General features: G+C 36.2%; 1 protein-coding gene and 2 pseudogenes across 4 annotated transcripts; all 3 read left to right on the plus strand.

The window, feature by feature from the left end:
- Positions 1-9,168: 9,168 nt before the first annotated feature.
- On the plus strand, positions 9,169-119,211 carry LOC149253273 (uncharacterized). 4 transcript variants are annotated; one of them, XM_089456797.1, is made up of 3 exons: positions 9,169-9,451; positions 9,537-9,616; positions 118,975-119,211. In XM_089456797.1, the coding sequence occupies exons 1-3, from the start codon at positions 9,418-9,420 to the stop codon at positions 119,029-119,031; spliced, it is 171 nt and encodes a 56-aa protein (XP_089312923.1). In that variant the 5' UTR covers positions 9,169-9,417; the 3' UTR covers positions 119,032-119,211. The 4 variants fall into 4 exon arrangements, 3 of the variants coding, with proteins under 3 accessions (XP_089312923.1, XP_089312921.1, XP_089312922.1); XM_089456795.1 differs by lacking the exon at positions 118,975-119,211 and adding an exon at positions 59,478-59,918; XM_089456796.1 differs by lacking the exon at positions 118,975-119,211 and adding an exon at positions 16,969-17,584.
- Positions 119,212-138,883: 19,672 nt separating this feature from the next.
- On the plus strand, positions 138,884-140,505 carry LOC149253274 (protein trichome birefringence-like 11; annotated as a pseudogene).
- An 842-nt stretch (positions 140,506-141,347) lies between these two features.
- Positions 141,348-144,179, plus strand: part of LOC149253275 (F-box protein At1g67340-like) — a 4,664-nt pseudogene continuing 1,832 nt past the window's right edge.

Below are 144,179 nucleotides of genomic sequence, written 5' to 3' on the forward strand. Positions count from 1 at the left end.
AGAAAATTGACCACTGCATTATAAATGCGACATGCTTGCACTTTTACGCATTCTTAGTTTATATATATGTGTAGTCTAACTTATGGATGGGATATATTTTTCACTGAAATTTGACAAATTAATTTCAATAAAGAATGTGATTTTTGTTATTTAAAATGTTTTTTTGAATGCATAAATAGATTTAACACCCTAAAACCCCCTCGTGACACTCAAACTCTACATATTAAACAACTTAAACCTAAGTTTTTAAAAATCTCTATTGGATTTTAGTTAAAATTAAATAGAAAAAATGTCCAAAAAGACGACTTCTTCTATAAATTAGATTGCATATACATATATGCAAGTAGAGGATAGTTATTAATGTACACATTAATAACACTCTACTTTGAAATGAGATGATTATTAAAGATATTATCAACAACATGTAGTTACGTTCATATGTGGTATGGTAATCGTGTTTGTCCGATTAACTTATTAATGTGGCACAAGCTATGTGAAAATTCGTTGTCAATGAGATCTATTGTTTGATTGATTTTATACACAACATGATTATTGATAAAATTATATCAAACATTCATTATACATTTATATACAAAATTATATTTACATCGATAGGCGCCTCTTCTTGAAAATGGTGAGCCCAACCTTCGTCTACCCTTTTTGTCCTGTGATGACATATGTCCCGTGGTGTGTGAAAGACATTTATTCTCAGTTGTGAACCTTCCCCATGCTGCATGATCGTGGTCTCCACATATTTCTATGCCAATAGATTTCTAGTGTCTTCAACAATCTGTTGTCCCCTTTGGGGGTCGTCGCCTTTCTCATCCTTTTCTTCTGTCACAACAGGGTAAAGAGAAAATAAAAAAATATTATAAACAATAGACGAGCCCCCAAACTAATGCGGATGATGTTCCCTCCCTGCTTCCAGAAAAAATATCTCCAAGTTTTTCTATTGGCTAGGCCGAATCATCCATGACCTTGATGAACGCTACCTGGGTTTGATCCTAGATGATTCTCATAGACAAAATCTCTTCGTAACGCAAACAAGATCCAAAGGATTGCCAATAAAACTCAGTTATGCAATAGTAGTTGGACAAGCAGACGCTCTTGCATTCATCCAAGCTTGCTTGAGGGAGACACAAATACCTGCTTGAAAAATAATCGATTCCTCGTAGCTGCACCAATACCGTAAGGGACACAGTAGTTGGGAAAGAAACATATACCATTGAAGAAATCAACGAAGAAAATCTTTTCTACTGTCAATCTCAACAACGTACGCAAATAAAGCTTTATGTTCGCATTGAGCTCCATTATTATATATCGGAAGCCTTCCGGAAATTGGAGAAAACCATGATAGAGAACCTGTACAACACCCCCATACGGGGCCAGGGTTTGTTGGATCAGAGGGTCTTGGGTGCTTATCTTTCCATTGACTCAAATATAACCTACAATCATGTTATGTTGATGACAAGGATTGCTTCAGGTTTTTCTCATGAATTTTTGTGTTCTATTTTTCTCTAATGAGGATTTGAACAACAATCTGCATAACAATCCATAGTTTGAGTGGTTAGACCCTTCTAGAATTAGAGTAAGCTTAATTGTATGGTTATAACTTAAATTGTGAGGTTGAATAAACATTTGTCGTGTTGATCATCGTTAAAATTGTAAAATCCAAATTAAATGTTCCATATATATATTTTTTATTTCTAAGTAAGTTGATAAAAAAAAATCTTTAATTATTAATTTTATATAATTTTAATATTGTACGAATTCTTCCAAAACGATGAATTTAAATAATTAAATTTAATTATACATTAAGACATTTAATTTAAATTTAAAATCCACAAAATTCACCCCAAAAAAATCATAACACCCAATTCCAGTGATTTAATAAACGCCTATCGTTATATTTCCTGAACATATTAAGCTCCAAAACACCATATGGTAAAAGCTGCGGCACGAGTGTATCAAGGCGATTCTCAAAACTTTGTCAGAGTAGCCCGCCATTTTGATTATATATCAAGAGATTCCCCTTGGAGCTTAGCATCATGCGGTAAAATGACTATAACGCATTTTTGTGGGTTCTTCTCGCAACACCTCTAGTTGTTTCTATGAAGCTTTTCATTAGATAAATGTATTCCAGAGGCGAGCAATTGATCCCAACAGTAGTTGAAACTGACTCAAAGAATTTGATCATGTTAATTTCATTGTCTGTAAAATTCACGACCATAGACGACTGCCTTGCTCAGTGTAGAGCTTCTCGCAGTTAGGCTTAGTGTAAAATCCAATCCAAAATCTAGTAACTAAGGCTTAACATTATGCTTTTCTAAACTTTTCAAAATTGCAATTTAAAAAAATTGTAATTTTGGAAAAAATGAAATTATTGTTTTCTATGCAACAATGTATCAACCACCCTCTAATACCCTTTTTTGAACATTAAATTGTCTATGGATCCACTCTCCATAGGGACTCTATTACATTTGTGAGGCATATGTCCATTTGTTCTATTTATTCATGTTACATAGATTTACAGAGTGACCCAATGGCCATTTTCCTTGACTCAATTGTGACTAAAGTTTTTTGGAGGATTTGAATACTGGACCCACAACAATGGACCACTTTCATCCACCTAAGAGACCTCTAGTGGTTATAAAACGATATTAGGCCAACACCAATTATAACAATATTTCCTTCGCGTGCTTGATTTCTATGAAAATTACCAATTCAATGAAATTCTAGACTAAACTAATCTTATTGTAGCCCTTTTATTAGTAAGTCATTGATGTGACCTGCTAAGCCATTGAACTATTGTGAGTGTTTTATTTGAACCCTGAGCTTTGTCTGCCACTATGATAACGTGGTTATTTTCCTTCCCACTGAACAAAAAATGTGAATATTTTGATAATCCAAGGACTTTAGGATTGACTAAGATTCTCTTGGGATTTTAGGATGTTTAGCAAGCCAGGCTTTGTTGGTTGGAGCTCTGAGTTTTGCTAGCTCAAAGTAAAAATATATATTTTTTTTTTCTTTTTGAGATATAGGTGATTTTAGAAGTTATGGACAAATGATTCTTTTTGTTTTCGAAGTGCAACAAACCACTGAACACAAGGATCTTCTGTTTAGCTTTTGCTTAGCTAAGCTTTTAGAATAGAGTGCACTATTCCATTGAAATCACCGAGAACTTGCACCCGATCTCAACGGTTATTCCTTTCTCTAATGGAATTGAACCTTGGTGGGTGGCATCACATCCCACCGCCTTGATCGTCAAACTCCAACCCCATTGAGAGCAATAGAATTTTGCAAATAATATGATGTTTTTTTAGATTCCATTGTCATAGAAAGTTCATGCGCGTTCATCAAATTTGCACCCAGTTTACTAACTGCCATTGATATGATAATTGTTCATAAAATGTTCAATGGGAAAAAAAGGGTTAGCACCAGTATACAATGTTGATAAATGTTGAGTGGTTATAAGTTTGAAAACATTGATTTGTTTGTCTCTGTATTTTTCTGAACTTATATTCTTCTCAACATTCATCAAATAGATTTAATGTCCAGTTTGAATTGAACTTCAGGTTCAATATAAGCGGTTTCTTGAAGAGGATCTATAACAGACATGCGGTGATTGTGGGTGATTCCATTGGGAGGAACCAATGGGAGTCTCTGATTTGCATGCTTGTAGAAGCAATTCCGAACAAGAAACAGATTTATGAAGTCAATGGAAATCCCATAAAAAACACAAGGGATTTCTATCCTTCAGATTTGTAGATTACAATTGTACAATAGAGTATTATAGGGCACCATTTCTAGTTTTCCAGGGCTGCCCACCTAGAGGAGTTCCTCATGAGGTCTAAACCACGCTGATAGTCGACACCCTAGATTATACTTCACATCTCTGGTCTAATGGGGATGTGCTCATCTTCAACATAGGACACTGGTGGAACTATGGAAATACAATTAAAGGGTACGTATGGTTTTTGATATTTCATTTTTGAGGATTAAAAAACCATGCCAATTTAAGGAATGTAATTTTTTGACAGAATTTTTTTGTAGGGGTTGTTATTTCCAAGAGGGAAATACAATGGACATGAAGATGGATGTAAAAACCACACTCCAGAGAGTAATGAAGACATGGGTTGAATGGTTTCTCCAACATGTCAAATCTAAAAAAACCCATCTATTTTGCGTAGCTACGCTCCTGTTCACTACAAATAATTTTGGCCTCACTGGTCCATTGCAAATGGTTTCAATTCATAGGATGAAACATCTATGTACTAGATGCAAAAAAAGAAAATAGAACCATTCTTCTATGTGATTTTGATTTTGAATTGGTCACAAGCTCATGACTCAAATATTACAACATGCTTTCCTCTTAAATGGTAGGATTTGAAGATTTTTAAGGGTATACTTTTATTTAAAAGCTTAATCTCATATATGTGTCTTTCAACATCTTAAAATTCATAGGACAATCATGGAAAACTAGAGGGAAGTGTCATAAGGAAACTTGGATAGATTTTATTTCTACTTGGTTTCAATGGGAGCCAGTAAGTAACCAAATCATGTCTGAAGCAATCAGACAACTCAATGGCAATAAGAATGTGCAATCATTAAACATAACATATTTGATCGAATTCAGAAAGGATGGTCATTCCTCATTGTACTATTTGGGGAATGGGCATGACTGGATCCACTCCACAAGAAAGATTACAGCCACTAGTGTCTACTTGGTGTCTTGGATACATGAAATCATCTTCTTTATGGCTACCTGCTTGCCAGTGGATATGAAATAGATATGAGCACATTAATGAACAACGGATAACATTATTAAGTAACCTACATTTCTGGATGGTGTAAAATTTGCTTCCCTAGTACCACACCCCACAAAATTGGAGGTGGATTGTTAAATTAATTTCATAAACAACAAAAATATTTGCTGATAAGAGTTCCTTTTACTTAACACATGCCCCATGATCCAGGGTGCATTCTTTTGGAGAAAGAAATAATAATTTGCAGTAGTGGTAGAATGGAAAAGCATGACCTATATGTAAGTGGAAAATCATGACCCTTCATGCAATATATGCTTTAAAGTTGGGCCATATCCTCAGAGATCATGGCTCCTATATTATTAACATAAAGTAGCATGGCCAGACCATCTACATGTGAAACAAAAGTCACATTTCTTTTTTGGTTTTCTTCCACCATTGGGGTTTTCTTGTTACAATTTGTATTTCATTACTCAGGGTCGTGTAAACACGTGAATTGTACAAATTACACGAGAATTAAATTAAAATATGATTGATCTGCCCTCTTACGCTTTTGGGTAAAGGAATATCCACTTTGTTGATGGTTGTAACGTTAACAAATTTAAATAAAAAAAATGAATTTAAGGTTGGAAAATTTGAAAAAGGATGAATTTAAGATTGTGATATTTTGGGTTATTACATAGTTATTCCTGTGTTTTCACATTGGAAAAAAAAGAAGGTATGCCCCTGGTCTAGGTTCAATCTAGCTCAAGAAAAAATAAATTGAGGCAGTGAGCTTACTACTTAGTGTGTGGCCTTTCATAAGGTGAGTTGGGTCATTATGGCTTCCCCATCCTCGAACAAGCTCTTGATCTAATCAGAGGTGAGACCAGTCTCGGCGATTAGGCATGTTGTCGAAGGCTTTTTGGGTAAGGTAATGATCCTTCTATTGAAGGTCTCGAAGCCAAGGAAGCACATGGTAAGAAGCCATCGATCTTTAGTAGGTCTTATTTTAAAGAACAATCTTGACTTGTGTAGGTTGAGGGCATATTTTGCATGTACGTTATTAGAAGCTATTACATGAATGATTGTTGTGTAGGCTGCAATGGATCATCAAGGACTAGATGTGGCTCAAGGCTTGCAACATTGTGACACAATTGATCCATACCCAAATTCTTACCCTGTTTCTGAGGAGAATGTGGGACTGAAGCCAAGTCCTAATTCAGAGTCCATGGATGGAGACATGAGGGAGTTATTGGAGTCTCAAGAAAGTGGTCATCTGGAGAATCAAAGCTTAGAAGATATTTCTTTATCATTTATGTTACAGGGTGGGATTGTGCACTTATGGTTCTGTTGGTTCGTTCTTGAACTTATGTTTGGTTTCAACCTTGTAGAGCAGCCAAGGTCTAGGTATTATGCTTTTAGTACGTAAAGGTAGGTTTCATGTTTTTCCATTTGGCCATCTCTCCCTCCAAATTTTTTTCACTATTTTGCTGAGGGTGCAAAGCAAGAAAAATCCTTCCATAGTGGCATGTGCCTATCACAACATGCAAATGGTAACGCTCTTGGAAGCCTCCCATTAAGCTCTATAGTTTAAGTGTAATTCAGCCCAAACCCTGTCAAAACTGAAATTCAATTGTAATAATCTCCAATTGTAATTCAAGTGTAATAATCTCCAACTGTAGAATAATACTTAGTGTGTGTTTTCAGCAAGTATGAATATAAACTAAAATATAGTTATCACCAGTAAACACAAAAATTCAAGTGTAAGTCAACCCAAGCCCTTTCAAAGATGGAATTCAAGTGCACTAAACTCCAACTATCGAGTACTCAGTGTGTATTTCCGGGGAGTATGAATTTAAATTGAACTTACATTTTTTAACAATAAACACAAATCAATTAGTGGATTAGCAGAGAATTCCTCTAGTTTTTCGTACTCTTAGTGTGAGGATAAGAACATTACACTCTGGATTAAATCAATAACTAATTGGATCATTATTATTAGTATTCTAAACTTATGTTTAGCTATTTGAATTAAGATGGTTAATCTATTTTATTTTAGTTTTATATTTTAAATATTTGTAGAAAATTATTTATAGTTAAATTATAACTAGAAAAAATAGATTATGAAAGATTCAAAATTGCAAAACACTGATCGGTACGTGAACAATTAATTGTTTAATGTATTTATTAAATGTATAAAAATATCCAATGTATGGTATAAAATTATAATTATAATAATTTATTATAATTCTAAACCATTTTATGTTCATAATATATATATTTTGTTATATAAATAAGTAATTGATGGAATTATATCGAACATTAATTATACATTTGGAGGTTTGGAATCTTCCTACTCCAAAGAAAATACATTGAAAAGAAATCACATTCAAAAATATCATGGCTGTGGCTGTCTCCTAAAGTAGAGTTGAAATATGTAAACTATCATCCATAATAGAGTTGAACAAATAAGTAATATACCGTGAATATTAAATTAGAACGTGAAATTATAGGTGTCATCCTTATCCAGGTGGCACCCGTGCTTGGAAGGTTTCATATAATTAAAATTGTAAGGAATGAATGAAGTTGATCACATACGTAACCACTTGGGTCACGGGTGGCATTTCATTGCCGAGTTAAATGATTGGGTACAAAGCTTCCGAACGGTTGTTTATGGTAATTATAATGGTCAAACCTTATAAAATAGAAAGTCTGAACGATTTTGTAAAATCACATATTAAAATTGTCAGGGCATAAATGATGTTTTTATAAACTTAGAAGAATATATAATGAGTTAGTTTTAATTTATAATTGATTTGTTTAAATTATTGGGAAATAGTAAAATTTATTAGAATTTATGGTAAAAATAATTATTATATTATTTATTATAAATATGGATTAATTTATTATTGTTATAAAAATATATATATTATTTTAAAAAAATATTATTAATGTGTAAATAAATAAAATTTTATTTGTAATATTAATTTGGGTTATTTTAAGTGATGAGAGAGAAAGGAATGAGATTCTTCCCATTCAAATTCAATTTTATCAAGTGATATAATAAATGTTGATAATATTAATAATATACTTATATTACTTATGTAAAATAAGTATCATTATATCTATGAAAAAAAATTAAAAAAACAAATAAATTTTCACTATGATAAATGCAACAAAAAATTAAGATAATGAAAACTTAAATAATATTTAAGTAATGCTAATATCTTAACCTTAAATAAAATCATCTATTTTTTTTAATAGGTGTTTAGCAACAGCCCGATTCCAAATATCAGATCACAATTTAAACTCACACCCAGCCCAAAAAAATAATTTAAATATTATTAACTATTAATTTTATTAGTTATAAATTGTATTATCATCCACATAAAACAATCTAAACACGATTAAAAAAATCTTCCATGATAGGCCTCTACATAGTCACACCCCATTTTCAAAATCTAAACAAAAAGCATGCAATACCCTCATACATATATATATCCAATATAGTACCCCATTTTCAAAATCTAAACAAAAAGCATGCAATACCCTCATACATATATATATCCAATATAGTACATGCCAATAATTCCAATACAATTAAAAAATGACAATGAGTAATAATATTTTTGAAGTTATAATTCTATTAATATACTAAAAAAATATATATTATTTATTAAATTTAACCAAATATAAAATCCAATATACCATATCCAATACATTAATGGAACTAGCACTACACACAAATATAAATATTAGTGGCCATCTTTGATACTATACATCAATACCAAGAACCCTGGAACTAGAACTACATGCAAATATAAATATTAGTTGCCATCTTTCACACCATACAACCATACCAAGAACCCTGACACTAAATTCGCTTTGAAGATCATGTTGTTGAGCTCGACCTCGTGGCCCCTACTCTCAAGAGTGCATTTCACATTAGTGAGGGTTTTCGGGGGCGGGGTCAACACAAAAAACAAAATGACACATATCCCAGGCACAAATGACCGAGAAACCTCCGGCAATTCGGAATAACTTGAATTGGACCGACCCATGGACAACCTCCATACACGAAATCTATGTTGGCGGATCCATCTGTCCCGGACACGGATTAGATCATCCCAGCAATTTTACACAACAGTCCATAGCCCAGGGCCGTGTCTTCTCATGTGTGGTATACAGTGTGTTAGCTTGGAAAACAATTTAAATTTAATGCACTGTATATCATCCCCCATTACCTATCATCCCCATTAAGTCCGCAATCGGTGGCGGCTCTAAAATATTTAATGCTGGCACTGTACTGAGTTTTAAAACATGATTTGATGTGATTATACACTGTATTGTAGTGACAATTGGCGGTGTACCGTATTGTATTTGATGTGACTGTACACTGTTGGATTGACAGATTTCAAGTTTTCATAGTGTTAGGTTTGTGACTGATAAGACTGAAGGACATCACCTGTGCGACGCGGCAGTGGCGTGAAAGGCACGCCTGTAAGTTTTCAGAGTGTTAAGTGTGTGACTGTTAAGACCGGTGACACCCACCATCTAGATCTCTCTCTAACAGTATCTTTTCATTTCACTCGTATTTTATCATTTGAATCGGCATCACCAGTGTTTCAAAATAAAATCTTTTCATAGTTCCATTTCTGAAATCCATGGCGCCATGGCTGTGTGTACCAGGGACTTCTGGGATTCAGGTAAAGCACTTCGACGGTCTTCTCCTAGAAAAAGTAGCTGCATTGTTCGCCTTTTGTGTAATAAATATTTGTTATGGCTATACAGTTAGTGGAGGCGAAAATGTCGGAGACGGTACAGGACAGAGCTGTATGGAATGGGTAGAATTGAAAAGAAAAAAAACCAGGGTATGTTTACATTTCTCTTCTTGTATTATGAAGATAAATCACTTAATGGCCGGTAGAATGAGAAAGAAACACATGGTGTATGCTGCTTACGTTTTCATGTAAATATTTTGTAAGAAGACAATGAATGGTCGTCTTAAATTTACTTGTTGCTAACGTTGAAGTTTGAAAAATAGTGGTGGACTGAACCTTTTGTGGAACAGACAAGGTCTTGTGAAACCTATGAATAACCATTATTTCTGCAAACTATGTAATGATAGAGTATACAAGTCATCCATTGTGTGAGCAATTGCGTTGCCTCAAGGAAAAGCAGGCCGCCAGGGGCAGTAGCCATATTCACCATTCGTTGGAAAGATGCAGTGTTCTCTGCTTTTTTTTGTTGTTCCGGTCCCAGATCTAGTTTATGTTACTGCGAGTAAAGGCCAAGTTAGTTTTTCATTTTGTGTCCAGGGTTGTAATGGGTCATTCGCTTCGGTTAACAGCTCTTGGTCAAAGTGAAAGTTAGAATTTGCATAATGTGAATGAGCGAATAGCGGTCAAACCTAGCAAGATCAGTCAGCTTTGGCCATCGTAGGACCTTCGCAATACGTAGCTTACAGGATTCATTGTAATGGAGCATAAAGCATCGGCGAATTCTAAGGAAATTGGCGCAGTGCATTTCCAAAAAACCGGCTAACCGCGTTTTCGAACTCCAAAAATTAGGGTGAACGCTTACATATCAAACAAAAATTGAATTGCCTCTCTCGTTTTTAGATAACTAAATCAGATGGACTTTGTCTTGTCCACGTCCAAGCAGGTTGAAATAGAGGTCCAAATTGTAAGAATTTATAGCTTCTTAGTTCTGTAGAAAGAAGCGCTGAAATTTTGGTATTTGAGTGGTAGATCTATAATTGTGTTATTTTGTCAATGAACAAGCTGTTGATGATCCTTTTACTCTAATACTCGATCTTTTCAATTCATCTGGTGAACCAAGCTACGAGGCAGCTGGGACAATGAATTGATTTAACCTTCCGTCCATTAAAGCAACTTGAGAAAACAATCCGATCTCCAAAGGCCAACCATTAGAAAAATGGATTATAAGGAGTAAGATTCACTCCATCCATTACCCATCCATTACAATTTTCACCAGATTACAAACCATAGTTTTGTAGGCAGGCAATATATCCATCGCACAAAGTACTATGCAACGTTTGTGGCAAATGAATCACATTGCATATGAATTAACCGAAGTAAGTATCCTTCCATTAACGTTAACGGAATAAGTTAATATACAAAAAAAATTAATGGAAAAATGGTTAATTTAAAAAATCTTCGAAAAAAATTAATGGAAAAAGGCATCGTAACAATATTTGGTGCGAGGAAACCAGGAAGAGAGCAAGGGCGTAGGCTGTAGGACACCATGGAAACCAGGAAGAGAGCAAGGGCTGTAGAGGAATTGGAAGCCACGGAACACAAAGACAGGGACAGAAAGGGCAAGGCGTTAGCGAAGGAGGAAACAATGGAAGAGATATACGAAATTTATGACGATTCCGAGGATGAGGAAGACCTGCAAGAACAAGGCAAGCGAAGCAAGGAATGAGGTGGAACCGTAGGAGGCTGGGATACCCAGCAAACCAGTGAAGAGCAGCAAGGACAGCGGGAGGAAAAGGTAAGGCAACGCATCAGACAGAGGGGAGGCAGAGGCGCAGGTAGCAGGCTGGATTCAGGGAGCAGGAGAGGCAGAGGACCGCACAGAAACACTGGAGAAAGGGGAGGAAGACAGGGGCAGAGAGGGAGACTTCTTAAAAGAACAAGACGATCGTTAGATAAGAAAATCCAACAAGCAGAAAGGGTTTACAGTCAGAATACTAACCCAAGAATCAGGAGGATTATCCAGAGCATAGAAGAGGATTCGCTTCAGGCTCAGCCTGACTCAGAGATGGAAGATTGGGAGTTTTTACTCCATGACCCTGGCAATACTAGAGGCAGAATGTCCATATTTAAGCAGTCCCTGCATATCTACTTGGTGATGAAGAGATTATTGGCTAAAGCCTTGGAACAAGCTGCAACAGAGATGGCAGAATTGGCACAAGGAGTCCCCAACCTAAGGAGGGAGCTGAGGATTATTCAGATTACATTGGAGATGCAAGAAAAGAAGCTGGAGGAAATTCAGCAAATGATAAGGGAAGGACAACAGGGTGCCAACAGGGACCAGCAACCAGCAGAAGCTGTTTGAGTATAGATATGTATTAATTTTGATGAAGTTGCATAGTATAGATAATTATAGTTTGCTTAAAGTATTAGATGAGGAAAATCGCTATATGCATACAAGTAGAAATAGAAATATGCAAGACTGTTTAGTTTATTTAGCATGGATAATCAGAATCTGGAACTTTTATTTTTGGTCGGCTATTAAGAACTTTTTTTTTGTAAGCTGAGATGGATCTCTTTCTATTACTATAAAGAAAACAAAACAATACAGAGTATCAAAAAACATTAACTCGCCCTCGTGGGGAAACCGAGTATTTTAGCCATCTAAAATTTTTAATGGCCGACCAAAAATAAAAGGACCAAAGTCTGATTATCCCTGCAAGATGAACTAAACAGTCCTGAGAATTCCTAAACCTACTGATCTGCATAAAGCATTTTTCCTTATCTAGAACATGCAAAAAACTATAATTATCTAGACTATGTAATTTCATATACATATCTTTTTTCAAACATCCTCGGCTGCAAGTTGCTGGTTTGCCCCTCTGTCTGCTCCCTGATGTTCTCCCTTCAATAGCTGCTGTAATTCATCCAGTTGCTTCTCTTGCATCTCTAAAGAAATGTGGATGAACCTCAGTTCCCTTCTCAATTCGGGGCCTCCCTGCGTTATTTCCACCATCTCAGTTGCAACTTGTTCTAATGCCTTTGTCAATAACCTTTTTATTACCCAGTAAATGTGGAGAGATTACTTGAACAAAGACATTCTGCTTCTGGTGTTGCCTGAGTCATGCAGTAAGAATTCCAAATCCTCCATCTCTGAATCAGATTGGGCTTGTAAAGATTCCTCCTCCAAATTCTGAATAATTCTTCTGACCTTTGGGTTTGTATTTTGCTGATAGGCCCTCTCAGCCTGGTGAATTCTCTTCTCTATCGATCGTCTTGTTTTTTTGGCTGGTCCCGCTTCCTGCTTCAGATTCTCTCCTCTGTCCCCTTCATTCCTGCTCTGCCCCCTACCTCTCTTGCCTCCCGTATCCGTTCTGCTTCCCGCTCCCCTACCACCTCTTTTCCTGCCGTATCTTCTTACGCGTTCCACTTGTGGTGCTGGCTGTTCCTCGTCAGACTGCGGGTTGGCCCAATCGCCTGTAGCTTTGCCCTGTGCTTTATACTTCCTGTTTGCTTCGCGACGGGGTTCCTCATCCTCCGAATCATTCTCAATCTCAAAGATTTCTGCCGGAAGCTCGTCTTTCGCAACAGCCTTGCCTTTCCTGTCTCTGTTTTTGTCAGTTGCAATAGTCAGTTCCTCCGTCGCCCTTGACCTCATCCTGGTTTCCATGCTCTCTCTAATTATGTCACAAGGTATGTTCTGGTGCAGGATAAAAGTTTTCCCGTCTCGCAGTCTCAACACTGTTTTAGCCTTTGCGCGCTGTATTGTAAACAGACTAACTTGCTGCCTTCCCTTACCAGTCTGGGTACTTATTACCTTTCTGCCATCAATGTATGCCACAATATCGGCGATGTACTGCCGCCATTTAATTTCCGAGAGGTTGCCTTTCCTGGCCCCCATTCCTTGTTTATCATTTCCAATTTGAGGTTCTGACATGCCTCTCCACCGCCCTCTCCGATCGCATGCATTAATTATTTTGCGGTGGGAACGATCCTGTGATGCCATCCACACACGCAACCGGTGTACTGCACTGTGCGCTTTCATCATGTCATTCCTCTGTCCATACTGAGCTGCATTAATCGTCCGGGATCTCCAGTCCCACTCATCTATCCAACTCATTAGTCCTGGAATTCTCGCTTGTTGCCTTATCATGATCGTCATTAATAATCGTTGCCAGGTCTACCCAATCTCTCTTGGATCGATTTTATTTTTTTTGTAAGCTACGGTGGTACTTTAGGTGGCTGAAAAACTCGGTTTCCCCAAGAGGGCGAGTTTAAAGTTAACCAAATATGTACTGTTTTGTTTTTGATTTAGAGTAATAGAAAAAGAAGAGTACCACCGTAGCTTACAAAAAAAATATTTGATGCGTAGGCCTAAACGTTAACGGAAAAGTTAATTTAAAAAAAAAATCCTAGAAAAAAAATAATGGAAAAAGGCATGGTAACAATATTTAATGCGTAGGCCTAAACGTTAACGGAATAAGTTAATTTAAAAAAAATTCTAGAAAAAAAATAATGGAAAAAGGCATGGTAACAATATTTAGTGCGTAGGCCTAAACTTTAATGGAATAAGTTAATTTAAAAAAATTCTTAGAAAAAAATAATGGAAAAAGGCATGGTAACAATATTTAGTGCGTAGGCCTAAACCTTAATGGAATAAGTTAATTTTAAAAAAATCTTAGAAAAAAATAATGGAAAAAGGCATGGTAACAATATTTGGTACAGAAGACTTTTTTTTTTTCCAAATCTTAACGTGTTGAGCTACTTTATTGGATTGGTCCTAGGCCAAGGACAAATTCAGTTTGGTAAGGTTTTTCGTTTCTAGTCCAGCATTTTTTCAAAAATAGTCTCGTCTCTTTTTGGGTGGTCGGTAACTTTTGTTGGTTGTCTTAGTAATTACCACATTTGAATCCGAATTTGATTAAAAAATCGATAATATAAAATACGAAAAAATGAGATATTATACGTCTCACAAATACTTTATATGTGTACATGTACCATCATTATATTCCAAACTGTAATTATAATTTATTAAATTTTTCCTTCGCAAAAAGATGGATTATGGATTTGCAATTAAGGTTCGTGATTTTATAATTTTATAAATTTTTTTTTTCTAATATTAAACTTAAATTTGTAGTTTTTTTCCCTAATATAGAAATTTGCTAATTTGCTATTTTATACTTTTATAATTCTTGGTAAAGTAAGAGTTATATATATATATATAATTCTTGGTAAAGTAAGAGTTATATATATATATATATATTATTTGCTATTTTATAAGTTTTGGTAAAGCAAGAGTTATATATTATATATATATATTTTTTTAGTAATTGGCATTTGTCATTTTATAATTTTTTTTCTTATTTTTTATACCAGAGTTATTTTATAATTTTTTCTTATTTTTTATACTAACAGTTATTTTATAAGTTTTTCTTATTTTTTATACCATAGTTATTACTTTTCAACTAATTTGCTATTTTATAATTTTTGGTAAAGTAAGAGTTTTATATATATATATATATATATATATATATATAATTTTTTATACAAGAGTTATTTTATAGTTTTTTCTTTATATTTATTTTATAGTTTTTTCTTTATATTTTATACGAGAGTTATTGGTTTTCAACTAATTTGCTATTTTATAATTTTTGGTAAGAGTTATATATATATATATTTAGCAAATTGTTTTTGCCATTTTATAAAAATTTCTTTGTTTTTCATACTAGAATTACTAATTTGCTAATTAATTTTTTTAAAAAATTATAGAAGCTAACTAATTCTCACACTAACTTTGTCTTTAGTTGCATTATATTTAAAATTATGTGAATGTAGAAAGGAATTTTCAAATAATGATGGTCATCTTATATCAATGATCTTGATGAATCTAGAGAAACCATATGATTTTTTATGTTCATAATTCTATGTTAGTGGGATTCTGGAAAATGAAACCATATGATTTTTTTGGTTCATAATTCTATGTTAGTGATGATTTTTTTGGTTCATAATTCTATGTTAGTGATGATTTTTTTGGTTCATAATTCTATGTTTAGTGGGATTCTGGAAAATGAAACCATATGATTTTTTTTTTCATAATTCTATGTTAGTGGGATTCTGGAAAATGAAACCATATGATTTTTTTTTTTCATAATTCTATGTTAGTGGGATTCTGGAAAATGAAATGTTAAAGACTATGATCCCCTGGATATTGTGGCCATCCACCTCTTCCACTATCACAATAATTCTTTATATTTTGGGGAATTTTTTTTATGATTTTTGCGAACCAAACTTACAGGGCCATTTTGAGGCCCTAAACAATTTCTTAACAATTTCTTTAAAAATTTGGTGGGCGGGTCAAAAAGTTCTTTCCAATCAGCTATTCTGTATCCTAAACAGATATTGCAACTTACAGGGTCATTTTGAGGCTCTAAACAATTTCTTTTTAAAAATTTGGTTGGTGGGTCAAAAAGTTCTTTCCAATCAGCTATTCTGTATCCTAAACAGATATTGCAACTTACAGGGCCATTTTGAGGCCCTAAACAATTTCTTTTTAAAAATTTGGTGGGCGGATCAAAAAGTTATTTCCAATCAGCTATTCTGTATCCTAAACAGATATTGCAACTTACAGGGCCATTTTGAGGCCCTAAACAATTTCCTTAAAAATTTGGTGGGCGGGTCAAAAAGTTCTTTCCAATCAGCTATTCTGTATCCTAAACAGATATTGCATCTTACAGGGCCATTTTGAGGCCCTAAACAATTTCTTTAAAAATTTGGTGGGCAGGTCAAAAAGTTCTTTCCAATCAGCTATTTTATATCCTAAACAGATATTTGAGGGTCAAAAAGTTCTTTCCAATGAGCTATTCTGTATCCTAAACAGATATTTTGCAATATCAAGAAGAAAGTATTTTGCAATATCAAGAAGAAAGAAGAAAGTGTTGTACACTCTATAGTCCATTTTGCAATATCAAGAAGAAAGTGTTGTACACTCTATAGTCCATTGATAGATCTTTCCAATCAGCTATTTGCACCCTAAACAGATATTGTGCAATACTTGTGCCATTGTTAAACCAACTATCAAGAAGCAAGTGTTGTACACTCTAGCTACCATAAGAAGCCTTGGGAGTTAGTCTACGTAATCAGCTATCTGTACCTTAAACAGATATTGTGCAATACTGGTGCCATTCTTAAACCAACCATCAAGAAGCAAGTGTTGTACACTCTACCTACCATAAGAAGCCTTGGGAGTTAGTCTACGTGGATTACATATCAAGTTTTCCATCCAAGTATCTTGAATTAACTTCGTCTTTAGTTGCATTATTACACTCTAGCTACCATAAGAAGCCTTAAGAAACCTTGGGAGTTAGTTTTATATTGATCACATATCAAGTTTTCCTTCAAGTATCTTGAATTAACTTTGTCTTTAGCTATATTATTTTAATTTTCCATGAAAACGACACAATTCCAAACTAATTTTACCTTTCTCTACATTATTTTCACCAAGGCAGGTTGGGCAGGGCAACTCCAAACTTGTATTCTCCGTTGGGCAAGTCCAGGACCTCTATAAAATAATCATTACATATTTCATGCTACAGAGAATTATTCATTAATTACCTCTGTCTTTGTCAAATTAATTAAGTATTGTATGTCACGTTTTTATGTGGACGATTAATATGCTGCATCTTTGCCTTTTCTCCTTTTTGCGTTTAAACTGGCTGAGGCGGACGATTAATATGCTGCATCTTTGCCTTTTCTCCTTTTTGCGTTTAAACTGGTTGAGGCACAAATAGCAGTGGACTCCGGAACCCTCACTGTCGGAAGTGACAATCCACTCCCGCCAGTGGAAAGCTTAGAGTCCATTGGAATTGGAATCTATGAGCCACAAGACGTCATCGAATACGAATTATTCGCTGTATCAAACCAAATCAACGAATTTATGATTTTTTTTTGGGCCGGAATCAACGGATTTACGATTATTTTTGGTCGGTATGTCCAAACTTGGTAACTATGGTGGTCCTTGGTCCTCTTAAGGAGGGTTATTAGCGGTCTGTCCTTGTTATATAAAGGAAAATGACGGTATAGGTTTTATGTGTAATAAAAGATTTTGAGGCTTTTGAAATTTACATTTTTAGTGGTATTAGAATGTTTATTCACAAGGAGTAATAAAAAAGAAAAATATATTTTGTATCGTAAAAACGAAAGTGCTTTCCGTTGTTAGTGCATAGGTAAGGGGCAGTTCATAGGGTCATAAGGTGAGTAATGAATGAATAAATTATATAAAACATGTAATATTATGTGGCATCTTATTTTTTTAATTAATTTTATAAATTTTGTGTAGTGTTTTTTTTTAATTATTTTCTATTCCCTTTGTAATGTTATTATTGAAAACCAACCATTTTTATTGAACCTGTAATGTTTTTATTGAAAACCCACCATTTTTATTGGTCCATTGCATTGACACAAAAACGATAATAATTGACTATCTACTAGTGGTTACAACATTGTTGAGATTCTCCCCTTTTCATTGACAACCTTAGCATGGCTGTAATCCTTCTTTTTAAAATATTGAGTTTGTAATATTATCTTGATTGAAATGGTTTTTAAATTGATCTTAGCATTGATGTAATCAGTCTTTTTAAAATATTGAGTTTGTAATACTATCTTGATTGAAATGGTTTTTAAATTCAGGATACCTAAACTTATTGCTCTTTTAATAAAATAGATAAATAATGATGGTATTGTTTGCGTCTTTTAATTTTTTTTACTCCTCTCAAATAGAGGTTAGGTAATATGGTTAGTTTGACACTTAAATAGAGGTTAGGTAATATGTTTAGTTTGACACTTAAAAAATAAAGCTCAAATAGAGGTTAGGTAATATGGTTAGTTTGATACTTAAAAAATAAGGTTCTCATTGGGACTCTCTTACTTAAGATTCTATTTAGGTAATATGGTTAGTTTGATACTTAAAAAAATAAGGTTCTCATTGGGACTTTCTTACTTAAGAGTCATGAGAGATCAATCCCTTTTAGGTGACTTGACTAGATTTGCTTGATATTCCCTCTCAATTTTGCACTTAACCAAAACCCTTATTGGTTCTGCTTTTTTTGACCTTTGTCATTTCACTAAAAAAATTTTGACTTCAAAAAACTAGTTGATGAGCTTGATTTCGTTCCTCCCATTCATTGTATAGAGCACTTGAATGTTAGTTGGATGGTCAACAAGTGAATATATTTTGGTTGAGTTGGGGGCAATGTCATTCATTCACTCAACAATCACCAAAGTAAAGAAAGAAAGATCAATCCCAATGCTTTATCCTTTATCATCCCTTAGATTGAGTGACATTGTCAATAGAAAATCGTCTCTTTTGTAAAGAAAGAAAGATCAATCCCAATGCTTTATCCTTTATCATCCCTTAGATTGAGTGACATTGTCAATAGAAAATCGTCTCTTTTGTAAAGAAAGAAAGATCAATCCCAATGCTTTATCCTTTATCATCCCTTAGATTGAGTGACATTGTCAATAGAAAATCGTCTCTTTTCTAAAGAAAGAAAGATCAATCCCAATTTTAGAAAGATCAATCCCAATGCTTTATCCTTTATCATCCCTTAGATTGAGTGACATTGTCAATAGAAAATCGTCTCTTAACTTATCATATAAAGAAGAAATCTAACCTTTCTACTCATGAATAAGACGACATTTTTGATTTCCCATTTTTGAGCTTTATTTAGTAACTTGGGTCATATCATCACACAATAGTATAGCTAATATTTCTAAATGGATGTTGACCTTATTTTCCATTGGAAAGAAGAGTGATTAGATTGGCATGTTGAAAGCCCTCATCAGAGATGACACTATTGTTGAAATTGAAGGGTTAAGGTGATGTGTTTATTCTAACTAATATTTCTAAATGGATGTTGACCTTATTTTCCATTGGAAAGAAGAGTGATTATAAATGGATGTTGACCTTATTTTCCATTGGAAAGAAGAGTGATTAAATGGATGTTGACCTTATTTTCCATTGGAAAAAAGAAGAGTGATTAGATTGGCATGAGTTGAAAGCCCTCATCACAGATGACCCTATTGTTGGAATTGAAGGGTTAAGGTTATGTGTTTATTCTATTTACAAAAGACAAAAGAATATTGTTAATATATATCCTTTAAAAAGTATGTTCTTTCAGATTTTCAGTAAAGTGTGTTACATGTTGCATGTTCGTTGTGCATGGTTGGAGAATGTTGGAAATAATGTCGATGCAAGGGAAAATCAAATTTGCATTTTTTTTGCTTTAGGAGTTACGACGAATTTTGAATAAAAAGTATGTTCTTTCAGATTTTCAGTAAAGTGTGTTACATGTTGCATGTTCGTTGTGCATGGTTGGAGAATGTTGGAAATAATGTCGAGTTACGACGACTTTTGAATACAAATACATGAATTTTAGGTTTCTCAAGTGGATTTGATGTTATATTCCATCAATGTTACATTATTTTTTGGTAAACGTAGTGATAATGAATTTAATATTTTTATTTACAAATTATCAAATTTGCAAATTGAATTAACTATCTATTTATATTTCACTTGATGTTGCTTGCATAAATCAACATATCATTACCATTCCAAACTTTGCTTGGTCATACTTAGTGTATCATTTACATCAAGAGAATATATATAAATTTAGATTTATTTTAATTTTGTATTTATTAAAAAGGGGCTAAAGTTTTAAAGCACAGTATACATGTATTGTAATAACATTTGCAAAAATAGATAAAAATGTGAGCTTTCATGTTTAATACTAACATCTAAAAATGAAAACTTTATTGGCAAGGTACTCCAATATTATATATATATATATATTTTTTCGATATATTTTAATAATTCCTTTATTTATTTAGGAGAGGAATAAGTGAACAAGAGCACAAAACTTATGCATGCATGGATACAAAGAAGAAATATGCGTAATAAGTGTGGTAGTTCTATAATTTATTTGATTTTTTTTGAAACTGAGGATAAATATAATGTTCAGTGTCCTAATTGAGATAAGAAACATGTTTCTTTAGAAAGTTTTGTTACTCATAATACAAGTTGTCGTAGTTGAATAAAATTGAAGAACCAAATTGAATTGGTTTTGTTTGTTATTGTTAAGTTTTTTTAAAATTACGCGGGCCACTCAGTTCGTCAGGACTCAAGCAGAGAGCTGGCGTATGAAAACACCAGTTCGTCAGGACTCAAGCAGAAAGCTGGCGGATGAAAACACTACATGCTGAAGGCTTTGTGTGTTATTGTTAAGTTTTTTTAAAATTACGCGGGCCACTCAGTTCGTCAGGACTCAAGCAGAGAGCTGGCGTATGAAAACACCAGTTCGTCAGGACTCAAGCAGAAAGCTGGCGGATGAAAACACTACTTGCTCAAGCCTTGAGCATGTAGGGCAATTACGCAGAGCAATTGCGAAGAGTCTAACACATCTCAGAGGCCAAGACTGAGGAACACATCGTAATTTTAGAAAGCCAGAGGCCAAGACGGAGGAACACATCGTAATATTAGAGAGCCTGGAGTTTAAGGTTAGTGCGCTGGAACAACAGGTCGATAGCATTACCAAGAAGCTCACAGTGCTGATCAAACTCCTAAGGCATACTATTGGACAAGATACAAGCCGAAAATTAGAAAGATGAACCGGCGGGAGATCATCAAGGCCAGCATCACAAACCTGTGCAGGCAGGCATCATCTCAATGTCTGAACCAGCAGGATGAACCGGTGGGAGATCATCAAGGCCAGCATCACAAATGTGTGCAGGCAGGCATCATCTCAATGTCTGAACCAGCGCTGGAGACATCCAGGAATTATGTGCCGCTCAAGATGTAAAAGGGCTGTTTCTACCGTGGCTTGTTTCTTTGTTCTTTCCGCTGGTCCTCTATGTTCCCTTCTGTTATGCTGGTTAGTTGCTCTGTTGCTTCTGTTGTCTGTCTGCTACCTTATTCAGGTAGATGTCTAGGTGTTTGTCTTTTGTTAAGCTCTATGATAACATCACTCTGCGTGGTGTGCTTATGATAGTATGGTTAGCCCTTTTGGTCAATTTTGAAGGTGGTTTCTTTGTTCTTTCCGCTGGTCCTCTATGTTCCCTTCTGTTATGTTGCTTCTGTTGTCTGTCTGCTACCTTATTCAGGTAGATGTCTAGGTGTTTGTCTTTTGTTAAGCTCTATGATAACATCACTCTGCGTGGTGTGCTTATGATAGTATGGTTAGCCCTTTTGGTCAATTTTGAAGGTAAGCCTGCAGTCTGCGGACCCTCTATCTGCCAGCGTAGACTTTTTTACTATATTTTCCTTTTTTTAATATAAAAAGCTCACTTAAATTGAATTGGTTTGGTTGATTATTGTTAAATTTTTCTAGTTAGTGATAGACATCTCTATATCGATCCCAAAAGTAGCGATGTTGTTTTCTATTTTTTTACGTATATTTTTAAAATATGGACAGCGGAGGTAGAAATTATTTGTGGAAATATTTGGGCACTAAAATTTGACCCCGCCCCAGTTGGGTGGCAATGTCAGTGCTGTGAAGAGAATGGAGTGAGCAGCGTGGGCCAAGGCTAATATTAATATTGATATTAAACATGTAATATTAATATTTAATATTAATAAATATTATGAAAGATTTAATATTAATAATATGTAAACATTATTAATAAACATAATTAAACATTAAAAGCATTTTAATATTAAATAATAAATAAAAAATAATTTAAATATTAATATTCAAATATGAAAGATTTAACCATTGAACATTAAGAATCATTAACACCATTTAAACATTACTAATAAATATAACTAAACATTAAAAACCTTTTAATATTAAATATAAAATAATAAATTTTATAAATATTAAATAATTCAAAATTACTAATAAACATAATTAAACATTAAAAACATTTTAATATTAAATATAAAATAATAAATTTTATAAATATTAAATAATTCAGATTCAATCGTATAAAAATTATTAAATATAAAATAATAAATATTATAAATATTAAATAATGAAGACTCAATCGTTTAAACATTAAATGTCCAAACAGCCAGCATTAAGTTTGTGATGACCATTTAAACGAAATAAACATTTGTATTAAATATAAAATAATAAATTTTATAAATATTAAATAATTCAGATTCAATCGTATAAAAATTATTAAATATTATAAATATTAAATAATCAAGGCTCAATTATTTAAACATTAAATGTCCAAACAGTCAGCATTAAGTTTGTTATGACCATTTAAACGAAATAAACATTTAAATACAAAAAATTAAAGATTTTAACATAATTTTATAAATATTAACTAATTCAGATTCAATCGTATAAAAATTATTAAATATAAAAAAATAAATATTATAAATATTAAATAATCTAGACTCAATCGTTTAAACATTAAATGTCCAAACATTTAGCATTAAGTTTGTGATGACCATTTAAACGAAAGAAACATTTAAATACAAAAAATTAAAGATTTTAACATGATTTTATAAATATTAAATAATTCAGATTCAATCGTATAAAAATTATTAAATATAAAAAAATAAATATTATAAATATTAAATAATCTAGACTCAATCGTTTAAACATTAAATGTCCAAACATTTACAAAAAATTAAAGATTTTAACATAATTTTATAAATATTAACTAATTCAGATTCAATCGTATAAAAATTATTAAATATAAAAAAATAAATATTATAAATATTAAATAATCTAGACTCAATCGTTTAAACATTAAATGTCCAAACATTTAGCATTAAGTTTGTGATGACCATTTAAACGAAAGAAACATTTAAATACAAAAAATTAAAGATTTTAACATGATTTTATAAATATTAAATAATTCAGATTCAATCGTATAAAAATTATTAAATATAAAAAAATAAATATTATAAATATTAAATAATCTAGACTCAATCGTTTAAACATTAAATGTCCAAACATTTAGCATTAAGTTTGTGATGACCATTTAAACGAAATAAACATTTAAATATGAAAAATTAGATTTTTCACAAGGAGAAGTTTAATATAAAATATGAAAAATTAAATTTTAAAAGGACAAAATATTTAAAATATGATATTGAGGAAAATATATATGGCAAAATTTTGTAAAAGACGTTAAATATGAAATATTTATTGAAAAATGATTTATTATAATGAAATGTTAATTAAACCTTTTACATATGGAATATGAAATATATAAAAATAAATTGAATATTAAAAATTGAGATATTAAAATATTAAAAATTGAGATATTAAATTTAATATATTAGATTTAATATTTCAATAAATTTGAAAAAAAATATATGGAATATGAAATATTTAAAAATAAATTAAATATTAAAAATTGACATATTAAATTTAATATATTAGATTTAATATCTCAATAAATTTGAAAAAAATATATATAGTAAAAGGAAAAATTATTTGCATTAATCCAAATTTATAAGCATGATATAATAGAAATTGAAATATTTGGATATACGAGGTAATATTTTCTTTTTGAAAATGCAAAAAGGAAGTGTTGGGGGCAAGAAGGCGTTGCTTGTGCTCTCTTGGAAGATGGCTCGTTAGTTGTGGAAACTAAAAAGATCGAGGTGGTGGTAAATTATATTCGCAGATCAGCGTTTTAGAACATCTTTATGCATGCTCCTTTGCTCTGCTTTCTCATGGTTGTTTGCCTAACATTTCTAGGTCATTGGCGATTGATGGTCGGGTCAAATTCGGTGCGGATTGTTAGGTGGGTCGAGTTGCAGAGATTTGCCTGTGTTGTTTAGCAAGCTAAAAAGTTCATTGAGCTTTTTTATGTTTTTGTTTTGCAATATAAATTACTAAGAAAAAAATATTTATTTTACAGTGACATTGTAAATAGTATTTATTTTACAGTGACATTGTAAATAGACATTTAACAATAGACCATGGGAATTTAATAGAAAAAAGTTTAAAGGAATTTGTTAATCTGATAGAAAAATAAAACACATAGGACATGGGAAAAACAGGAATGCATTTCATAGATTTTTAACTCCAAATAAATGGTTATATGGACTGTAAGTATGGACAGACACAATAGAAATTTAGCAGTAGACAGTGAGTTTAATAGGAAAAAGGTTTGAAGGAATTTGTTAACATAGAAAAATAAAACACATAGAACAAGGGAGAAACAGGTATGCATTTCATGGATTTTTTTCCCAAATAAATGGTCATATAAATTGTAAGTATCACATAAGGAATTGGTTTAGAGAGTGCATGTTTAATAATAATGAAATTGAAGGGAGAAACAGATATGCATTTCATGGATTTTTTTCCCAAATAAATGGTCATATAAACTGTAAGTATCACAGACACTGAGAAGGAATTGGTTTAGAGAGAGGGCATGTTTAATAATAATGAAATTGTAAATAGTGGTAAATATTTGCAATTTATAGAAGAGAAATTCACCCCACTGATATAAACAAACCAAATTTTAAAATAAAGACAAAATTTTTAGCAATTGGAAATAGATATTAAAAAAAAATGAATTAGAAATTAGTAAAAATGTTAGCTGGATTACCCTGAAAATTTGCCGTTGGTTATAAAAATTTAGAATTTAATGAAAACAGAGACAATGGAAATACATATTTAAAAAAAAAAGGAAAAAACAAAACTTGGCGAGATAAAATTAGTTCCATTGCCTAAAATATTTCCCTTAAGTTAAAAAATTAAGCGTTGTTAAAGGAGTAGAATTCACCTTTCAGCTGGAAAACACTAATAAACAAATTTATGATGGTGAAAGACATTTATTTTAGAGCGGAAGTCTTTGTTTTGGGGCGAACAAAAACTAGCTATTGTTTTTAGATAGGCTTGGAAAAAAATACAGGTATGTAGTAAAACTTTACATATTGAATATGAAATATTTAAAAATAATTTGAATATTAAAAATTGAGATATTGAATGTAATATATTTAGATATAGGATGTTAGATATTTCAATAAATTTGAACAAAAATATATTTGGAAGAAGGAAAAGAGGTATAAGCATTAATCGAAATTTATTAGCCTGATATATTAGAAATTGAAACATTTGAATATATGGTGCTAATGAAATTGTTAGTTTCCATTTGAAACGCAAAGTCGAAGTGTTGCGGACAAGAAGGTCATTGCTTCTGCTGTATTGGAAGATGGCCCGATTTCATTAGGGCAAGTGGAGGAAGGGAAGTGGAAACTTCCTTAGGGCAAGTGGAGGAAGGGAAGTGGAAACTAGAACAATTGAGGTTGTAGGAAATTATATTGTCCAAGGGGGCATTCCGGAACAACATCTTTCTACATGTTTCTTTGGTTTGTTTTCTCATAGTCATTTGCTTATCATTTTTGGATCATTGGTGATTAATGGTTGCGTTGAATTCGGACGATGCCAATTGCCAGTCATGTCCAATTGTAAAGGTTTGTGTTTTAGGATTCCATGGGCTAAGAAGGTCAGCGAGTCTTCCTATGTTTTTGTTTTGCAATATGAATTGCGAAGAAAAAAAATACAGTTGCATTGTAAAGACACTTAGCAATAGGCAGCGGGAGTTTAATAGGAAAAAGGTTGGGTGGAATTTGTTAACATGATAGAAAGATAAAAGCACATAGAATAGGGGAGAAACAAGAATGCATTTCAGGGATTGATGTCATCCGAAATAAATGGTCATATGGATTGTAAGTACCGAGAGAGACCAAGGAGGAAATGATTTAGAGAGAGGGAACGTCGGGCAACAATGAAATTATAGATAGTGGCAAAGATTTGCAACTAATAGGAGAGAAATGCTCCCAAACAATATAAATAAACCAAATTAAAATATTTAGAAAAAATTCATGGCTTTTGTTTATTTATATAGCTATTTTATTTATATTTATTTTTCAAATAAACCAAATTAAAATATTTAGAATTTTTTTATGGCTTTTGTTTATTTATATACCTATTTTATTTATATTTATTTCTTTGTTTCTTTTAATAGAAACACTAAACATAAAACTTTTTCCGGTGCATCCAACCTCATCAGTGACTCACATCTTTCTATAATAATCAAGAACGCCGATCGTAATAATCAGATTGGTTATTTCTTTGTTTCTTTTAATAGAAACACTAAACATAAAACTTTTTCCGGTGCATCCAACCTCATCAGTGACTCACATCTTTCTATAATAATCAAGAACGCCGATCGTAATAATCAGATTGGTAGGAGAACACTCGACATGGATTTTTCTTTAGATTTTGCATTACTTCTCTCCCAGATAGGGGAAGAGCTTATTTATCGTACATTTTTGTTAATACTAAACTCAAACAATAATGGAGAAAGGAGAAGACAAGTCTTTTTGCTTTTGAAGAACAAATAAACTCAAACAATAATGGAGAAAGGAGAAACAAGTCTTTTTGCTTCTGAGAGGACAACGTGATAACATATTATTAACGAAATTTTAAATATTTGAAAAAATTATTAGGGGAGGGCGAAAAAAACTGTCGAGGCACGAATAGAGAAAACACAAAAAGAAAATTTTCAAAACTCAAGGCAGGAATAGAAAAAATAGTTCAAATGAAAGAAATTTTTCGAAACTTGAAAAAATTATGAACATAACTTTTATTATTCGAAAAAAATTGCGGTTTGACACAATTAAATAACAGAACTTTGCTTTCAAGGAAAATCAAAACATTTTGAAAATAATTTAGTGGGGTGAGAAAACAAACTAGGGAAACAACATTTAAAATTATTTTTTCTCTTTGCGGAAAGGGTGAGAGATGGGGTAAAAGGGAAGCTTTGCTAGGGTTTGTGAACCCTGTTCACTGAGTATTTTCTTGACGGATCTCAACTTTTTTGATTCGATGGTATCCTATTAGCTCGTGGGAATCGATGGTATCCTATTAGCTCGTGGGAATCGATGGTATCCTATTAGCTCGTGGGATCGCGCTAGTAGATTGAACTAGGGGACACTGATAAAAATGGCAATGTTTGTATTAAAGAATTAAAAGACCTACTGGTAAGCTGTACGGAAGAGAGTCTGGCTCTGCAGAACGCTCTACATTGTTCATGCACATTACACATTAAATAGAAAACATGGTTTTAGGGAAGTTAAAACAACATTCTAAGAAATAGAAACTAATTCCTAGGTTAAGTGAACCAACTCTCTACATATTCTAGGATATTCTCCATTATCTTCAACACTCCCCCTTAATGGAGAATGGGTTCACATGTATGTCTAATATCTCCCTAAACATTTGAAACTTAACTTTTTCAAGAGGCGTAGTGAAAATGTCTGCAACATTATCACATGTATTACAATATTTCAGATGAATTTCTTTGGATTGCACTCTCTCCTTGACAAAGTGGAATTGAGTATCAATATGCTTAGTGTTTTTGTGAAACATTGAATTATTGGCAAGCTTGATTGAACTCTGATTGTCGCCTCTGATTATTGTTGCGATTGTCTGTTCTTTCCCAACATCCTGGAGAAGTCTCTGCAACCAAATTGCCTCACACGTTGCTGCACAGATGGCTTGATACTCTGCTTCTGCTGAGGACAAGGAGACTATGTTATGCTTCTTGTTGCTCAATGTGATCACCTTGGATCCAAGACTGAATGCATAATTTTTTATAGATCTGTAATCATCTACATTTCCTACCCAATTTGAATATGCAAATCCTGCCAATCTAACATCAGAAGAGTCAGTGTAAATAATTTCATAATCTATAGTACCTTGTAGATACCTCAAAACACTCCTTGCTGCATTCTAATGGCTTTCAAGTGGCTTAGACATAAATTGGCTTAGCACACTGACTGCATAAACCAAATCAAGTCTAGTGGTGGTTAGGTAGATTAGACTCCCAACCAGTTGTTTGTGAAGTGTTGCATCTTCCGCTTTTGAGCCGTCGTCACACTGCAATTTGATGTTCTGTTGCAATGGTACTGGTGTCTGATTACACTGATCGATCCTAAACTTTTCTAACGGGCCCTTGACATACTTTGCTTGGGACAAAAATGTTTGACCTGAATCTCTCCAGATTTCAAGACCTAAACAGTATCTGAGTTCACCAACGTGCTTCATTTCAAACATCTGTGACATCTGTTGCTTGATTTCATCAATTAGATATGTAGCATCACCTGTAATTACCAAATCATCTACATATAATGAAATCAACACTACGCACCCTTGTTTATCTTTCATGGTGTAAAGATTAGGGTCATTCTTACTTCTATTATGCAATTTGATGTTCTGTTGCAATGGTACTGATGTCTGCTTACACTGATGGACCCTAAACCTTTCTAACAGGGCCTTGACATACTTTGCTTGGGACAAAAATGTTTGACTTGAATCTCTCTAGATTTCAAGACCTAAACAGTATCTGAGTTCACCAAGGTGCTTCATCTCAAACATCTGTGACATCTGTTGCTTGATTTCATCAATTAGATATGTAGCATCACCTGTAATTATCAAATCATCTACATATAATGAAATCAACACTACGCACCCTTGTTTATCTTTCATGGTGTAAAGATTAGGGTCATTCTTACTTCTATTATAGTAAGCTTGTAGAAAAAATGATTCAATTTTCTCATACCACGACCTGGGAGCTTGTTTTAGTCCATAAAGTAATTTCTTTAATCTACAGACTAAATGTTCTTTTCTTTTCTGGACAAACACTTTCGGTTGCTCTAGATAAACCTCTTCTTTTAGTTATCCATTCAAAAATGCAGACTTTACATCTATTTGGTGCATCATCCAATGTTTCTTAGTAGCTAAAGCGATTAACATTCTGATGGTGTTCAATTTAGCTATAGTGCCGAAGGTTTCTTCATAGTCTATCCTTTTTTTCAGTGAGTACCGCTTTGCTACCAACCTAGCTTTTAGTTTTTCTATGCTTCCATTTGCATTAATCTTCGGTTTACATAACCATTTACAACCTATGGTCTGTTTTCCTCTAGGAAGTTCCACCAATTCCCAAGTGTTATTTCTGATTATTGAATCATATTCCTGTTCCATTGCTATTTTCCATTCACTACATTCATTTGCTTCTTTATAACTAGACGGTTCAACCATATTTTTCATACTAGTTATAAAATCATTTTCCCTATATCTTGCAGGCATTTGAGCTTTCCTATCTGATCCCCTGAGTGGTGGGGTGGTGGTTTCAAACTTATTTGATCATCATTTACTTTTTCTTGTTGCTGTTGCTGCTGTTGTTCATCCTCTGCCTTTGTTTGTTGCTGACCTTGACTATTCTCTGCTTCTTCTTCCTCAAAGTACGGAATGTCCCATTCTTCATAGTGCTCATCAGGTTCTTCATGATCCTGCACATGGAATTTAACATCTCTACTAACAAATATCTTGTGAGTAGAGGGATTAAATAATCTGTATGCTTTATATGACGAACAATACTCTATAAAAGTACATCTGATGGCTTTTGAATATAATTTTCTTTTGTCTTCCTTTGGAATTTGGGCAAATGCTTTAGATCTAAATATTCTTAAGTGTTTTATTGCAGGCTTATATCCATATAATGCTTCAAAAGAGTTTTAGACTCTAGACTTTTTGTAGGACTCCTATTTTTCAAATAAACTGCAGTATTCATTGCTTCAACCCAAAAACCATTTGAAGTATTCTTACCTTTCAACTTACATCTAGCACATTCCACCTGTGTTTTGTTATTACTTTCTGTTACTCCATTCTGCTGTGGAGTATGGGGTACTGTGAACTGCTGCAAAATCAATGCTCTTTACAATATCTGATAAGCTCATCCTTCCTGTATTCTCCCCTTTGATTAGAACAAAGAATTTTTATCAGTTTCCTTGTTTTTCTTTCAATCATATTTTTAAACTGCTTAAAATATTCGAATTTATGACTCTTCTTACTTAAGAAATACACCCAAAAGAACTTCGTACAGTTGAACTTTGTATAGTCATCAATAAACAATAGAAAATACAATGCACCTCCTAATGATTTTGTCTGCATGGGTCCACAAAGGTCTGTGTGCACTAAATCCAGTATATCCCTCTGTTTCTTTTCTACTCTTATAGGGAATTCTTCTCTATGCATTTTTCCTAAAGTACGTGCATCACAATCTTTATGTACTTGCTTTAGCATAAAAAGATCTCTTACCATTTCCTTCCTTTGTAGTAACAACAAATCATTGTAGTTGATGTTGTCGAATCTCTGAAGCCAAAGCTCTTTTATTGTGAGGCTCGTTGCTGTCAATGCTCGAACTGGTGCAGGTCTCACATCCAACTTGTACAGACCTCCTATTCGGATCCCTGTAGCAATTGTTTTCATGCCATCTAGCAGATCTTTAATATAACAATAAGATTTTAAAAATTCAACTTTCAAATCTTGATCTGTAATCATGGATACAGAAATCAAGTTCTTTGTTATGCCAGGCACATACATAACATTATAAATTTGTTTGATATTACCATTAGGTAGAATGACAGAAACTTTCCCACATTCTTTGCTTTGATGACTTCTGTGATCACCTAGGTAAATTTGTGCACCTTCGTTGATTTCTTTAAAATCCTCGAGTCAGTGCTTATTTCCTGTCATGTGTGTTGACGTTCTTGAATCTACACACCAGCTGTTTGCATCAACATTTTCATCACGATCTGCCATGAACAATCTGAAATTTTGCACCTGATCACCATTCACGAGATGACTTGCATGTCTTTTTGGTTTTTGCTATTCTTCATGTTGGAAATAATACGGAGAGGGTGGGGGGTGAATTAGTGTTATGAAATCAATTATTTTTCATTTCACGATCAGATTTGTATACGCTACTTCATCTATGGGAAACTGTGTATATATGCTACTGTGTCTGAAGCAACTAGCGTATATCAGAAAACTTAAGATTCATTAGTTGTTGATCTTTAATTAGTGCATCAGGACCTCATTAATCATAGGAACAGTAAATAGGAGCAGCGAAACAGAACAGATGATCACACCCATGGACACAAAGATATAAGGTGGAAACCCAATGTGGGTGAAAAGCACCTGCTGCAATTCGTCTCTATCTTCTTTTAATTAGAAACTTCTTTTTACAATGATTCTGTACTTATGCAGTCTTATACCTGTACGCAGGCTGCTATCTGCAGAGGGATACAACCTTGTCTTTTCTTTCAGGTACCACGTTTAATCAATTTTCAGATTGGATCCATGAGTAACATCAATCAAACATCAATTATATCTGCATCAACCAATCTCCTTTGCACCAAACAAAATTGAATCAAATAGTCACTTCTCTGAATGCTGTACCCAGAAAACAATAACAGTAACCAGACACCAATTCTGAACCCAGAGCACTGTAACAATGAACAAAAGTAGCTAAAACATATTTCAAGAGACGTATGCTACTTCAATGTGTATAACCTACGTGCATACGCTGCGGAAATAAGGCCAACAAGCGTATACGCTCTTCTGCATTACAGAACCAGCGTGTATACGCACCTTTTCTTCGCTGAACCTGCGTACAAATCTATAAAAGATAATTTATCCTTTTCACTTATTCAGACATCAGTTATACCCAGATTATCAGATTTATAAATCAAGTCATGCGCCAAAAATAACAAATCAAAATCACACAAAGAAACTACTCTTCAGGACTTAATATCTTGATCCATCAATAGTACTTATCCTTCTTCTTCCGTTTAAGTTCCTCCTTGATTTAGATCCGGCTATAACCCAATGACCAGTATTCTAGATCTAGTTCTTCATCAGATATTCAATGCTTAAGTTAATGGCTTTGCCTAATGATCTCCTTCCCCTTTTATAGTCTTAGGCCTTACACAATACCATGGTCCAAAACCATAAAGAATCAATACTTTGGACCAAATACCTGGGTTCAACACTTCAGAGGAGATACCATGTTCCAAAACCATAGGTCCAAATACCAAGGACTAAATACCATGGACCAAAAATAAGTTTTCCCACACGTACGCACTTTTTCGTGCATGAAAGTGCGTGCATACGCATACACAACTTTTGATCGGCAATCCCGCGTGTATACGCGACTTCGTCAAAGGGAACCTGCGTATACCTCTTTTTCTTTCATTCTGAGAGCCTGAACAGTGATATGCCATCTGAGTGAGTTGCCATCAAGGACAACACCTGTGTCATAGTGCCAAACCTATGTCATAATGCCAACAATCTCCCCCTTTGGACTTGATGGAAACCCCAAGTCACTCAAAGTCATTTTCCCCCTTTGACATCAAGGGCAAAGGGTTATGCTCCCCTTGAGTTCATGCTGAAATCTCTGTTCTGCTGTGATGTCCATACTCCCCCTGACTGTAGGCAAGGTCTTGCAAGAAGATGTTCTACAAGAAGATACATAACTTTATACATCATAAATGACCTTCCTACCACCAAAGAATTATACATACATCCATCTCCCAACCAAGTGGGGATTGACTCATCCACCCAACCAAGTGGGGATACACCAAAAGTTTACACAAGATAAAACAAGAACATTACATTATCCATCCCAGGCAGTGGGGAAACCAAAGCAGGCCGTTACATGACCTTGATAAGAAAAGAAATACATGACAAAGACGAAATATCTACAATCAGAATATGATAGTTATCAACAACTATCATCAGTAGCATCTGTCAATCATCATTCAGACTAGCAACCATGTTCTCCTTCTGCACCTGTTCCCCCTGAAACCAAAACACTGTGAACTTGAACCAAGATCTTCTAGGATAATGCCAACAATGCATTATTAGAAGAATATATATGCTCCCTCTGAACCTGTGCCAGATGGTCTCTGTCAAACCCATATTAGACTTCTTTCATCTTGAGGCTGGCCCACTGTTTGTCTTCAAACCAACATATACGCAATTGTATCCACATAAACTGGCGTATGTACATGGATTCTCCTCGTTAAACTCGCGTACAACCACTTTTCTCCGAAACAGACAAGTTTCAACAGCAAGATGATGCATCAACTATTCCCAGCTTCTGTCTAAGGTATTCAAATGTCTTCCTTGGAGGGAACATACTCCAATTTGACCTTTTGTTCAAACACTTGTTCACGGAGAAAATGATATTTGATAGGTATGTGCTTGTTCTTTGAATGCATCACTGGATTTTTTGAAATACTGATTGCACTTGTATTATCACATAAAATGGAGATAGGTGGAGTACAAGTGATTTGAAAATATTGCAAAATTTGTATCATCTAAAGGAGTTGTGTGCAGTAAGATGCAACAACGACATATTCCGCTTCATCGGTAGATAAAGTAATTGAATTTTGTTTCTTGCTAAACCAAGATACTAATTTGGAACCCATAAAGAATGCACCACCAGTAGTGCTTTTTTTGTCATTTATGTTTGCCCAATCTGCATTTGTATATGCATGAAGTTTGAGATCTATATCTCTAGGATACCATAAGCCATAGTTTTGTGTCCCTTGAAGATATTCGAAGATTCTTTTAACTGCTTGAAGGTGTGCTTCTTTAAGATTTGCCTGGAATCTTCCAACTATTCCCACTGCATGCATGATGTCTGGTCGGGTACCTGTCAGATAAAGCAGACTACCAATCATGGATCTATAGGTTGGTTGATGAACTGCTGCTGAATCATCATTTGTGCTGAGGCTGCATCCTATTACCATAGGGGTACATACTGGTTTCAAATCTTCCATGCCATATTTCTTCAGGATCTCCTTAAGGTACTTGGTTTGTGATAAAAAGATACCGTCTTTATTTTGTTGGACTTGTAAACCAAGAAAATATGTCAGCTCACCAAGTAAGGACATTTCAAATTCCTTTTGCATCACCAAAGCAAAGTTTTGACTCATGGCTTCTTCATTGCTACCAAAGATGATATCATCAACACACACGACAAGTATTAACAATTTATCATTATCAATTTTTACATATATATTGCTATTTGCCGATCCTTTTGAAAAACCTTGTTGATGAAGATATTTGTCCAGACAATAGTACCAAGCTCTTGGAGCCTGTTTAAGACCATAGAGTGCCTTCTTAAGTCTGCATACATGTTTTGGATCATTTCCAAGGATGAATCCATCTGGTTGCTCAATATACACTTCTTCTTCCAAGTTTTCATTTTAACCGATAGATTTCACATCCATTTGAAAAACTTTGAACTTCTGAAAGCTAGATAGAGCAAGGAACATTCTTATGGCTTCAAGTGTAGCAACCGGTGCAAAAGTTTTCTCAAAGTCTATACCTTCCTGTTGAGCATACTCTTTACAAACAAGTTTGGCCTTGTTTCTAATAACATCTCCATTTTCATTCAACTTGTTTTTGAATATCCATTTTGTCCCTATGACATTCTTATCGTTTGGTCTAGGAACCAACTTCCAAATGTTATTCTTTTCAATCTGCTCAAGTTCTTCATTCATGGCCTTGACCCAACATTCATCTTTGCAAGCTTCTCTTACATTTTGTGGTTCAGTGGAGGAGAGAAATGCTAGATAGCTTAAAGCTTATGAGATAGTTCTTCTTGGTTGTACACTCACCTCTTTCTGCCCCAAAATTTGAGTTTTTGGATGATTCTTCTGAACATACCTTGATGGAGTCTTTTCTTCTATCCTTATCTGTTCTTCTGGTGCCTCATGGGTTTTGTCTTCATCATAAGTCTGATTTGATGTTGAAAGATAGTCCTCATCATCTTCGAAATCTTCGGATTTTACCTGCCGAGGAATGTTTCCTTCTTCATCAATCACTACATCAATACTTTCAACAATTTTTCCAAGTCTTTTATTGTAACACTTATATAGGAGTTTGAGTGCTGTTCACCCGGACGTTTGTCTTGTTGAGAATGGTAATCGCAGCAAATGCAGCTTCACCCCAGAAGGTTGCAGGAGTTCCAGACTCATCAAACATAGCGCGAGCCATTTCTTGAACCGTTCTATTCATCCTTTCCACTGCTCCATTTTGCTGAGGAGTCCTTGCAGTAGAGAATTCCCTTCTTATTCCATGTTCTTCACAAAAATCGAAAAATTCATTTGAGGTAAATTCCCCTCCTCGATCAGACATGATGCATTTGATTCTGCGATCTGATTCGTTTTCAACCAAGGCTTTGAATGCCTTGAACTTTTCGAAAGCTTTATTTTTATGCTTCAGAAGTCCTATCCAACACATCCTTGAAAAGTCGTCAATGAACAATATGAAGTATTCTTCTCCTCGAGGTGACCTCTCCCTAGCTGGACCACATACATCAATATGGACAAGTTCAAGTGGCCTACTAGCTAATGCTTCATTCTCAGGGAAATTAGTTCTAGTTTGCTTCCCAAACTGACATGATTTGCATATTGTATTGTCTTGAATTCTGATATTAGGGAGATCACGAATCACCTGATATTTTTATGCTTTCCTTATCTGAGAGAAGCTTAGATGCCCCAATCTTCTGTGCCATAGCCAGTGTTCATCATTCTTGCTTAGATAGCACTGTTGTTGTCCTCCCTTGAGTATGTATAAATTATTTGGTGTTCTTATGCCTTTGATCACTGTTTCTCCTGTATCAAGCTCACGAACAATACATCCATTTGATCGAAATATTGCCTCGTTTCCTTGATCACACATTTCGCTGGCACTCAATATATTATATGCTTTAAGCCATCAATATGCATAACATTTCCAGCTTTGACCTTTCCTTTCAAAAGAACAGAATCTTTACCTTTTATGAATGCAGGGGTGTCATTTCCAAATGAGACCTTTTTTTCCTTTTCTTTCTTTATCACCTGTCATATGTTTCGAGCATCCACTGTCAATGTACCATTGATTTTCCTGCCCTTCCGCATATAAGGCTATACCACATCTTTCTGGCTGCAGTTCTTTCTTCCTCCATGTTTTGGGACTTAATGAAGCTTTATCCTTCTGAGTTGTTTGCCGAAACCTACTCCTACATTCAAAATCTTCATGACCAAATTTGTTACAAATAGAACATTCTATTTCATTTTCAAGAGCAGAAAAGTTATTGTAAGTTCTTTTCATGATTCCAGTCACACTCCTTATACGCTTTGTGTCCAAAGTTATGACAGGAGAAACATTGGCCATTAAAGAAATTCTTGTGATTATCAAACCTTTCGTCCAGGAGATTGTAATTCCCATAGCCATTCGTTTTTGAGGCAAATTGAGAATGATTTACCTGCGGTTGGTTGTAGCTTCTGTTCATCCTTGAAGTAGATTGCCCTCGATTTACTTGGTGATCTCTATTCATTCTTGAAGTAAATTGTCCCTGATTTACTTGGTGATCTGCATTGTGCCTTTGCTGTCCTGTTCACTTCTCCTTGCTGCTACAAGATAGCTTTTGGAGGTAGATGGCTTTTGTTCTTGAGATGCTTCTTCAGTATAACCAAGACCTGTCTTGATTAGAGGAGAACGCTGCACCTTGATAATCTCATCTAAAGTTTCAGATCCTTTAGCAAATCTAAGATTAAGAGCTTTTGTTTTTTCAATATATTTTCTAAGTCCCACAATTTCACATTCTAACTTTTCATTTTGTTTTTCCCTTTAAGCAAGTTGGAATGTCAGAGTATCTATAATCATATTCTTTTCTTCTAAACAAATTTTAAGTTTAGAAATTTCTTCATAAAGACCACCTTCATCTATAGCATCCAAGAAATCATCATTTTCAAAAGCCATCAAAAGTCTATAATCATTACCTTGTTCATCTTCATCACTATTTAAACATCCATCACTATCTTCATGTGTATAATAACTCTTCTTAATTACATTCTGTTTTCTGTTCCATCGAACTGGTTCCTTAACTTTGTCAAGCTTATCTTTACAAGGACACTTGGCTGCATAGTGATAGACTCTTCCACAAGCAAAGCATTTAAAAGGTAGCTTACCTCTGAATCTTCTAGAAACCCGTTGAAAGTTCTTGACAAAGTTTGATTCTACCTCTTCTTATAACATATATCCTGACTCATTGTATTCTCCTTTTCCTGAGTCTTTGAATGCAGATTCTCTCATGTCTGACGATCCCCCTTTTCACATTTCGAAAGCAGTTATGATTCCGTGTAGTTGTGACATGGTAATGCTTTGAAGATTTTTCTTTTCTTCTATGGTCAAAACTTTTGATTCAAACTTAGAAGACAAAGATCTTAGAACCTTTTCAACCAAAGTAACTTCTTTTATCTCTTAACCCAAGTTTTTCATACAATTAGCAATCTCATCTATACGTATGAAATAATTAGCCACACTTTCATCATTGTGCATTCTGAGATTTTCATTTTGAATTCTGAGAGTTTGTAGTTTTGCACGTTTTACCTGATCATCTCCTTCATAGCTCAAAATGATCTTGTCCCATATTTCTTTTGCGGTTTTGAGCTACATAACCTTGACGAATTCTGATTGAGATAAGCTCCCTAATAGAGTATTGATAGCATTTGCATTTGTTTCATACTGCTTTTTACCAGCCGTATCTATACGAGTTGCTCACAGAAATGTGCATTCTGTTTCCACGATATCCGAAACTTCTGTACCAAGAGATTGAAGATAGGTTGTGATTCTTACCTTCAATAGACGAAGTTGCTTCCATCAAAGATTGGTGGCCTGATAGATGCCTCCTTTTCGTAGTTGCTCATGATGATAGATTTTCCTTCAAGCGATCAAGCTTCTTTTGAAAGACTTGCTCTAATACCAATTGTTGGAAACAATATTAAGAAGGGGGGGGGGGTGAATCAGTATTATCAAATCAATTATTTTTCATTTCACGATCAGATTTGTATACGTTACTTCATCTATGAGAAACTGCGTATATACGCTACTGTGTCTGAAGCAACCAACGTATATCAAAAAACTTAAGACTCATTAATTGATGATCTTTAATCAGTGCATCAGGACTTCATTAATCATAAGAACAGTAAACAGGAGCAATAAAACAGAGCAGATCATCAAGCACATAGACACAAAGATATAAGGTGGAAACTCAATGTGGGTGAAAACTACCTGTTGCAATTCGTCTCTATCTTCTTTTAATTAGAAACTTCTTTTTACAATGATTCTGTACTGGTGCAGTGTTATACCAGTTCGCATGCTGCTATTTGTAGAAGGCTACAACCTTCTCTCGTTCTCTAGCTTCTTCTGGAAGAGAGCTACAACCCCTTTAGTTCTTGTACTAGCTGAGGTACTAGTACGTAGGTGCTGACCTACAGAAGGCTACAACCTTATCTTTTCTTCCACGGACCACGTTTCATCAATTTTTAGACTGCATTTATGAATAACATCAATCAAACATCAATTATATTTGCATCAACTAATCTCCTTTGCACCAAACAAAACTGAATCAAATAGTCACTTCTCTGAATGCTGTACTTAGAAAACAGTAATAGTAACCAAACACCAATTCTGAACCCATAACACTGTAACAATGAACAAAAGTAGTTAAAACATATTTCAAGAGACGTACGCTACTTCAATGTGTACAACCTACGTGCATATGCTGTTAAAATAAGGCCAACCAGCATATACACTATTTTGCATTACAGAAATAGCTTATATATGCGCTTTTTTTTGCTGAACTTTTGTACAGATCTATAAAATATAATTTATCCTTTTCACTTATTCAGACATCAGTTATACCCAGATTATCAGATTTATAGATCAAGTCATGCGCCAAAAATAACAGATCAAAATCACACAAAGATACTACTCTTCAGGCCTTAAGATCTTGATCCATCAATAGTACTTATCATTTTTCTTGCGCTCAGGTTCCTCCTTGATTCAGATCTAGCTATAACCCAATGACCAGTATTTCAGATCTAGTTCTTCATCAGATATTCAATGCTTGAGTCAATGCCTTTGCTTAATTATCTCCTTCCCTTTTTATAGTCATAGGCCTTACACAATAACATGGTCCAAAACCATAAAGAATCAATACCTTGGACCAAATACCTTGGTTCAACACTTCGGAGGAGATACCATGTTCCAAAACCATAGGTCCAAATACCAAGTACTAAATACCATAGATCAAAAATAAGTTTTTCCACACGTACGCGCTTTTTTGTGCATGAAAGTGCATGCATATGCATACACAACTTTTGATCGGCAATCCTGTGTGTATACGCGGCTTTGTCAAAGGGAACTTGCGTATACCTCTTTTTCTTTCATTCTGAGAGCCTGAACAGTGATCTGCCATCTGAGTTAGTTGCCATCAAGGACAACCCCTGTGTCATAGTGACAAACCTATGTCATAATGCCAACACTTCATGATATTTCTTTTTCCTACAATCCCTGGCAATATGACCCAATTTTCTGCAATAAAAACATTTAGTTTCAGAGTAGTGTTTATTCGGATGTAATACCTTGGGTCTGATTTAGCTGTTTCTGTGAACTTGCTCCGTTTTGCTGTTGTGGACTCCCTTTCCATTTGTAGAAGTTCTTCTTCGCCATTAGTGCAAGATCGGCACTCTGGGGCTTCAGAGTCTATCTCCTCTCTTCTTCCTGCATCAGTATACCTTTCAGCTCTTCAAAATGCGGGATCTTTTCTCTGGCATTTATCCCAGAGATGAACAATTGATAATCATCAGTAACGCCATTTATTGTAATGGTTACAAGATCTGTATCGTCAACTGTATGACCAATGTCTGCTAGTTTGTTCTTCAGATCCTTGATCCTTGCTACCAATGAAGCAATTGTTTCATTCTTCTCCTTCTTTAGGGACATGATCTTACTTTTGAGGAATAGAAGATGATTTGAATTCCTGATCCCATACAATTCCTTCATAATTCACCAGATCTCGTTAGCTTACTTACCTTCTCTGATGTGCGGTATAATGCAGTGTTTCACCGACATCTTTAACATTGTCGTTGCTCTACTTTCTCGTTTCTCCCAATCTGGGATCAATGCTGATCCAACCGCGGGCTTTGGCTCATCCCCATTCACAATCGTCCAAGCATTCTGCGCTTCTAGCAGAGTCTGCATCTTGAACTTCCAATTTGCATAATTGGAACCATCAAGTTTGTTATGCTCGTTCATGCATACTTCAAATATATTGTTATTCATCTTGGTGATTTAGAAAGAAAAAAATTCGACAGGTAAAAGATGTTAAATTTACCCCAGATCTGTGACAGAGACAGATCACTGTTCTTCAATGTTATTTGATCTCGCAGTACACTCGCTGATCACTATGGCTTCCTTCTCAGCCTCCATACAACTTTTTGTTGTCAGTTACAGCCTTGTTCTTGGCTTCCCCAAGCAAGTTCTCTGACAGCTACAACCTTGTTCTTAGCTTACACAATCGTCGCAGATATGCCTGTCTTTTCTGCGACGTCGTCGCAACTGTACATGTCTTTCCTGTGACGAAAAAGTTAAAGATTATGTGCAAAGGAGCTACAATGCCCTCATCGTAGAGGTACACTCAGGACCAACGACGATCTCGGAATTGTTGCAGTTATCCTCCTCACAACTGCGATGATCTCGGCTCAAAGAACCACCCATCAGCCAGCGTACAGGTTCCTCAGCCCTGACGCTCTGATACCATGATAAAAATGGCAATGTTTGTTTGTATTAAAGAATTAAAAAGCCCACTGGTCAGCTCTACAAAAGAGAGTCTGAACCAGGAGAGTCTGGGTCTGCAGAACACTCTACATTGGTCATGCACATTACACATTAAATAGAAAACATGGTTTTAGGGAAGTTAGAACAACATCCTAAGAAATAGAAACTAATTTCTATGTTGAGGTTATGTGAACCAACTCTACCTATTCTAGGATATTCTCCATTATCTTCAACAGACACGGTCCTTCAAGGACGTAGTGAACCACACCTAGTTCATCCATGCGCAAAAGAATCATGCAGAGGTCGTCGTTGTTGCATCATTTATTGAAGAAACCCCGACCATGGGGGCGCAATTGCAAGCGAGAGAAGGGAGAAGCCGGTGCTTTCTTAAAGCAGCAACCAGTCCCAAGTTTGTAATCCCTAACATCCGCCTGGAACAAGCCCCCCACTATATGAAAGATTGCGCCATCATTTGCAAATTTATGGGTATTTGGCCCAAGGTGCAAGACATATTGGTGTGGATAGAACACAAATGGGCACCCCGAGGACAATTTTAGCTTTGTCTTCGAGTAAAAGGATTTTTCACAATCATTTTCGAGGATCTCGAGAACATAAAACACATCTTTGAAAATGGGCCATTTTCCATGGGCAGTGTGAGACTATCCCTGTAGGATTGTTATAACCTCGATAAGGAAGAATTCAAAGTGGCTCCGGTCTGGGTCTGAGTATACTTGTTACAAGATGATTTCTGGTAACACGATATACTGGAAGGCATAGGAAACTTCATTGGCTAATTTGTCAAAATATTCGAGATTACAAAACGACGCTATCATGCAATTTTCGACTGGATCTGTGTGCATATGAATATTTTTCAACCATTGCCAGTCTATCGAGCTGATTTACTATGATTCCACCTGGATCCAACCTCTCGGTTATGAACATGAATATGGCCATTTATTTTGTGATTTCCCTCTGAAGGATGCTAAGTTTGTCGCTCAATGCCAAAATGAAGAAGGGTTCTAACAGGTTGGGGGGCATTGCCCTTACCCGAATCGATCCCCACAAGACACTTTGCAGCCTCACCCAGTGACTGAGGAGGCCCCTCAGCCTTGGTCGAGGACGACCCCCAAGGTCTCGACAACCCCGACGACCCCTAGTTCCAACAATCCTTTTGTTGCCTTAGCAAACCTAGATCCAGATTTGGAGCATGCAATGGAAGCCCTTTCGTCCTCAAAGGAGATAATTTAATATATGGAAGTTGATAAGCAACTTGTTCTCATAGTGGATAAGATGGCCACCAAGACAAAATGTCAGATCACACCGAGGATGAGCAGCAGGGCAAAGAAGTCCTCACCCATATTAGCAAAATCTTGGAAATGGAAGAAAAAAACTATAGATTAGGTGTAGAAGAGCAGAAAATGCTAGAGATCTTCAAAACTTGGATCAAATTAGATGTCAATGGTATTCCAGGGAATTAGTTGTCGCACTTTGGCCATCTCTACTCTCAATGGGCAACTAGATTAGGAAAACTGGATCCATATCTGCGGGGTACAGGAAAAGACAACAACTTGTTGGCCCTCACCATTGTAGATCTAAGGGGTTCGAAGAAGGGTAAGAAGGGAAGGAAGTCGACTAAAGACCTGATCCACGAAGCAAGGGAGTTACTGATGAATTCGGGGTAGATGGGACAATTGATTGATTACTTTCCTAGATGTGTCCCCCCTTTTCAATGAAGATCACCTCCTGAAACATCCAGGGCTTCAATAGCCCAGGAAAAGATTGATAAGTATAAGCCAGAAATTGCCCTTTTACAAGAAACCAAAATGAATGAAGATAAAATTATTGAGAACAACCAACAATGTTGGAAGAACAGTAAAGCAATGTCCATAGAAGGAATCGGGGTCGCGGGGGGTTTGGAAATTCTTTGGGATCCTGACAAAGTCGTGCTCAGATAGTTGGGATCTTGTCAGTGGTGGTCCTATGCATCATGCGCTTTATGCGGCCAGTAGTGTTCTTTTTCCAGGACCTGTTGGATATCCTTGGGGCCTCCTTGTTCAACTGTCATTGTTTGTTAATACTGAACTCAAATAATAATCAACTGTCATTGTTTGTTAATACTGAACTCAAATAATAATCGAGAAAGGAGAAGACAAGTATTCTTGCTTTTCAAGAACAAATAACTCCTGCCAACGTAAATTTTCGCTTAGGAGGACATCGTGACAACATATTAGTAAGAAAATTTTCAATATTTGAAAAATTGTTTACGAGAGGGCAAAATAAAATAGAAATCGTTCAGGCGGTAATAGAGAAAACACAACCAAATATATATATATATATATATATATATATATATATATATAGTTCAAATGAAAGAATTTTTTCGAAACTTGAACAAATTATGAACACAACTTTTGTTATGCAAACAAAATTGAGGTTGGACACATAATTAAAACACAAAATTTTGCTCTCAAGGAGAATCAAAACATTCAAAAAATAATTTAGTGGGGCGAGAAAACAGGCAGGGGAAACAACATTTAAAAATATTTTTTATCTTTACGGAAAGGGTGAGAGATGGCACGAGTGTTCTTTTAAAAAAAATGTTCAAACTAAAGAAATTTATTGAAAACCAAAACTTTTCTTTGCCTGAGAGGAAAAAAAATGCCTCTTTTTTTCCACACAGAGAAAAAATATGGCATTCAAAAGGCGAGGAATTTAACGAAAGGAGAGACACAAAATTATCAGTTGGAAATAGATATTCAAAAAAAGGGAAAAAATAACTTGGCGAGATAAAATTAGTTCCATTGCCTAAAATACTTCCGATGAGTTGAAAAATTAAATACTTCCGATGAGTTGAAAAATTAAGCGTGTTAGAGGAGTGGAATTAACCTTTTAGCCAGAAAATTGTAACAAACAAATCTATGACGGTGAAAGACATTTATTTTAGAGTGGAAGCCTTTGTTTTGGCGAGAACAAAAACTAGCGATTTTTTTCCCGTCTTGGAAAAAAACGTACGAATAGAGGCAAAATTTTAGCAGTTGGAAATAGATATTAAAAAAAATTGAATTAAAAATTGTTAAAAGAATTTAGCTAGATTACCCTGAAAATTTGTCGTTGGCTATAAAAATTTAGAGTTTAATGACAACAAAGACAAAAAAATTACCAATTGGAAATACATATTCAAAAAAAAAATAAAAAATCTTGGCGAGATAAAATTAGTTCCATTGCCTAAAATATTTCGAGTGAGTTAAAAAATTAAGCCGTGTTAGAGGAGTAGAATTTACCTTTCAGCTGGAAAACAGTGATAAACAAATTTTACAGTGAAAGACATTTATTTTAGAGCAGAAGCCTTTGTTTTGGCGAGAACAAAAACTAGCGATTGTTTTTTCCTAGGCTTGGAAAAAATTGTAGGAATGTAGTAAAACTTTATATATCGAATATGAAATATTTAGAAATAATTTGAATATGAAAAATTGAGATATTGTCAATAAATTTGAACAAAAATATTTCGAGTGAGTTAAAAAAATAAGCCGTGTTGGAGGAGTAGAATTTACCTTTCAGCTGGAAAACAGTGATAAACAAATTTGACAGTGAAAGACATTTATTTTAGAGCAGAAGCCTTTGTTTTGGCGAGAGCAAAAACTAGCGATTGTTTTTTCCTAGGCTTGAAAAAAATTGTAGGAATGTAGTAAAACTTTACATATTGAATATGAAATATTTAAAAATAATTTGAATATGAAAAATTGAGATATTGTCAATAAATTTGAACAAACATATATCTGGAAAAAAAAGTACAAGCATTAATTGAAATTTATAAGCATGATATATTAGAAATTGAAACCTTTGAATATACAACGCTAATGAAATTGTTGGTTTCGATTCGAAACGCAAATACCAAGTGCCGGAGACAAGAAGGTCGTTGCTTCTGCTGTATTGGAAGATGGCTCGATTTCATTAGGGCAAGTGGAAACTAAAACAATTGAGGTGGTAGGAAATTATATTGGCAAAGCGGCGTTCCGGAACAACATCTTTCTGCATGTTCATTTGTTCTGCATTCTCATAGTCATTTGTGTAGCATTTTTGGGTCATTGGCCATTGATGGTCAGGTTGAATTCGGACAGTGCCAATTTCCAGTCATGTCGAATTGCAGAGATTTTCTTTTGCTATTCCGTGGGCTAAGAAGGTCAGCGAGCCTTCCTATGTTTTTGTTTTGCAATATAAATTGCGAAGAAAAAATTATTTTTCTTACAGCTGCATTGTAAGCAGAAACTTAGCAATAGGAAGTGGGCGTTTAACATGAAAAAGGTTCAAGGGAATTTGTTAACATATAGAAAAATAAAGCACATAGAATAGGGGAGAAACAAGAATGCATTTCAGGGATTGCTTTTTTCCCAAATAAATGGTCATATGGATTGTAAGTACCGACAGAGACTAATGAGGAATTGATTTAGAGAGAAGGCATGTCTAGTAAAAATGAAATTATAGATAGTGATAAAGATTTGCGAGAGGGAGGGAAATTTACCCAGCAAATATAAATAATCCAAATTAGAAAATTTTCATGGCTTTTGTTTATTTATATAACTATTTTATTTTTATTTATATCATTGTTTCTTTTAATAGAAAGACCAAACATAAAACTTTCTACTGCATCCAACCTCGACAGTAACTCACATCTTTCTATAATAATCAGGAAAGCTGATTGTAAATAATTATATTGGTAGGAGAACACTCGACATGGATTTTTCCTTAGATTTTGCATCTCTCATCTCCCAGATGGGGGAAGAGCTTGTTTATCGTATTTTTTCGTTAATACAGAGCTCAAATAATAATGGAGAAATGAGAAGACAAGTCTTCTTACTTTTGAAGAACATATTTTTTTGCTTAGGAGGACATCGTGATAACATATTATTAAGGAAATTTTAAATATTTGAAAAAATTATTTTAGGGAGGGAAAAAAAGGAAATTTTAAATATTTGAAAAAATTATTTGAGGGAGGGCAAAAAAATCGTTTGAGGCAAGAATAGAGAAAACACAAAAGAAAAAAATAGTAGTTAAAAATGAAAGAATTTTTTCAAAACTTAAAAAAATTATGAACATAGCTTTATTATGCGAAAAAATTAAATATTTGAAAAAATTATTTGTGTGAGGGCGAAAAAAATCGTTGAGGAAGGAATAGACAAAACACAAAAAAAAAACAGTTCAAATGAAAGAAATTTTTCGAAACTTAAAAAAATTATGAACATAACTTTTATTATGCGAAAAAAATGCGGTTTGACACAATTTAAAAAAAAAAAAATTCTTTCAAGGAAAATCAAAACATTCTGAAAATAATTTAGTGGGGTGAGAAAACAGAAAAGGGAAACAACATTTAAAGGTATTTTTTCTCTTTGCGGAAAGGGTGAGAGATGGGTCCAAAGGGAAGCGCTGCTAGGGTTTATGAACCCTGCCGACTGAGTACCTCCCTGACGGATCTGAACTTATTTGATTCGAACGTAGCATATTAGACTTTCTGGATCGTACTTGTAGATTGAAGGTGCGACAATGAATGGTCCCCCGCCTCGACGTGAGGGGACGTAGTGAACCGCACCATGTTCATCCATGGGCGGAATCATGCAGATGTCATGGTTGTTTCATTAGGTATTGAAGAAACCCCGGCCATGGGGGTGCAATGGCAAGCAAGAGAAGGGAGAAGCCGCTGCTTGCCTAAAGAAGTAACCAGTTCCAAGTTTGTAATCCCTAACATCCCCTTGGAGCAAGCCCCCCACTATATGAAAGATCACGCCATGATTTGCAAATTTATGGGTATTTGGCCCAAGGAGCAAGACATATTAGTGTGGATCCAACACAAATGGGTACCCCAAGGACAATTCCAGCTATCTTCGAGAAAAAGGATTTTTCACAATCATTTTCGAGGCTCTCGAGGACAGAAAACACATATTTGAAAATGGGCCATATTTCATGGGCAGTGCGAGACTATTCCTCAGGTACTTGGAGGAATGCTATAACCCCGATAAGGAAGAATTCAAAGTGGCTCCGGTCTGGGTGTTATTATACTTGTTACCAAACGATTTTTGGTAACATGATATACTGGAAGGCATAGGAAACTCCATTGGCTAATTTTTCAAAATATTTGTGATTACAAAACGATGCTATCATGCAATTTTCCACTGGATCTGTGTGGTAACATGATATATTGGAAGGCATAAGAAACTCCATTGGCTAATTTTTCAAAATATCTGTGATTACAAAACGACGCTATCATGCAATTTTCCACTGGATCTGTGTGCATATGACCATTTCTCAACCATTTCTAGAGACCATTGAGTTGATTTACTATGATTCCACCTGGATCTAGCCTCTCGATTATGAACATGTCCCTTTCCAGTGTCGGTGGTGCCATGAATATGGCCATCTATTCCGAGATTTCCCTCTGACAATCGCGGAGGAAGCTAAGTTTGCCGCTCAGCGCCAAAATGAAGAAGGGTTCCAACAGGTTGTGGGGGCACCGCCCTTACCTGAATTGATCCCCACAAGACACTTCGCAGCGGCCCCTCAGCCTCGTTCGAAGATGACCCCCAAGGTCTCGACAACACCAACGACCCCCAGTTCCAACAATCCTTTTGCTGCCTTAGCAACCCTAGATCCAGATTTGGAGCATGCGATGGAAGCCCTTTCGTCCTCAAAGGAGATCATTCAATAAATGGAATTTGATAAGCAACTTGTTCTCCCAGTGGATAAGATGGCCACCAAGAGAAAATTCCAGATCACACTGAGGATGACCAACAGGTCAAAGAAGTCCTCACCCATATCAGCAAAATCTTGGAAGTGGAAGAGAAAAACAATAGATTAGGTGTAGAAGAGCAGAAAATGTTGGAGATCTTCAAAACTTGGATCAAATCAGATGTCAAAGGCATTCCATGGAATCAGTTGTCGCACTTTGGCCATCTCTACTCTCAATGGGCAACTAGATCAGGAAAACAAGATCCATATCTGCGGGGTACAGGAAAAGACAACAACTTATTGGCCCTCACCATTGTAGATCTGAGGGGTTCATAGAAGGGCAAGAAGGGGAGGAAGTCGACTAAAGACCTGATCCACGAAGCAGGGGAGTTACTGATGAATTCGGGGCAGATGGGACAACTGACTGATTACTTTCCTAGATTTGTCCCTCCTTTCCAATGAAGATAACCTCCTGAAACATCCAGGGCTTCAATAGCCCAAGTAAGATCTGATCCCTATAGGAAAAGATTGCTAAGTATAAGCTAGAAATTTTCCTTTTACAAGAAACCAAAATGAATGAAGATAAAATTATTGAGAACAACCAGCGATGTTGGAAGAACAGTAAAGAAATGTCCATAGAAGCAATCGGGGTCGCGGGGGGTTTGGAAATTCGTTGGGATCCTAACAAATTCATGCTCAAATATTTGGTCAGCTCTTGTTTCTCCCTTTCTACGACCTTCAGATTGATAGGCGCGGAATTATCGATGAGTCTCAATGCATGTTATGGTCCCTCCACACCACGAGATAAAGACCTCTTTCTCTCCCAGCTACGAGGGTTGAGTCGCTCTTGGGCAACAAAGGATTGGATTATTGGAGGGGAATTTTATATGATCAGAAATCTTGAAGAAAAGAGAGGTGGAGTCCGAAGATTGGATCCCTCCTCCTTGATATTCAATGATGGCATAGAATATCTCCACTTGGTTGACATTCTCCCCAAACACGACCTTCACACGTGGAATAATAGACGAGGTGGACAGAACCAGGTGGCAACCGGTTGGATCGCCTTCTCCTTTCAGTACATATTATTTTACAAGATCCAAATGTTGAAATCGATATCTTACCCTCCCTTGGATCAGACCACTAGCCCATCAGTCTGACGATGACTACCGAGGTTTCTCCTTGGAGAAAGCCCTTTCGATTTGAAATCTTATGGCTGCGTTACCCCACTCTTTTAGAGAAGCTTGAAACCTGTTATACCACGATGGAAGATCCTCCAAGCAATAATATACAATCCTTTCAAAAGAAACTCCAGGTGTTGAAACTCAAAATCAAAACCTAGAACCGCGAGGAGTTTGGCAACATTTTCGAGGAGAAACATAAGCTGGAAGCTCGATTGGAGGAAGTTGAGTGGACAATAATACAGGATGGCTGATCCCCATAGATTGTGGATGAAGTGGGGCACTTGATATGAGAGTTATAAGAAAGAACACTTCAAGAAGAGAACTTATAGCGTTAGAAATCGCACATTCAGTGGCTGCATGAGGGTGAGCGCAACTCTAAATTTTTTCATAGATCCATGATCAATCATCGCTAACGTAACCTAATCACTCAACATCAAGGATCTATTGGCACTCGCTATGAACACCAAGAAGATATTGAGAAATAACTGAAGACATACCTCTCCTTATTGTGAGATGAAGGCTATGATAGATTTGAAGCCATCTAGATCATCATGAAACATATCCCTTCGATGGTCTCTCCTGCTAAGAACAATGCCTTGCTTAGTCCCATCATGCTTTCTGAAGTGGAAGAAGTGGTCAAGGCCATGCCCTCGAATAAAGCTCTCTCTGTGGATGAAGTGGGGCACTTGATATGAGAGCTATAAGAAAGAACACTTCAAGAAGAGAAGCTATAGCATTAGAAATCACACATTCATTGGCTACAGGAGGGTGAGCGCAACTCTAGATGTTTTCATAGATCCATGATCAATCATCGCTAACGTAACCTAATCACTCAACATCAAGGATCTATTGGATCTCGCTATGAACACCAAGAAGATATTGAGAAATAATTGAAGACCTACCTCTCCTGATTGTGAGACGAAGGCTATGATACATTTGAAGCCATCTAGATCATCATGCAGCATATCCCTTCCATGGTCTCTCCTGCTCAGAACAATGCCTTGCTTAGTCCCATCATGCTTTCTGAAGTGGAAGAAGTGGTCAAGGCCATGCCCTCCAATAAATCTCTTCATCCTCACAGATTCACCATTGAGTTCTTCAAAGTGGGTTGGTCCTTATTGAGTCAAGACATCTAAGATCTGGTGGAGGAATCTTGTCGTCTTCGTCAAATCTGGTCGGGTCTTGAGACATCTGCCTTACACTCATTCCTAGAGCCCAGTGGGTCTTGTCTCGCAGTGATTTTAGACCAATCTCCTTATGAAATTTCATTTTATAAACACCTCTCCACAATTCGTGTCAGACGTTTGAAACCTATCCTCCATCACATTATCAGCCAGGAACAATAGAGTTTTGTTGAAGGACACCAAATTCTGGATGGCATTGTCTCGGACCATGAGACCATCCATTCCTTGCAAGTCCACAAAATAAGAGGTATGTTGCTAAAACTGGATCTATCAAAAGCCTATGACCGCCTGAATTGGGATTATCTATTGGCAATCCTCTAGGATTTTGGATTTTCCGATGAATTGATCCATTGGATCAGATCCCTCAAATTCAATTGAATATAATCACAACTATATCGCTCTCCATAATCGTGAAAGACTGCGCTGCTGGAATATAAGGACGAAAAAAAGGCATGGGAACAAAGCGAAAACAATCCATTCCCCCTTTCTCAATCCTGATCAATGGATCCCCCTCGAAAACCTTCAGACCTTCTAGAGGAATCTGTCAAGGGGACCCCATATCCCCATTCCTCTTTATCATTGAAGCAGAGGGCTTGGGAAGAATGATAAAAGTCGCCAAGCAATGAAACTTGTTGGACAAAATAAACCTGCATAGAACTAATGTTCATATGACACACCAACATTTTGTGGATGATAATATTTTATTTGGTAAGGCTACTATCATGGAAGCGGCCTAGTTGAACAACATTCTGGTGGACTTCCAAAATGCTTCAGGTATGCTCCTAAACAAGGACAAATCGAGTATTTATTTATTCCATACACCCAGGACAGTTTAATATTGCCTGGCTAGAGTTCTAGGCTTCACCATCAGATCTCTTCCCTCTAAATATCTTGGGGTTCCTCTTATTTTTAATCCCCTCCACATTGCTCTATGGAAAGATCTCTGCTCAAGATATCCAAGAAGTTGTCGAACTGGAACTTCCATGTCCTCAACTTGGCTGGAAGAGCAACCCTTTTGAAATATGTACTACAAGCCATGCTGATGTATCAATTGTCCTCCCTCCCTTCCCCCAAATGTATATTTATGAGATAATGGCAATATTCAGATGATTCCTATGGAGCGGAGCCTCGATGGACTAGAAACAACGGCCTGTTGCTTGGCATAAGCTCTACCTCTCGAAGGCTCTAGGAGGCCTTAGTTTGAGGGACCCTGCAGTACTCAACACCACCCTTGAAGCCAAGCTATGCTGGAGATGATATTTGGAAAACAAACTGGACCCAAAAATATGGACAGGGGAAATCCCAGGAAGCCCTCATCCGCGAACCTCTTCTGAGTATAGGTTCGACAATTTGGAATCTTGCGAATAATAATAGTGATCTGATCCACAACCATTTCTTTTATGAAGTCAAGAAATGGATAGTCTTTCGTATTTTGGGTGGGACTCCTTGCAACAGTTCCCTTGTCTGGATCAGGATTAGTCCCTTTAAGATCTTATGCCTTTTTCCAATCGATCTCATCCACTCAGGTGGCAGACTACTGGATCAAAGATAGGACCTGTGAGCGACTGGGTGCCCATCTTTCACAGTGACCTGCCCATGTATCACAAGAGACGAATAAGCTCCGATGGGTCCTCTCTACTACTGGATTTTTCTCTATCAAGGAATCCTTCCTCATCAGGGATAATGCCATGATCCATTGGGATATCCCTTTCTGGCGGGAAATATGGAGCAGTAACTTATGGCCAAAGGTAGCGCACTTTCGTTGGCTATTTGGCCACAAGCATGTACTTACCTTGGATAGAATCTAGAAGCACGACTTTGTCGGTCCATCGATGTGTCCTTTATGCCAGAAGCCAAAAGAATCCCTGCGCCATCTCTTCGAGGGATGTATCATGACACGTGACGTATGGGACTAGGTGTCCATTCTTTTCGGCCCAATATATTGCCACCCAGAAGACATTCGAGAGTTTCTTGAAGGCTTGCCAACTCATTAGTTTTCCAATCTTATGGTGAGTCGAGCTTGGTGGCTCACTCTGGGCTTGCTTCTTTGAAACACCTGGAAAGAGAGAAACTGAGCCATTTTTGAAGGGAAAATATCAACCAATGCTCATATTTGGAGCCAGGCGACTTCCAACATCTGGGAAACCATACTAGCAGAAAAATGGGATCAAACAGATTGGGATGCGAGACCTCCTAACTCTCAGATTCTATCTCTGTTGAATCTCTCGTTCAACTTGGTTTATCCCAGGGCTCCTACTCCAAGACCTTCCCCTGCCCATTCCCCCTCCAGCTTCCTCCCACCCCTGGATGGTTGTATCCAGCTTAATTTTGATGGTGTTTCTAAGGGAAACCCTGACTCGATTGGTTTTGGAAGTACCCTCTGGGTCTCCTTTGTGACTCCTTCAGCTACCCATGTGCAATATACTCAAGTTCCTGTGGTGTAATGACAAAGAATGTGGTGGAAATCACTAGACTTAAGGTGGGTATTAGCCTGGCCTCTCAGTGTCGTTGTGGAAGGATCAAAATTATGGGGTTTCTATGGGAAACCTTGACTCGATTATTTTTGGAAGTACCCTTTGGGAATCCTTCGTGACTCTTCCGGCTACCCATGTGCAATATACTCAAGTTCCTGTGGTGTAATGACAAACAATGTGGTGGAAATGACTAGACTTGAGGTGGGTATTAGCTTGGCCTCTCAGCATCGCTATGGAAGGATCAAAATAGTGGGATACTCATGCCTTATTGTTTATATGGTCCAAAGAATTATAAAAAACATCGCTCCCCAGAAAGTGGATGGATGCTGGTGCTTAGAATCTCAACTCTCCTGCATCCAATAAAGCCTTACCTCTTTTCAGTGGGTCATTACCAACCATGTGTTTCGGGAGGGTAATAAAGTAGCAGATTGGTTGGCCAACCATGGCGAGACTACTTCATAGAGAGAATTTAGGACGACATGGGTGGATATTAAATCAAAGGTTGATCTGGACCTTGGAGAACTTTAGTCTTTTCAATCATTGTTAAAGGTTGATCTTGAAGTCCCCGATGGGGGTGATCATTTAGGGGGCTAGTTGGTGGTGCCTTGGAACGTGGAGCCAGAAGGGCCTCCATGTGCCACTCGTACGCAATGAATGGCCTTTGGAACCCGTACCTCGCTCCCCGCAAGTTGTGTTTAATATCGCACAGGGACATGCAAGAGGTCATTCACAGGTATTGGGTGACGAGGAGAGAGTGCCAGAGAGAACGAGGTGTGGTTTGTTTGCACCCTGGCTCAGGTTGTCACTTGCGGCATCAGAACAGGACAAGATCGTCAAATGCGGTTGGGAGGGGAATTGGCACTTGCATCAAGCATGGACATGGGACACGGGTGAAGATTTCTTTGTCCGACGTGAAGAATTATTTGGTTTCGGGCCCAGATTGTGTGGGTGGGGAGCAGACAATGAGTTTTCCTTAGTCTGGCTCTATCTTTGGTTTGAGTAAGCTTCACTTGATTTTCATTTTGCTGGGGAGAGCAACTTCAGGGGCCCTTTTTGGTGTTGTATGAGCTCTGTGGACCCTGGGACCTGTGGCGTGCCTTCCAACTTCTTTGTTGCCCGTGGTTATGGTGCTGGTGCTCAGGACTTCAAGATCTTTACTAATTGGCTAATGTTGTCCAACAACTGTGGTATAGTAAGTGGAGCTTTATTTCAGTATTGTTAATTCAGTATTTTGTGGTGTGTTTCTCTAGTCAGGCAATACGCTTCCCGTGGTGGTATTGCCGGTGGTGGTGGTGTTGGTTGTACGCCTTGAGAGTGAGGGTGTGGTCACAGGGGGGGTTTCGGGCCACATATGGATGAATGCACGCAGTATGGAGAGCCTAGCTCGGAATCTGAGTAGGCTGAGAGCCACCACTCTGCTACGAATATGGCCCTATCTCCAGCCTGCTCCTTGAGCTACATAGAAGCTCTAGTCACCTTGGATTCCATCGTAGCCCAACAGAATAACATACAACTCAACATTGATACACAAAGGGCGCAGAGGTACGAGGACATGAACAAATTGGTTTCTTATATCAATGGCTTCCAACATATGCAAAATGAGACCTTGAAATTTGTGGAAGATATCTGGGATCAACACAGATGCAGCGATGATCATCTCCGTGCCTTGGAGATTTTGGTGGAGCACATTGATTACCATATGCATGAATGTGTTGCTCTCTTTTGTGCACCTCCTGCGTCTCCTCCCAATCCCCCTCCTTAATGTGTAATTTTGAGACATGTAATTTAGCTCTTTTTGTGCAGACAATAACAAAAGACACAGAGTTTAGAGCAAGGCTTGTGCAAACTCTTAAGCTTGTGACGCTGTATTTTGTTGTAGTGGTGATGTATTTTGTTGACACATATGCTATAATAATATAATGAGTGTTTTTCACCCAAAAAAAGGGTGAGAGATGGCATTAGTGTTCTTTTAAAACAAAAAGTTTGAACGAAGGAAATTTATTGAAAACCAAAACATTTCTTTGCATGAGAGGGGAAAAAAACACCTCTTTTTTCCTAGAGAGAAAAAAATATGGTGTTCAAAAGGTGTGCAATTTAACAACCGGAGAGACAAAAAATTACTAGTTGGAAATAGATATTAAAAAAAACAAAAAATGGTGAGATAAAATTAGTTCCATTGCCTGAAAGATTCCTTGAGTTAAAAAATTAAGTATGTTAGAGGAGTAGAATTTACCTTTCAGATGGAAATAGTAATAAAAAAATTATGATGGTGAAAGACATTTATTTTAGAGTGGAAGCCTTTTTTTTGCGAGAACAAAGACTAGCAGTTTTTTCCCCGAGCTTGGGAAAAATGTAGCAATTGAGACAAAAAAAATTAGTAGTTGGAAATATATATTTAAAATATGAAACAGAAACTGGTAAAAAAATTTAGCTTGATTACCCCAAAAATTTGTCGTTGGTTAAAAGAAAAAAATAATTTAACGACAAGGAGACACAAAAAATTACCAGTTGGGAAAAAAAACTTGGTGAGATAAAATTAGTTCCATTACCTAAAATATTTCTTATGAGGTAAAAAATTGAGTGTGTTACAGGAGTAGAATTTACCTTTCAGTCGGAAAACATTGATAAAAAAGTTTATGACGATGAAAGACATTTATTTGAGAGGGGAAGCCTTTCTTTTGGGGGCAACAGAAACTAGTGATTTTATTTCCCAGGCTTGGAAAAAAATGTAGGAATAGAGACGAAAAAATTTAGCAGTTGGAAATAGATATTAATACATAAATGAAATAGAAAGCAATGAAAGAATTGAGCTTGATTACCCCAAAAAATTGTTGTTGGTTAAAAACATTTAGGCCAACAGAGGAGTAAAAAACTTCCAGAGTTATTTTTCCAAACTTAGGAAAAATTTGAACATTAGTTTTCATTTTGCAAAAAAAATTCTCTCTGACACATGAATAAAACACAATTTTTTGCTTTCGAGGAAATTAAAAAACATTCATAAAATAATTTCATGGGGCGAGAAATCAGACAGGGGAAATAACATTTCAAAGTAAAATTTTCTCTTTGTGGCAAGGGCAATAGATGGCATGAGTGTTCCTTAAAAAAATTCAAATAATCCTGCATAACACAGAAAATTCAAGATATGTCATAAACGTTTTTTTTTAAAACCCAAATAAGGTCTGCAACCTTCGACATGAAAGTAGTTGAAAGAAACAAACTCTATGTTTCTTGAAGCAAAAAACCCTAAGCACGCAAACCGTAGCATCAACAAACCCCGAGTATGGAAACCCTAAGGAGAAAGCGCTCATGCAGAGAAACAACGAGGACAAAACCCTAACTTGTAAACCTGTGGTAAGAGATAGCGAGGAGTAAACTGAAAAAGCCAACCCTTGAGCTACGGACCCAAGCTCTTCAAAGCAACCAACACAAACGTAGAAAAACATGGTAGGCGACATATAATATGGCAGTGGTCCAGTACTATCGAGATTCGTGTATCCTTCCACATTTTTCCTCTATCAAAAGACCAAAAGCCAAAATCCATTAGAGTTCAGGAAACGTGGATGTCGGAAAGGATCCATAGGGAAAAAACCTTCAAAAAATGGGGCTCGTGTGACATGTTTACCTCCTCTGTGCCCGCCTAAGAGAGACTCTGGAACAATGTCCATAGGAGGCGAAATCATGGTAGTGTCTGGTGAGGGGCGAAAAAACCTTGGTTGTCAAATGTGAAGGCAGTGCCCCGGAACGATAGAGCTCAACAACAACGCGGGTTACATGTAGGGAGACCCCGCCCCTCTGTTGGATGAGCTACTTTATCTGCTCAGGAAAACGTCACAAATGACACAAGGGGGTGGGGAGGGTAGGGGTGGTAGGAAGGTCAATTGACACAGGGGGAGTGGAGACCGCTAGAAGAGAGGGTGGAAAGGTAGACGATGGATGCGTGGGAAGGGACGGGTAGAGGGATGGACTAGGGGCACGTTTCAATCCAGAAACTTCAATATAAATAATATTTAAAATGTGTTTTTTTAAAATTGATTGAAAATGTTTATTGTGATATTTAATTTAATTATTGTGTTTTTTAATATTATAAACAAAAATGAAATAAATTGTTTTATAAAATTAAATAATATATATATATATATATATATATATATATATATATATATATATGTTGCCAAATTTACTAGGAGCATCAAATTCTACAGACGGTTTGATTAGAACCATCACCCAAAATGAACCTGGAAGCACTTTCCAACAAACTGGAAACGTGTACATTGGACAAACCTATTTCCCATCATATGGTGATCTACTTGCAACTCAAATTTCACCCAACACGGGATATTAGCCTAATCAACTTACTCTCTCTCAATACTCTTTAGGGTAACCAACATCCTCCTACGCAGGGTGGCCAGTACCCGCCATGTGTCGTAGAGGAACTTCCCCTAACTCGAGACAAGGGAACACTTACCATCCTTTTCCGAACACTCCAACAGACCAACCCCAAGGCTCAACCTAGTTGAGGTCAATTTTGTGTAACCTTCTTTCCCACGACAATGACAGTCATTTAAACAGTTGAGAACAAAAAACCCTTCAAATGCTAATAAGAATAAAGGAAAGAACAAACAAAAAGGGGAACCTAGGGGGTAACAACCAAAACAAACCTCTGCGGACATCAGATAGGGGAAATCCCCCTTAAAAAAAAAAACAAACAACTAGTGTCACAACAATAATGAACCACAAAATTAGAGTAAGAATAATAGACTAAGGACTAATCACTCTTGTGCTACTTGTGGGGAATATGGTCTCTACACCCATATTTTGCCACAACTCTCAGAGTTGAAGAGGATGGGAGAAGTAGGAAGGCAAACAAGGACGAACCAACAACCTGCGGTCATTCATAATCTTTTCCCATACTAGGGAGTTGTGCAAACCCAACACGAGCACCCCCCACCACTGTATCAAATCCCAACCGAGGATAGTTCTAGTGACCTAACCAATCATGACATTTTCATGGTTAGAGAAAATGTTCTCCTACAAACTCGAAACTAGGATTATGAAACCCCTCCAGAAACCAATCCTTGCACATCAACTAACGCTACAACGATGCCACCTTTTACATTGACTTTACCGGTTGTAGAAGCCATCCGATGAATGATCAAAATGTCACCATGTCGTGTAAGGCATAATTCAAAAGCAGCTTACAACTACAACATTGTTAATGTTCTACCTCAATTTGCATTAGCTATGTTAGCATTGGAGGTTTCGAAAACTTGCCTTACCCAAAGGAAAGCGCAACTTTCCAAATTAGGTGCAATTGACCTTACCGACTTGCATTTGATGGCATTTGATTTGGATAATACTACACCACGACTTCCATCTTTAGTTTCTTTCTATATCCCTGTCACTATTTGGAACATCACCATCCATCGATGCATTGCGAGTCATGGTATTTATGGAAACCTTTTCTCCACTGCTACTTACCCCTCTTACAACCAGTGAAACATTGTTGATTATCCTACTATTCAAACTATGTCTAGTCTAAAATCCCATCTACACCTATTATGGGTGGTGTTCAACATTTTCATGTCCTTACTTTTTTCATATCATCTTCTTGACCCCTAGTTATCACCCATTTCAGTGCTATTAGTTCGACTACCTTCAACAATCTGTTTGGTTGGAACCCTCTTCTTAGTTGTAACCCCTAGATAGCTTCCAATTGAGGCAATGTTTCTAGTATGCACATACCTACTGGGGGAATTCTTGACCCTATACCTCTTGTGGTACAATCAAGCCCTTCGTTGATTGCTCTTTTTCCTTCCGATGGTTATCTTGTTAGTGGTGGTCCTATGCATCATGCGCCTTATGTGCCAGTAGTGTTCCTTTTCTAGGACCTGTTGCATATCCTTGGGGCCTCCTTGTTCAACCATCATTGTTTTTTTCGGGGAAAATTTTATCCTAGGCCGATACGATGACACCAACACTCCTTGCTACTCTGAGAGTGGATGAGGTGCCTCTGACAATTTATTTTGTCTTTAAGGAAGAAGCCCCAAAGAGAATTTATGGTGTCTTTAAGGAAGAAGCCCCATAGAAAATTCACCCATGTGCTTTCCATTGTCATACCTCTTGCCCTATGTCAGTCTCCACCAGGAAAGAGCAGCAGATGAAAACAACTCCCCCAAAATCAATTCCTTTCAATGCAAGAAGCCATTTGTGTATGCAAGCACTTATGTATATGCATATAGATATGCAAACAAATATAGAGAATCAACTTTCATAAATGCACTTTTGAAATTTGTATATGGGTGACTTTTGTAAACACATATATATAACAACATGCATATATAGACAATATAGGAAAATACGAAAATATTTATAAAAGCTTATGGGAAAGTGGGATGAAATTATGGAACTCGACGCGCATTACTCGTAAGCTATGATAGAATTTTCTACTAAACATCTAACATAGACATAAATTGAAGGGGATCAAATTGCTATTATTCCTTGTAGTCAACCAAAAGATTTTATAAATGGAGAGAAATTAGATGAAGATGCTCCCACTCAATTTGTTGTTAATACAATTAGATCTTAAAAAGTGGAGGATGTTGTATGTGCTCGCATTAAGACATATATGAAATATGCCATGTGAGTATTTATTTGTTCAATTAATGAGATACATCTTATTCAAATTCAAATGAAGTCGAAATGTGTAGACATGTTTCCTAATTTCTTATCATTTCCCTTCTTTAGTTATTGGTGTGCATATGGTCCTGGGTCGACATGTAAATAAAGACGTGATGTAAATATAAATAATCCAAGAGGATCAACAACAACAAAAACACATTCCACGTGAAAGCATGAACGTTGGTTGTAGATGTCACTTCATCTTGCAACATCTTTATGTGCTTCTAAATGATGCTATTATAACATACACTGAGTGTAAATATTTTGATCAATCTAGTGTTTTCTTTTAGGGGAAGAGTCCAGTGGGCAGAACTCAAATGTTCAAGTATGTGCCACATATATCCTTGGATTTACGAGCTAGTTTCAAAAGGATGGTTGAAGATGGTTTTAATGTCACAATGGTTTGGGACAAATTAATCTCTAATGTGGAGAACCAACCTGGTGGGTTATTCATAGGGGTGGATCAGGATACTTTAATGACAAGGATGGATATTTCTAACATTTACAATAATATTAGACAAAAAATAATATATGAAGGATAACAGTGATCCAACAAGTGTCGAGTGTTGGTACAATAAGTTTCCAGATAGTTTCTTTTTCTATAAAAAAACAGGTTATTGTGCAAAAAATACCATTTATTATAGGCATACAAACACATTGGATGCATTCCATGATGGTGAAACATTCACAAAACAATGTTATGTCAATGGATTCTATATTTATTACAAATATGTATGGGGTGTGTACAAGGAAAATTTTAAGGATGAAAAATTATCTTGAAGTTTAAAAACATTGGGGAATCTCACTAGTCCCTAATATGAAAAATATAAAATGTTTATTGATATATTTGTAAATTATTCAAATTTATAATGGTTTTTTATATAGTATCTATATAATGTTGGCGATTTTTAAGGTAAATTAATTTTATATTGTAAAATTTAGGCGAATCATTTTTATAAAAAATGGAAATTAGCGAAACATGTTTGTGGAAGAATCATGGAAAATAGGCCCACTTGTGAATATTAGCCCCTAAAATTTTCCATGGGTGCGTATTATCACTCTTTTGATTTCTAGAGTGATAAAAATGATTTTTTTTGTTGTTGAACATAATACTTATGATTATGTGATTTCAATGTAGTATCCACTTTATACTTTAATGGTATTCGACAAACATTGTAATGGTGTCCTTGTGGGTTGGGTGATTTCTTCATGCAATACCATAGATGATATTAAAGATGGTTGGGAGCTTTATTTGCAATGAGAATGAAAGGCCGAAACATGTTTGTGGAAGAATCATGGAAAATAGGCCCACTTGTGAATATTAGCCCCTAAAATTTTCCATGGGTGCGTATTATCACTCTTTTGATTTCTAGAGTGATAAAAATGATTTTTTTTGTTGTTGAACATAATACTTATGATTATGTGATTTCAATGTAGTATCAACTTTATACTTTAATGGTATTCGACAAACATTGTAATGGTGTCCTTGTGGCTTGGGTGATTTCTTCATGCAATACCATAGATGATATTAAAAGATGGTTGGGAGCTTTATTTGCAATGAGAATGAAAGGCGGTCCACATTAAACACTGGGTGCAAGTCAAGGAATGGTGGAATGCTGAGCTTGAAATAATTTTCCCCTGCAACCTTAGTGATGGTGTAAGGACAATATCAGAGTAGGTGAAGCTTACGATGGGGTCCAGCGAGGCGCTCCTTCTGCCAATGTAGCCAAACTTTGTCGCCCACTTGGAACTTGTGTTGCACTTGACGCTGATCATGACGCTACCTGTACTTAGCATTGGCTCTGTCCAATATGTCATGTACTTGCCGGCGGATGTGTTGAATTCTCTAAATGAAGTTGTTAGCCTTGTCAGCTTCATATTGGACATGAGCCAAATCTGCTGGAGTAGCCGCAGATTGTATGGCACATCAATGGGACATAGTGAATGGAATCCCAATCCCACTTGGAAAGGGCTATGACCAATTGAGCTATGGAGAGCTCTGTTGTAGTTGCGCTGGACATAAAGGAGGATTTCATTCCATGTGCGTGGATGCTTCAAGTTGTACATGCGCAGAATGTGTACCATTGTCTTGTTGACGACCTTTGTTTGGCCATTAGTTTGGGGGTGGAAATTCGTGGAATTAGTGAGCTTGGTATTGACATCGAAGAGAGACTTGACCAAAATTTACTTAGAAAATTGTTGTCCGAATATGAGATAATGGACTGTGGTATCCCAAAGTGTAACCACACCCATTCAAAGAAGAGCTTAGTAGTGGTTTCTGCTGTGATACTCTTCTTGCAGGGCGTCAGAATGGCCATCTTAGAGAATTTGTCGACGACCATGAAATCACAGTTGTTGGCAGCCATGCTTAGTAGAAGGAAGGCCCAACATGTAATCCATGGAGATGTATTCCCCAGTTTGAATAGTAGGCAGAGGAGTATATAGACCTTTCTTCTTGATGGTCGGTTTGGGAATGGCACATGCAATGTGTAGGGTTTGATGTACTTCCCAACATCATATCGGAGGTTTAGCCAATAAAAATACTTATGTAGCACTGCCAATGTTTTGTCTACCCTGAAATATCCAGCGAACCCACTGTAGTGTGCCTCCCAAATCATCTTGGAACACTTGCTTGAAGGAACATAGAGGTGTCCCAGGTCGCGTAACAGTGCATCTTGGAGCTGAAAATTTGTAAATTTGCTTTCCTACTAGGAGCATTTGGTATGTGTTGTTTATTTTTGGATCGCTCTTGTAAATATGCGACCACCTCGTCGTGTCGTTCCCACGAGAGTCGAGCACATTAGTTAGCGTCGTGATCGGTGGTCAACTGAGGAAGTCTACAATGTTGTTGGTGCTTCTCTTTTTGTACTTAATTTTCAAATGGAATTGTTGCAAGTATGTGGACCATTTCTGATGGCAATCATTCTACAACTTCCCTTGTGTCTGTATGCACTGCAGGGGTCGTTAGTTTGTGTGTATGGATATTTCCATCCCCATAATGTAATGCTTCCATTGTAGGCAGGCTTGCACAATGGAATACATCTCTTTGTCATAATTGGGATACATTCAGACTATGTCTGAAAGTGTCTCACTATGATATGCCACTAGATGTCGTTGTTGAGTAAGAACTGCACTAATAACATAATCGGAGGAATTTGTCTCGATCTCAAATGGTTGTTGCAGGTAACGTGAACCCCAACACAAACTTGTGGTAGAAGTTGGCAAGGCCAAAAAAGTTGCAGGGCTATGTTAGAGTGGTTAGGGGTGGCCAATCTCGAATGACTTGTAACTTCGCTGAGTCCATATACACACCTCGCTCATCAATATTGTATCCCAGATATTGAACCTGAGTCATACCAAAAGTGAATTTCTCCAAATTGGTGCACAACTTGTGTTGCCGCAGGGTTTGGAGGACCTGTCGAATATGGTGAAGGTGCTCTTTCCAACTATGGTTGAAGATTAGAATTTCATCCAAACAGACCACCACGAATGAGTTGGTGAAGACTCACAAGATGTCGTCCATCAACCTCATGAAGGTTGAGAAGGAATTTGTTAGCCTGAAAGACATGACTAGCCATTTGAAAAGGCCTTCCTTGAATTTGAAGTCAGTTTTCCACACATCAGTGGGTTCAATCAGTGCTAATAAACATAACTAAACATTAAAATCATTTTTAATATTAAATAATGAAGAGTGAAACATTTAAATATTACAAACACTGTAAATACTAAATACTAAAACTTTAATAATAAATAAAAATTATTAAAAAAATATTTAAAATATTAAATAATAAATATTACAAATATTAAATAATCAAGATTGTTGACCATTTAAAGGAAAGAATTGGAATTGGTAGCTTCCTAGATCCATAGAATTAAGCCTTGAAAATTTGTTGTTTGAGTAAAAAAGATTGGCAAATTGATTAGGTCAATGGAACAAGTTGCTAGAGGATTGTTTTGCTCCAATATTAAATATTTTCAATTCATTTAGTGAACTAAGCTTACGAGGCAGAGAAACCCATGAATTGCTTTTAGTCTTGAGTGCATTAGAGCAACTTGAGGCAATAAACTAATCGGTAAGCAGCGAGAAAAATGGTTTATAAGGAGTGAGATTCACACGATAATCCAACATTCACACGATAATCCAACATATCCCTCGTACCTTTGTAGCTAATGGAGTACATTACATACACATTAGCCTAAGGAAATATTTTTTGTTTATTTTTTTGACGAAGTATAGTTGCATTTCAAAAGAAACTCTTTAGATAAAAATAATGTTAAAAAAGAAAAAGGACAATAACAAGACATTTTTCAATCGTAACTTGAGACCATGAATTTTGAGCCAATCTTCACGGGAGACTATGATTTTTGAGCTATCTCACTGGATTGGTTCTAGGCCAATACCAAAACAATTTGGTAGGGTGTTTTGTTTTGAGTTAACTATTTTCAAATATGGTATCATGTGCGTCTTATTGGGTTGGTAACGTCGGAACCGAGATGGGTTGGGCCTCTAAAAATAGTGGTCGATCGAATTCTTACAATTGGCCTTTAATGTTTTTTTTCTTCTACCTTCCAATTTGTGTGGGAACACTCATTATTACTCAATTTTTCTTTTCGCTTTCTTTTTTTGTTTTTTAGAAAGGAGTAATTCAAAAGGAAAAATATAAGAAAATATTTGTTGTATGTTAAAAATGTAGTGTTTTTAGTTAACATCTATATAGGTATTTGTGAGTGAGAAGGTGGGTAGAGAATGCGTAAGGGATATAAAATATATAATAAATTATGTGATGTGGTTTTTGCTTCCACCTCCCAATTTGTGTTGAAATACCTATTATTATTCAAAATTTTACTTGGAGCTTTCATTTTCATTGCCATTTTCACTACTAAAAACACACCTTACTCATTGGTCCATGTATTGATTTGCTTCAATGTTATGACATATGAATGGCAACATTAGAGTGTAGATAAGGGGCATTGTGTGGGTAGTTGTCTTGCCTTAGAAGGAAAAGGGGTACTGTGGGCTTAGTTACCATGTTCCATATGAAAACCTAAGCAATCATATTAGTTTAAGTTTTAGCTTGATCAAGTAAAGGCAAAGTTAGTTTCTCATTTTAACAACGCTTCCTCAAAGGTTCTTTATAAAATGAAAGTTATAATTTGCATAAATGTGAGTGAGTGGATAGTAGTCAAACACCTAGAAAAGATCACTCAACTTTGCACATGGTAGGACCTTTGCAATAGCTTATAGTTATAAGTAGTCCACAAGATCCATTCTAATCGAAGATTGTATAGTTAAATTACTAGCGAAAGCATAAAGCATCGACCAAATCTAAGGAATTTGGTACAGTGGATATGTCAAAAACCGAGTGAACAACAAACATGGCTACTACCTTTTCGAACTCCAAAGATTAGGGTGAACTCTATATGTTAATTATATATCATACGGAAATTGAAGTGCCTCCGTTTTTAAATCACCTAAATTAGATGGAATTTGTCTTGTCCACAAAGTAGTTGAAATAGAGATCCAAATATGCAAGAATTGGTAGCTTCCTCAAATTTTGTTGTTGTTGATGATGATGATGATGGTTAACATCCACTGAGACCAAATTGGTCTATCGGACCTATAATTTTCTTAGTTTTTAATTATCTGGCTACTCGTCTTTCTTGGCGAGATTGGTGTTGTAGCTTTCTTTTTTTTTCTCTACGGTCTTCCAACTTCATTTATCTTGCATCTCCTTCATCTCTTCTGGTTCTTGGGACATTGGTGTCTTAGCTTCGTGATCTATTGTGTTCGTCCTTTTGAAGATAGTCAGAGAAGAAGTTTGGTCTAAGAGATCTACTTTGTTGTTAAATGAAGATTTATTTTGTGCAGTATTCGAATCCTCATAATTGTTGATTTGTTGGGCGAGACTTTCTGTCTGCTTGTCTTGAGAGTTGTTTCTTTCTTGCCCGATTTCTTGTGATTCAGAGCTTTCTCTAGAGTATTCTTCTTTGAGTGGTAGAGATTTGTAAATTGTTTCCATAATATATGCCAATGAACAATATGTTGGAGGATTGTTTTGCTCCAATATTCAATTTTTTCAATTCATTTAGTGAACTAAGCTATGAGGCAGATGGCCCATGAATTGATTTTAACCTTCCGTCCATTAGAGCAATTTGAGTAAACAACTCGATCTCCGAAGGAAAATTGTTAGAAAATTGGTTTATAAGGAGTTCAATCCATCCCTTACCATTTTCTCCAATTGAAAGTTTTGTAGGGAATATATCCCTTGCATAATGTATTATTAAACATTTGTGGCAAATGAATCACATTGCATTTGAATTAACCAAAGGAAGTATCCCTTTTGCTAACAAAATAAGTTGCATTTAAAAAAACTATCTTAGATTAAAATAATGGAAAAAGGGACAATAACAATATATTTTTTTTCAATCTTAACGTGAGCTAGCTTATTGAATTGGTCGTAGGCCAAGACTAGGACCAGTGAGGGTTTTTTTATTTTATTTTTTATTTGTTCTATAATATTATTTATATATTTGTTTTGTTTGTTGTTTTGTTTAGTTTTATATTTATATATATTTTCGAGTCAACCATTTTCAAAGATGGTATTGCGTTTTATTGGGTTTTACATAACTTTGGTTGGTCCTTGTTGGTCCTGTAAGGAGGATTATAAATGATGTTTTTCCTCGTATAGAAAGAAAAATGAGGTTATAGATTTTATGGTTATAATAAAGAATTTTGAAGCTTTTGAAGTTTACATTTTTAATGGTATTATAATGTTTATTTATAATGAGTAATTAAAAAGGGAATAATATAGGAAAATATATGTTGTATGGTAAAAAGTTAGTGTTTTTAGTGGTTAGTATTTAAATAGGTATTTGTGGGTGGTGGGTAGCCAATGAATAAGCCATATAAAACATGTAATATCATTTGACATTTTTTTTAACTGAAACTTTATTGAGTGTTTTTCTTTTTTCTTCTTTTCTCTTTACCTTCTTTATTATTGAAAACTCACCAATCTCATTGGTCCATTGCATTGATTTGTTCTAGAGCTATGACAGAAGAATAACAACAATTTAGTGTGAACAAGGGTCTATTGTTGCTAGCGAACCACAAATGACCAACCACATCATTGAGATTCTCCCCTCTTCATTGATAACCCTAGCATTGAGGTAATCATTCTCTTTAAAATATCTTGAGTTCTTATTACTATCTTGATTGAAAGTTTTTTTAAATGAAGGATGCTTCAACCTATTGCTGTTTTAATAAAATAGGCAAATACGGATGGTATTGTGTGGGTCTTTTTATTTTTTATTTTCTCTCTTCTCCAATAGATGTTAACTAATTTGGTAAGTTGGATAGGTTAAAAATAAGGTTCCCCCATTGGGAATTTCTCATTCAATCAAAAGTCATGAGAGATAAATCCCTCTTAAGACTACTTGACTAGATTAACTATTATTCCCTCACATTTATGCACTTGAAAAAAAATCTTATTGGTTGTGCCTTCTTTGACCTTTGTCATTTCACTAAAAGGCTTCTTTGACCTCAAAAAAGTAGTTGATGGGCTTGACCTCGTTCCTCCCATTCATTGTATAAAGCCGTTGAATGTTAATTGGATGGTTGAGAAGCAAATATACTACGTTGGTTGAGTTGGGGGTCAATGTTATTCATCCACTCAATTAGGTGGATGGGTTCATTTATAAGTTATTGAAGTGATGGCATGAAAATCACCCAAGCATAGAAAGAACGATCAATTCCAATGTTTTATCCCCCAGTCATCTCACTCATCTCTTAGCTTGAGTGACATTGTCAATAGAAAATTGCCTCTAACTTATCATAGAGAGAAGAAATTTAACCTTTCTATTCATGAATAAGATATTATTTTTTATTCCCCCTTTTTGAGCTTTATTCAATAAGCTTGGATGATATCATCCCACAATACTATAGCTATCATTTCTAAATGGATGTCGACCAAACTTGCCATTGGAAAGAAAGAGAGACCATATTGGCATGTTCAAGCCTTCATTATAGATGATGCTATTGCCGAAATTGAAGCATTAAGATGATGTGTTTATTATTTTTGTAAGAGACAAAAATTATTGTTAATGTATCTCCTCTCTAAAAATTATGTTATTCTAGGTCTTCAATCAAGTGTATAATATTATTATCTATGGCATGTCTTGCGTGCATGGTTGGAGAATGTTAGAAATAAAGTCCAAGGGAAAACCCAATCCACATTTTTTGAGCTTTAAGAGAAATTATGTGCACATGTCAAGATAATGAATTTTTAAGAAAGTTGAAAAGTTATTTTAAGAATTCAATGAACATAAAGAGTTTTTGGAGTATTTTAAAACCACTTGGTTAGTTAACAACAAAATATGCAAGTTTCTTGTAAGGGGCTTTAATGACTCTATTTTTCATGTCATATGTATTGTTGTTAATGCATAACTAATAAATTTCTTTCTACAGATATGTGAGCAAAAGCGTACATAAATGTTTCACTCCAATCAAGATACAAACAATGCAATTGAATATTACCATTGGCATACAAAGGAAAGGTACCTAAGTGAAAAGAACAATGCATGCCATAGATGGGTTGATTGGTTAATTTATGTGTTGTTAACAAAAGTGGTATTATATTACAATCATATGCAACATTTAAAAGAAGTTGGTTTTGTACGACCCAAAAAAATTGATGAACAATTGAATTGATGAACAATCTCAAATGAAGATTGTGTATGCAACATTTAAAAGAAGCTGGTTTTGTACGACCCAGAAAAATTGAGGAACAATTGAATTCATTCAAGTGTAGAGCTAACCAAATCTCAAATGAAGATTGTGTGCCTCATGAAAAGATTAACGATGATTATTGGGTTCATAGCCAAAATAAGGATACCCATGATATTTTCTATAATGTAATTTTTGTAGCAATTTCAATTTGGAAATGCACTTGGGAGTGCTAAAAGTGACTTGTAGACCAATTTTCTAGATCAACGATGATGATATTTTTCCATTATGTCATCTCTATGGGCATGAATTTTCATTATGTATGTTGGGAATGAAGATCCATTTTGTAGAAAAGAAAAATTTGCAGTTGAACAAATTTTGAAAACAAATACATGAATTTGAACTTGTGAATATGACAATGTTTTAATTGACTTTTAAATTCATGATGTGGATTTGATGTTATATTCTATTAATGTTACATTATTTTTTATAAATGTAATGAGAATGGATTTATTTATTTTTATTTACAAATTATCAAATCTGCAAGTTAAGGTACTTATACACCCTGCTTTGACTCATAATAGCGGTACATATATAATAGCGGTGATAATACACCCTGCTTTGACTCATTCCCTTCAATTTACTTATTGGGTGGGGGGCCTGGTCGAGCGTTAAAACCCTACTAATTTGGCCCCACGAGGAGGCGGAGGTTACCCTCACCATATGAATAGTGAGTCGATGGCGGGCCTTTGGTCGCTTTTTTCGTTCCTCTCCTCTCCTCTCCCTTGAAAGCCCTAATAAACATTTTCACCTTGCTCTCCTAACGTCAAGCAAGCCCCTACCGGTCCTTCCAACCAAACATCCAAGAACCTTCTGGCTTCTGACACCGCATTCTACGCTTCGCCCGCCCTTATCGAATCGAAAAGAAACGGCATCGAAAGCCCTAATAAACATTTTCACCTTGCTCTCCTAACGTCAAGCAAGCCCCTACCGGTCCTTCCAACCAAACATCCAAGAACCTTCTGACACCGCATTCTACGCTTCGCCCTTATCGAGATTGGATGTTGCATGCATGGACTAACATATCATTACCATGGAACTTTGTGTAGTTATAATAATAGATGAAGTACATGAATTTTGTGTGTATATATATATATATATATTGAATTTATCAAAAAAGGACTAAAGTTTTAAAGTACAATATACATGTCTTATAATAAAATTTGCAAAAATAGATAAAGATTTGAGCTTTTACCATTTCAATACTAACATTTAAGGATGGAAATTTATTTATTATTTAAGATATATATATGTTTCTCTTTCTTTTATATATATTTTAAAATTCCTTTATTTATCTATGGTGGGAAGAAAAGAATAAGAGCACAAAAAGTATGTATAGTGAGAATACAAAAATTAAATATGTATGCATAGTGAGAGTGCAACAAAGAAAATGTACACGTGTAAAAACACAAAACATGCATTTAAGTGTGGTAGCTTTATAATTTATTTGATTTTTTTCTTTCGAACTTGAGCATAAATATAATGTTAAAGTGTTTTAATTGTGATAAGAAACAAAAGGGGTTGCTTAGTAAGTTTTTTCACTCATAACACAAACTATCTTAACATAAAATCAAATTGAATTGGTCCAAATTTTATTATAAATATTTTTTTTGTTTATTATTATTATTATTTTTGTTTTGTTTTTTGTATATTTGAAATTTATGGATGTACTTCTTTTACCTTAAGTGTTAATACAACAATTAACATTTAACACAACCATATCATGCAATATCAAACAAGTTATCCTTAAGTATCAAGCACATCATCTTTATCGAACGTGCTAATCTTTAAATATCTAACAAATCATCCTTATTAAATTACCATGTCATCTTTAAATATCTAACAAATCATCCTTATTAAATTACTGTAATAAAAAAATAATCGGAAGATTCTATATCTTGATCTTTTATCGACCTTCATAAGCCATAAGTAAGATATTGGGCAAGTAATTATGACAAAACTAAAGTCATAAGTATGATATTGGGCAAGTAATTATGACAAAACTAAGTTGTTTTTTGAGAGCAAACTAAGTTTTCCATATTCTATTATATTTTTTCAAATACTATAAGTCAAGTTAAATCTATGATTAATGTCGACTCCAAAATATTTATATGAAAGAAAAATACAATCATGTACACAATAAAGATCATATACACTAACTAAATAATAGTTTCATAAATAACCTTATATTAAATTTTCCTAAAACAATATGACTTCAAAAAAAATTAAGGCAAACTAATTTACATAGGAAAAGTCTAATTTGGTGACAATACAATTTTAATTAGGTCTCAAAAAGAAAACATTAAATAATTCAAAATAAAATATATGAAAAATTAGGTGAAAAAAAACATCAAATAATTTAATTCAAAATTTATAAAAGGATCGCGAGTAAAACAAAGATATTAAAAAAACTTGGAAAGATGGGGAATCTTCACGTTTCATTGAGCAACATTTAGTGATTGGTCCTAAAGGCACTGTTATGGACCTCACAAAATTTTTAATTGAATAACTTGCAACATTCTACATGCCTGTGCAAAATTATCTTGTATGAAAAAAAAACTAATAAATCAATATTAGATTATTTAAATGAAAGCAAATATTATCTAATTTATTTTATTATTGTAATAAATTTTCAATTATTAAAATTAGTTTTCAAGTAATGTAACGATGGTAGATTTTCTTTCATGTTAATATTTTATTTTTTTCAAAAGAAAAAAAACACTTTCTATTAATAATCAGAGAACGTACATTGACAGAGAGGAAATCTCATTGATGGCTTTGTGAAAGCTAAAGCAACAATCAAGAACTGTATCTAATACATTTGATCTCTAATATGTAATAGGATACATTATAGAGAGATGAAAATTGTACAGAGTTGTCTCGTTACAATGTTCATAACATAGAGGTATTTTGCACAAAAAGGGAACAGAGTGCAAGATGTACAATAAAATGCCAAAAGTTAGATCAAAATATACCAAGACCTATGATAAGTTTCAGAGGCAAAAAAAAATGGAATTTTATCTTAAGAGTGTTCGAAATTCGTTCTTCCTTGGAGAGGCGATCCACTTCACCATTTTCACTCCGATAAAGGAGTGTGATGGAGACATAGTGGAACTCCATGAGCGGGTTGTTGATTATGCATTTCAAGGTGTGGAGGTTAGGAGATTCTAGGGAGCCTCAATCATTTGCCTAGTTGATGATAGATTTTGAGTTTCCAAAAATTGTAAAAACTCTAATGTCAAGCCAAGAAGCTTAGTGTAAGACCCCCAAAGAGTTAGTAATTCAACGCAGGTATTAGTTCCAATTCCACAGTGCCAATGAAACCTATAGAAACTCCGAGGTCCTGAATGGATGACCATGCCACAACCACAAAGGTCAAAAGAGGAGGCCTTGTCAAAGACGCCAACTGGGTAAGAGGACCAACTTTTTTGAGGTGGAGAGGGACATTTAGAGACCAATGACTTCAATGGAGAGTACTAAAGATAGAAAGAGAAGATTCTACAATTGGTTTTTGAGATGTCGAGCTTCACATGCTTAAAGATGAGAGACTTTCTGGGGCGCAAAATCCCTCAGGATGATAAAGAAGGCTAGTGTTTTGTGTTGAGGGTGATCTAGATGAATGTCAAAGGAGTCCCAATCTGCAGAGGATTTTGTCAGTTGTAGTGCATGTGTCCAGATAGAAGAGCCAAATGGGTAGTGGAGGAAGAGGTGGTTGATGTCCTCTCCAGCTGATAAGGAAAGGCCAATGAAGAGAGGAGTGATATATTGCTTGCAGGTTGGAAGATTATCTGATATGCTTCATTTACGATTACCTTTCTCTGTTGTGAGCCAAGGAACTAGATAAACTTGTTTGCTTTTGTGGATAGGACAATCCCAGATAGTTTAAGATTTGAAATGTATGCTGACCATTCTCGAATCAGAGGGACTGAAATTTCTAGCTCTGCAGCGTCTCTCTAACGTGCAGTGGTAGGAGAGGATAGATTTTCATTTTCTTTGTCATTCATCACAAAAATGCCTTGATTTTGCAAAAAAAAATAATGAGTTGAGATAATAGATGTGGACTTGTTATGCTTGAGAGGGGGTCCAGGCCAATATTTGAAGTGGATCCCATACCAACATCCCATTTCAGGGTCCCAAAAAACTAGTGCTTAGTGAGGAGGAGGTTGCGACACGCAATCGAAAAGTTGGGAGGGTTCGGAGCACCAACACAAAGCCATTCGATAAGATCTCTGTTCTAGAGGCACGTCGACCCAGATAAGTCGTTCTTGGGGACAAGACCGACCTCCCTAGTATCTAATGATATCTAGCGACAAACAAACCAAACAAATTCTATCTTTCTCTAAATATGCAATTTATAGATAAAGACAAACAAGTGTTTTAGGCCTACCTTGGGTCCAGTGCAAGTTTGTGGAAGCCACGCTCCGTCGATCCAAATGAGCTCCCTTATAAAGAATCTGCAAACAAAAACAAAGCACACACATTAAATAACACCTAAAAAGCCAATATAATAAAGCATACTTATCATGATGATCAAGGAATTCATGAAACAAATCACATAAGACAATTTGTTGAGAAAAATGAATCCGATTGTATTAACTTTAATCAAAGAAGAACTTTACAACCTTGGTGCCTTGATGCTGTACAAGCTCCTCCCAAGGTCCATCAAGAATCTCCTCTACTTTGACAAGTTTCACTCTCTTCCCAATGAAGCCAAAAGGTATGTAATCTCTGCTCTCAAGCTTAACTAGGAAGTCTCAATTCTGACAACATTTACTCTAAAAAATGTTCAGCTTCTAACCTCCCTAGCAACCAGCCCAATGCCTTAATTTATAGTGCAATGGAGGGAAGTTACTAGGTCCACCTTCAAAGGGATAAAGCCCTCGTTCAAAGGGATAAGCTCCTCTCATCAAAGGATTAGCTCCTTCAGTTTTGGGATGCATGAACCACCTAGGAGTGAACCATCAACGTCTAGATTCCTTCTATAATTATCTAGAATTAACCACAAGTGAGTTTTTAAGAATAAACTTGTGCTTTTTTGACTTTCACAGGGGTCCGCACCCACTCCTTTAGAGACAGAGCGGGCAGGTCCGCAGGTAACATGAACAAGGGGTACGGGACCGCAGGCAACAGTGAGAGAAAGTGCAGAACCAAAGCTTTATTAATTTTTAAGGTCTTTCTCTCATTTTCAAAGCTTGACATGAAGAACTGAGGTTTGAGACTTGCTAAGGAGGATAGTATGAATGATGATAGACCCATACTGACTGCAAATAGTCATGGTGACAATATTTTGTGTAACAGATTGCCCCATAAAGTGCGAACTCTGTAGTAGATGAGGATTTCATTTATCATCTAAGAAGAGTGAAGTACTTTATCATTTCGAGGATCATCTTGTGGAGAGCCGGGTTGGAACCTATAAAAACATTCAATACAAAATATATATATGAGATCATATCATTGCTGAGGTAGGCATTCCCATACTCAGATCAAAACTGACTAGAAAACTAACTACTGCTCTGATATATGAATGATCTTGTAATACATCACAAGTATAGACACATGTAGACACAGTGTGGACGCAGCCATTTGTTTATGAATAGTCCACTGTATAATGAATACAAAATTCCTCGCAGTCTGGATGGTGGAAACTAGATCCAGAGTCTTGATTTCTACTTCCCGAAATAGTACGATTCTATCCATGTGAATGAATATGTCGAAGTCGAACATGGTAGAAACCACTTGATTACTAGTCAATGATGTAAACTGTTAACAAGTGTGAGAGAAACCACCAGTAATGTCAATGGCTCTCAAAGTACTTAGTACAATCCATGAGATGTGAATAGATGTGTTGATGTCGAACATGTCACGAAATCCTTTGATTGAAGGTTAATGATGCAACCTATCGTCGAAGGAGAGAAACCTGCCATTGAGACATGTAGATCCTAAGGTACTGACGTTTTCTAGATCATCTTTCTAGATAATGCGCTGAAGTCGATAGAAAGCGATTCATCGTAGGCAAGCCCACAACACGAAATCATAGATCAAGTTTGAAGAAATTTAGTTGCAAGGACTGACTCAGGGATGGTCAAGATGGATGACAGATATTTTGCAGATGAATGGTTTATTTGCATTGACCTCTTGAACACATAACGACACAGCAGATAGTTTAGTGACAATTGACCCAAAGTTAATACCCAAAAACCCACTGAAGACTTTCAATATGGTTTGATCAACTGTTAGGCAAAGCATTTCTCAACCCAGGGGAATAAAAAGTGTCGTGTTCAAGAGTGGTTACAAAGTATGACAAACAGACTCATTTTTCTCTCTTTTCCCCCACCATTTCTGGCAAGTACCTCTTTATTTTTGACAAGCTTGAGGAGGATAACATTTGCTTGATTATAACCTCATCCTTCGAATGAGTCCAACTTAGTTTAAATTCGAACCCTAAGAAGGAGTGGTCCGTCCTTGTTTGTAATTGAACAGGTCCTTTACTGTTAAATTTTAACGAGTCCAGTATTGGAGAAACTCGGCATTTTTCAATTTTAGAGAGTCTGAAAAAACTCAAGAAAACTCCATGGTTTTCATTTTTCGTAAATTTGTGTCTCCCAAGCCCGAAAAAGTATAAAATAATACTTGAGAGAACTGTTTGATCATTACGACCAAGGAGTACTTTTCATAATTAGTGCCTCTGATCCGAAAAAGTAGAAAAGCGATCAATGACACGTCGTGTAATAACCAATATAGAATTTGAAACGACAAAAATCCGACAATCTTTTCATGTTTTTACGGTCAGAAAAGGGCTGTAAGTGGACCATCTTTTTAGTTATGTTTTAATGAGCTTAAAAAGAAAAACTCGGGAATATTTTCATATTTTAGGAGTCAGAAAAGAGATTAAAGGTGACTAATGTTTTTTTGTAAAAAATGATCAATTTTGCCTGAAAAATTCGTTATCTTGCACAAAAACTCAAACATTACTCATACCTATTTAAAATAGATAAAAATGCTTTAAAAGTTACCTCTTTAAAGTGAAAAATAAACAAATTAAGAATTCATTTATTCAAAAAAGCTTATAAAAAGGGCTTTCGTAAATTCATTTTTACCGTTTGACTTCAGAGTGAGAAAATAGAGCTTTTGGTCAGAAACTTTCCGTGAAGATTGTGGAAAATCCGTCCGTTGGAATCGAACGCCATCTCCTCGAGGTAATCCACATTATCCTACTCTTTTATCTCATCCGTTTGAAAATTGTTTTTAGGGCTTTATTTTGTCTTTTAGGAAATTTTTTAGATTAAAACCCGCCCGCGGGGGTCCGTAGGCATAACACAGGAAACCCGCAGACCCCGACTTTTTCGTAAAAGGAAAAAAGTCAGGGGCCCGCACCTGCCGTGAAGATAAAGTGCGGAGCCACGCACTGTCTCTAACAGAGAGGGTGCCGTCCCCGCAGCAAAGGTTTTTAAATCTAAATTTTTCAAATTCCACCCAAAAATTTTGCTTTTAGATATTCTAATCCACCTTTTTTATTGAATGTAGGGTATACATCATGCTTGATTGGCGAGAACAGGAGCACGAGGATGTCGATCTCGCCGCGATTAATCATCAACCTTCGATTGATGCATTGAAGGCATGCGATTTATACAAATTCTAGGCCATACCTGGCATGAGAGCCTAAGTGGACTTTCTGCAGTGGCTGGTAGACAGGTGGAACATACAGGACCAATGCTTCTTTATTGGTGGCCACCAGCTCGAAATGGAGCCGGAAGACATTTACTTTTTGACTGGTTTTCCTACGAGAGGTGAACATTTGACTCTATTCGGGACTAGGCCAGGTGGCCAATCTGTCGATAGCCTTCGGCTAGAGTTCTGTAACAACCAAACTAGAGACAAAGGGATAGATATCAAAACCATATCCCTTCCTGAACTGAAAGTGATTTTGTTTACTGTTACCAGGGTCTGCGGAAGCGCAACACTACATATAGCCACTGGATCCCAAATGCGGATGGCAGTGGACTGCTTTCTAGGCACCATCTTCAACTAGTATGAGGCTGTGTTGGCTAATATAAAAGACCAACTGACTAGAGCAAAGAACGAACAACTGAAGACCTTTGGATATGGTGCTTTAGTTGTGAGCTTTGGTCTGGAGAGGGTTCCAATGTTGGTCCCACAACATCTTACCGTTGGAGCTGGACTTCCCCGAGAGCCCAAACTGATGCGTTGGGTTGTAGTTATGGCCCGTCATCTTGAGGAGGGAACATAAGTCGTTCGATTCACTCCTGAGTATTTTCATTGGTTGGAGAACCAAGTTTTTGCTATTCAGGGCTTTCCTTATGCTGGGGTAGATTATCATGGTGACCCAGACATGGCTCTTCCACCAGGAGAGCAATGGGATGACTCAGGTAAAATCATTTTCAACATTTTCTAATTTAATTTTTGTTTTTTGTTTTTATCTCGTCCCAAAATTGATAGTAAAAGTTTCAAATGCAGATGTAGGCCCACAGTGATCAGCCACTCTCGGGCCCTATGATAGCAAACAACCAGCTGCAACAGCACCAGCCCCACAGGACAAATCTACAGAGACCTTGGCCAAATTGGAGAGTTATCTAGAGTGTTTGACAACATACATTCCGGAGACCAGCATAGATGACATTCCTCTTAGGCTATAGTGCTATGTGATTGGGGTCCCATGACCTTTCAGGAGGTTCCTTTGTAGGGTGGCTCATACAGTGGTTTCTTATCGTGATCATCACCAGTGATAGGATGATTGCCTGTTGTAGACACATATGACATTTTTTTCTTTTTGTACTATCATTTTTGCCGATCATAAGGTGTTTTCAACCTATGAACGAAGACGACGTATATTTGACACACTTCTATGCTATACTATATCACCATTACCGGCTTATATTGTAAAACATGTTATGAAATGTTTTTAAATTTACTTGTATGATTATTGCAAATGTCTACTTAACATTCGAGAAGCAATTGCATCTGCTAATGTATTTAAATATCTTGGAATACGCTGATATTCAATATAGTCAAATTCACGTTCCAAGAGACAAACTCTCAAAAATAATCTCAATAACACTGGATTTCTAATGGCATATACTCTATTAAGCTGCAATACAACGAGTTCAGAATCTAACCTCACTATCAAACTCCGAATCCCAAATGAGATAGATTCAGATAATAACTCAATCACTGCACTATACTCGGCAATGTTGTTCCTTGTTTGATTGAGGCTTACCCCATGCATAGATACCAACTCGTCAGAGGGAAAATAGATAACCCAAGTTGCGGAAGAAATGTTCCCTGTATTACGACAAGCACCATCAGCAAAACCAATGTATGTTTGGAGAGACGTCGACATCTGCAATATCAAGAGTAAAATCAAGATAAGTAGGGAAAATGACAAAAAACGCTCTCTAAGCTAAGCATACTTTTTAATCTAAAACACACCAGCTAGAAAGAAAACTATCATAACTAAAAATCTCCACACCTAGATTTAAGCATAATACCTCTTCAGGTAAAGAGCATTTCTGGGTTTACCTAAAGAGACCCCGTCAAAGTCTACCAATTCATAAGCCCCTTTTGCCAGCTTTCGCTTAACAACCTAAGGACCATGCCACATGGGTACGAATTTTCCTGCGCCTAATTTATCATCTGCTTGATCATACAATAAAACTAGGTCTCCTTCCGAAAAATTTCGAGGGGTAACATTTCGATCATAATGAGATTTAATACATTTGGCATGAGTTTCGATTGCTAATGCAGCGTCACGTCGATTCTCATCTAGCTGAGCCAAGTATAACAAACGTTTTTCCTCTTCGGAAGTGGCTGGAAGTAATTCGATGGCCATTTGCAATGACGAGATTTCACATTCAATGGGTAACACAGCTTCCAGACCATAAACTAGTTGGAAAGGAGTGAAATCGGTTGACGTTTTTACTGAGGTTCGATATGCCCAAAGCATTGAAAATAACATGTTATGCCAATTCGACCTATGAATCCCAATGATTCGTCAGATCATGATGACTAGAAATTTGTTGATGGCTTCAACCAGACCATTAGCCTGTGGATAATATAGAGTTGAACTATCGTGACGCAGGCCAAGTTGGTCTGTAAGTTCAGTCATCATAATGTTTCGAAAATGATGCCCATGATCAGTGATAATCACTTGTGGAACACCAAACCTAGCAATTATATGATTGAACATGAAAATTGCAGTAGTTTTGCCGTCTGCCTAAAATGTAGGCATTGCCTGGGGCCCACTTGGTAAAATAATCTATCGCAAGGATGATATACGCATGCCCCCCGACCGAGTGAAGTAATAAAATCGACACCCCATTTCGCAAAAAGACCGACGGCAAATATAGGGTGGAGAGGAGCAGGTGGAGCACGCATCTTTCGATAAAAAATTTGGCAGTTGTGGCATTTTCGGACCGCGTTAATACAATCTTTAAACAAAGACGGCCAGAAATAGCCAGCGCGCAATATATTTTGGGCTGTGGCAAAACCAGACATATGACCGCCACATGATCCAGAGTGACAGTCATTTAGAACCCTTTTAGGTTCCTCATGAGTTAAATAACGTCGGAAAACAGAGTCCGCCCCTCGATGATAAAGTGTATCTCCAATAATTTTGAATTTTTGGGACTGGAATCGTATTTTTCGACGCTCTGATCTTGAAATTTCGGGCCATAAGGATTGGGTCTGGAGATAAACGATGATATCTCCATACCATGGATCTAAAGTGCTGATTAGAAACAAGGATTCGTCCGCAATGGGCTCCTCCGCCACAGTTTCCGTGTCAGCACGCGGGAAGTCACACATCAACTCCGTAAAAACTAAAGATTTCTTCGACTTAGACTTTTCAAATTCCAAGTCGAACAAAATATAGATCATAGGGTTGCAATCGGAAATTACTGTAGTTTTGCGTAGTAAAATGTAATGACGAAAACGTTGGACAACTTGAACAGTTGCCAATGCCAATTTTTCCACATGCGAATATTTTAGCTCAATTGGATTTAAAGTTCAACTAAGGTAATATATCACATGTTCACTACCGAATTCATCTTCCTGAAATAACACCATTCCAATGGTGGAATGCGAGGTGGCGAGATACAAGAAGTAGTCCTGGTTGTAGTTGGGAGGATGCAATAACGGTGCATGGGTCAACACGTGTTTTAGTGCATCAAAAGATTTGTCAGCTATCTCATCCCAAAAGAATGGAGTATTCTGTTTCAACAACCGGGGAAAACCCTTTGTGATCTCGGCGTAGTTAGGAATGAATCGACGTAAAAAGTTTGCTTTCCCTTGCAAACTTTGGAGTTGGCGAAGACTCGAAGGAGGAGGCAATTTGACAATAGCTTCAACTGTCGAGGGATCGACGCGAATGTCGACTTTCGAAACAACAAACCCCAGTAACCGACTCGTTTCTATACATAGAACACACTTGTGTGGATTCAACCTAATTCGATAATGCCTACACCTCATAAAGATTGCTCGTAAATGGATGAGATGATCAGCTCGATGTAATGAATGAGCAGGTAAATCATCGAGATAGGGTTGCACAATGTGCTTGATGTCATGAAAAGCGTAAGACATGGCTATTTGAAAAGTTGCCCTGGCGTTCTTGAGCCCGAAAGGTAATTTGCAATAAGCAAATGTCCCCCATGGACAAATGAAAGCCGGTTTTGGTTGATCAGTAGGTAGAATATTTATTTGATTGTATCCGGAAAAACCATCCATAAAGGAGAATATTTCACTGCCGGCACAATCATCAATGATTTGATCTATATAGGGAGTTGGGTAATTGTCTTTTGGACAGGCTCGATTAATATCCCTATAATCGATACATATTCTTATTGTTCCTTGCTTTTTGTTAACAGGAATAATATTCGATACCCAATCCGTTAACGGAATTGAATAAATGAAACCTGCTTTAAGTAATTTTTCAACTTCTGCTTTAATGGCAGCAGCTTTTCGTGGGTGGATCTGACGCAAACGTTGCTGGACGGGTTTAGCGTCCGGGTAAGTTTTGATTTCATGAACAACAATTGTTGGGTCATTCCCTGGAATTTCCTCATATGACCAGGCAAACACGTCGTGGAATTCTTGAAATAGGGCCTTATATGTTTGAATTTCATCTTCCATACAAGAGACACCTATATGAATGTATTCAACAATTCCAAGCTTAACCGAAATGTCAATAGGAATAGTTTGAGAAATGTTTCCCAAATTTAACTCAGAATCATGATTTTTCATTGGGTTTTGAGGTTCCTTGACATATTCAGTTGTAAAAATAGATGAAAAATCATTTTCAAAGCGATCAATCTCAGGTAAAAACAAAGATCTATGATGAAGATCCTCCCATGGTAAATCATCAACACATAGGATCTCACGAATTTGCTCATTAGTGTGAACAAGTTCGGAAAATGTTATTTAATCTGAGTTTGATGTTGAAAGTGATTCTTCATGGACCACATCCATTAAGTCAATTTCGGTTGAAGAAGGGTCGGAAAACGACTGCATCGCTTGATAAGCAATTTCATATGGACTCAAAGGCATAACATCACCAAATGAATCTATCTCAGATTCGGAAGGTACGATCCAAGAATCATCATAAATAATAGTGTCTGACGAAATCATATGAATGGTTGTAGTAGAAGATGATGCGTTGATAGGAGGAAAAGGAAAAGTTCCTAGCAAACTAGAATCTTTAACTAGTCCTACTCCAACATCCTTATACGAGATAGTTGTTTTTGCTAACATGCTGAATACTTTCAGAAGAGGCTGGGTCGGATGAAAAGTAAGTTAGCTGGTCTATAGTTATGATCTTTACATTACGAGGTAACTTTATAAGCCGAAAGACCGATGAAACAACAGCTGTCATAGCGTAAGACCAACTACGACCCAAGAGAAGGTTGTAATCTAGAGGGGCATCAACCACCTCCACATCTAGATTAACAGTTTTGCCTTCAACCCCTATAGGTAAATCCTGTAGAATTCCAAAAGGATGGAACCCACGACCATCAAAGGCCTTTAGAATCGTCGGGGATTGATTAAGTGTAGGAGAACCAAGCGATCTCCAACACTGGATCGACATAATACATGTTGAGGCTCCCTCATCAATCACAGTCCTATAACAAGGTTTGTTTTTTACTAACACTGGAATATGGAAAGCCATTTGATGAGGTAAGCGAGGTGTACTATTTTCTAGATCGAAAATTATAAGGTTTGAGTCCTGAACGTCAACAGCTCCTATAGCCGACAATAGCAATTTACGCTGTGCTGGATATGATTACAACACTTCCAAAGCCAACATTGCTAAAGGTGAAAGAGTTAAATATTCAACAATGTTATAGTTCTGAGCCGCTCTCGCATGTGGATTGAAAGCTAAATTTCGAAGTATACCCTTTGCGGGCGGTTTGATTACTAAGTCTGGGTTAGGTTTCTCGATCTGTAGTGGATCGGAACCGGGAGTTGAAGTTGATGGGTTCGAATTAGAGGATTCTACTTCCTTACCACCGACAGGACTTTTACTTCCATAATCTTGCGATTGAGTCACAATCCTAACATGGGACATCATCATTATGGGTTATTCGAAGGCATTTGAGGAAGAACCTATCATCTTACTGTCTTGACTAGGAAAAGGATCCTTCAAAATAGCAGGCATTTGGGAACCTTTGATGATTTTCGCAACCTCTGCACGACGAGGGCAGTCTCTTATAAAATGCTCTTCGTCACAAATGAGACAAGGATAATGAGGTTTGCGTTTATCATCAGTTGATTCCGTTTTTTCTGGTTTCTCTTTCGAATTTTTATTTGTTTTAGTTTTCTTCTTCCCTTTATTTTTACCGCCGGATTTTGATTTCGCCGTAGATGATTCTACAACATGAATATCGGCAGAAATTTCCACGAAAGAATCTCCTGTCGGGGAATCTGGTAAAGTTATGATAGGAGAAGAATTCTTGGAAGATTTCTTCTTACTTTTGGTATTAACTGTACCAATCATACCATCAACGGCATGAGACCCTGAAGGAGCTACAGTTATTTGATTTTGTTTAGGAAGGTCGGGGATTTTCTCGTGTAACGTACCTAACTGCGTATAAACTAAGTCAAGGTACTGAGCTTGAGCAATTACTTGCTCTTCAGTAACGACTCCTGCCTTAGCTACATCCTCAGTGATCTTTGGTAATAAATATTTTACAAACCATTCAGCTAAGATCTGATTCGGAATAAAAACTTTCACTAAACGCCATCGACGTCTCCATTCATGAATGTGATCTGAAATGTAAGTGGACGTTGACTGTTTTAATGAGGTTAATAATTCCGTGCCATTGTCATATTTGAATGGCAACTGAAAATGAGTTAAAAATGATGTATCTAAATGACTAAAGTTATAAAAAGTGGCTCGTGGTAATTCAATGTACCATTTGGCCGCAAGACCAATTAGAGTGCGTTGGAAAAGCCTTAAACGGATTGAATCATCTAAAATGGAGTTAGACGCACACCAGAGGTGATAAGTCATCACATGGTTTGACGGGTCCTCTCCTGATTTGCCTTCAAACTTAGGAATATCACTAGGCAACTTATTCGGCATTGGCGGCCAAAACGGAAGATAGTTAATTGGATCGTTCGTAAGGCGCAACAAGTCAGGCAAGTCCAAAGTTGCAATGAACGGTAACTGAAAATTAGAGTCCCTGAAACCTTGGGTCATGAGACTAGCCCCCGGAGGAGGATATCCAGGATAACTAGGAATTGGAATTGCATTTGGGATATTATATCCTCTCGGAAAACCATGATTAACCAGACCGTACTAGGGTTGTTGAGGTTGTTGATATGTATATCCAGGGTACGATTGATATTGATAGATTGGCTGCTGCACAGTAGGGCCGAATTGGTACTGTCCCTGGTACAGTTGATAAGTAAATTGAGGTTGACTTGCGACAACCGTACTTGGACCAAGTTGTCCTACCGGCATTTGAACCAAAGTTTGAATTGTGGATCTAGACTGAGGTAAATATGCTTGAGGGGTTGATACATGAACAGTAAAAACCGGAGCTGTCGATACTACAGAAGTAGGTGGGGTAGATTGAACAGATGTTGCAGTAGTTGCTGCAGTCATTTGAGGTGGAGTACGAGGCGTACTAGGCCCAGGCTGAGAAACTACAGAAGGTGCAGAAGTTTGAATAATAGACTGGACAGGTTGCTGGGGTGAACCAGAAACCAAAGGTTGTCCAATTTGAGATGACAACTGCACATTCGGTTGCAAGATCTGCTGAGATTGAGATGGATCCCACACTATGTTCATTCCAGGGTACGAACCCACAGCAGGTTGAGAATATTGAGGACCATAACCGGGTTGAGGGTAGGGTTGATAATTCAAAGGTACATTTCCAGCTCCTTGGACAAATGATTGACCAGAAGGTGGTTGGAAACCTTGAGTTGGGTACAGACCTTGAGGTTGATAACCTTGAGGCATGTACTGATACTGGGGTTGACCTTGAGGTACATATTGATACTGGGGTTGACCTTGACATACATACTGAGTTTGGGGTTGACATTGAGGAATATGCTGTCCCGTAGGTATGTACTGTCCTTGAGGTTGCCCCCCAGGGGGAAATTGGGTACCTTGAGGCTGCCCCCCAGGTGATAATTGAGGACTTTGAGGCTGCCCCCAGGCGATAACTGGCCACCTTGAGGTTGCGGATTAGGAATAGTACCTGACATCATGCGAATATCTTCTACACTCAACGACTTAGTTCCGTTATTACTAGTTAATAACCCTTGTTCAATAGGTTGAGGAGATGCTCCCGAAAAAGTACCAGTAAGTGACTGATACCCAAAGGGAACATAAGGACCGCCATATAAAAAGGTTTCTGGAGATTGAGAAAACATGGATGACTGTCTTGACATATTTAACGGAGGATAATAACCCCTAGGTGTTGGGTGAAAAAGAATTCGAGGTGGTGAAAAACTTAGTCCCGGGTTTTCCAAAAAATTGGTCAATGAAAGATACCAAGCGTCCCTCCTAGGTGGACCGTAAAAGATCGATTCACGCTCCCTAAGTTCTATAGCTAGTTGATTTTCAGGGATAGGGATACTTTCTTCCAGAGTAACAAGTTCTTCAATAGCAATAAGTCCAGAAGGAAGATTTTGGGTAATGAGTCTTTCTACCCTGGGTGAATCAGGACCACTGGAAGTTGGAGAGGAAAATCCTGATGTTGGAGTAGCAAGAAATTCAGTTTCAGGTTCAGATATTTCAGGTTCCTCAGCTAAATCACTAGTAGATGAAAAACTACCAGTAACTTCGGAAAATGAAATAGATTGTGGATTATAATCTGTTACTAGAGCTTGATAATTAGGATGTACAACCAATGAAGACTCTCCTTCTTCAGGTGACCCAACTTTACTGTCACTAGGAGTTACAAGGACTCGAAGCCCTTTAAGCTGGCTAGGTGAAAACTCAGGAGGTTGGCCCCGAAGTCTATGGGATTTCCTTGGTAATTCAGCCACGATTAAATATTTTAACTACTTCACACACAAACAAAGAAAAATCTCAATAAAAACCACCTAAAGCCTCTAAAGAACCAAACAATTTTGAATCACACGCCTAAAGAATCTAGGAGATCAAACCACACACAAACAGTAAATTTCCGTACCGAAAACACTGGTTGGTGATGAAATCCAACGTCGCAGAATTCAATACAGAAATGGCGGTTGGAACAGTTACCCCGAAAACCTACTTAATGAATAGACTGGCACAAGTTTCTCCACTAAACCGTCTCGAGTGAAGAGAACCCCTCAGAAAATCCAAGTGAGTCTAGCCGACGTCTGCTCCAGGTACAATGGGATCTTCGCTCCACTGTCATCTTAGGAAAGAATCCTATAGAATATGGTCATTAAGGTTACCAACGGAAACACATATACCTGGGGGAACAGTCTACGATCTGATACGCGCGCAAAGGCAAAGTAACAAGCTCAATCCCCTTGAAGGCTCCTTGACATAATCCAAGGTTTACTAACAAGTGACCCCAGGGTCCTCGACAATTGTTAATCCGAGTTTTACCGTTTTTAATACGTGAATATCTTCTATCGTTCCCAATGAGGAAGGATTGATTCCCACACTGGTTCAGATATGATCTCGTGCTTCTCCTTTAAGAGGAGCTTTCCCAGAGCATAGATGTAACAATTGGAATTTATCTCCTACCGCAAGATACAACTACTTGTTTGTTTTACTATCTTGGAGAGTTAATTACTCCCTACTCCAAGATACTAGCCTAAGCTATGTTGGTGATAAAGAGCCCTAGAAATAAAAAGATTACTAGATAGATTTTACTTTAAGCGTTATTTTTATTGGTTTTTTCTTAATCCAAAAGGTGCGGAGATGAAACTTATGGTGTGAAGACTCGACTCCAAATCACTAAAAAATGCACTTAAGATGATAATAAATCTTTTCCCTTCAATGAATTTATAGCTAAGAAAGAGTTGAGAATGCAAATGCTTGTAAAAACAAATTTTTCATTAACAAACAAATCAAAAGAAGAGCTTTTTGTCTTTTCCAATACACTAAAAAACGAGACAACTAGTTATGCTCACGAAAATTTCGCTTTCTTTTCAAACACTCAAATACTACAAAAACGAACTTTTTCAAAAGAGATTTTTATTTTTATAAAACACTCAAAACTATGGAAAAATCTAATCTTGAGATCTATAAATTCTAAAAACGATTTGAAGTAAAAGCTTACAAGATTTCTTTTCAAGGATGTTTTCCTTAGCTATAAGCAAACTAAGGACTAATTTGTCCAGAATCACAATTCATTCTAAAAACAACCAATTTTTGTTTTCTTTTCTAAAAATGAAATCCAAAACTTTTAACACAAGTCCTTTCGAAGTTTCGCAAAGAGAAAAACAAGATCGATTCCTTAACAAAGGCAGATTTTGCAAATGGTCAGACTCATAAGAAGGCCAGTAAAAACCAAGGTGGTCTGAGGCTTCTAAGCTTTGAGCTACTACAAGACCAAAATGAAAATCAAGCCCGACAACCAAAACTTCTTGGAATTTCACCTAAAACCCTAATGCCAATGGAATTAACCTAAGAAAAGTTCCTGACAAGTCACGTGCAGATCTGGGCAGAGGTTAAAAACACATTAACAAATCCTAAGCCGACTGAAATAGAAAATCTTAAGTTTTTCAAAATTTTGACAGGGTCTGCATGCTCCCAGTTTACCCAGGTGCGGGACCGCTCTGTGTGTAAAGAAAAAGTGCGGATAGGTCCGCACTGTGTTACAAGCAAAGGGTGCGGTCCTCTCCCGAAAGCATGAAAAACAAAAAATAATTCAAGATTAACTAAACCTACCCAATCCCACACACATCAAGCCAAAAACAAAAACAAAAACACAGTTTCTCAAGTCAAAGTAAAATCAAAGGAAAAATAAAAAATTCAAGTCCCCAGTGGAGTCACCATTTTGTCGGCCCGGATAAGTCGTTCTTGCGAACAAGACCGACCTCCCTAGTATTTAATGATATCTAGCGACAAACAAACCAAACAGATTCTATCTTTCTCTAAATATGCAATTTCTAGATAAAGGAAAACAAGTGTTTTAGGCCTACCTTGGGTCCAGTGCAAGTTTGTGGAAGCCACACTCCATTGATCCAAATGAGCTCCCTTGTAAAGAATCTGCAAACACAAACAATCACACACATTAAATAGCACCTGAAAAGCCAATATAATAAAGCATACTTATCATGATGATCAAGGAATTCATGAAACAAATCACATAAGACAATTTGTTGAGAAAAATGAATCTGATTGTATTAACTTTAATCAAGGAAGAACTTTACAACCTTGGTGCCTTGATGTTTTACAAGCTCCTCCTAGGGTCCAGCAAGAATCTCCTCTACTTTGACAAGTTTCACTCTCTTCCCAATGAAGCCAAAAGGTATGTAATCTCTCCTCTCAAGCTTAATTAGGAAGTCTCAATTCCAACAACATTTACCCTAAAAAGTGTTCAGATTCTAACCTCCCTAGCAACCAGCCCAATGCCTTAATTTATAGTGCAATGGAGGGAAGTTACTAGGTTCATCTTCAAAGGGATAAAGCCTTGCTTCAAAGGGATAAGCTCCTCTCATCAAGGGATTAGCTCCTTCAGTTTTGGGATGCATGAACCACCTAGGAGCGAACCATCCACGTCAAGATTCCTTCTAGAATCATCCAGAATTAACCACAAGTGAGTTTTTAAGAATAAACTTGTGCCTTTTTTACTTTCACAGGGATCCGCATCCACTCCTTTAGAGACAGAGCAGACAGGTCCGCAGGTGACATGAACAAGGGGTGCAGGACCGCAGGCAATAGTGAGAGAAAGTGCGGAACCAGAGCTTTATTGATTTTTAAGGTCTTTATCTCATTTTCAAAGCTTGACATGAAGAGCTGAGGTTTGAGACTTGCTAAGGAGGATAATATGAATGATGATAGACCCATATTGACTGCAAATAGTCATGGTGACAATATTTTGTGTAACAAGAGGTATTTTGACTTCATAATTTGGTTCCATAGACCATAATTGCACACTATTCTCCAAAGGTTTTTAAGAAGAAAAGGCAAGTTGAAAGAGGTTATGTCCGTGAGTCCCCAACAGCCTTTTTAGACTGTAACATTGAGGATCTCTATATTGGCAAGATGAACTTTGCGTTTTGGTTGTGTGCCAACCCATATGAAACTTGAGATACTAGCATTGAGATTACAAGAAACTCCTTTGGGAAGTCTGAATATGTGCATCCAGTAGATGGGAATGTTGTGTAGTACAAACTTGATAAGAATGAGATGCCCTCCCAAAGAGATCCAATGGTGAGACCACTGTTTTAGTCACTTACCAATTTTGTTAAGAAGCCAATTCCAATCCTTTCTTTTGTAGCCATTCGGCTTTAGGAAGAAGCCCAAGTAAGTGAAACCATCATCCAAGTGAGTGACTTTTACAGGTTTCAAAGTAAAGAATCTTCACCGTTCCATTTTTGAAATCCATGGCGCCGTGGCGATTTGTACCAAGGACATTGGGATTCAGGTAAGGAAACCTAGAGTGTTTTCTCATAGGAAAATTAGTTGTTCTATCAGCCTTTTGTGTATTAGATATTTATTATCGTTGTACAGTTAGTGGAGGCCAAAATATTGGAAACTGCACAGTATAAAGCTGTGAATGGAATGGGTGGAATTGAAAAGAAAAAAACACAACAGTATGTGTTTATCTACCCATGTTTACACTTCTTTATACAGATTAAAAAAAAAAAATTGTTTATCTACCATGTTTACACTTTTTTCTAGAGATTAAGAATAAAAACCACTGAATGGTAGGTAGGATGAATGGTCATTCTATGTTTTCATGTAAATATTTTGTGAGAAGACAATGAATGGTCATTTAAAATCTTTGTCGTTGCCGACTTGGGAGTTTCAAAAATAGTGGTTGACTGAATATTTTGTTGAACCACCATGGTCTTGTGAAAATCTATGAAGGAACCATTATTTATGCAAACTATGTAATATTAATGTATATAAGTCACCAATTGTGTGAGTATTTGACTTGCCTCACAAGGAAAAATGGGCATATTGGGGTCCCAGTTATTATGTTTGATTCGAAAATCTAAGCACTCACTTTCATATGAAATTGTATTTCTGCTCTTTAAAAACTACAGAAATAGTCATACGGCCATTGTAACTCAAACATGTGTTGAATTTCCATTTGAATATACAATTTCTATATTTGGAAGTCCCTGGTGAATGCTACCAGATCCTGCGCTTCTAGAGTATTCTATTCTCTGTAGAAACTACACTTTGCCCATCGTAGGACCTTCTCAACAACGTATATTTATAAGCAGCTCATAGGATTCATTGTTAATTACTCGCAAAAGCATAAAGTGTTAGCAAAATCTAGGGAAATTGGTACAATGGATTTCCAAAAAAAACGGGTTAACAACAAAGCATTGGATAAAAAAAAGCAACTACCAAAATTAGGGTGCATTCTATAGTTTGGTTATATATCAAACACAAATTGGAAGTGCCTTTTGTTTGTTTGTTTGGAAGTGCCTTTTTTTTCATTTTTAGTAGTAAATCAATAGATCATCTAAATCAGATGGAATTTATCTTCTCAACATCCAAGGAGTTGAAATAGAGATCCAAATATGAAAGGATTGGTAGCTTTCTAGATCTGTAGAATTAAGCCTTGAATTGATATTGATAGATTGGCTGCTGCACAGTAGGGCCGAATTGGTACTGTCCCTGGTACAGTTGATAAGTAAATTGAGGTTGACTTGCGACAACCGTACTTGGACCAAGTTGTCCTACCGGCATTTGAACCAAAGTTTGAATTGTGGATCTAGACTGAGGTAAATATGCTTGAGGGGTTGATACATGAACAGTAAAAACCGGAGCTGTCGATACTACAGAAGTAGGTGGGGTAGATTGAACAGATGTTGCAGTAGTTTCTGCAGTCGTTTGAGGTGGAGTACGAGGCGTACTAGGCCCAGGCTGAGAAACTACAGAAGGTGCAGAAGTTTGAATAATAGACTGGACAGGTTGCTGGGGTGAACCAGAAACCAAAGGTTGTCCAATTTGAGATGACAACTGCACATTCGGTTGCAAGATCTGCTGAGATTGAGATGGATCCCACACTATGTTCATTCCAGGGTACGAACCCACAGCAGGTTGAGAATATTGAGGACCATAACCGGGTTGAGGGTAGGGTTGATAATTCAAATGTACATTTCCAGCTCCTTGGACAAATGATTGACCAGAAGGTGGTTGGAAACCTTGAGTTGGGTACAGACCTTGAGGTTGATAACCTTGAGGCATGTACTGATACTGGGGTTGACCTTGAGGTACATATTGATACTGGGGTTGACCTTGACATACATACTGAGTTTGGGGTTGACATTGAGGAATATGCTGTCCCGTAGGTATGTACTGTCCTTGAGGTTGCCCCCAAGGGGGAAATTGGGTACCTTGAGGCTGCCCCCCAGGTGATAATTGAGGACTTTGAGGCTGCCCCCAGGCGATAACTGGCCACCTTGAGGTTGCGGATTAGGAATAGTACCTGACATCATGCGAATATCTTCTACACTCAACGGCTTAGTTCCGTTATTACTAGTTAATAACCCTTGTTCAATAGGTTGAGGAGATGCTCCCGAAAAAGTACCAGTAAGTGACTGATACCCAAAGGGAACATAAGGACCGCCATATAAAAAGGTTTCTGGAGATTGAGAAAACATGGATGACTGTCTTGACATATTTAACGGAGGATAATAACCCCTAGGTGTTGGGTGAAAAAGAATTCGAGGTGGTGAAAAACTTAGTCCCGGGTTTTCCAAAAAATTGGTCAATGAAAGATACCAAGCGTCCCTCCTAGGTGGACCGTAAAAGATCGATTCACGCTCCCTAAGTTCTATAGCTAGTTGATTTTCAGGGATAGGGATACTTTCTTCCAGAGTAACAAGTTCTTCAATAGCAATAAGTCCAGAAGGAAGATTTTGGGTAATGAGTCTTTCTACCCTGGGTGAATCAGGACCACTGGAAGTTGGAGAGGAAAATCCTGATGTTGGAGTAGCAAGAAATTCAGTTTCAGGTTCAGATATTTCAGGTTCCTCAGCTAAATCACTAGTAGATGAAAAACTACCAGTAACTTCGGAAAATGAAATAGATTGTGGATTATAATCTGTTACTAGAGCTTGATAATTAGGATGTACAACCAATGAAGACTCTCCTTCTTCAGGTGACCCAACTTTACTGTCACTAGGAGTTACAAGGACTCGAAGCCCTTTAAGCTGGCTAGGTGAAAACTCAGGAGGTTGGCCCCGAAGTCTATGGGATTTCCTTGGTAATTCAGCCACGATTAAATATTTTAACTACTTCACACACAAACAAAGAAAAATCTCAATAAAAACCACCTAAAGCCTCTAAAGAACCAAACAATTTTGAATCACACGCCTAAAGAATCTAGGAGATCAAACCACACACAAACAGTAAATTTCCGTACCGAAAACACTGGTTGGTGATGAAATCCAACGTCGCAGAATTCAATACAGAAATGGCGGTTGGAACAGTTACCCCGAAAACCTACTTAATGAATAGACTGGCACAAGTTTCTCCACTAAACCGTCTCGAGTGAAGAGAACCCCTCAGAAAATCCAAGTGAGTCTAGCCGACGTCTGCTCCAGGTACAATGGGATCTTCGCTCCACTGTCATCTTAGGAAAGAATCCTATAGAATATGGTCATTAAGGTTACCAACGGAAACACATATACCTGGGGGAACAGTCTACGATCTGATACGCGCGCAAAGGCAAAGTAACAAGCTCAATCCCCTTGAAGGCTCCTTGACATAATCCAAGGTTTACTAACAAGTGACCCCAGGGTCCTCGACAATTGTTAATCCGAGTTTTACCGTTTTTAATACGTGAATATCTTCTATCGTTCCCAATGAGGAAGGATTGATTCCCACACTGGTTCAGATATGATCTCGTGCTTCTCCTTTAAGAGGAGCTTTCCCAGAGCATAGATGTAACAATTGGAATTTATCTCCTACCGCAAGATACAACTACTTGTTTGTTTTACTATCTTGGAGAGTTAATTACTCCCTACTCCAAGATACTAGCCTAAGCTATGTTGGTGATAAAGAGCCCTAGAAATAAAAAGATTACTAGATAGATTTTACTTTAAGCGTTATTTTTATTGGTTTTTTCTTAATCCAAAAGGTGCGGAGATGAAACTTATGGTGTGAAGACTCGACTCCAAATCACTAAAAAATGCACTTAAGATGATAATAAATCTTTTCCCTTCAATGAATTTATAGCTAAGAAAGAGTTGAGAATGCAAATGCTTGTAAAAACAAATTTTTCATTAACAAACAAATCAAAAGAAGAGCTTTTTGTCTTTTCCAATACACTAAAAAACGAGACAACTAGTTATGCTCACGAAAATTTCGCTTTCTTTTCAAACACTCAAATACTACAAAAACGAACTTTTTCAAAAGAGATTTTTATTTTTATAAAACACTCAAAACTATGGAAAAATCTAATCTTGAGATCTATAAATTCTAAAAACTATTTGAAGTAAAAGCTTACAAGATTTCTTTTCAAGGATGTTTTCCTTAGCTATAAGCAAACTAAGGACTAATTTGTCCAGAATCACAATTCATTCTAAAAACAACCAATTTTTGTTTTATTTTCTAAAAATGAAATCCAAAACTTTTAACACAAGTCCTTTCGAAGTTTCGCAAAGAGAAAAACAAGATCGATTCCTTAACAAAGGCAGATTTTGCAAATGGTCAGACTCATAAGAAGGCCAGTAAAAACCAAGGTGGTCTGAGGCTTCTAAGCTTTGAGCTACTACAAGACCAAAATGAAAATCAAGCCCGACAACCAAAACTTCTTGGAATTTCACCTAAAACCCTAATGCCAATGGAATTAACCTAAGAAAAGTTCCTGACAAGTCACGTGCAGATCTGGGCAGAGGTTAAAAACACATTAACAAATCCTAAGCCGACTGAAATAGAAAATCTTAAGTTTTTCAAAATTTTGACAGGGTCTGCATGCTCCCAGTTTACCCAGGTGCGGGACCGCTCTGTGTGTAAAGAAAAAGTGCGGATAGGTCCGCACTGTGTTACAAGCAAAGGGTGCGGTCCTCTCCCGAAAGCATGAAAAACAAAAAATAATTCAAGATTAACTAAACCTACCCAATCCCACACACATCAAGCCAAAAACAAAAACAAAAACACAGTTTCTCAAGTCAAAGTAAAATCAAAGGAAAAATAAAAAATTCAAGTCCCCAGTGGAGTCACCATTTTGTCGGCCCGGATAAGTCGTTCTTGCGAACAAGACCGACCTCCCTAGTATTTAATGATATCTAGCGACAAACAAACCAAACAGATTCTATCTTTCTCTAAATATGCAATTTCTAGATAAAGGAAAACAAGTGTTTTAGGCCTACCTTGGGTCCAGTGCAAGTTTGTGGAAGCCACACTCCATTGATCCAAATGAGCTCCCTTGTAAAGAATCTGCAAACACAAACAATCACACACATTAAATAGCACCTGAAAAGCCAATATAATAAAGCATACTTATCATGATGATCAAGGAATTCATGAAACAAATCACATAAGACAATTTGTTGAGAAAAATGAATCTGATTGTATTAACTTTAATCAAGGAAGAACTTTACAACCTTGGTGCCTTGATGTTTTACAAGCTCCTCCTAGGGTCCAGCAAGAATCTCCTCTACTTTGACAAGTTTCACTCTCTTCCCAATGAAGCCAAAAGGTATGTAATCTCTCCTCTCAAGCTTAATTAGGAAGTCTCAATTCCAACAACATTTACCCTAAAAAGTGTTCAGATTCTAACCTCCCTAGCAACCAGCCCAATGCCTTAATTTATAGTGCAATGGAGGGAAGTTACTAGGTTCACCTTCAAAGGGATAAAGCCTTGCTTCAAAGGGATAAGCTCCTCTCATCAAGGGATTAGCTCCTTCAGTTTTGGGATGCATGAACCACCTAGGAGCGAACCATCCACGTCAAGATTCCTTCTAGAATCATCCAGAATTAACCACAAGTGAGTTTTTAAGAATAAACTTGTGCCTTTTTTACTTTCACAGGGATCCGCATCCACTCCTTTAGAGACAGAGCAGACAGGTCCGCAGGTGACATGAACAAGGGGTGCAGGACCGCAGGCAATAGTGAGAGAAAGTGCGGAACCAGAGCTTTATTGATTTTTAAGGTCTTTATCTCATTTTCAAAGCTTGACATGAAGAGCTGAGGTTTGAGACTTGCTAAGGAGGATAATATGAATGATGATAGACCCATATTGACTGCAAATAGTCATGGTGACAATATTTTGTGTAACAAGAGGTATTTTGACTTCATAATTTGGTTCCATAGACCATAATTGCACACTATTCTCCAAAGGTTTTTAAGAAGAAAAGGCAAGTTGAAAGAGGTTATGTCCGTGAGTCCCCAACAGCCTTTTTAGACTGTAACATTGAGGATCTCTATATTGGCAAGATGAACTTTGCGTTTTGGTTGTGTGCCAACCCATATGAAACTTGAGATACTAGCATTGAGATTACAAGAAACTCCTTTGGGAAGTCTGAATATGTGCATCCAGTAGATGGGAATGTTGTGTAGTACAAACTTGATAAGAATGAGATGCCCTCCCAAAGAGATCCAATGGTGAGACCACTGTTTTAGTCACTTACCAATTTTGTTAAGAAGCCAATTCCAATCCTTTCTTTTGTAGCCATTCGGCTTTAGGAAGAAGCCCAAGTAAGTGAAACCATCATCCAAGTGAGTGACTTTTACAGGTTTCAAAGTAAAGAATCTTCACCGTTCCATTTTTGAAATCCATGGCGCCGTGGCGATTTGTACCAAGGACATTGGGATTCAGGTAAGGAAACCTAGAGTGTTTTCTCATAGGAAAATTAGTTGTTCTATCAGCCTTTTGTGTATTAGATATTTATTATCGTTGTACAGTTAGTGGAGGCCAAAATATTGGAAACTGCACAGTATAAAGCTGTGAATGGAATGGGTGGAATTGAAAAGAAAAAAACACAACAGTATGTGTTTATCTACCCATGTTTACACTTCTTTATACAGATTAAAAAAAAAAAATTGTTTATCTACCATGTTTACACTTTTTTCTAGAGATTAAGAATAAAAACCACTGAATGGTAGGTAGGATGAATGGTCATTCTATGTTTTCATGTAAATATTTTGTGAGAAGACAATGAATGGTCATTTAAAATCTTTGTCGTTGCCGACTTGGGAGTTTCAAAAATAGTGGTTGACTGAATATTTTGTTGAACCACCATGGTCTTGTGAAAATCTATGAAGGAACCATTATTTATGCAAACTATGTAATATTAATGTATATAAGTCACCAATTGTGTGAGTATTTGACTTGCCTCACAAGGAAAAATGGGCATATTGGGGTCCCAGTTATTATGTTTGATTCGAAAATCTAAGCACTCACTTTCATATGAAATTGTATTTCTGCTCTTTAAAAACTACAGAAATAGTCATACGGCCATTGTAACTCAAACATGTGTTGAATTTCCATTTGAATATACAATTTCTATATTTGGAAGTCCCTGGTGAATGCTACCAGATCCTGCGCTTCTAGAGTATTCTATTCTCTGTAGAAACTACACTTTGCCCATCGTAGGACCTTCTCAACAACGTATATTTATAAGCAGCTCATAGGATTCATTGTTAATTACTCGCAAAAGCATAAAGTGTTAGCAAAATCTAGGGAAATTGGTACAATGGATTTCCAAAAAAAACGGGTTAACAACAAAGCATTGGATAAAAAAAAGCAACTACCAAAATTAGGGTGCATTCTATAGTTTGGTTATATATCAAACACAAATTGGAAGTGCCTTTTGTTTGTTTGTTTGGAAGTGCCTTTTTTTTCATTTTTAGTAGTAAATCAATAGATCATCTAAATCAGATGGAATTTATCTTCTCAACATCCAAGGAGTTGAAATAGAGATCCAAATATGAAAGGATTGGTAGCTTTCTAGATCTGTAGAATTAAGCCTTGAATTGATATTGATAGATTGGCTGCTGCACAGTAGGGCCGAATTGGTACTGTCCCTGGTACAGTTGATAAGTAAATTGAGGTTGACTTGCGACAACCGTACTTGGACCAAGTTGTCCTACCGGCATTTGAACCAAAGTTTGAATTGTGGATCTAGACTGAGGTAAATATGCTTGAGGGGTTGATACATGAACAGTAAAAACCGGAGCTGTCGATACTACAGAAGTAGGTGGGGTAGATTGAACAGATGTTGCAGTAGTTTCTGCAGTCGTTTGAGGTGGAGTACGAGGCGTACTAGGCCCAGGCTGAGAAACTACAGAAGGTGCAGAAGTTTGAATAATAGACTGGACAGGTTGCTGGGGTGAACCAGAAACCAAAGGTTGTCCAATTTGAGATGACAACTGCACATTCGGTTGCAAGATCTGCTGAGATTGAGATGGATCCCACACTATGTTCATTCCAGGGTACGAACCCACAGCAGGTTGAGAATATTGAGGACCATAACCGGGTTGAGGGTAGGGTTGATAATTCAAAGGTACATTTCCAGCTCCTTGGACAAATGATTGACCAGAAGGTGGTTGGAAACCTTGAGTTGGGTACTGACCTTGAGGTTGATAACCTTGAGGCACGTACTGATACTGGGGTTGACCTTGAGGTACATATTGATACTGGGGTTGACCTTGACATACATACTGAGTTTGGGGTTGACATTGAGGAATATGCTGTCCCGTAGGTATGTACTGTCCTTGAGGTTGCCCCCAGGGGGAAATTGGGTACCTTGAGGCTGCCCCCCAGGTGATAATTGAGGACTTTGAGGCTGCCCCCAGGCGATAACTGGCCACCTTGAGGTTGCGGATTAGGAATAGTACCTGACATCATGCGAATATCTTCTACACTCAACGGCTTAGTTCCGTTATTACTAGTTAATAACCCTTGTTCAATAGGTTGAGGAGATGCTCCCGAAAAAGTACCAGTAAGTGACTGATACCCAAAGGGAACATAAGGACCGCCATATAAAAAGGTTTCTGGAGATTGAGAAAACATGGATGACTGTCTTGACATATTTAACGGAGGATAATAACCCCTAGGTGTTGGGTGAAAAAGAATTCGAGGTGGTGAAAAACTTAGTCCCGGGTTTTCCAAAAAATTGGTCAATGAAAGATACCAAGCGTCCCTCCTAGGTGGACCGTAAAAGATCGATTCACGCTCCCTAAGTTCTATAGCTAGTTGATTTTCAGGGATAGGGATACTTTCTTCCAGAGTAACAAGTTCTTCAATAGCAATAAGTCCAGAAGGAAGATTTTGGGTAATGAGTCTTTCTACCCTGGGTGAATCAGGACCACTGGAAGTTGGAGAGGAAAATCCTGATGTTGGAGTAGCAAGAAATTCAGTTTCAGGTTCAGATATTTCAGGTTCCTCAGCTAAATCACTAGTAGATGAAAAACTACCAGTAACTTCGGAAAATGAAATAGATTGTGGATTATAATCTGTTACTAGAGCTTGATAATTAGGATGTACAACCAATGAAGACTCTCCTTCTTCAGGTGACCCAACTTTACTGTCACTAGGAGTTACAAGGACTCGAAGCCCTTTAAGCTGGCTAGGTGAAAACTCAGGAGGTTGGCCCCGAAGTCTATGGGATTTCCTTGGTAATTCAGCCACGATTAAATATTTTAACTACTTCACACACAAACAAAGAAAAATCTCAATAAAAACCACCTAAAGCCTCTAAAGAACCAAACAATTTTGAATCACACGCCTAAAGAATCTAGGAGATCAAACCACACACAAACAGTAAATTTCCGTACCGAAAACACTGGTTGGTGATGAAATCCAACGTCGCAGAATTCAATACAGAAATGGCGGTTGGAACAGTTACCCCGAAAACCTACTTAATGAATAGACTGGCACAAGTTTCTCCACTAAACCGTCTCGAGTGAAGAGAACCCCTCAGAAAATCCAAGTGAGTCTAGCCGACGTCTGCTCCAGGTACAATGGGATCTTCGCTCCACTGTCATCTTAGGAAAGAATCCTATAGAATATGGTCATTAAGGTTACCAACGGAAACACATATACCTGGGGGAACAGTCTACGATCTGATACGCGCGCAAAGGCAAAGTAACAAGCTCAATCCCCTTGAAGGCTCCTTGACATAATCCAAGGTTTACTAACAAGTGACCCCAGGGTCCTCGACAATTGTTAATCCGAGTTTTACCGTTTTTAATACGTGAATATCTTCTATCGTTCCCAATGAGGAAGGATTGATTCCCACACTGGTTCAGATATGATCTCGTGCTTCTCCTTTAAGAGGAGCTTTCCCAGAGCATAGATGTAACAATTGGAATTTATCTCCTACCGCAAGATACAACTACTTGTTTGTTTTACTATCTTGGAGAGTTAATTACTCCCTACTCCAAGATACTAGCCTAAGCTATGTTGGTGATAAAGAGCCCTAGAAATAAAAAGATTACTAGATAGATTTTACTTTAAGCGTTATTTTTATTGGTTTTTTCTTAATCCAAAAGGTGCGGAGATGAAACTTATGGTGTGAAGACTCGACTCCAAATCACTAAAAAATGCACTTAAGATGATAATAAATCTTTTCCCTTCAATGAATTTATAGCTAAGAAAGAGTTGAGAATGCAAATGCTTGTAAAAACAAATTTTTCATTAACAAACAAATCAAAAGAAGAGCTTTTTGTCTTTTCCAATACACTAAAAAACGAGACAACTAGTTATGCTCACGAAAATTTCGCTTTCTTTTCAAACACTCAAATACTACAAAAACGAACTTTTTCAAAAGAGATTTTTATTTTTATAAAACACTCAAAACTATGGAAAAATCTAATCTTGAGATCTATAAATTCTAAAAACTATTTGAAGTAAAAGCTTACAAGATTTCTTTTCAAGGATGTTTTCCTTAGCTATAAGCAAACTAAGGACTAATTTGTCCAGAATCACAATTCATTCTAAAAACAACCAATTTTTGTTTTATTTTCTAAAAATGAAATCCAAAACTTTTAACACAAGTCCTTTCGAAGTTTCGCAAAGAGAAAAACAAGATCGATTCCTTAACAAAGGCAGATTTTGCAAATGGTCAGACTCATAAGAAGGCCAGTAAAAACCAAGGTGGTCTGAGGCTTCTAAGCTTTGAGCTACTACAAGACCAAAATGAAAATCAAGCCCGACAACCAAAACTTCTTGGAATTTCACCTAAAACCCTAATGCCAATGGAATTAACCTAAGAAAAGTTCCTGACAAGTCACGTGCAGATCTGGGCAGAGGTTAAAAACACATTAACAAATCCTAAGCCGACTGAAATAGAAAATCTTAAGTTTTTCAAAATTTTGACAGGGTCTGCATGCTCCCAGTTTACCCAGGTGCGGGACCGCTCTGTGTGTAAAGAAAAAGTGCGGATAGGTCCGCACTGTGTTACAAGCAAAGGGTGCGGTCCTCTCCCGAAAGCATGAAAAACAAAAAATAATTCAAGATTAACTAAACCTACCCAATCCCACACACATCAAGCCAAAAACAAAAACAAAAACACAGTTTCTCAAGTCAAAGTAAAATCAAAGGAAAAATAAAAAATTCAAGTCCCCAGTGGAGTCACCATTTTGTCGGCCCGGATAAGTCGTTCTTGCGAACAAGACCGACCTCCCTAGTATTTAATGATATCTAGCGACAAACAAACCAAACAGATTCTATCTTTCTCTAAATATGCAATTTCTAGATAAAGGAAAACAAGTGTTTTAGGCCTACCTTGGGTCCAGTGCAAGTTTGTGGAAGCCACACTCCATTGATCCAAATGAGCTCCCTTGTAAAGAATCTGCAAACACAAACAATCACACACATTAAATAGCACCTGAAAAGCCAATATAATAAAGCATACTTATCATGATGATCAAGGAATTCATGAAACAAATCACATAAGACAATTTGTTGAGAAAAATGAATCTGATTGTATTAACTTTAATCAAGGAAGAACTTTACAACCTTGGTGCCTTGATGTTTTACAAGCTCCTCCTAGGGTCCAGCAAGAATCTCCTCTACTTTGACAAGTTTCACTCTCTTCCCAATGAAGCCAAAAGGTATGTAATCTCTCCTCTCAAGCTTAATTAGGAAGTCTCAATTCCAACAACATTTACCCTAAAAAGTGTTCAGATTCTAACCTCCCTAGCAACCAGCCCAATGCCTTAATTTATAGTGCAATGGAGGGAAGTTACTAGGTTCACCTTCAAAGGGATAAAGCCTTGCTTCAAAGGGATAAGCTCCTCTCATCAAGGGATTAGCTCCTTCAGTTTTGGGATGCATGAACCACCTAGGAGCGAACCATCCACGTCAAGATTCCTTCTAGAATCATCCAGAATTAACCACAAGTGAGTTTTTAAGAATAAACTTGTGCCTTTTTTACTTTCACAGGGATCCGCATCCACTCCTTTAGAGACAGAGCAGACAGGTCCGCAGGTGACATGAACAAGGGGTGCAGGACCGCAGGCAATAGTGAGAGAAAGTGCGGAACCAGAGCTTTATTGATTTTTAAGGTCTTTATCTCATTTTCAAAGCTTGACATGAAGAGCTGAGGTTTGAGACTTGCTAAGGAGGATAATATGAATGATGATAGACCCATATTGACTGCAAATAGTCATGGTGACAATATTTTGTGTAACAAGAGGTATTTTGACTTCATAATTTGGTTCCATAGACCATAATTGCACACTATTCTCCAAAGGTTTTTAAGAAGAAAAGGCAAGTTGAAAGAGGTTATGTCCGTGAGTCCCCAACAGCCTTTTTAGACTGTAACATTGAGGATCTCTATATTGGCAAGATGAACTTTGCGTTTTGGTTGTGTGCCAACCCATATGAAACTTGAGATACTAGCATTGAGATTACAAGAAACTCCTTTGGGAAGTCTGAATATGTGCATCCAGTAGATGGGAATGTTGTGTAGTACAAACTTGATAAGAATGAGATGCCCTCCCAAAGAGATCCAATGGTGAGACCACTGTTTTAGTCACTTACCAATTTTGTTAAGAAGCCAATTCCAATCCTTTCTTTTGTAGCCATTCGGCTTTAGGAAGAAGCCCAAGTAAGTGAAACCATCATCCAAGTGAGTGACTTTTACAGGTTTCAAAGTAAAGAATCTTCACCGTTCCATTTTTGAAATCCATGGCGCCGTGGCGATTTGTACCAAGGACATTGGGATTCAGGTAAGGAAACCTAGAGTGTTTTCTCATAGGAAAATTAGTTGTTCTATCAGCCTTTTGTGTATTAGATATTTATTATCGTTGTACAGTTAGTGGAGGCCAAAATATTGGAAACTGCACAGTATAAAGCTGTGAATGGAATGGGTGGAATTGAAAAGAAAAAAACACAACAGTATGTGTTTATCTACCCATGTTTACACTTCTTTATACAGATTAAAAAAAAAAAATTGTTTATCTACCATGTTTACACTTTTTTCTAGAGATTAAGAATAAAAACCACTGAATGGTAGGTAGGATGAATGGTCATTCTATGTTTTCATGTAAATATTTTGTGAGAAGACAATGAATGGTCATTTAAAATCTTTGTCGTTGCCGACTTGGGAGTTTCAAAAATAGTGGTTGACTGAATATTTTGTTGAACCACCATGGTCTTGTGAAAATCTATGAAGGAACCATTATTTATGCAAACTATGTAATATTAATGTATATAAGTCACCAATTGTGTGAGTATTTGACTTGCCTCACAAGGAAAAATGGGCATATTGGGGTCCCAGTTATTATGTTTGATTCGAAAATCTAAGCACTCACTTTCATATGAAATTGTATTTCTGCTCTTTAAAAACTACAGAAATAGTCATACGGCCATTGTAACTCAAACATGTGTTGAATTTCCATTTGAATATACAATTTCTATATTTGGAAGTCCCTGGTGAATGCTACCAGATCCTGCGCTTCTAGAGTATTCTATTCTCTGTAGAAACTACACTTTGCCCATCGTAGGACCTTCTCAACAACGTATATTTATAAGCAGCTCATAGGATTCATTGTTAATTACTCGCAAAAGCATAAAGTGTTAGCAAAATCTAGGGAAATTGGTACAATGGATTTCCAAAAAAAACGGGTTAACAACAAAGCATTGGATAAAAAAAAGCAACTACCAAAATTAGGGTGCATTCTATAGTTTGGTTATATATCAAACACAAATTGGAAGTGCCTTTTGTTTGTTTGTTTGGAAGTGCCTTTTTTTTCATTTTTAGTAGTAAATCAATAGATCATCTAAATCAGATGGAATTTATCTTCTCAACATCCAAGGAGTTGAAATAGAGATCCAAATATGAAAGGATTGGTAGCTTTCTAGATCTGTAGAATTAAGCCTTGAATTGATATTGATAGATTGGCTGCTGCACAGTAGGGCCGAATTGGTACTGTCCCTGGTACAGTTGATAAGTAAATTGAGGTTGACTTGCGACAACCGTACTTGGACCAAGTTGTCCTACCGGCATTTGAACCAAAGTTTGAATTGTGGATCTAGACTGAGGTAAATATGCTTGAGGGGTTGATACATGAACAGTAAAAACCGGAGCTGTCGATACTCCAGAAGTAGGTGGGGTAGATTGAACAGATGTTGCAGTAGTTTCTGCAGTCGTTTGAGGTGGAGTACGAGGCGTACTAGGCCCAGGCTGAGAAACTACAGAAGGTGCAGAAGTTTGAATAATAGACTGGACAGGTTGCTGGGGTGAACCAGAAACCAAAGGTTGTCCAATTTGAGATGACAACTGCACATTCGGTTGCAAGATCTGCTGAGATTGAGATGGATCCCACACTATGTTCATTCCAGGGTACGAACCCACAGCAGGTTGAGAATATTGAGGACCATAACCGGGTTGAGGGTAGGGTTGATAATTCAAAGGTACATTTCCAGCTCCTTGGACAAATGATTGACCAGAAGGTGGTTGGAAACCTTGAGTTGGGTACAGACCTTGAGGTTGATAACCTTGAGGCATGTACTGATACTGGGGTTGACCTTGAGGTACATATTGATACTGGGGTTGACCTTGACATACATACTGAGTTTGGGGTTGACATTGAGGAATATGCTGTCCCGTAGGTATGTACTGTCCTTGAGGTTGCCCCCCAGGGGGAAATTGGGTACCTTGAGGCTGCCCCCCAGGTGATAATTGAGGACTTTGAGGCTGCCCCCAGGCGATAACTGGCCACCTTGAGGTTGCGGATTAGGAATAGTACCTGACATCATGCGAATATCTTCTACACTCAACGGCTTAGTTCCGTTATTACTAGTTAATAACCCTTGTTCAATAGGTTGAGGAGATGCTCCCGAAAAAGTACCAGTAAGTGACTGATACCCAAAGGGAACATAAGGACCGCCATATAAAAAGGTTTCTGGAGATTGAGAAAACATGGATGACTGTCTTGACATATTTAACGGAGGATAATAACCCCTAGGTGTTGGGTGAAAAAGAATTCGAGGTGGTGAAAAACTTAGTCCCGGGTTTTCCAAAAAATTGGTCAATGAAAGATACCAAGCGTCCCTCCTAGGTGGACCGTAAAAGATCGATTCACGCTCCCTAAGTTCTATAGCTAGTTGATTTTCAGGGATAGGGATACTTTCTTCCAGAGTAACAAGTTCTTCAATAGCAATAAGTCCAGAAGGAAGATTTTGGGTAATGAGTCTTTCTACCCTGGGTGAATCAGGACCACTGGAAGTTGGAGAGGAAAATCCTGATGTTGGAGTAGCAAGAAATTCAGTTTCAGGTTCAGATATTTCAGGTTCCTCAGCTAAATCACTAGTAGATGAAAAACTACCAGTAACTTCGGAAAATGAAATAGATTGTGGATTATAATCTGTTACTAGAGCTTGATAATTAGGATGTACAACCAATGAAGACTCTCCTTCTTCAGGTGACCCAACTTTACTGTCACTAGGAGTTACAAGGACTCGAAGCCCTTTAAGCTGGCTAGGTGAAAACTCAGGAGGTTGGCCCCGAAGTCTATGGGATTTCCTTGGTAATTCAGCCACGATTAAATATTTTAACTACTTCACACACAAACAAAGAAAAATCTCAATAAAAACCACCTAAAGCCTCTAAAGAACCAAACAATTTTGAATCACACGCCTAAAGAATCTAGGAGATCAAACCACACACAAACAGTAAATTTCCGTACCGAAAACACTGGTTGGTGATGAAATCCAACGTCGCAGAATTCAATACAGAAATGGCGGTTGGAACAGTTACCCCGAAAACCTACTTAATGAATAGACTGGCACAAGTTTCTCCACTAAACCGTCTCGAGTGAAGAGAACCCCTCAGAAAATCCAAGTGAGTCTAGCCGACGTCTGCTCCAGGTACAATGGGATCTTCGCTCCACTGTCATCTTAGGAAAGAATCCTATAGAATATGGTCATTAAGGTTACCAACGGAAACACATATACCTGGGGGAACAGTCTACGATCTGATACGCGCGCAAAGGCAAAGTAACAAGCTCAATCCCCTTGAAGGCTCCTTGACATAATCCAAGGTTTACTAACAAGTGACCCCAGGGTCCTCGACAATTGTTAATCCGAGTTTTACCGTTTTTAATACGTGAATATCTTCTATCGTTCCCAATGAGGAAGGATTGATTCCCACACTGGTTCAGATATGATCTCGTGCTTCTCCTTTAAGAGGAGCTTTCCCAGAGCATAGATGTAACAATTGGAATTTATCTCCTACCGCAAGATACAACTACTTGTTTGTTTTACTATCTTGGAGAGTTAATTACTCCCTACTCCAAGATACTAGCCTAAGCTATGTTGGTGATAAAGAGCCCTAGAAATAAAAAGATTACTAGATAGATTTTACTTTAAGCGTTATTTTTATTGGTTTTTTCTTAATCCAAAAGGTGCGGAGATGAAACTTATGGTGTGAAGACTCGACTCCAAATCACTAAAAAATGCACTTAAGATGATAATAAATCTTTTCCCTTCAATGAATTTATAGCTAAGAAAGAGTTGAGAATGCAAATGCTTGTAAAAACAAATTTTTCATTAACAAACAAATCAAAAGAAGAGCTTTTTGTCTTTTCCAATACACTAAAAAACGAGACAACTAGTTATGCTCACGAAAATTTCGCTTTCTTTTCAAACACTCAAATACTACAAAAACGAACTTTTTCAAAAGAGATTTTTATTTTTATAAAACACTCAAAACTATGGAAAAATCTAATCTTGAGATCTATAAATTCTAAAAACTATTTGAAGTAAAAGCTTACAAGATTTCTTTTCAAGGATGTTTTCCTTAGCTATAAGCAAACTAAGGACTAATTTGTCCAGAATCACAATTCATTCTAAAAACAACCAATTTTTGTTTTATTTTCTAAAAATGAAATCCAAAACTTTTAACACAAGTCCTTTCGAAGTTTCGCAAAGAGAAAAACAAGATCGATTCCTTAACAAAGGCAGATTTTGCAAATGGTCAGACTCATAAGAAGGCCAGTAAAAACCAAGGTGGTCTGAGGCTTCTAAGCTTTGAGCTACTACAAGACCAAAATGAAAATCAAGCCCGACAACCAAAACTTCTTGGAATTTCACCTAAAACCCTAATGCCAATGGAATTAACCTAAGAAAAGTTCCTGACAAGTCACGTGCAGATCTGGGCAGAGGTTAAAAACACATTAACAAATCCTAAGCCGACTGAAATAGAAAATCTTAAGTTTTTCAAAATTTTGACAGGGTCTGCATGCTCCCAGTTTACCCAGGTGCGGGACCGCTCTGTGTGTAAAGAAAAAGTGCGGATAGGTCCGCACTGTGTTACAAGCAAAGGGTGCGGTCCTCTCCCGAAAGCATGAAAAACAAAAAATAATTCAAGATTAACTAAACCTACCCAATCCCACACACATCAAGCCAAAAACAAAAACAAAAACACAGTTTCTCAAGTCAAAGTAAAATCAAAGGAAAAATAAAAAATTCAAGTCCCCAGTGGAGTCACCATTTTGTCGGCCCGGATAAGTCGTTCTTGCGAACAAGACCGACCTCCCTAGTATTTAATGATATCTAGCGACAAACAAACCAAACAGATTCTATCTTTCTCTAAATATGCAATTTCTAGATAAAGGAAAACAAGTGTTTTAGGCCTACCTTGGGTCCAGTGCAAGTTTGTGGAAGCCACACTCCATTGATCCAAATGAGCTCCCTTGTAAAGAATCTGCAAACACAAACAATCACACACATTAAATAGCACCTGAAAAGCCAATATAATAAAGCATACTTATCATGATGATCAAGGAATTCATGAAACAAATCACATAAGACAATTTGTTGAGAAAAATGAATCTGATTGTATTAACTTTAATCAAGGAAGAACTTTACAACCTTGGTGCCTTGATGTTTTACAAGCTCCTCCTAGGGTCCAGCAAGAATCTCCTCTACTTTGACAAGTTTCACTCTCTTCCCAATGAAGCCAAAAGGTATGTAATCTCTCCTCTCAAGCTTAATTAGGAAGTCTCAATTCCAACAACATTTACCCTAAAAAGTGTTCAGATTCTAACCTCCCTAGCAACCAGCCCAATGCCTTAATTTATAGTGCAATGGAGGGAAGTTACTAGGTTCACCTTCAAAGGGATAAAGCCTTGCTTCAAAGGGATAAGCTCCTCTCATCAAGGGATTAGCTCCTTCAGTTTTGGGATGCATGAACCACCTAGGAGCGAACCATCCACGTCAAGATTCCTTCTAGAATCATCCAGAATTAACCACAAGTGAGTTTTTAAGAATAAACTTGTGCCTTTTTTACTTTCACAGGGATCCGCATCCACTCCTTTAGAGACAGAGCAGACAGGTCCGCAGGTGACATGAACAAGGGGTGCAGGACCGCAGGCAATAGTGAGAGAAAGTGCGGAACCAGAGCTTTATTGATTTTTAAGGTCTTTATCTCATTTTCAAAGCTTGACATGAAGAGCTGAGGTTTGAGACTTGCTAAGGAGGATAATATGAATGATGATAGACCCATATTGACTGCAAATAGTCATGGTGACAATATTTTGTGTAACAAGAGGTATTTTGACTTCATAATTTGGTTCCATAGACCATAATTGCACACTATTCTCCAAAGGTTTTTAAGAAGAAAAGGCAAGTTGAAAGAGGTTATGTCCGTGAGTCCCCAACAGCCTTTTTAGACTGTAACATTGAGGATCTCTATATTGGCAAGATGAACTTTGCGTTTTGGTTGTGTGCCAACCCATATGAAACTTGAGATACTAGCATTGAGATTACAAGAAACTCCTTTGGGAAGTCTGAATATGTGCATCCAGTAGATGGGAATGTTGTGTAGTACAAACTTGATAAGAATGAGATGCCCTCCCAAAGAGATCCAATGGTGAGACCACTGTTTTAGTCACTTACCAATTTTGTTAAGAAGCCAATTCCAATCCTTTCTTTTGTAGCCATTCGGCTTTAGGAAGAAGCCCAAGTAAGTGAAACCATCATCCAAGTGAGTGACTTTTACAGGTTTCAAAGTAAAGAATCTTCACCGTTCCATTTTTGAAATCCATGGCGCCGTGGCGATTTGTACCAAGGACATTGGGATTCAGGTAAGGAAACCTAGAGTGTTTTCTCATAGGAAAATTAGTTGTTCTATCAGCCTTTTGTGTATTAGATATTTATTATCGTTGTACAGTTAGTGGAGGCCAAAATATTGGAAACTGCACAGTATAAAGCTGTGAATGGAATGGGTGGAATTGAAAAGAAAAAAACACAACAGTATGTGTTTATCTACCCATGTTTACACTTCTTTATACAGATTAAAAAAAAAAAATTGTTTATCTACCATGTTTACACTTTTTTCTAGAGATTAAGAATAAAAACCACTGAATGGTAGGTAGGATGAATGGTCATTCTATGTTTTCATGTAAATATTTTGTGAGAAGACAATGAATGGTCATTTAAAATCTTTGTCGTTGCCGACTTGGGAGTTTCAAAAATAGTGGTTGACTGAATATTTTGTTGAACCACCATGGTCTTGTGAAAATCTATGAAGGAACCATTATTTATGCAAACTATGTAATATTAATGTATATAAGTCACCAATTGTGTGAGTATTTGACTTGCCTCACAAGGAAAAATGGGCATATTGGGGTCCCAGTTATTATGTTTGATTCGAAAATCTAAGCACTCACTTTCATATGAAATTGTATTTCTGCTCTTTAAAAACTACAGAAATAGTCATACGGCCATTGTAACTCAAACATGTGTTGAATTTCCATTTGAATATACAATTTCTATATTTGGAAGTCCCTGGTGAATGCTACCAGATCCTGCGCTTCTAGAGTATTCTATTCTCTGTAGAAACTACACTTTGCCCATCGTAGGACCTTCTCAACAACGTATATTTATAAGCAGCTCATAGGATTCATTGTTAATTACTCGCAAAAGCATAAAGTGTTAGCAAAATCTAGGGAAATTGGTACAATGGATTTCCAAAAAAAACGGGTTAACAACAAAGCATTGGATAAAAAAAAGCAACTACCAAAATTAGGGTGCATTCTATAGTTTGGTTATATATCAAACACAAATTGGAAGTGCCTTTTGTTTGTTTGTTTGGAAGTGCCTTTTTTTTCATTTTTAGTAGTAAATCAATAGATCATCTAAATCAGATGGAATTTATCTTCTCAACATCCAAGGAGTTGAAATAGAGATCCAAATATGAAAGGATTGGTAGCTTTCTAGATCTGTAGAATTAAGCCTTGAATTGATATTGATAGATTGGCTGCTGCACAGTAGGGCCGAATTGGTACTGTCCCTGGTACAGTTGATAAGTAAATTGAGGTTGACTTGCGACAACCGTACTTGGACCAAGTTGTCCTACCGGCATTTGAACCAAAGTTTGAATTGTGGATCTAGACTGAGGTAAATATGCTTGAGGGGTTGATACATGAACAGTAAAAACCGGAGCTGTCGATACTCCAGAAGTAGGTGGGGTAGATTGAACAGATGTTGCAGTAGTTTCTGCAGTCGTTTGAGGTGGAGTACGAGGCGTACTAGGCCCAGGCTGAGAAACTACAGAAGGTGCAGAAGTTTGAATAATAGACTGGACAGGTTGCTGGGGTGAACCAGAAACCAAAGGTTGTCCAATTTGAGATGACAACTGCACATTCGGTTGCAAGATCTGCTGAGATTGAGATGGATCCCACACTATGTTCATTCCAGGGTACGAACCCACAGCAGGTTGAGAATATTGAGGACCATAACGGGTTGAGGGTAGGGTTGATAATTCAAAGGTACATTTCCAGCTCCTTGGACAAATGATTGACCAGAAGGTGGTTGGAAACCTTGAGTTGGGTACAGACCTTGAGGTTGATAACCTTGAGGCATGTACTGATACTGGGGTTGACCTTGAGGTACATATTGATACTGGGGTTGACCTTGACATACATACTGAGTTTGGGGTTGACATTGAGGAATATGCTGTCCCGTAGGTATGTACTGTCCTTGAGGTTGCCCCCCAGGGGGAAATTGGGTACCTTGAGGCTGCCCCCCAGGTGATAATTGAGGACTTTGAGGCTGCCCCCAGGCGATAACTGGCCACCTTGAGGTTGCGGATTAGGAATAGTACCTGACATCATGCGAATATCTTCTACACTCAACGGCTTAGTTCCGTTATTACTAGTTAATAACCCTTGTTCAATAGGTTGAGGAGATGCTCCCGAAAAAGTACCAGTAAGTGACTGATACCCAAAGGGAACATAAGGACCGCCATATAAAAAGGTTTCTGGAGATTGAGAAAACATGGATGACTGTCTTGACATATTTAACGGAGGATAATAACCCCTAGGTGTTGGGTGAAAAAGAATTCGAGGTGGTGAAAAACTTAGTCCCGGGTTTTCCAAAAAATTGGTCAATGAAAGATACCAAGCGTCCCTCCTAGGTGGACCGTAAAAGATCGATTCACGCTCCCTAAGTTCTATAGCTAGTTGATTTTCAGGGATAGGGATACTTTCTTCCAGAGTAACAAGTTCTTCAATAGCAATAAGTCCAGAAGGAAGATTTTGGGTAATGAGTCTTTCTACCCTGGGTGAATCAGGACCACTGGAAGTTGGAGAGGAAAATCCTGATGTTGGAGTAGCAAGAAATTCAGTTTCAGGTTCAGATATTTCAGGTTCCTCAGCTAAATCACTAGTAGATGAAAAACTACCAGTAACTTCGGAAAATGAAATAGATTGTGGATTATAATCTGTTACTAGAGCTTGATAATTAGGATGTACAACCAATGAAGACTCTCCTTCTTCAGGTGACCCAACTTTACTGTCACTAGGAGTTACAAGGACTCGAAGCCCTTTAAGCTGGCTAGGTGAAAACTCAGGAGGTTGGCCCCGAAGTCTATGGGATTTCCTTGGTAATTCAGCCACGATTAAATATTTTAACTACTTCACACGCAAACAAAGAAAAATCTCAATAAAAACCACCTAAAGCCTCTAAAGAACCAAACAATTTTGAATCACACGCCTAAAGAATCTAGGAGATCAAACCACACACAAACAGTAAATTTCCGTACCGAAAACACTGGTTGGTGATGAAATCCAACGTCGCAGAATTCAATACAGAAATGGCGGTTGGAACAGTTACCCCGAAAACCTACTTAATGAATAGACTGGCACAAGTTTCTCCACTAAACCGTCTCGAGTGAAGAGAACCCCTCAGAAAATCCAAGTGAGTCTAGCCGACGTCTGCTCCAGGTACAATGGGATCTTCACTCCACTGTCATCTTAGGAAAGAATCCTATAGAATATGGTCATTAAGGTTACCAACGGAAACACATATACCTGGGGGAACAGTCTACGATCTGATACGCGCGCAAAGGCAAAGTAACAAGCTCAATCCCCTTGAAGGCTCCTTGACATAATCCAAGGTTTACTAACAAGTGACCCCAGGGTCCTCGACAATTGTTAATCCGAGTTTTACCGTTTTTAATACGTGAATATCTTCTATCGTTCCCAATGAGGAAGGATTGATTCCCACACTGGTTCAGATATGATCTCGTGCTTCTCCTTTAAGAGGAGCTTTCCCAGAGCATAGATGTAACAATTGGAATTTATCTCCTACCGCAAGATACAACTACTTGTTTGTTTTACTATCTTGGAGAGTTAATTACTCCCTACTCCAAGATACTAGCCTAAGCTATGTTGGTGATAAAGAGCCCTAGAAATAAAAAGATTACTAGATAGATTTTACTTTAAGCGTTATTTTTATTGGTTTTTTCTTAATCCAAAAGGTGCGGAGATGAAACTTATGGTGTGAAGACTCGACTCCAAATCACTAAAAAATGCACTTAAGATGATAATAAATCTTTTCCCTTCAATGAATTTATAGCTAAGAAAGAGTTGAGAATGCAAATGCTTGTAAAAACAAATTTTTCATTAACAAACAAATCAAAAGAAGAGCTTTTTGTCTTTTCCAATACACTAAAAAACGAGACAACTAGTTATGCTCACGAAAATTTCGCTTTCTTTTCAAACACTCAAATACTACAAAAACGAACTTTTTCAAAAGAGATTTTTATTTTTATAAAACACTCAAAACTATGGAAAAATCTAATCTTGAGATCTATAAATTCTAAAAACTATTTGAAGTAAAAGCTTACAAGATTTCTTTTCAAGGATGTTTTCCTTAGCTATAAGCAAACTAAGGACTAATTTGTCCAGAATCACAATTCATTCTAAAAACAACCAATTTTTGTTTTCTTTTCTAAAAATGAAATCCAAAACTTTTAACACAAGTCCTTTCGAAGTTTCGCAAAGAGAAAAACAAGATCGATTCCTTAACAAAGGCAGATTTTGCAAATGGTCAGACTCATAAGAAGGCCAGTAAAAACCAAGGTGGTCTGAGGCTTCTAAGCTTTGAGCTACTACAAGACCAAAATGAAAATCAAGCCCGACAACCAAAACTTCTTGGAATTTCACCTAAAACCCTAATGCCAATGGAATTAACCTAAGAAAAGTTCCTGACAAGTCACGTGCAGATCTGGGCAGAGGTTAAAAACACATTAACAAATCCTAAGCCGACTGAAATAGAAAATCTTAAGTTTTTCAAAATTTTGACAGGGTCTGCATGCTCCCAGTTTACCCAGGTGCGGGACCGCTCTGTGTGTAAAGAAAAAGTGCGGATAGGTCCGCACTGTGTTACAAGCAAAGGGTGCGGTCCTCTCCCGAAAGCATGAAAAACAAAAAATAATTCAAGATTAACTAAACCTACCCAATCCCACACACATCAAGCCAAAAACAAAAACAAAAACACAGTTTCTCAAGTCAAAGTAAAATCAAAGGAAAAATAAAAAATTCAAGTCCCCAGTGGAGTCACCATTTTGTCGGCCCGGATAAGTCGTTCTTGCGAACAAGACCGACCTCCCTAGTATTTAATGATATCTAGCGACAAACAAACCAAACAGATTCTATCTTTCTCTAAATATGCAATTTCTAGATAAAGGAAAACAAGTGTTTTAGGCCTACCTTGGGTCCAGTGCAAGTTTGTGGAAGCCACACTCCATTGATCCAAATGAGCTCCCTTGTAAAGAATCTGCAAACACAAACAATCACACACATTAAATAGCACCTGAAAAGCCAATATAATAAAGCATACTTATCATGATGATCAAGGAATTCATGAAACAAATCACATAAGACAATTTGTTGAGAAAAATGAATCTGATTGTATTAACTTTAATCAAGGAAGAACTTTACAACCTTGGTGCCTTGATGTTTTACAAGCTCCTCCTAGGGTCCAGCAAGAATCTCCTCTACTTTGACAAGTTTCACTCTCTGCCCAATGAAGCCAAAAGGTATGTAATCTCTCCTCTCAAGCTTAATTAGGAAGTCTCAATTCCAACAACATTTACCCTAAAAAGTGTTCAGATTCTAACCTCCCTAGCAACCAGCCCAATGCCTTAATTTATAGTGCAATGGAGGGAAGTTACTAGGTTCACCTTCAAAGGGATAAAGCCTTGCTTCAAAGGGATAAGCTCCTCTCATCAAGGGATTAGCTCCTTCAGTTTTGGGATGCATGAACCACCTAGGAGCGAACCATCCACGTCAAGATTCCTTCTAGAATCATCCAGAATTAACCACAAGTGAGTTTTTAAGAATAAACTTGTGCCTTTTTTACTTTCACAGGGATCCGCATCCACTCCTTTAGAGACAGAGCAGACAGGTCCGCAGGTGACATGAACAAGGGTGCAGGACCGCAGGCAATAGTGAGAGAAAGTGCGGAACCAGAGCTTTATTGATTTTTAAGGTCTTTATCTCATTTTCAAAGCTTGACATGAAGAGCTGAGGTTTGAGACTTGCTAAGGAGGATAATATGAATGATGATAGACCCATATTGACTGCAAATAGTCATGGTGACAATATTTTGTGTAACAAGAGGTATTTTGACTTCATAATTTGGTTCCATAGACCATAATTGCACACTATTCTCCAAAGGTTTTTAAGAAGAAAAGGCAAGTTGAAAGAGGTTATGTCCGTGAGTCCCCAACAGCCTTTTTAGACTGTAACATTGAGGATCTCTATATTGGCAAGATGAACTTTGCGTTTTGGTTGTGTGCCAACCCATATGAAACTTGAGATACTAGCATTGAGATTACAAGAAACTCCTTTGGGAAGTCTGAATATGTGCATCCAGTAGATGGGAATGTTGTGTAGTACAAACTTGATAAGAATGAGATGCCCTCCCAAAGAGATCCAATGGTGAGACCACTGTTTTAGTCACTTACCAATTTTGTTAAGAAGCCAATTCCAATCCTTTCTTTTGTAGCCATTCGGCTTTAGGAAGAAGCCCAAGTAAGTGAAACCATCATCCAAGTGAGTGACTTTTACAGGTTTCAAAGTAAAGAATCTTCACCGTTCCATTTTTGAAATCCATGGCGCCGTGGCGATTTGTACCAAGGACATTGGGATTCAGGTAAGGAAACCTAGAGTGTTTTCTCATAGGAAAATTAGTTGTTCTATCAGCCTTTTGTGTATTAGATATTTATTATCGTTGTACAGTTAGTGGAGGCCAAAATATTGGAAACTGCACAGTATAAAGCTGTGAATGGAATGGGTGGAATTGAAAAGAAAAAAACACAACAGTATGTGTTTATCTACCCATGTTTACACTTCTTTATACAGATTAAAAAAAAAAAATTGTGTTTATCTACCATGTTTACACTTTTTTCTAGAGATTAAGAAAAAAACCACTGAATGGCAGGTAGAATGAATGGTCATTCTACGTTTTCATGTAAATATTTTGTGAGAAGACAATGAATGGTCATTTAAAATCTTTGTCGTTGCTGACTTGGGAGTTTCAAAAATAGTTTTTGACCGAATATTTTGTCGAACCACCATGGTCTTGTGAAAATCTATGAAGGAACCATTATTTCTGCAAACTATGTAATATTAGTGTATATAAGTCACCAATTGTGTGAGTAGTTGCCTTGCCTCACAAGGAAAAATGGGCATATTGGGGTCCCAGTTATTATGTTTGATTCGAAAATCTAAGCACTCACTTTCATATGAAATTGTATTTCCGCTCTTTAAAAACTGCAGAAATAGTCATACGGCCATTGTAACTCAAACATGTGCTGAATCGCCATTTGAATATAAAATTGCTATATTTGGAAGTCCCTGGTGAATTCTACCAGATCCTGCGCTTCTAGAGTATTCTATTCTCTGTATAAACTATACTTTGCCCATCGTAGGACCTTCTCAACAACGTATATTTATAAGCAGCTCATAGGATTCATTGTTAATTACTCGCAAAAGCATAAAGTGTCAGCGAAATCTAGGGAAATTGGTACAATGGATTTCAAAAAAAAACGGGTGAACAACAAAGCATTGGATAAAAAAAAGCAACTACCAAAATTAGGGTGCATTCTATAGTTTGGTTATATATCAAACACAAATTGGAAGTGCCTTTTGTTTGTTTGTTTGGAAGTGCCTTTTTTTTCATTTTTAGTAGTAAATCAATAGATCATCCAAATCAGATGGAATTTATCTTCTCAACATCCAAGGAGTTGAAATAGAGATCCAAATATGAAAGGATTGGTAGCTTCCTAGATCTGTAGAATTAAGCCTTGAAAATTTGTTGTTTGAGTGATAAAGATTGGAAAATTGATTTAGGTCAATGGAAGACGCTGCTAGAGGATTGTTTTGCTCCAATATTCAATATTTTCAATTCATTTAGTGAACCAAGCTATGAGGCAGAGAACCCATGAATTGATTTTAGCCTTCAGTCCATTAGAGCAACTTGAGGCAATAAACCGATCTGGGAAGGTAAGCAGCTAGAAAAATGGTTTATAAGGAGTGAGATTCACACAATAATCCAACATATCCCTCGTACAATGTATTCAACCTTTGTAGTTAATGGAGTACATTACATACAAATTAACTTAAGGAAATATTTTTTTGTTTATTTTTTTGACAAAATATAGTTGCATTTCAAAAGAATCTCTTAGATAAAAATAATGTTAAAAAAAAAGGACAATAGGACAATAACAAGATAACAAGACATTTTTCAATCGTAACTTGAGACCATGAATTTTGAGCCAATCTTCATGGGAGACCATGATTTCTGAGCTAGCTTACTGGATTAGTTCTAGGCCAATACCAAAACAATTTGGTAGGGTGTTTCGTTTCGAGTCAACAATTTTCAAAGATGCTATTATGTATGTCTTATTGGGTCGGCAAGTTGGTTGGTCATCGTCGGACCCGAGATGAGTTGGGCCTCTAAAAATAGTGGTCGATTGAATTCTTACAATTGGCCTTTAATGTGTTTTTTTCTTCTACCTTCCAATTTGTGTGGGAACACTCATTATTACTCAATTTTTCTTTTTTTGTTTATTTAGAAAGGAGTAATTCAAAAGGAAAAATATAGGAAAATATTTATTGTATGTTAAAAATGTAGTGTTTTTAGTTAGCATCTATATAGGTATTTGTGAGTGAGAAGGTGGGTAGGGAATGCATAAGGGATATAAAATATATAATATTATGTGATGTGCTTTTTGCTTCCACCTCCCAATTTGTGTTGAAATACCTATTATTATTCAAAATTTTACTTGGAGCTTTCTTTTTCTTTGCCATTTTCACTACTAAAAACCCACCTTACTGGTACATGCATTGATTTGTTTCAAAGTTATGACATAAGAATGGCAACATTTGAGTGTAGATAAGGGGCATTGTGTGAGTAGTTGTCTTGCGGTAGAAGGAAAAGGGGCATTGTGGGCTTAGTTACCATGTTCCATATGAAAACCTAAGCAACTAGATCTAGTTTAAGGTTTAGCTTGATCAAGTAAGGCAAAGTTAGTTTCTCATTTTAACAACGCTTCATCAAGTGTTCTTTATAAAATGAAAGTTAGAATTTGCATAAATGTGAGTGAGTAGATAGTCAACAGGATCCATTATAATCGAAGATTGTATAGTTAAATTACTCGCAAAAGCATAAAGCATCGGCCAAATCTAAGGAATTTGGCACAGAGGATCTGTAAAAACCGAGTGAACAACAAACATGGCTACTACATTTTCGAACTCCAAAGATTAGGGTGAACTCTATATGTTTATTATATATCATATGGAAATTGAAGTGCCTCCGTTTTTAAATCACCTAAGTTAGATGGAATTTGTCTTGTCCACATCCAAGCAGTTGAAATAGAGATCCCAATATGTAAGAATTGGTAGCTTCCTCAAACTTTTTTATTTGAGTGGTAGAGATTTGTAAATTGTTTCCATAATATATGCCAATGAACAATATGTTGGAGGATTGTTTAGCTCCAATATTCAAAATTTTCAATTCATTTAGTGAACTGAGCTATGAGTTAGAGGGCCCATGAATTGATTTTAACCTTCCATCCATTAGAGAAATTTGAGTAAAAAACTCTATCTCCAAAGGAAAACTATTAGAAAAATGGTTTATAAAGAGTTCAATCCATAGTTTTGTAGGGTATATATCCCTCGCACAATGTATTGTTCAACCTTTGTGGCAAATGAATTACATTGCATTTGAAGTAACTAAAGGAAGTATCCCCTTTGCTAAAAAAATAAGTTGCATTTAAAAGAAATAGCTTAGATAAAAATAATGGAAAAAGGGACAATAACAATATTTTTTTTTTCAATATTAACGCAAGCTAGCTTATTGTATTGGTCTTAGGCGAAGACTAGGACCAATAAGGTTTTTTTGTTTCAAGTCAACCATTTTCAAAGATGGTATTGTGTTTTATTGGGTTGTTCGTAACTTTGGTTGGTATTTGTTGGTCCTCTAAGGAGGATTCTAAATGATGTTTGTCCTTGTATAGAAAGAAAAATGAGGTTATAGATTTTATGGTTATAATAAATAATTTTGATGCTTTTGAAATTTACATTTTTAATGGTATTATAATGTTTATTTATAAGGACTAATTAAAAAGGAATAATATAGGAAAATATATGTTGTATGGTAAATTTTTTTAGTGTTTTTAGTGGTTAGTATTTAATTAGGTATTTGTGGGTGGTGGGTAGCCAATGAATAAGCCATATAAAACATGTAATATTATTTGAATTTTTTTTTAACCGAAACTTTATTGAGCGTCTTTCTATTTTCTTCTTTTCTCTCTACCTTCTTTATTATTTAAAACCCGCCATTCTCATTGGTCCATTGCATTGATTTGTTCTAGAGCTATGACACAAGAATAACAACAATTGAGTGTGATAAAGGGGTCTATTGTTGTTAGCAAACCACAAATGACCAACTACATCATTGATATTCTCCCCTCTTCATTGACAACCCTAGCATTGAGGTAATCATTCTCTTCAAAATATTTTGAGTTCTTATTACTATCTTGATTGCAATTGTTTTTAAATGAAGGATGCTTCAACTTATTGTTGTTTTAATAAAATAGGCAAATACGGATGGTATTGTGTGGGTCTTTTTAATTTTTTTTTCTCTTTTCTCCAATAGATGTTAACTAATATGGTTAGTTGGATAGGTTAAAAATAATGCCCCCCCCGTTGGGAACTTCTCACTCAATCAAAAGTGATGAGAAATCAATCCCTCTTAAGACTACTTGGCTAGATTTAACTGTGGTTCCCTCACATTTATGCACTTGACGAAAAATCTTATTGGTTGTGCCTTCTTTGACCTTTATCATTTCACTAGAAGGCTTCTTTGACCTCAAAAAATTAGTTGGTGGGCTTGATTTCGTTCCTCCCATTCATTGTATAAAGCAGTTGAATGTTAATTGGATGGTTGAGAAGAAAATATATTATGTTTGTTGAGTTGGGGTCAATGTTATTCATTCACTAAATTAGGTGGATGGGTTCATTTATAACTTGTTGAAGTGATGGCATAACAATCACCCAAGCATAGAAAGAAAGATCAATCCCAATGCTTTATCCCCCTGTCGTCTCTTAGCCTGAGTGACATTGTCAATATAAAATTGCCTCTAACTTATCATATAGAGAAGAAATTTAACCTTTCTACTCATGAATAAGTTATTATTTTTTATTTCCTCCTTTTGAGCTTTATTCAATAGCTTGGGTGATATCATTGCACAATACTATAACTAATATTTCGAAATGGATGTCGACCAAACTTGTCATTGGAAAGAAAGAGCGGCCAAATTGGCATGTTCAAGCCTTCATGATAGATGATTCTACTGCTGAAATTGAACCATTAAGATGATGTGTTTATTCTTTTTATAAGAGAAAAAATATTATTAATGTATATTCTCTCTAAAATTTATGTTATTCCAGGTCTTCAATCAAGTGTATAATATTATTATGTGTGTGGCATGTTTGTCGTGCATGGTTGGAGAATGTTAGAAATAAAGTCCAAGTAAGGGAAAACCAAATTTGCATTTTTTGTGCTTTAAGAGAAGTTATGCGCACATGTCAAAATGATGAATTTGTAAGAAAGACATTTGAAAATTTCTTTTAAGAATTTAGTGAACATAAAGAGTTTTTGGAATATTTTAAAACCACTTGGTTAGTCAACAACAAAATATGCAAGTTTCTTGTAAGTGGTTTTAATGACTCTATTTTTCATGTCATATGTATGGTTGTTAATGCATAACTAATAAATTTCTTTCTACAAATATGTGAGCAAAAGCGTACATAAATTTTCCACGCTCCAATCAAGATACAAACAATGCAATTAAATCTTACCATTGGTATATCAAGGAAATGTACCTAAGTGAGAAGAACAATGCATGCCATAGACGGGTTGATTGGTTAATTTATGTGTTGTTAACAAAGGTTGTATTATATTACAATCATATGCAACATTTAAAAGAAGTTGGTTTTGTACGACCCAGAAAAATTGAGGAACAATTGAATTCATTCAAGTGTAGAGTTAACCAAATCTCAAATGAAGATTGTGTGCCTGATGAAAAGAGTAACGATGATTATTGAGTTCATAGCCAAAATAAGGATACCCATGATATTTGCTATAATGTAATTTTTGCAGCAATTTCAATTTGGAAATGCACTTGGGAGTGCTAAGAGTGGCAAGAGTGACTTGTAGACCCATTTTCTAGATCAACGATGATGCCATTTTTCCATTATGTCATCTATATTGGCAGAACTTTCATTATCCATGTTGGGAATGAAGATCCATTTTGCAGAAAAGCAAAATTTATAGTTGAACCAATTTTGAATACAAATACATGAATTTGGACTTGTGTATATGACAATGTCTTAATTGACTTTTAAATTCATGATGTGGATTTGATGTTATATTCTATAAATGTTACATTACTTTTGATAAATGTAGTGAGAATGGATTTATTTATTTTTATTTACAAATTATCAAATCTACAAGTTACTTATATATTTATATCTTACTCGATGTTGCATGCATGGACTAACATATCATTACCATGGAACTTTGCTTAGTGATAAAAATAGATGTCTCATGTACATGAAGTGTATATATGTGTGTGTGTGTGTGTAAATTTAGATTTATTTTAATTTTGAATTTATAAAAAAGATGACTAAAGTTCTAAAGTACAATATACATGTCTTATAATAAAATTTGCAAAAATAGATAAAGGTTTGAGCCTTACCATTTCAATACTAGCATTTAAGGACGAAACTTTATTTGGTAAGTTGCTCCAATATAATTTAAGATATATGGTGGGAATAAAAGAGTAAGAACCCAAAAAGTATGTATGGTGAGAATACAAAAAATAAATATGCATGCATAGTGAGAGTGCACCAAAGAAAATGTACACATGTAAAAACACAAAACATGCATGGTAAGTGGTAGCTCTAGAATTTATTTGATTTTTTTCTTTTGAACTTGAGGATAAATATAATGGTGAGTGTTGTAATTGTGATAAGAAACAAAAGGGGTTGCTCTAGAAAGTTTTGTCACTCGTAACACAAACTATCTTAACACAAAATCAAATTGAATTGGTCCAACTTTTATTATAAATATTTTTTTAATTTATTATTGTTAATTTTTTTGTATATTTCAAATTTATTGATGTACTTATTTTGCCTTAATTGTTAATGCAACAATTAACAATTAACACAACCATATCATGCAAATATCAAACAAGTTATCCTTAAGTATCAAGCACATCATCTTTAGATATCGAACATGTCATCTTTAAATATCTAACAATTCATCCTTATTAAATTACCATAATAAAAAGATAATCGTAAGATTTTATATCTTGATCTTTTATCGATCTTCATAAGCCATAAGTAAGTTATTATGCAAGTAATTATGACAAAACTAAGTTGTTTTCTAAGAGCAAACTAAGTTTTCCATCTTCCATTATTTTTTTCCAATACTATAAGTCAAGTTAAATCTATGATCAATATCAACTCCAAAAGATTTAAATGAAAGAAAAATACTATCATGTACAAAATAAAGATCGCATACACTAACTAAATCATAGTTTTAGAAATAACCTTATATTAAATTTTCCTAAAACAATATAACTTTAATTTTTTTTTTTTAAGGCAAACCAATTTATATAGGACAATTCTAATTTGGTGGCAAGACAATTTTAATTAGGTTTGAAAAAAAAAACAAAAAATTCAAAATAAAATGTATGAAAAATTAGGAGAGAAAAAACATCAAATAATTTAATTCAAAATTTATAAAAGGATAGCTAGTAAATCGAAGATATACAAAAAAAAAAAAAAAACTAATAAATCAATATTAGATTATTTAAATCAAACTAAATATTATCTAATTTATTTTATTATTGTAATTAATTTTCAATTATTAAAATTAGTTTTTAAATAATGTAATGATTGTTGATTTTCTTTCATATTAATATTTTATTTTAAAAAAAAGGCTTTCTATTGATAATAAGAGAAAGTACATTGACAGAGAGGAAATCTCACTGATCGCTTGTGAAAGATAAATCAACAACCAAGCACTGTATCTAATGCATTTGATCTCTAATATGTAATAGGATACATTATAGAGAGATGAAAACTGTAGAGAGTTGCCTGGTTACAATGATCATAAAATAGAGGTATTTTGCACAGAAAGGGAACAGAGTGCAAGCTGTACAATAAAATGCCAGAAGTTAGATCAAAATATACCCCGACCTATGATAAGTTCCAGAGGCAAAAAACTTGAATTTTATCTTAGAAGTGTTCGAGTTGCATCCTTCTTTGGAGAGGCAATCCACTTCACCATTTTCACTCCAATAAATGTGTGTTATGGAGATAGAGTGGAACTCCATGAGCAGGGTTTTGATTATGCATTTTCGGGTGTTGAGGTTAGGAGAGTCTAGGGAGCCTTGGTCGTTTTCCCAGTTGATGATAGATTTGGAGTCTCCAAAAACTATATAAATTCTAATGTCAAGCCAAGAAGCGCAGTGTAGGACCCTCCAAAGAGCTAGTAATTCAACACACGTATTAGTTCCAATTCCACAGTGCCAGTGAAACCTATAGAAACTCACAGGTCCTAAATGGATGGCCATGCCACAACCACAAATGTCAAAAGAGGAGGCCCCGTCAAAGAAGTCGACTAGGTAAGAGGGCCAGATGTTTTGAGGAGGAGAGGGATATTTAGAGACTGATGACTTAAATGGAGAGTAATGAAGATAGAAAGAGAAGATTTTACAACTAGTTTTCAAGATGTCGGGATTCATATGCTTAAAGATGAGAGAATTTCTAGAGCGCCAAATCCCTCAGATGACAAAGAAGGCTAGCATTTTGTGTTGAGGGTGATCCACAGTCCAACTGCCAAGACAAGAGACAATGTCAAAGGAGTCCCAGTCTGTAGGGGAGTTTGTAAGTTGTAGTGCATGTGTCCAGATAGAAGAGGCAAATGGGAAATGGAGGAAGAGGTGGTTGATGTCCTCTCCAACCGATAAGAAAAGGAATCATATTCTCGGGCCCCGGTAGCCTCTCTTGCAGAGTATTTCCTAGGTTATAATCTAGTTGTGTGCCACCAACCAGGAGAAACACTTGTTTTTGAGAGAAAAATTCCATTTCCAACACTGAGCCAATGAAGAGAGGAGTGATATATTCCTTGAAGGTTGGAAGATTATCCGATATGCTTCATTTATGATTACCTTTCTCTGTTCTTAGCCACTAAACTAGATAAACTTGTCTGCTTTTGTGGATAGCACAATCCCAGAGAGTTTAAGATTTGAAATGTATGTTGACCATTCCCGAATCAGAGGGACTAAAATTTCTAGCTATGTAGTGTCTTTCCAATGTGTAGTTGTAGGAGAGGAGAGATATTCATTTTCTATGTCATTCATCACAAAAGGCCTTGATTGTGCAAAAAAATAATGAGAGCAGGGGATAATATATGTGGACCTGTTAAGCCTGAGAGGGGGTCCAAGCCAATCTTTGGAGTGGATCCCATACCAACATCCCATTTTAGGTTCCCAAAAAACCAGTGATTAGTGAGTAGGAGGTTGCACCATGAAATCGAGTAGTTGGGAGGGTCCAGGGCACCAACACGAAGCCATTCGATGAGATCTTTGTTCTAGAGGTATTTTGACTTGATAATTTGTTTCCATAGACCATCATTGCAAAATACTCTCCAAAGGTTTTTAAGAAGCAAAGCCAAGTTGAAAGAGGTTTTGCTTAAGAGTCCCCAACAACCTTTTTTGATCGTAAGGTTGAGGATCTCTGAATTGGAAAGATGAAATTTGCGTTTCGGTTGTGTGCCAACCCATGTGAAACTTGAGATGCTAGCATTGAGATTACAAACAACTCCTTTTGGAGGTCTGAATATGTGCATCCAGTAGATGGGAATGTTGTGTAGTACAAACTTGATAAGAATGAGATGCCCTCCCAAAGAGATCCAACGATGAGACCACTTTTTTAGTCGCTTACCAATTTTGTTAAGAAGCCAATCCCAATCCTTGCTTTTATATCCATCCGGCTTTAGGAAGAAGCCCAAGTAAGTGAAACCATTATCCAAGTGAGTGACTTTTACCCTCGAAGATATTGCCAATCTCCTTGGTCCGGTCTGCATCAGGTTCACTCGAGATCAGATTGGACTTTAATTGGTTCGTGAGAAGGCCCGAGGTGAGTCCAAAATCAGAGAGGGTATTGAAGAGAACCTTCCATTCAAAAGAGTCTGATTTTCCAATTGTAATCAGTTCGTCCACAAACATTAGATGGGATAGGGAGACCCTATCAATGATTCTGCATCCATATATGAGACCATCATCATGAGCATGAGCGAGTTTTCTAGACAAACCATCAATAATGATGAGGAACATTAAAGGAGACAAATTGCAGCCTTGTCTGAGTCCTATGGAGATTGTGAAAAAATATGTGGGTGAGTCATTTATTATTATTGCAAGGAAGGTAGTCTTGATGCATGCTTTTATCCAATTTATCATAGTGAACCCAAGACAATTTTTTTGTAGGATCATTTAGAGTAGTTCCCAATCGGCACAGTCAAAAGCCTTGGTAAGATCAATATTCATGAGGCAGGAGTCTAGATGGTAGGTCTTGATAGAATGAATTCATTCCTGTGCGATTACTACAACATCATGGATATGTCGATGCTATAGGAAGCCAAACTATTAAGCATAAATATGTTTTGACAAAAACAAATTGAGTCGGTTCGCGATGGTTTTCAAGATCAGTTTGTAGATAGTGTTGCACAAAGAGATGGGACGATAATCAGAGAAGGTGCTAGAGTGAGGGACCTTCGGGATCAGGGTGATGAACATAGTGTTTGTAGCATTGGAGACCAAACCAAGGCTACGTGATTCCTCCACCATCTCAGTGAGATCAATAATCATGATCTCTTGAAAATGAATGAACAGTTGCATTGTCTAGCCATTTGGACATGGACTTTTTCCTTGGGAAATTTATTTTAAGATTGAAAGAACTTCATCTTGTGTAATGGGGTGGTCCATTTTCCTAATGTCCCCCATGCTAGGCGAAAAAGGAAATAGGTCGCATGTTTCCCGCTGCTTGTTTAGTGGGACTTGTTCCTGGGAGCGGAATATGTTGCAAAAGTGTCTCATTGCCTCCCTTTCGATTTCCTACTGTGTTGAAATTTGTTCACTTGATTCTGATTTGATGCTCCATATAGAGTTTCTTTGTTGCCTCATTTTGATTTGTTTATGGAAAAACCTGTTGTTCTTATCTCCTTCCTCGACCCACATAATATGACTATTTTGTTGCATTTCTTCACTATGTCTTATCAAGATTTATGATCTGCGAATCTCCAGTTGTAGGACCTCTTGCTTTATGGGTTCAGAGAAGTAAGCTAGGTTAGAAGTGTCCTCCAGTTTTTTAACCTGATGTTAAATCTAGATTAACTCTCTAGTCAGATCCCTTTTCTTCTTCTGAGCCCATCGTCTGACCCTTTCTTTTAGAGCTCTCAATTTACAATTGATCTTATCCATTTTCTGGGAGCCATGGTCTCCAAAAGGTGTTTGCCATAAGGTCTGGACAAGGACGATGAAGTCCGACTCCTTCAGCCATAAGTGCTTAAATTTGAAAGGTGGAGTTTTTGGTTGTTGTCCCCCAAGATCATTTTAGCAAAATGGGAAAATGATCTGAGATTTTGATTTAGAGGATCGTCAAATTCAATTCCTGTAATTTTTTGACAGTCAATTATTGTACATAGAATCAGTGAAGTTGTTTTGCAATTCCTTGTGGGCCCCATTGCCAATTTTTCCATGTGGGTCCAATAGGGTCTGGTTTGATGTCTTGGAGGCTTTTCTGATTGAATAATTCCTTGAAGAATGTCCCCAACGAGTCAGGCCTATAGTGGGAACCCCATATTTCTGAAGAATCAGTGAAGTTGAAATCCCCAACTAGCATCAATGAGTTGAGCTCAAGGAAACCATTGTGATCCATGTTGTTCCATAACACCTTTCTATTTGAGTAGGGTGCATATATATTGATGATTTGAAGTGGATTTTGGAGCCTCTTCAACCCCTCGTGATGAGTAAACCCACTATTGTGTTGAAAGCCTTAAATTTCTAGGTTTCTGGATTTCACATTGTGTCCATTCACCTAGATAATCTAGTTGCAGTGATTGCACATATATTCCAATTTGGACAATCCTGCAGTAAGTATCCCCACATCCTATCTTTGCTATTCATTGTTCTTGTAGTAGAACAATATCAAGATTGTGAATGCCAATTAGGATTTTCAGGAATCGTCTTTTCAAGGATCTTCATTTTTTCTATGACCCCAGACCCCTAACATTCAGTGACATTATGGTCATTATGGAAGGTCATGTTCGGGGGGATCTGCTCAAGGACCCGAATTTTTCGGGTAATAAGATCCCAGTGACTAGTCTGGGAGGATGAAGGGGCACTGATTTATGCAATGTTGACTAGAGACTGTTGAAATTGTTCCAACAGATTGAATGGGGCAATGGTGTAGTTTGATATTTTTTTGAGTTTGGAACCTTTCTTCCATCGAATGGTGACATTTTTATGGGCAGCACGATAGGGATGGGAGTCATCCAAATCAAAGAAAGATTTTTTAATTGTTAGTGGTTCTAGAGAAAATTGCGTCTCCCGAACTAGGACTTCTAGCTCCGCGTCTTCTGAGAAAGGGGAGAATGTTCAACCAGAGGGAACCCCAAATTTGATAGGGGAAGAGAAAAATTGATCAACAGGTGATTAAGTCATTGTTGGGGACACATATTTCCTTTCAAGATTCACTATATGGGGCTGGGGGGGGGTGCATGGTATTGTGTTTGAGGGTGCTGATAGGGGCTTATGTATGATTGATGAGGAAGATTTGATGATTGGGTTACGACGTGTAATTGGGGGTATAGTTTGGGGGTTTGAGATAAAGCTATGGATGTTGTTCGAGATGAGGCATGTAATAGAGGGTGTGGGGCAAGGTATCGTTAGAATGTTATTATTGGGGGAAGGTTGAGAGGAGTGATTGTTTAGTGGTGAGGCGGAGAGTGTAATGGGATTGCTTCTTAGAGGAGGGGATTTTGGATGGAGAGAGACATTTGAATTGATATTTGCAAAAGGGAGAGTATTCATCCTATCATTTAGAATAGTGGAATGAGCCAGAATGTATTCTCATCTCCCAACAACATAGGTGGAGTCCAGATATCGAGCCGCTCTCGAGTGGCTATCTGCTCAGTATGTCATCAAAGGTCCCGTGCCATGACAACAGAGGCATCAAAATGGAATTGACCAATAATCTACATTTTTTTTCTCTATGAGCATGGACCCCAATATAATTCAATTTATGCAAGAAGTCCCCAGAAATTTCTGCTAATTTTTAGATTTTTAGTTTTTAACTAATATGTTGAGAAACTTGACACCATGCTAAACATCTTCAAAATCTGCAGTTTTTCGTATTGGTTCAATTCAAAAAATTCTAGTAATTATGATGTGCATTAGTTGGTTTCGTAAATATAACAATATCAAAGTAGAGTCTGTCTAGATTGTTGCAACACTTTTTTTTTTCAAAAACGCCAAGTTAACAAAGAATACACTAGTGCCAAAAAACATGAATTTTTATGAATCCCTTGGTTTTTAAAGAACACACAGTAAAGAATTGCTAAGTTGACATATCAAATGTGAATAAAAAATTTCCAATAAGTAATAGAAAGCTAAAATTTCTGACAAGTTTCTTTTTATTGTAAAATGAAATTCTAAACATAAAAATTGTAACCCAACTTCACATTTTCACCCAAGGAATTTAGAAAATGGAGGAAAATAGACATGAATGGGATGTAGCTATCAAAGGCACCAAGCAAGTGTTCACTTGTCTTGTTGATGATTGTGTTGGGATCTTGATTCAATATAAATTATCTGGCCTTAATCACCATCGTGCTATCATACACAATATCCCTCCAATTCCTCCATGTCAAAGATGTTGGGTAAGAGATGCAAATGCTAAATGCGCTGCCAAATCAACAAGTGTAGTTAAAATGAAAAATGAAAAAATACAATATGATTTAGATGCAAGGTTATGTCGTGCACGCCAACAAGCATATAAAACATTTGTCAATGTAGAAATTGTTTTAGTTGTAAGTATTTATTGGTATTTATGTGCATATGCTTTTTAATAATATAAATTTATTGTTATGGTCTAAATTCCTTGAAACTTGTTTTCACAGTCAGTTGCTACATTTGATCAACTCAGTGATACTTCAAAGCAAAAACTTTGTGAAAAAATTCATTGTTGGGATCGGAGTCTACCTCGTAGACGTATGCCACAATGAAGTGCATAGATAATGTTTTAAAACGGAAAGTAAGGACGAAGGTTCCTGATGATGTAGGGGAAGAAGGATTAGATGGTCATACCCATATATTAAAACTTGATGAAACTAATAATAACAATGACTACATAGTTCAGTGCATTTTTTTGCATGTATTACTTTTCAAGGCATTTTAACATTAAATTGTATTTACTTTTATTATAAATTTTATACTAATTTTCCATTGTTATTGATATGCATAGCCTAATCAACAAAATTCCCTGGAGAGATCTCCACATAGTTTGGTTTCTAAATATAGATCCATAGACTTGGATATACAACAAACTTCCAGCTACCAACCATTATGATGCTCACCAAGATTTCAAGGGGTTATTGGGCCAGTAATTTTTTAATCCATATAACTTATTCCACAAAAGCATTAATATATAAATTGGTATGTTTTACTATAACGATGGGATGAGAAATGGATGTTCTATATTTTATATTGTTATCTTTGATTTGTTTTGATTATATATATTTAATTTTTTTAAATCTATATGTTGTTTCTTATTTATGGTGCAGGTGTTGCCTTTGGAACCAGTGGAATCAATGAAAACCCCACAAGATGGTCAAAGTCTGCAGGTGTTGCCTTTAGAACCAGTGGAATCAATGAAAACCCCACAAGATGGTCAAAGTCTTAAGAAAGATGGAAATGAAATGGTTCAAATGCTACAACCATCTTCACATCTAATGTCATATTGCAAAATAAGTTTATATTTATTTATTGATTCGTAAATTGTCATGGATATTCCGCTAGACAGTTCGTCACAACATATATGATAATAATATATTAAAATTCTGAATTTCTATACTATTACAGTTTTATTAAAACTCTAGATTTGTAAATTTAACTGTAATTAGTGTATGCATGCAAATGAAAATTATGCAGAAAAATAGATAACAACAAAATAACCTCACACACACATTGATTATCACGTCCACCGACATATATGTGCAAAGGTCTTTTGGGAGATGTATATTCATTACTCTGAACATTAGATTATACATAGATATAAGTATGTGACTCAAATAGAATTAAATGTAAAAATATGATAAAATTATAACAATATAAATGATCTAGATTGGACATTATATTGTTTTTCATCCATCTCGATGCATTCGAAGTGGAAAAAGTGGAGGAATCAGCTCATGCGACTGTTTTTACCGGCGAGATCCATTTTGGCGAAACAGTGTCTGAAACCTTCCAGGAGCGTTTTGAGGCATCAAACAACATTTTTTGGGGTTTAAAACTTTGTCACTTTAGCCCCAAACGTTTTTATGCTATTCTACACACAAATATTTCCAATGACGCAAGAAGCACATCAATCAGAGTCTGTATGCAAAGGTTATGCCACTTAGAAGTTGACCTTCCAGTTTTCACACCTATAATTCGGGAGGATGCCACGTCAACCCCCATTATTCATAGAAAAGGGACTAGCCAGGTGTTTGTGATGTAAAAGACTCTAGAAGAGTCTATATTGTAACTCTCGTTAAGAGTTAATGTAGTCAAACTTAACCATTAGTAGGCTATCAGGTTGTCTTATAATCGGGCCACTAGGAGGAAGAGGCATTACATCCTTTCGAGAACATTTTGTTCCATAACTGAGCAAAGGTAGCCAAGAGGGATAGTAGGTAGAGAACACAGGGAGGGTTTGTGCACCGTAGAAGCCTACGAGCCACAAGACTAACTTCTTTGTACTTGCAACAAATTTATAGACAGAGAAAGAGAGTGAAGCAACCTCACTTTCCAGGTGGGTTTTCTCCCGAAAGGGTTTCCAAAAGCATATCTTGTATCCATTATAAATTGACATGTAAACAATAGTGATGTTAAAACCATCATAAAAACATTTTCAAATAAGAATCAATATTCATATCTATTTCTTTCTTGTTAATCATAAATGAGCCATGTTGTTCCTATTATTTACAATGGAAATTTAAAAAATAAAACATGTTGTTTCATGAGCCATGTATAATTTTTTTTTTTTTTTTTACCTCCAAATGATCCAAAAATGATTAGCATGCAAACATAGCATGAGTTATTAAAGTATGACAATAATAATTATAATATTGTTTAATTGTAGGTCCAAGATGCTCATCAATAGCCTATGGAGAATCGAAAGAGATAGGCCCATTTTGATTAAATAAGAGAAGCGTTGGTTTGCACTTGAATCCTTTTACATGAAATAAATGGAAGTTATTGAAATTATGTTAGGAAATTGACCCACTTTTTTGAATGATGAGTACTATGGAATTATGAATATTAGAAATATTAATTTTTTGATAATATATTTTAGGAATATTTCAAAATTAAATATATAATCTTCACCTTGCTATATTGTTCGTTCACATAACCATTCGTTTGGGTAAATTAAAAAATTAGCAGTGGCTAATTTACTTTTTTTGGAGTCTCTTGCTGGAGTGGGATATTCTTATACAAACACGAGCTCAAATTTAAAATACATTGGAGACAAACGAACTGGTATTTTTGTCCATCTACTTAGTTATATAAAGTTATTGCAAAAATACATTGATCATAATTATATCTTTTCCTCCTTTTCCAATCATTTAGTTTGAAAGGTTTCCTCAGTATAAACATGAAATTGTATTTTACTAGCGAGAGCTATACGAGTGAGGAGTCGCTTTAAATTAGGAGCGGGGCATGGCTTTGATACGGGTGACAATAGACAAAAATCTTGAAATTCTGAATTAAAATGTAAAATCTTGAAATAATACAAATTTAATTATTGTAAAATGTTGTCTACCTTAGTCTTTAATCATCAAATTAAAGTGTATGACAGAATTTTAAAGTGCCAGTGGAAAACACAAAATTTTTATTGGATTTATCTGAGATAATTGGGAACAATAATTCACAATTCCCTATGTTTTCAAATATAAAATTCATGCTAAAAATTCTTAATTTGTTTGTTTATACAGGACATTATGTCCCACGACTTACTAAAAATATATATAAGTACAACAAAGGAAAGTTTAAACCATTTATAAATATGAAAATATTCATGGTAAACCCTTCTTTCTATAGTTTTAGTTTCTATTAATGCAAATGATTTAGATACACATTTACATATGTAAAAGAATAATATTATTGAAGGTGAGAAATGTAGTTATGGACAATTATTATGACAACTTGGCAACTGTAACAATTATACTTATCGTAATATTACTAGGAATTGCAATTTTAGAATGCAAGACAATTCAACTGACTGTGATCATGGTAAACCTCGACTTCAATATTTTTTTTTAACTTATATGTACTCCAATATGGAAATACACCTTGTTAATACTTTCACCACTGTGTATAATTTGTTGTTTCTTTTCTTTTTGTAATTACTGAGACATTATAAAAATAAGATCGTGCCATGTATGACCCTGAAATTGTTTTCATGAAGAGTTTCCCTGTTCCCAAATTTGAAGGATGGCAAGTAAAACTAGTAAAAATGGCTTTGATATGGGTGACAATAAACAAAAATCTTGAGGAGCAATAAGGGTAGAATTGAGGAGTTTGTAATACATACACAACAATTAGAATATACAAGAGTTGAAATACATATAGGGACAAAGAAATAGATTATTGGTAAGGTTTAACATTTTCGAGAGGCAATAAAGTTTTCAATTAAGATTTTTGAATGTGGTTATTTTATCCAATAATTCAACTTCTCCCAAATTCTGATGCATAATGAGTTCGAAACACCTATATTGGATTATTGAAAGTTCGTTCTGTAAATAAATACCAATGTTCATTAATTTGGCCCTGTGTATTAATTTATTGCACCAAAAAAATTAAAAATAATAATAATTTAACACATTTTCAAAAAAATTATTGTTTGATTTCTAGAAAAATTGAACCAATAAAAATACCAAGAAAATATGCCAACGGTTACACTACATTACTAATTTATCATCATTAATATGGCTAACCATTCGAGTATTTTGCATGGGATATGGAAAACCATGCGAACAACAATATAAAAATATGAATTAAGCGACAACCTTAAATGTATGCACATAAAAAATGTGATCTTAATACTTTGTTATTTAGTGTTTATTGTTTACTAACTCTCAAGGTCTTGCACAAATAAGCAGGCATGACCACATAAAAAATGGAAGCTTTTCTTAATGGTTAGTTTGTGAGAAAATTACTTGTGACTTGGGCGTGCGAAGTATTGGATAGACTAACACAAGAAATTTCCACTCATGCCCTCTACGAATCTTTTATGTTGGTACTAAATTTTCGTTCACAACGAATTACACTCCTGCTCTCTGCTCAACAGGGCACGCTCCAGTTACTACTTGACATGGATGAGAGTCGAGGTGTCATCGAGATCCAAAAGGTTAGATGGGTGAGTTAATTCAACAGTAACTTGGCTTAATTGAACATTGTTCCCCATCCCTCGAACAACTAGTCGTCGTCCCATCTACAACTAGCAAGTCACATCCGTCAGAAATCTAGACACCGGAAAATTCACTGAAGTAATCGGGGAATGTAAAAGCTTCATCCATGGTATACATCACCATGCCCATGCATTAAGCTAATGATTGGATTAGTGCACCACCCTTAAGAATTGCTTTCATATATGGCCTCTTGTTTGAGTTTTCTCATTTTCTGGTGGGTTTTATATCGCTTATGCTATGAAAACTTATGTGCATTTGTTCTTTTGAGTTTCTACAACAAGATGTCCTTAATTACATTGCAATATGACATGATATCGGGGTCTGAGCTTGCTGTGTTTTAATTCTTACATGAGCTTGGGGTCTCAACTAGCTATGTTTTAATGAGATCTAGATTTGTGTATTTTCCCAACTTAGCTATTTGATTTTATTTTTTTTAAATTTGAAAATTATATTCCAATCTGACATGATCTTGGGGTCTGAGTTGGTTGTGTTTTAATTCTTACATGATCTCGGGGTCTCAGCTCACTGTGTTTTAATGAGATCTATATTTGTCTATATGCCCAATTTAGTTATTTGATTTTTACTTTTTTCATTTGAAAATATAATTTTCAATAAAAAATTGTTTTTTCTATTGTTTATAATATAATTTTATAAAAAATGTATTTTTAAATTATTTGTAATATAATTTTAATATATATATTTTTTCACTCTTTAAAAACGCTCAAATTATACTTGAGTACAATTCAAAATTATAATTTCAACAATTTTCTCATAAATTTAAACAAAATCCACAAACAAAAACCATCAAATAGTTAAACTAATCTATTCAACATCATTTTCAAATTTAGAGAGCACCCTCGCAGCCTCACAACAAGGCTAGATAGCTAGCGTTCCCTGCTGCTTAGTTTAATTAATAAACTTTGAAAGATATGAACTAGCTATCAAATTTTAACAAGGGATACAACGTACCTACTCTCGCTTAGTTTAAATATAATTAAAATTAGAGTCAAAAGCAATAAAAAAAATACAACTTTATATTAATAAAAATTACAATTAGAAGTTGTCTTTAAGTGCAACTTTTTGGAGTTTTCGGCGGATTTTTGGTCGGAATTCGGCAAAACAAATTGTGTCCAAATCTTTATTTGTGTTGTTTAAACTAGATTTTTTACTGGATATATCGTTTCAAGCCCTCAAAAACCCCTTGGACACTTCGATTGTGAAGAATTCACCAGTAAAACTTTTGATTCAATGAATCCCTCCCAGATTCTAAACAAATTAGATCGGAAAACTTTTCAAAAAGTCGCACTTAAAAACTACTCACAATTAAAATAGCAAGAAAATTGACCATTGCATTATATAATGCGACATGCTTGCACTTTTACGCATTCTTAGTTTATATATATGCGTAGTCTAACTTATGGATGGAATAGATTTTTTCACTGAAATTTGACAAAATAATTTCAATAAAGAATGTGATTTTTGTTATTTAAAATGTTTTTTTGAATGCATAAATAGATTCAACACCCTGAAACCCCCTCGTGACACTCAAATTCTACATATTAAACAACTTAAACCTAAGTTTTTAAAAATCTCTGTTGGATTTTAGTTAAAATTAAATAGAAAAAATGTCCCAAAAAGACGACTTCTTCTATAAGTTATATTGCATATACATATATGCAAGTAGAGGATAATTATTAATGTACACATTAATAACACTCTACTTTGCAATGAGATGATTATTAAAGATATTATCAACAACATGTAGTTACGTTCATATGTGGTATGGTAATCGTGTTTGTCCAATTAACTTATTAATGTGGCACAAGCTATGCGAAAAGTCATTGTCAATGAGATCTATTGCTTGAATGATTTTATACACAACTTTATTATTGATAAAATTATATCAAACATTCATTATACATTTATATACAAAATTATATTTACGTTGATAGGCGCCTCTTCTTGAAAATGGTGAGCCCAACCTTCATCTACCCTTTTTGTCCTGTGATGACATATGTCCCGTGGTGTGTGAAAGACATTTATTCTCAGTTGTGAACTTTCCCCATGTTGCATGATTGTGGTCTCCACATATTTCTATGCCAATAGATTTCTAGTGTCTTCAACAATCCGTTGTCGCCTTTCTCATCCTTTGCTTGTGTCATAGTAGGGAAAAGAGAAAAAAAAAATTATTATAAACAACAGAAAAGCCCCCAAACTGATGCGGACGATGTTCTGTGCCTGCTTCCAGAAACAATACCTCCAAGTTTTTCTATTGGCTAGGCTAAATCATCCATGACCTTTATGAACGCTACCTAGGTTCGATCCTAGATGATTCTCATAGATAAAATCTCTTCGTAACGCAAAAAAGATCCAGAAGATTGCCAATAAAACTCAGCTACATAATAGTAGTTGGACACGCAGAGGCTCTTGCATTCATCCAAGCTTGCTTGAGGCAGACACAAATACCTGCTTGAAAAATAATTGATTCCTCGTAGCTGCATCAATATCGTAAGGGACACAGTAGTTGGGAAAGAAACATATACCATTGAAGAAATCGATGAAGAAATTATTTTCTACTGTCAATCTCAATGAGGTATGCAAATAAAGCTTTATGTTCGCGTTGAGCTCCATTATGATATATCGGAAGCCTTCTGGAAATTGGAGAAAACCATGATAGAGAACTCGTACAACATCCCCATACGGGGCCAGGGTTCGTTGGATCAGAGGGTCCAATTTCAAATTCAATGGTTGACCTTGGGTGCTTATCTTTCCATTGACTCGAATATAACCTACAATCAAGTTATGTTGATGACAAAGATTGCTTCAGGTTTTTGTCATGAATTTTTGTGTTCTATTTTTCTCTGATCGGGATTTGAACAACAATTTGCATAACAATCCATAGTTTGAGTTGTTGGATCCTCCTAGAATTAGAGTAAGCTAAACTGTATGATTATAACTAAAATTGTGAGGCTGAATAAACTTTTGTCATGTTGATCATCGTTAAAATTGTAAAATTCAAATTAAATGTTCCATCTAAGTTGATAAAAGAATTAATCATTAATTATTAATTTTATATAATTTAAATATTGTACGAATTCTTCCAAAACAATGAATTTAAATAATTAAATTTAATTATAGATTAAAATATTTATTTTAAAATTAAAATCCACAAAATTCCCCCCAAAAAAATCATAACACCCAATTCCATTGATTTAATAAACACCTATCGTTATATTTCCTGAACATATTAAGCTCCAAAACACCATATGGTAAAAGCTGCGACACGAGTGTATCCAGGCGATTCTCAAAACTCTGTCAGAGTAGCCCGCCAATTCGATTATATATCAAGAGATTCCCCTTGGAACTTAGCATCACGCGGTAAATGATTGTAACATTTATAGACCAAATAAAGAATTCGTCCTCACCTTTTAGCACCAAATTTTTATCCTATTGACAACCAATTTTGTAGTCCATGACACTGGCCTGTTCTTTTTGCCATCCAGACGACCACTTTTTTGTACAAAAGTTTACAATGGAAGAGAAAAAACTTTACATCCACGGAATGGAATTTAATGCTGAATTGACCTCCCTTGCTCTCGAGGATCATTGGAGAGGCAATGTTGGTTGCACTGACTATAAAGTTATCACCTTGCAATTTTTTTTATTTTTATTTTTAATTTTTTTTTAATTGTAATTTTAATATTAATTTTTTTTTTTTCCGAGGAAATAGAGTTCGTAATTTCTATTAAAAAGAAAATAATAGAGATTACATGTTGTTGATGCCAAGGCATATGCTGTAATGTGGTTTAATCCACTGATCAAAGGATTTACAAAATAACATCCTGAAATGTCCAAACTGTAGGTACTGTGTTCAGTATCCAAAACAAAAAGAAACCAAAATAACAGTGTCTCATGTACCGGTAAATAGACAGGTAACTGAGGCATAACATCCTCATGCTATGAATGATAGATATAGTGCCGAATTAGTGCATAGCTGATATATACAAAAAATATGAACATGTAGATCAAAAAACTTCTAAGTATAGGGGGGTTCCCCCTGTTGCAGGCCGTCGATGTATGGGCAGTGGTAGAATCTGTGCATGCCTTCTGGAGTGTACTCTTCAATCTGCCAGTCTCCTATAGGGCGATCCGCCGCTTCTTTCGAGAGCCGGTCAGCAAGCGCATTTCTTTCCCTGTAGATGTGAGAAACAATGATCTGGTCAAAATGTGTTTTTAGAAAAACAATTTCTTCCAAGATATGTTTCAAAGAATATGCATGACATAAAGTTTTATTGTTTTCCCAATCAATCACAATCTTTGAATCCCCAAAAATTTGTATTTGTCTGCAATGTTTGGTAAGAGCAAAGTAGAGGAGATGTCTCAGAGTGATCAGCTCAGCATAGTTGTTTGAGCCTGTCCCTATTCCCAATCTCAGGTGATAATAATGAGAATCTGTTAGATGAAAAACAATACCCCCCCCACATCCTTGTAGAGGCGCAGCCCCGTCAAAAAATGCCCAAGGCATTTCCTTGTTGATGATTTCAGGCTGGATGTTCCTAGGATTATTTGTTTTATGCTCGAAAGGAATTTCTGTGTAGGTCGCGCAGATAGATGGCGGAAGATGATGCCAATTTACTCTATAGTCCTCAAATATTATGGCATTGCGGTTGTTCCAAATGAACCAGGACACCACCGGAGGAAGGTTCCTGGCCTTTTCGGAGGACACCGCAGACCACCATTGATCCCAGGCAGAGGGTATATCAACACCCTGCCAAACTGTGCTAATTTTGAGCGCCTGAGTGACTTGATGCCATATGTCCTTTGCAACTTTGCAGTGTAGGAAAAGATGGGGCGTCGATTCCTCCTCTTTTTTGCAGAGGACGCACCAAGATGCTCCTGAGAATGCCCGCTTCCTAAGAGTGACACCTGTTGGAAGCTTATCAGCTAAGGTGTTCCACATAAGAAGTCTGGCACGAGGCTGTGCTTGTAGCTGCCAGACATCTCTCCACCAGCTTTTAAGAATGTCCGACTTCTTCGCTTCTATTAACTTTAAGTAGCCGAGCTTTGGTGCATATGAACCTGATTTAGCGGGTGCCCAAATTAGTTCATCTTCCTCCTCCTGTAACTTGATGTGAGTTTCGGTAAGAGCCTGAATGTATCCTTGCCAAAGTGCAGACCAATCCTCTGGCAGATGCCATTGCCGATCCATAACCCATGCTTGTGTAAATATAGTTGATTGTTGGGGATCACCGATCTGTGCCAAAAATTTGATGCCTCTGTTGTTGAGATGTCGGATTAAGCCTTCAGGCAGTAGATGTGCATTCCCAGAACCAGGCCATGGGTCTAAACCGATGCGAACCTGTGCACCATTCCCTATTTTCCATAGTAGATTATCACGGATTAGAGGCATAGCTTTTAGAGTGGCCCTCCAGATTGAGGATATGCCTATGTGGTTCCAATTAGGTCTGCGGAGCCATTCCGTAATGCTGGAAGGCAAAATGTATTTGTGGTGTACAACTTCCGCCCATAAGCTGTCCATCTTAATGAGTGACCAACCCTGCTTTGCAGTTAAAGCTTGTGCAAAATCTGACAGTGATTTTATTCCCCATCCTCCCCATCTCTTTGGCATGGAAACAAGAGACCATCTGGTCCAAGCAAAAATCTTACCCTTTTTATTGCCATTCCACAGGAATCTATTACATATTTGTTGAATTTTTTGTAGTATGCCTTTTGGAATCCAAGTGAGTGACATCCAATAGACAGGGGTAGCCTCGAGCACAGATTTGATCAATAGAAGTCTGCCTGCTTTTGAAGTCTGAAACCAAGGTATTTTATGCCATCCATCAACTGGCTTTAATATTAATATTTCAAAAGATTTAAACATTATATTTATTTATATAAAAATATAATTTCAATAATTAAAGTGATAGGCTTCTCTTCTTGAAAATGGTCAGGCTAATTTTCATCACATCTTTTATGCTCATGCTCACTGGGCATGGTGTGCATGACTTCCATGATATTCCTACACCCTAATCGTTGTTCCACCGATGAAAGAGAAGAAATAGAAGAAGCTCAAAGCTTCTCTACTTTCAATGTTATAACAATCATCATGGCAGTTTATTTTCTCGCCTGCAACATCACTAGAAATCACATAATTGTTCTCTCACACATTTTTGTGGGTTCTTGCTCGTAATTCTTGCAACACCTCTAGTTGTTTCTATGAAGTTTTTCATTAGAGAAATGTATTCCAGACACGAGCAATTGATCCCATCAGTAGTTGAAACTGACTCGAAGAATTTGAGCATGTTAATTTCATTGTCTATAAAATTCACGACCATAGATGACTACCTTGCTCAGTGTAGAGCTTCTCGCAGTTAGCCTTAGTGTAAAATCCAATTCAAAATCTAGTAACTAAGGCTTAACATTATGCTTTTATGAACTTTTCAAAATTGCAATTTAAAAAAATTGTAATTTTGGAAAAAAATGAAATTATTGTTTTCTATGCAACAATGTATCAACCACCCTCTAATACCCTTTTCTGAACATTAAATTGTCCGTGGATCCACTCTCCATAGGGACTCTATTAAATTTGTGAGGCATATGTCCATTTGTTCTATTTATTCATGTTACATAGATTTACAGAGTGACCCAATGGCCATTTTCCTTGAATACTGAACCCACAACAGTGGACCACTTTCATCCACCTAAGAGACCTCTAGTGCTTATAAAACCCTATTAGGCCAACACCAATTATAACAATCTTTCCTTCTCGTGTTTGATTTCTACGAAAATTACCAATTCAATGAAATTCTAGATTGAAATAATCTTACTGTAGCCCTTTTATTTGTAAGTCACTGGTGTGACCTGCTAAGCCATCGAACTATTGTGGGTGTTTTATTTGAACCCTAAGCTTTGTCTGCCACTGTGATAACGTGGTTATTTTCCTTCCCACTGAACGAAAAATGTGAATATTTTGATAATCCAAGGATTTTAGGATTGACTAAGCTTCTCTTGGGATTTCAGGATGTTTAGCAAGGCATGCTTTGTTGGTTGGAGCTCTGAGTTTTGCTAGCTCAAAGTAAAAATATCATTTTTTTTTCTTTCTGGGATATAGGTGATTTTAGAAGTTATGGACAAATGATTCTTTTTGTTTTTGAAGTGCAACAAACCACTGAACACAAGGATCTTCTGTTTAGCTTTTGTTTAGCTAAGCTTTTAGAATAGAGTGCACTATTCCATTGAAATCACCCAGAACTTGCACCCGATCTCAATGGTTATTCCTTTCTCTAAGGGAATTGAACCTTGGTGGGTGGCATCACATCCCACCACCTTGATCATCAAACTCCAACCCCATTGAGAGCAATAGAATTTTGCAAATAATATGATGTTTTTTTAGATTCCATTTTCATCGAGAGTTCATGTGCGTTCATAAATTTTCACCCAGTTTACCAATTTCCATTGATGTGATAATTGTTCATAAAATGCTCAATGGGAAAAAAGGTTTAGCACCATTATACAATGTTGATAAATGTTGAGTGGTTATAAGTTTGAAAACTTTGATTTGTTTGTCTCTGTATTTTTCTGAACTTATATTCTTCTCAACATTCATTAAATAGATTTAATGTCCAGTTTGAATTGAACTTCAGGTTCAATATAAGCGGTTTCTTGAAGAGGATCTACAACATACATGTGGTTTTTGTGGGTGATTCCACTGGGAGGAACCAATGGGAGTCTCTGATTTGCATGCTTGTAGAAGCAATTCTGAACAAGAAACAGATTTATGAAGTCAATGGAAATCCCATAAAAAAACACATGGGATTTCTGTCCTTCAGATTTGTAGATTACAATTGTACAATAGAGTATTACAGGGCACCATTTCTAGTTTTCCATGGCCGCCCACCTAGAGGAGTTCCTCATGAGGTATAAACCACGCTGATAGTCGACACCCTAGATTATACTTCACATTTATGGTCTAATGGGGATGTGCTCATGTTCAACATAGGACACTGGTGGAACTATGGAAATACAATTAAAGGGTATGTATGGTTTTTGATATTTCATTTTTTAGGATAAAAAAACCATGTAAGTTTAAGGAATGTAATGTTTTGACAGAAGTTTTTTGTAGGGGTTGTTATTTCCAAGAGGGAAATACAGTGGACATGAAGATGGATGTCGAAACCACACTCCAGAGAGTAATGAAGACATGGGTTGAATGGTTTCTCCAACATGTCAAATCTGAGAAAGCCCATCTATTTTGCGTAGCTATGCTCCTATTCACTACAAATAATTTTGGCCTCACTAGTCCATGTCAAATGCTTTCAATTCATAGGATGAAACATCTATGTACTAGATGTGAGAAAAGAAAATAGAACAATTCTTCTATGTGATTTTTATTTTGAATTGGTCACAAGCTCATGACTCAAATATTGCAACATGCTTTCCTCTTAAATGGTAGGATTTGAAGATTTTTAAGGGTATACTTGTATTTAAAAGCTTAATCTCATATATGTGTCTTTCAACATCTTAAAATTCATAGGAGGGTCCTGGAAAACTAGAGGGAAGTGTCATAAGGAAACTTGGATAGAGTTTATTTCTACTTGGTTTCAATGGGAGCCAGTAAGTAACCAGATCATGTTTGAAGCAATCAGACAACTCAATGGCAAGAAGAATGTGCAATCATTAAACATAACATATTTGATCGAATTCAGAAAGGATGGTCATTCCTCATTATACTATTTGGGGAATGGGCATGGACTAGATCCACTCCACAAGAAAGATTGCAACCATTGGTGTCTACCCGGTGTCTCGGATACATGAAATCATCTTCTTTATGGCTACCTGCTTTCCAGTGGATATGAAATAGATATGAGCACATTAATTAAAAATGGATAACATTATTGAGTAACCTACATTTTTGGATGGTGCAAAATTTGTTTCCCTGGTACCGCAACCCACAAAATGGGAGGTGGATTGTTAAATTAATCTCATAAACAACAAAAATATCTACTGATAAGAGTTCCTTTTACTTAACACATGCCCCGTGATCCAGGGGGCATTCTTTTGGAGAACAAAATCATAATTTGCAGTAGTGGTAGAATGGAAAAACATGACCTAACTGTAAGTGGAAAATCATGACCCTTCATGCTGCTTTAAAGTTGGGCCATATTCTCAGAGATCATGGCTCCTATATAATTAACATAAAGTAGCATGGCCATACCATCTGCATGTGAAGTAAAAGTCACATTTTTTTTTTGGTTTTCTTCCACCATTGGGGTTTGCTTGTTACAACTTGTATTTCATTACTCAAGGTTGTGTAAACACGTGAATTGTACAAATTACACGAGAATTTAATTTAAATATGATTGATCTGCCCTCTTACGCTTTTGGGTAAAGGAATATCCACTTTATTGATGGTTGTAACGTTAACAAATTTAAATAGAAAAAAATGAACTTAAGGTTGGAAAATTTGAAAAAGGATGAATTGAAGATTGTGATATTTTTGGTTATTACATAGTTATTCCTGTGTTTTCACATTGGAAAAAAAGAAGTTATGCCCTTGGTCTAGGTTCAATCTAGCTCAAGAAAAAATAAATTAAGGCAATGAGCTGACTACTTAGTGTGTGGCCTTTCATAAGGTGAGTTGGGTCATTATGGCTTCCCCATCCTCGAACAAGCTCCTGGTCTAATCGAAGCTGAGACCAGTCTCGGGGATTGGGCATGTTGTTGAAGGCTTTATGGGTAAGGTAATGATCCTTCTATAGAAGGTCCCGAAGCCAAGGAAGCACATGGTAAGAAGCCATCGGTCTTTAGTAGGTCTTCTTTTAAAGAACAATCTTGACTTGTGCAGGTTGAGGGCATATTTTTCATGTACGTTATCAAAAGCTATTACATGAATGACTGTTGTGTAGGCTGCAAGGGATCATCAAGGACTAGATGTGGCTCAAGGCTTGCAACATTGTGACACCACTGATCCAGACCCAAATTCTTGCCCTGTTTCTGAGGAGAATGTGGGACTGAAGCCAAGTTCTAATTCAGAGTCCATGGATGGAGACATGAGGGAGTTATTTGAGTCTCAAGAAAGTGGCCATATGGAGAATCAGAGATTAGAAGATATTTCTTTATCATTTATGTTACAGGGTGGGATTGTGCACTTATGGTTCTGTTGGTTCGTTCTTGAACTTATGTTTGCTTTCAACCTTGTAGAGTAGCCAAGGTCTAGGTATTATGCTTTTAGTACATAAAGGTAGGGTTCATGTTTTCCATTTGGCCATCTCTCCCTCCATATTTTTTTCACTATTTTGTTGAGGGTGCAAAACAAAAAAAAACCTTCCATAGTGGCATGTGCCTATCACAACATGCAAATGGTAACGCTCTTGGAAGTCTCCCATTAAGCTCTATAGTTTAAGTGTAATTCAACCCAGACCCTGTCAAAATTGAAATTCAATTGTAATAATCTCCAACTGTAGAATACTCAGTGTGTGTTTTCAGGAAGTATGAATAGAAACTGAAAATATAGTTATCACCAGTAAACACAAAAATTCAAGTGTAATTCAACCCAAGCCCTTTCAAAGATGGAATTCAAGTGCACTGAACTCCAACTATTGAGTACTCAGTGTCTATTTCCGGGGAGTATGAATTTAAATTAAACTTACATTTTTGAACAACAAACACAAATCAATTAGTGGATTAGAAGAGAATTCCTCTGGTTTTTTGTACTCTCAATGTGAGAATATGAACATTACACTTTCAATTAAATCAATAACTAATTGGTTATTGGATCATTATTATGAATATTCTTAACTTATATGTAGCTATTTGAATTAAGATAGTTAATCTATTTTATTTTTGTTTTATATTTTAAATGTTTGTAGAAAGTTATTTATAGTTAAAGTAAAACTATAAAAAATAGAATATGAAAGATTCAAAATTGAAAAACACTGATTGTTTAATGTATTTATTAAATGTATAAAAAAGTCAAATGTATTGTATAAAATTATAATTATAATTCTAAACCATTTTATGTTTATAAAAATATATTTTATTATATAAATAAGTAATTGATGGAATTATATCTAACATTAATTATACATTTGGAGGTTTGGAATCTTCCTACTCCAAAGAAAATACATCGAAAGGAATTCACATTCAAAAATATCATGGTTGTGGCTATCTTCTAAAGTAGAGTTGGATTATGTAAACTATCATCCACAATAGAATTGAACAAATAAATACTAGCAATTGTCCCAAAAGGTACAAAGAGAGGCCGATAGGATTATTAAATTAGAATTGTTGAATTTCTCTAGAAGAGATGTTGGTTCAAGCCTAATGGATGATTGCTTTTTATTATTTTAAAATTGTATTGATAATTCATTGGTTTTACTTTCAAAAGCTTGAAGGAATTTGAAGAGCAGGTATAGAATTTCTTTGTGGGATTTGATCCCAAAATCACTGATTTGTAGATATATACTCAATGAAATGTTAATTGGTTGAAACCCTGCACAAATGTTTGATATAAGAAAATAAGCCGAAAAGGTTGAAAGGCTTAATTGGTTTGTGGAAAACCTTGTTTTCTTGGACTGGATGAATTACTTAAATATAGATGAGAAGGAATTTTTTTAGTTTTGCGAATTACTAAAATATAGATGAGAGGGATTTCTAAGTTTAATGACATAAATCTAGTCCCATTTTGTAATAAGGATTGAGCACTCTACTCATAAATTAAAATGAGTTGCAATATACCATAATACAACTGACGATGATTATTTAATGATTTGCAATACACCCTATTACAATTGGTAATGATCATTTGGACATTTATGAGACCATTTAATTGGTGTAATATCATGGTAAGTATCATCACTTACTAGAATTTGTGAACACTAGTTGTATAGATATCCTACATGTGTAAGATTGTTAATTATCATGGTTGTTTTGTTCATGTTAATGTGGTTTTTTTATTTAAAAACATGTGCCTCTTACAATTTGACAAAATATAATTTTTTGTTTGAAAATAAATAATGAAATTTGCATTATATAGGAAATGTTATCAACCTCAAATCAAATTATTTTTAAACAAACCTAAAAAAAACACTAACTCCCTCAAATTTACAACATCAACTTAAGAAGAGGCGCCACTAAAATCAAGAAGGAATTTTCATTTTTAATTTATGGAAACTTATGATTCGCTATGTTAATAAATCCAAAACATTCTTAATGTAAATACATGTTCATCTAAACATGTATTTACATTAAGGATGTTTTGGATTTATTAACATAGCGAATCATAAGTTTCCATAAATTAAAAATGAAAATTCCTTCTTCATTTTAGTGGCGCTTCTTCTTAAGTTGATGTTGTAAATTTGAGGGAGTTAGTGTTTTTTTTTAGGTTTGTTTAAAAATAATTTGATTTGAGGTTGATAACATTTCCTATATAATGCAAATTTCATTATATATTTTCAAACAAAAAATTATGGAAAGAAAGGACTTGGCTCAATGGAATGGGCAGATATACCGTGAATATTAAATTAGAACGTTAAACTATAGGTGTCATCCTCATCCACGTGGCA

Source organism: Pinus tabuliformis, chromosome 7 (assembly GCF_031772625.1).
Source record: "Pinus tabuliformis cultivar Carrire ecotype Pingquan chromosome 7, CPIR1, whole genome shotgun sequence".
NCBI lineage: Eukaryota > Viridiplantae > Streptophyta > Pinopsida > Pinales > Pinaceae > Pinus > Pinus tabuliformis.

Coding starts and splice junctions, on each gene's coding strand:
- LOC149253273 (XM_089456795.1), top strand. CDS start 9,418: ATGGCTGTGTGTACCAGGGACTTCTGGGATTCAG. Junction 9,452..9,536: donor CAGGGACTTCTGGGATTCAG/GTAAAGCACTTC, acceptor ATGGCTATACAG/TTAGTGGAGGCGAAAATGTC. Junction 9,617..59,477: donor TGAAAAGAAAAAAAACCAGG/GTATGTTTACAT, acceptor GTTTTCTTTTAG/GGGAAGAGTCCAGTGGGCAG.